At 30.7% G+C, this 111,089-nt stretch overlaps 2 protein-coding genes and 1 long non-coding RNA gene across 6 annotated transcripts in view; 2 read left to right on the top strand and 1 right to left on the bottom strand.

Moving 5' to 3' along the window:
* LOC143240013 (NAD(P)H-hydrate epimerase-like) overlaps positions 1–9,698 on the top strand; it is an 18,250-nt gene extending 8,552 nt beyond the window's left edge. The window contains exons 2-4 of the mRNA XM_076481772.1: positions 1,136–1,352; positions 5,225–5,483; positions 9,198–9,698. Of these exons, the coding sequence (XP_076337887.1) occupies positions 1,136–1,352; positions 5,225–5,483; positions 9,198–9,403 (682 nt within the window). The 3' untranslated portion in view covers positions 9,404–9,698. The remainder of the gene's footprint in view (positions 1–1,135; positions 1,353–5,224; positions 5,484–9,197) is intronic.
* A 26,886-nt stretch (positions 9,699–36,584) lies between these two features.
* Orc2 (origin recognition complex subunit 2) lies at positions 36,585–105,673 on the top strand. Of its 4 annotated transcripts, XM_076481736.1 has the most exons (12): positions 36,597–36,706; positions 40,577–40,681; positions 53,712–53,798; positions 60,131–60,376; positions 67,162–67,316; positions 67,683–67,890; positions 81,061–81,193; positions 82,973–83,072; positions 91,030–91,173; positions 97,876–98,109; positions 99,272–99,390; positions 103,718–105,673. In XM_076481736.1, exons 6-12 carry the CDS (start codon positions 67,796–67,798, stop codon positions 103,805–103,807), a joined length of 915 nt encoding a protein of 304 aa, XP_076337851.1. In that variant the 5' UTR covers positions 36,597–36,706; positions 40,577–40,681; positions 53,712–53,798; positions 60,131–60,376; positions 67,162–67,316; positions 67,683–67,795; the 3' UTR covers positions 103,808–105,673. The 4 variants fall into 4 exon arrangements, 2 of the variants coding, with proteins under 2 accessions (XP_076337851.1, XP_076337860.1); XM_076481745.1 differs by lacking the exons at positions 36,597–36,706; positions 40,577–40,681; positions 53,712–53,798; positions 60,131–60,376 and having other exon boundaries at positions 67,177–67,316; positions 81,124–81,193; XR_013021500.1 differs by lacking the exons at positions 82,973–83,072; positions 91,030–91,173; positions 97,876–98,109; positions 99,272–99,390; positions 103,718–105,673 and having other exon boundaries at positions 36,585–36,706; positions 81,124–81,186.
* On the bottom strand, positions 46,870–66,301 carry LOC143240010 (uncharacterized). The gene is made up of 3 exons (XR_013021503.1): positions 66,170–66,301; positions 47,998–48,087; positions 46,870–47,464 (listed from the first exon to the last, which is right to left on the bottom strand). It is a non-coding gene; the product is annotated as an uncharacterized LOC143240010 (long non-coding RNA).
* Positions 105,674–111,089: the final 5,416 nt, after the last annotated feature.

Below are 111,089 nucleotides of genomic sequence, written 5' to 3'. Positions count from 1 at the left end.
TTAACAGCCTGTGCAACAGAGAGGGCAAAATAGAACTGCTGCACTCTACTTACTAACACATTTTTCTCTAAACCATTCAGAACTTCTGAAACCTTTTCAAAATGGAGAAAATTCTGCTCAATATCCTTTTACTGAAATGGAGAAATTGATCATATACATATTTACATATAATAAATGATTGCTAGTAGCTTATTTACCTTTTCCTTCAGTTTCAGATCTATATACCTCAGTTTCTTTTTCTTTTTAAAATTCTAATGCCTTCAATTTTCTGTAATCCTACCTGATGTTCTAACTAATTTTCTCACCTCTGTCCGAGTTTGTGAATCCACAAGCTCTACGTCATTCAGCACACTTGTTTATTAAACAAAATGATGTACTTGGTATATCTGCTTTTTTCATAGTTACTTCAGCCATGAATTCAAGATGCGTGCATATTTCCTACAGGTCTGATTTTCAAGACGACACAACTTTTCTAAAACAGGATGTGCAATAAACTCTTCGAGGCTATTTCTGGATAAATCAGAACTTGGATGAGCCTTAAATTTCTTCTACAAACTGAATTTGTAATGAATAAAGAAAATAAATTTTGGTATGTACAGAAAACAACCAAACAATATGCTGCAACACATTTTAAAATATAAAAAAATTATTTATTATACCACCATTTGATGAATAAGTCTTATCAGTTACCATGACTGGCCTTGATGTTTCTCTACTGAGGCTCCAATTTATCATTACTAGTTATGCTTGGTAACTCAGAACAGTTCAACATAGTAATAATAAGTTAGTCTGATATAACAGCAGGAGACATTCCTGGGTTTATAATCCTTTTGGGCCTGTACAACTGCAAATGTGATAATATTTGGATAATTCAAGACAAAATTAACTCTCTTCTTGTATAACTATCCCTGGCTACATAGTATTTTTTTTTCTTTGATTACTGTTCTCTCACTTCAATTACCTTTATATTGCAAAACTCATTTATGTTAGATCTACATGACATTGACACCTAATCTAGCATGTTATGACAAATCAGAAGAGAACAAAATTAATACAGTAATATCACTCTGGATTTTTCATTTGTTGTTTTGTAGTTTTACAATAGTAAATTTTATTGAAATTTTCTCTACCATAGCCAGCAAGAAGCTATTAAGTTAGATGAAGAGTTGTTTAATGAGTGTTCGTATAGTGTGGACCAGTTGATGGAGCTAGCAGGCTTCAGTGTGGCAACAGCTATAGCTAAGTGTTATCCTTTAAATGGTATGACCCATGGAGGAACTGTTTTAGTTTGCTGTGGGCCTGGGAACAATGGAGGAGATGGTCTGGTGTGTGCACGACACCTTAGTTTATTTGTAAGTAGATATCAGAAACTATTTTTGCATAACATAATGTGTGGGTAAATGTAAAAAAGGATCTCATCATGAGTATATAATAAAAAGTATGTTTAGCTTTTGAGGAAATCAGCCATGTGTTTTGTTTTTTCTCAATATTAAATATATCTGTGGTTTATACTCACTTGAAATCTTTCAGCTAACAGTTGTCAAAATAGTCAAGGATTTAAAAATTTTGTATCAGAAAATAAATTATATCCTTCTTGTTCTTATTCGAGTTTAACATTAAGATTAAATAAATCTCGGAAACGCACTTTTCTCTTTGATTACCATATTTACAAAGTAACAAATTACTAATTCCCTTATGTTTTTAGTGTCACTGAATTTCTTGTTAAGCCTATGAAATAGACATGATACATATGTCTGCCCTTATAACCACTATGTAATTATGAAATATGTAGAATTACTCTAAATGTAATAAGTGTATCTTTACGTAATGTGCAAGCTATTAATAAACATAAGAAGATTGCAAGCATCAATAAAAAAGATTTTTTTTTAAATTATTATTTAAAAAAATTGTCTCTGAATGTAGGAATCCTTTTTCAAGTCAATGCGACTGAATTATGAGTTTAAGGTGATTTTGGTATTAATTATAAAACTATTTTTCTCATGTTACAATTTCATATTTAATTTGTATAAACTTAAAGTTTTAAATGAATATTACAATATTTTACTTTTGAATCTTTATACATTATATTTTTTTGTTTTTTAATCTCAGCACTAATTGTAATGAAATCACCAGTGTATGGTAAAGTACAAATTTTGAAATATTAAGTGAAATTGAACAATAATCATTTTTTATTCTTTCATAGATTTATTTTGTTTGATTTGTTGATTTTCATATTGTTAATTTCTTTTTATGTATTTTTTCATTCAGTTGTTTTATTGCTACATTTTGGACTCACCAATACAGCAACTCTAATGCTTGAAGGTGAATTTTACAGAAAAACGAAAACTTTGCAGTCAAAAGAACTACTCATACTGATTAATTTTGCAGGTTCACATTTTTTATAAAATATGTGCTAATAAATGAAACATAGAACTTGGTGCAGAAAGAGCCCTTTCCGAGCGGCAATCCAAACGTTTTAGTTTTTACGTTTGCCGTTAGGAAATGTACTGTGATGTAATAGTTGCCAAACAAATTGCCAATGCCATGGCATTGAATGTAAATAAGCATGGCAAGTGTATACGGAGAAACAGAGGCGGAGTCTGTTTTGACTTTGTGTTCTGAACAGTGTTGAGTAGTGCCATATCAATTCGAACCTACTCTGAACGAACCTAGAACAGTTACTTTTGACACAGATCTGACAAGTTCTAGTAATGAGGACAGTTTCATGAGCGAGAGTAGCAGAATTGTGAGTGATACTGATAGCGCCCAGGCCAGTTGCGAGTTGGAGAAATAAGATGATATATTAAAACAACATGCTTTATGAGGTTTATGAGATTTACATTTAATATGACAATGTCAAAGTACTGTGTTAAGATTACTTTTATTATGATGAGTTATGGAAATATGTTATGGAGTTTATATTTGATTTTTTACAAGTCTACTTTTTTATATACATAACATGTACTTGATTACTTCAATATGTTCAAGACATAGTCTTATTTCAATTTATCTAGAAATGTTAAATTTGAAAAATGGAATTCTCCAAAATTTTCCATATTTAAAAATGATACAAAAACATCTACAGAATGATCTACCAGCTTTTAAACTTGGAATATACTCTATTTGGGATAGATTTGTCCACTGTCTAGACCAGGAAATCAAGGTTTTGCTGACTTTCAGGTGTCACAAATGCAAAGCACGCTCATTAATGTGAAATGTGTATATCTAGTTACATTCTTCAAAAACTTGTACTTTTTAAATTATTATATTGTACTAGTTATTGTTTATTGCTTTATACTGCACACATACTTTTAAGTTTGTTCTTTTTGTGATGGCAAGGGATGGCTTCAGAGGGGTGGAACCTGTATGCTGCAGGCTGAGATCAGTCCTCAGCTCTACATGAGGAAAGATGGTGCGGACGAACCTGTCTACTGCCGATGTTTTTATCAGTCTCAACCTGCCTGGCTTGAAAGCCATGGAATACAAAACAGTGGGATCCAACAAAAAACATGATCATTCAAAGTGATCTTTACAAAGCTTTGCATGGTGTGAAGGAGTCCAGTTCTTCCTTTTGACCATCTGCACTCACTGTCGCCATCTTGCTGGTTCCTTCTCCTTGCACGGAAACGAAAAGAAGCTTTTGTCCGATGCCAAACTGTTTTTACAACCATAAGCAACGCAGTAAACCATGTTATCATAAAACAAACATAAAGTAGCAATATCAAGACGAAAATAGTCTCACAAAGTATGTAATCTGAAAATAGCACTGATAGATTTACATAAAACACCTGCACTGAAAGGAACAAAATGGTCGGTGCGCAACAAAGCGTGTTTGGAAACTATTACGTCATAGTTGTAAAACATCATGGAAACAGCTGAACAACAGAGAGGAACTTGAATTCAAGGACCCGCATATTTTGATTCATTTTTTACTCAAAAACTAAAGTGTTTAAAAATATGGCAACCACACAGGAATTGTATCTAACCAAAGTACAGTTTCTAAGGCAATTATTAAATTTGTTGAAAATTCATCTTTAAGCCAATGAATCACAGAGAAATCATTACTTACCTACTGTAACTGTCATGAACAAAGTGTGTGACTTATGTGATCTTTGTAAGTTTAAAATCATACTATATTAGGTCTTATTTTAATTTGCTATCCATTTTTAAATACAAAAAATGTATCTTCCATGAGAACAAATGTTTAAAAAATGCTATAATTTTAACTGGCTTTCTAACAAAGGTATAAATAGGATTAAAATAGTTGTTAGCTGCTTGGAGCTGAAGAACAACCTTCACATATAAACAGTCAGAGAAACTTTTAACATCAGCATGCCAGAAATAAATTATGCTAACAAAACCCTTATAAAGGAGAAAACTTTTCTACTGGTTATAAATATATCTGTCAACTAAAGACATTTAGTTTTGATAAATTCCTTCAAAACAGATTGGCAGTTTCATTTGTGGGTTGAACAAATTTCAAAGAAAACTTACCTCCTGAAGTTAGCATTCCAGTCCCCATTATGGTGGTAAGACAGTAATTAGTAGCCCAGTAGACAAATTATAAAGGGTCCTAACCAGTTATCTGAGCTAACTAGTATAGCTCCCAACAACTAGTTTTCAGGCTAAACAAGCTTTCATATGTGATAAGGTGTTCTTCTGCATGAAAGTAGAGTAAAGGTGTTTAAATGATTTCATTAATAACTAAAAATACTTATCAGAAACTTTCAGTAAAACATCCTTAATTTTTACTTTTTTGTATTTATTTAATACATTTTTATGTTTATCACAGAATATTTTAATAATTTAAAATTCTCTATTAAATCCATTAAATATTAATTTTTGCATCAGTATTTCAACATTAATAATAAAATACTATAACTTATTACAAATTTTACAAAATATGAATAATCATGAAGTTATAATGTTTGTAACAGAAGAGAGTGGAACATTATCAAAAGAGGGTAAACCATAATAGTGGGAAAGAAAAATATTGAGATTGATATCATTATCAACTATTTTCAGTTTCTAATTCTACCAGATAAATAGTTTTAATAACATTATTTATCTGAAGATTATTTACACTAAGTTTTTTTTGTTCATTAAAATTATCAGTGGTCAGAGGTTTGTATTTCCTGTTTTTAACACAATCCTTCATTTTATTATTGAGTATTAATATTCTATGTATATACATACACACACATATTTTTTTTTTCCATCATAGGGGTACAAACCATCTGTTTTCTATCCTAAAAAGTCAAACAAACAGTTGCTGAAGAATTTAACTATACAATGCCAAGAAATGGAAATTCCAATTTTACCCTCCTTGCCTGATGCAAAGAATATATCAGAATCATACAATATAGCTATAGATGCACTTTTTGGCTTTAGTTTCAAGCCTCCTGTTCGACCAGAATTTATTCAGGTGTTGAAAACATTGAAGGACATTCAAATTCCTCTGTGTAGCGTTGATATCCCATCAGGTTTGTTACCCTTTTTAAAAATTACAGTTTTTGTTAATGGCTTGTAAATTTGTTATGTTGACATATGGAAAACAGGTTAAAATTTTAGCAGTTGGTCAAGTTGTGTCTTAAAACAGTAAGAATATTTAATTCTGATATGTTTTGTAATCTTCTGCTGGTGTATAGTTTTTTCCAATTCAGTGCTTTTCTCTCTATTTGAACTTTTTCACTTGCTACTACTAGCCGTGACTCTATCACCTCAAATCATGTTTCCATGTGATGTTATTGCACTTTTGTATTTAATAAACATTTCACTAATGGGAGTGCAATACACCTTCCTAGCACAGCTGACTCTCTCTGAGCTGATTGTTCAATTGTTACTGTTGTCACTTCTCAATTTAGCACTTGTGTAAGAGTATTATGTGATCACTTGGGATTTTTTTGATGAGTTATGTGCTTTTGATTCATGTAATTCCATCATTATATAGACAACTGGCTTCTTTTAGCTCTGTCCCAGTAGGCCTTCTTCCACTATACTTCTTCAAAAATCTTGATTGGTTAGTAAAGCTAAAAAAGTCTCATTTCACACCTATTCTGTATCAGTTTCATTTGTGCTGTGGGTATGTTCTAGCTATCACTGGTTCAACACCGTCAACCTCCTCTTCTGGGCTCATTCTCTACAAATCTAATTGGTGGCTTTTCATGTTCCAGATGTTCTGAATCATATTGCAAATTGTCTCTAATGGTCTGTGGAGTAGTCCTTCAATCTTTAGGTTTTCAAGTGGCTTCTACTCTTGGTTGGTAACTTCTCTCATTATTTCTGTTGTTGCTTAATGCCAAGCCCTACCCTTTTCTGTTTTCCTGTTCAGCTATGACAGTGAATGTATTCAGTCAAGACTGGTTTTTCCTTCCTTTCTCATTTTGTTCACACATACTCTTGTCTTTTCTATCAACAAAAATGGTGTATTTTTCACTGTTGGTCATTACATCTTTCTTTTTTTCCCTTCTTATTTTTCTGTTTCTTTTCTCTCTGATATCTTCATGGGGATTTTTGATCAGAATTTATTGGTATCAACAATTGTTGTTTACCAGGTGCTATCTCTAATACTTTCTGGTTTCCAATTACAGTCCAGTTTGTTTGTTTTTTCTACCCTGTTCTCAAGATGCATTTCTGTTCCTTTCACCACTTTTGTTCTTTTATTCTTCACAGTTTGGATTTGAATGTTATCCACACTTTTCCTCCATTTCAATTTTTCATGTTGTGTGCTTGTTCCTACTGTTCAGTACAACCTGTTTCCTCCTTTTTATCTTTAGTAATCTAAGCTCTGGTGTGTATGCTATTGATACTTCATGCATTTTTCCTATCATTCCTGTATCCTGTTTCATCCTGATTGCATGTTTCTCCCTAAAACATTGAGGCATGTGATAGTGACAGCACATTCATTCATATGTTTCTTCTATCTGTTTTGATCTTTATTCTAGCTAAAATCCTGATCACCTACTGTATTTTATCAATGGGGTCTGCTGTTATTTGGCCTTCACTGCCCCCTTTTGTGGTTCCTATTCCTGTCTCTTCATTCCTTGGAATCCTTCTACCATTTGATTTCTTCCCTTATTCCTAATGGATGGCTTTGTCACACACCTCTTAGAGGCTCTGACTGAGTAAGTTTTCTGTCTTTTTCTCTTCCCTTTCCAGAGCCTACTCATACCTCACTGGACTTGCTTGATAGCAAGATGTATTTACCATGGTATACTTTAGAAAAGAAAAGAAAAATCCACATAGTTTTTGGCCATTAGTTGATATAGTGCTCATTTATGAGATTGGTTGTTCTACACAAGTGCTAGTTACACCATCACTGTGCTTATTTTCTGAAACAATGCCCAATCTAGACCATACCCATTCCCCATGCCTAGTTTCAAAATATGGTTTTTATGGTCATCTATTGCATTGTCTTATGGTGATGCATTCTCTTTTCTGTTCTGTGCCAAGTTTTCATCCAACCCCTCTTTCCTTTTTGTGGAGTACAGGGAGCCTTTGCCACTCACTAGTTTTTAGTTGCTGGGATCTGGAGAATTCTTCAAGAGTATGGCCCATTTCAAATCAGTAGAGTAAGGTGGTTGTGTTCTGTTGATTAATACAGTTTTTCACTCTGGCTGGCTTTCCTCCATCCTGATATAAGGTTTTGAGATGGTCTTGTGTTGGATTGGTGTAGGACCAGCCAACACAAGCCTTTACTCAGTTTACAGGAGGATGTTACTTTCCAATTCCACTTCACTGGATTTGAGGTAAAGAAGATAAGGGCCTTCCTCCTACTTTGAACCAAATAGTAAATTCCCAGTGTTAACAAGGTTGAACTGAAGTTAATCCACCACATATGTTTTGACACTCACTGGCCACAGTACACAAATAATACTTCTGTAAGCATAATGCAGATTTTGGGCTGTGTTTGTATTTTCCATGTGTTTTGGCAACACTTTTTTATGTTCAGATATTACACTTGAGTGTAGATGAGGTGTGACCCTATGCTGTTTCATTGTGTTGCACTGCATGAGCTCTTTTCAGGGACTTTCCAAAGAGAGCTTATTTAGATACATTTTGTACCAGACTCCAGCATTTCAACATGGAATTTTAGCTATGTATCAGAACATAACACTTTTCAACACTAAAAATGTATTTCTGATAGATAGATACTTCAGCTAACACTTCCTACCTGTCATCCCCACTTCCAGTGCATCTTTTCTTGACTGACCTCAAAGTGATGGTTGAACAATCAGTATAGAGGGAGCCAGCTTTGCCAGGAGAGTGTGTTTCATTTCTCAGGTGAAGAGTTGTGTGCTCAATTGCATGCAACAACATGGCAATATCATGTGAAAACATGATTTTAGGTGAGAGTAACAGGGATAGTGTTGAGCAGAAAAGTTGGATATAGAGGACAGTCTGTCAGTGTGTGATTTGTTTTCTTATGAAGACAATTAATATTATGCAATGCATACATTAACTACTTGAATATATGGTTCTCCAGTTTTATACTAGGCTGGTTTTTGTATTTGCATCCACTGGCAGAATTATCTGTTTTACAGGTTTCTTCCCATACTAAAATGTTGTGCTGTCTTTTCCATACTAGAGATTGAAGAGACAGGAGAAAGATGATGATTCCCACACTCAATATTTATTACTGCAACAGAATGTAATTTTTGAATTTTAATATTAAGTGTTTTTTTTTATCATAGGCCAGTCTTACAACTGTAATGATATAGTAATGGAAATTGAGGGCTTATACAACTAGGAATGAATATTACTAATAGTATAATTATTAAGACTGTTATTATCATTTTTATTATGTGATTTATTGTTTGCACAAAATTTCGACCAGCGAGATCTTCAACCATATTTAGGTGTTACATCAGACATTTTTGGAGGTGTTATAATCAGAAAGCTTTTTTTTTTTTTTTTTTTTTGAAATTACGAGGATTTTCTGAATAGTTATACCATTTGTAATAGTAACTTTTTATCTCAATTGTTTCACAAAATGTGAATAAATAATATTAATATTGCTGCTGGCACACCTACAGTATTTAGTTCTACCTTTAGATATTCTTAAGTTGTTACTGACTTTATAATTCCCATTTCTATTTGAAACCTCTGATAGAAAATCTGTTTACACTAGATATATATATATATATATAAATTCCAAAAGTATGTTACATTAATAGGTTATTTTAACTCCACGATAGGTTGGGATGTTGAAAATGGTGATTCAGAAGGCTTGCAACCTGAGTTTCTAATATCCTTGACTGCTCCAAAGAAATGTGCTAAACTTTTTAAAGGAAAGTATCACTGGTTAGGTGGTAGATTTATTCCTCCTCAGTTGGAAAAAAAATACCAGTTAAATTTACCTCCTTATCCTGGGACTGATTGCTGTTTGCAGCTATTCACATGAAAGCAGAACAAGTTGATTTAAGAAAATACTTTATTTTTCATAATCTAATTTGACACACCTAATTAGGTGGGTCTGTTTATATTTCACTTGCTGCATTTGTATTTAATTATGGAAGATTTGTGCATGTAAAAATCTCAAATTCTTTTAAACATTGAGGTGATCAGGTGTAAGCTGATATAAAGGACCTGAAAATAAAAGAACATTATCTGAATAATTTTTAAAAAATATCTTAAAGTTGCAAGTTACCAGTGTTGTAGTACTTAGATAAAATAAATGTTTTTTTTTTTCTGACCAACTGTGCATGTATAATAGTTTTATTGTTGTATTGTAGTACATTTTGACTACAATGTTTTAATTGTATGGTATAAAAGTAGTAGGAAATATGAAGTGTCTTGTACACCAAACCATCACAGTTATAGTTTAGTTATATAACAGAAGAAACACTTGACATGGTGCTTTAAGTATAAGAGTTTGAAAACTATTCAATAAAATGAGAAACTCTAAATATATTGTTGTAGTCACACAAAACTAGCTTCAAAATTAATAATTTTTTGGAGGGAAAAGCTATTTTATGTTTTATGAAAAACAATTTAGCTGTATAAGGGTTGACAGAGGAAAATGTTTTATAGGGTTCTCAATTAAAAAACTATCAAACAGAGAAAGAAGAAAATTTGCACAATGCAGTTTCCTACTAAATCATGACAGAAATCTTATAAAAGAACATAGAGGTAAAATCGAAAATACTGTTATAACATTAAAAATAAATTTTTCTACTGTAGAATTGCATTAAGGTTAAGTCATTTCCATGTGTTAAAGGTACATATAACTGGTGTTTAACTCTGATTTACTGTGGTGTAAGCATCTCCCATAGAGTTTTGATGGAAATGAAACCTGTTAGTCATATTAAATTACTGTATATGAAAACTATTAGTACATTTTTTTCCTAAGAATGATGTAAATGGAAGAAAGTGTCAGAAGTCTTGATATTAAGAGAAACTAGTTTTAACACATTTGTTCATTCTTTACACTGTCAAAATTTATACTTGTCCTTAGCAGCAACATACGATTTGTAGCCAATAAAACCCAATATCTTGGTATCATCTAAAAACCTAAGTAATTTATTGACCATTCTCACCATTAATTATAAAAAAATCTTGTGTCAACTCTGTTAATTCTCTAAACACTTAAACACCTCAATCAGATCACTTCTTTTTTCAAGAGAAAATAATTTCAGAGATGTTAATCTCTCCTCATATGGCATCTCCTTAATCCCAGGCACTATTCTTGTAACCATTTCCTTAACCTTTTTTCAATATTTCAATGCCCTTCCTAATATGAAAAGCTCAGAACAAAGTACAATACTCCAAATGTGGCTTAATCAGTGACCTATACAATGAAATTATAACCTCTTTATACTTGTATTCAGTACCTCTAGTTGGCTTAAGAGACTGATCAACTACTACACAAAATTCCCTGCCTTTTATAACTCTGTTTAGATTATTCTCTTCCATATTATACTTAAATTATGATAACCCACCTGCCATTCATTCACTAAATGATCTAAATCCTTTTGTAAAGCAGTAGCATTCACTTTATAGCCAGCAAAACCCAATACTCTAAACATTTAAGTAATTCATTGACTGTTTTTCATCTGTTATCAGTACATATCAAAAGAAAACGTAAGGGTTCTAAGACTAAGCCTTGAAGTACCCTACTTCTGACATTAACCCAGTTCAAATGAATTCCATTTATAACAACCACCTGCTTTCTTCCATCCAGCCACACTTCTTTTTTTTACAGTCATTTTGTTTCACTTTGTCAAATGCTTTCAGAAAATCAAGATAACCAAATCTCCAATCTTCATCTACATAAACAGTAACCTTTTTAAAGAATGCCAAAATATTTGTAAGGTAAGATTTTTTTCCTTTGTGAAGCCATGTTGACTATCAAGCAAAATTATAAAATTTGTTAAATGATTTTTCTTAGCATCTTTTATCAGACATTTTAAAATCTTTTCCCACAGCTGATGCAACTTTTTTGGTCTGTAATTACTGGGACAGTTTTTATCACTGCCCTGAAAGAGGAGTCACATTTGCTAAGTTGCAGTCCTCTGGTACCTGTCCATAGTTCTATGTAACTTCACTCTCATTAATTTCACTTGCCATGTCAAAAAAATATATGAACATTAAATATGACATTTATTACATATTATGAAAAGTGATGCAAATTATGTGCTATTGTTTTAAGAAAGTCAATACTGTATCTGGATTATATCTAGCAAGAGGAACTTGCAGCCATTTGTTCATATCTTTACACCTCTTTTAATTTTTATTGTCACAGGAGTCAAACTGGACTTTCTTCAACTGTGCCAAGTATTTTTCTTTTGTTAGATTGAAATTAGACTAAAATTTTAAAATTTAAATGGTCTCTTAAACTAAAATCTTAATTTATATTAAATGTATTACTGTTATTACAGTCACTATTATATTGGGAATGGATTATCCTACATCTGGCAGTTTGAGCTAGGTTTCAAATTACTGCAAGTGTAATTACTGGTCACCCTTCCCCACTAATTAAGGACTGACAAAAAATAAAAGTGACTCATGTATCCAATTTCTGAACTTCCTTCAAAACTCTTGGGGGAATATTATCTGGTCCAGGAGACTTATTGTTCATAAAAATTTCCAAATATTTTCTTAACCAACTCAAAATTAATACAGTTATCATAGTTTATTTTGTTTTCATTTATCAACTGTTCAAATGTAGAATAATATTTAAATCTTTCTTGGTAATTACCAAAGAAAAAACAAAATTTAATTTCCTAGCCATCTCATAATCAGACATGAGCCTTCCTTTATCTTCCCTAAAAGTTCCTACCCCATCCTGACATTTTGTTTATCTTTAATGTATTTAAAGAAATACTTACTGTTAATCTTTTAAATTTTCAATTATTTTTCATACATCCTTTTTTATGTATTAATTTCCTGTTTGATCAACTTTCTTGATTTTCTGTAATCATCTAAATCTATCATCAAATCAGTGAAATTAAAAAAACGTTCAACTACAAAGATTGAAAGGATTGCAGTCTGGTGCCAACATGTCATGATTTTTTTATTGCAAGGTTGTGCCAGTTAGGACACATTTTCTGATTGCTGGTCTGAGTTTACGTTTGGATGTCCAGCACGAGGCTATTAACTACTCATTGATTAACTGTCCATTTTAATTTAATATCAAATAAATGATTCCAGGAAAAGAACCATTTCTTTGACACACAAACCAGTGAATCAGTCAATAAGTTCTTAGCTCATAAGGCAGGGCAATTAATGTGGTCTTCAGCATGAAGACTAGTTACAAATACTTGAGAAGTTTGCCTGGGAAATTCTTAAAGGCTTGCATCATACAGCTTAGATTGTCTGTCTGCAGCAATTACACAAGCCTGTGATGGTTTTGTTGTCTTGAAATTTTTACACATTCTACAGTAATTCCTGTATGATGAATCCAAAAATGTTATTCATTTTTCACAATATGTTATATTTACTTTTCATAGAAATCAGGTTACATTTTGTTATGTTTAAGATGTTGACAACCACTAGCTATAGATTTTTCTAGACCATTTGTGATGTGAGAGTCTTCTTGATTGTTCATTAACCCATGACAAACATATTGCAGAATCTAAACAGTTGACAGGCAACATGACATATAATTTCTGGATATTATTTGTTTGTGTGTACTATTTGAAATATTTTTTTCTTTTCAATATTATTTATTTGTCACTATGGCAACAAGAGATTGTGTAAATAACCCAAACATATTTTGTTATGTTTATGGTAAATTTGTTGTGAGGAAACAAGGACAAAACATTATAGAATTTGTCAATAAACATATACATATTTTGGAATAAAATTTGGGGACCAAGACAAATCATGGTTTCAACACAAAGTTTACACCATTTGTGTCAAAGAGTTGAGATAATGGACTTGAAGTAAGAGGAAGTCTTGCCTTTTTAAATTCCAGTGGTCTAGCAAGAGCCTAGAAACTATTGAGATGACTGCTGTTTATGCAAACCTTCAATCTGCTATAAGACCTGTTGCTCATGTATCTATACCTACTCCACCAGTGACTCTTCGTTGAATTTTATCTGATTTTGAATCTGATGTCAATGGTGATAGGGATAGGGACTTTCCTGAAAATCTTTGTGGTGTCAACAAAGAACAATGGTGAAGCTTTCATTAAGATATCAGAGAAATGAATATGGGTGGGCATATCATGGACAGTGGAACATCAGTATGATGGGTGATTACTGTTGGGTCATTGAAACATGATGCTTCAGACTCAATTCATGAAAGAGAGACCACAACATGTAGTTTTGAGACTAAAAGACATAGATTTTACAAAAAAAATCAATTTGAATGAGGACACGTTTGTTTGGCATCAATGTTCTTCACTTTTCTTCAATTTATTTGTACCTTTGTTAACAAACAAAACAACAGTTTGATCTAAGTAAAAGCTTTTGTTTTATTACTGATTTGTTAAAAAATTTTACATAATAGAAAAAATATTATTTTTAAAACATGCACATCTAAATTATAGAAAATCATTTATTAAAACTGAAACAACTTCTATGAAGTTTAAATTTGCTGACCTGTCTTATCAGTTTATCCTTTTTGAACTAATTTATTGAATTGTTAAACTTTGCTTACATGGATTGTATGAGTCCATAAATGTCTGATTGAATGCAGCAGGCCACTAGATGGTCTAAACTCATTTTCTGTTTTTGCAGGTCATTTAGTTCTTTGTATTTTAACAGTTTTTAGCACTTTTTCTGTAAGTTATGTTTGTACATTGATTAAAATTAGGAATTAATTTTGTGTTGGCACTGTTGGATGAAAGAAATTTAACTTCTGTTAACAATTCTTTATTTGTTTGATAGTTTTGTTAGGATCGCACAAGTGTATACGGCTAACAATGGCATAATGTAAGCAAGTTCAGGCATAATGGAGTTTAAACAGATAACACAGTACACAAAGTGTATTCTCCTACAGCTGGTATGGTATAAAACTGTAATTAAAAGAAAATACAGAACAACATTTCAACCTTCTTAGGTTTGTTTTTTTTAGGTTAACATGGAGAGTTAACAACAGACCATTGCTGGGCAAGTCTTAGGGATGAAATTGCAAAGAGGAATGAGATTATAGGGGGCGTTGCAGTTAGATGTCAGGTTGTTAATGATTTTGCATTTGTTTGAACTTGTTTCCCTACTTAGTATGTTAGTGTTTTCTATGGTTATGTTGGGTTTATTTGAATTCCAGTGTTCAAAAATTTGGTTTTCATGTGTGTGTGTTTTCTGAATTTCCATTTTGCTGCTTGTTTCTCCAATACAGAAATTGTGGCAATTGTTGGTGTTATATTTGTCAGTGTAGTTTATATATAGTATGGACTTTAGTTTTGTGCCTGGTTTTTGAATAAATTTAGTGTTTACTGGAAAGTTATATTTTGTTGTAAGTTTTTTTCCAAATGTTGATTTTTTTACTAATATTGGGAGTATATAGTATGCATCAATGGAGTGTTTTATAGTTTGTTGTTTCTTGGAATATATTATTATTTATTTGTTTGTTGACTGCATTGTTGGTCTAGGTATGTGTGTGTGGGTGTGTGTGTATATTTTACATTTTCAATGGTTTTTGAAGGAAATTTGTTGATGATGATGAAATGTTTTATTTGGTTGATTTCATCATTAATTTTATTGGTGAGTATAGTTTTGTGGCTATGTTTATTTGGTTTCTCAACATAGTGAGTGTTTCTTTTGTTACATGTGCTTAGTTCCAAGAAATGTATAGTCCAGTATGGGTGATTTTTCTGCTGATTTCTGTTTTGAATTGTGTATTGGCTATTGTTATCTTGAGGTTGAGAAATACTATTTGATTAGGTTTTTCATATTCACAGGTGAACTTAATGTTGGAGTGTATGGAGTTAAAAAAATGAATGTAGATCATCAACTAGTCTGTTGCATTCAACCTGACATTTATGGACTCATACAATGCAACATCAATCAAATGAACAGTAAGAACGACAAGGAGAAGATCCTTCACAACAAAAAACTAGGTCAATTGAGGTACCGACAACAAAAAAGACATCAACACAGCAAACTGTTGACCAGACTCATAATTAACAGATCCGATCAGAAATTAAGCACTGAAGAGATACATCTTCTCAACAAAGGACTCAACTTTGCAGTAACACCAAGAAATATTCCATTATCAAAATGAAAACCTATATGAAAGACTATGCCAGAAGACTAGTGACATAAAATAAGACAACAACATTAAAATTCTAAAGGCAGATAAAAGCAATGCTATAATTATAATGAAAGCAAATAAGTACATTCAAAAAATTAATGAAATATTATCAGATACAAACAAATTTAAGCCCACAACACACAAATCCAACAGAAGCACATGAAAACCAACTAAACAAAATGCTGCTACAAATGAAAAAAATCAGTATCTCTGAAAACCTTTATTCTAACTTATGCAAGACAGACTCATGCACATGAAAACTATACAGCACCCCCAAACCTCACAAAGGTGATTGTCCATTATGACCCATAATGTCAACCTATGAATCAATATAACTACAACCCTGGTAAATACACAGCATGGACAATTTCTAAATATATAGCATGATCTGGCTCCTTTTGTAAAGACTTTTTTTAACTTTATGCTTGATCAACTAAATCATAAATCCTTAATGGCCAGTTTTGATGTGATCTCCCTCTTGGCCCCCTCAATGTGGATTCCTGTATGTGGTGAAGGGACCTCCCAGAGAAGGTTCTGTACTTTCAGTTTACCTCCTCTGGGATCTAAACATCCACCTGCATGTTTGCGATGCGTGGTGACTCGTGAAGAGGAGGAGAAGATCCTGGTGGTTGAGGGGTCCAACTCCAACACACCACTTTGGCCTTGAATTCCTGTAGACAGGCAATCTTGGGGTGCCTTCCCCCCAAGATCAATAGGCTAGTCCATTTGGGCCATGGTCAACTGAGTACCAGCATAGGACATCCTCAGTGAGTGTTGTAGACATTATGTCTGATACTGGTGTTTGGGTATAGTGCTCATGAAACCCTGGTGTCGCTGCAGTGACCTTATATGGCACTGTAGTGTGTCCCCTCGTAGGGCTCCATGGTGAGTGAGGTCAGTGGGCACCAAAATATTCTTTTTTATTATAGATACCCTAAAAAGAAACAAACATGACAGCATAGAGAAAAATATGACGACTGGCAAACGACCACAATTGATGACTGTACAGTCAAACTCGCAACTTGAATCTGTCCTGTGATTTTTTTAATTATACTTTCTTTAACCGAAAAACCCTTAGGGCAGATGTCTCCATTTTTTTTATTCAGAAGGGCTTGCTGGCTCTTCTAAATTGTTAGAAAAGTTATGGTCTGAGGACATTTTAGTGGAAACATCTTCATCACAACATTCCAGACTTCTCTTGAAATCAAAGGCTATTTGGGGTATGCCCATTGAGGTCACTCCTCATTCTACTCCAGAGGAGTTATAGTTGAGAGGGATGTAAAAACCATTCCTGAATCAGAGATCCTTGCAGGTTTCAGCAGCCACTGTGTTACAGCTGTACGCCTAATGTTTACTCATAGAGATGGGATTATGGAGCCGACAAATGTTCTAAAATTAACATTTACAACATCATGTCCTCCTACCACAATCAAGACAGGATATCTGAATTGTAAAGTATGACCTTTTATTCCTAATCCTGTTAAATGTTTTTATTGTCAACGATTTGATCATTCGAAAACATCTTGCTGTGGTTCCTTGACATGTGCCTATTGTGCTGGTAAAGACCATGATGCTTTTGAATATCAACTAGAGCTGCATTGTGTTAACTGTAATGGTCCACATCCTTCCTATTTTACTTCTTGCCCTAAATGGGTGGAAGAGAAAAAAGTACAACGTCTCAAGACAGTTCATAATAGTACTTACCCAGAGGCTCGGAAATTAATATTCCCAATTCCATCTCCAACTAATGCTATTCTAATCCATTCCACTACCACAGTAGGAGTCCAGACAGATCTTTCCGTGCCTCCTACAGAATCCTTAACAGTGCATCTTAATCTAGTACCCCCCAAAAACAACAAAGTTAATGAATCAGTATCTATTTCTATCTCTGTCCCTACCACATCTTCCAGTCATTGCCCAACTTCACCTTGTTCAAGCCCAGGTGTTTCCATGGGGTCTTCCTCTCTTGACACCCTAAAAATTAAAAAAACACTCACATCTTTAATCACTGGAACGTATGTTTACAAACTCCGACCTGCCGACTTGATCCAGAGCAAGATCACTAGAGAGTGACTGACCCACATCCAATAAAGAAAAAAAGCACGATCACAAGCAGAAGGTCTCTGTGCCATGTTCTCCTCCAAAATAAAGAAAAATGACAAGGACCAGGTGGGCACATGTTGATCAACCAGCAGTGCTACTCCCCCATGTCCTTCTCATTGAATACACCCATGGAGGTTGTAGCCATTTGTATCTCCTTGGGCCACACCATCACTGTTTGTTCTCTGTACCTTACCCCTGGAAAAAATTATCATTTCTCAGATCTTAATGCCTTCATTGAGCAACTGCTAACCCCCTTTTTAATTTTTTGGGATCTTAATGGGCATAATTCCCTCTGGGTGGGTCTAGTATTGATTTTGAGGAGTCATGCTATGGAGCATATGCTTCTGAATCATAACCTGTCTCTCCTCAATACTGGCTCTTACACTTATTTTCATGCAACTAGTCAGTTATTTACTGCTATAGATCTTTCTATCTGCTCCCCTTTGCTTTTCACTTGCTTTTGTTGGGAGGTTGACATCAGTCCATGGGGTAGTGATCATTTTCCTATCATATTAAGAGAGATTGGCCGTGGTCAGTGCCACCTGACCCAGGTGCCTCAGTGGAAGTTGAACCAGGCCAACTAGCCCTCTTTCACTGCTCTCTCAGAAATTGATCCTGCTATCTTATGTAAATCATTGTGTAGCAGCAGTAACTAACTGTATTGTCCAAGCAGCTGCTCAGTGCATCCCCAAGATCTCGACATCTTTCCCACGACATCCCCACTCTTGGTGGAATTCTGCTTGTTCTATAACACAAAAAGCTCAAAATGTGCTCAGGAAAATTTCGTAGATATCCCATGCTTACAAACTGCACTCATTTCAGAAAGCCCGTGCACAGACTCGACGAGTTACATGTCAAAGCCAGAAGGATTCTTGAATTAAATACACCTCCAGCATTTGTTCAACCACCAGTTCAAAAGTCATATGGAACAAGATCCAGAAGAGTGAATGGTACACTTCTGCCCCTCTCTATCTTAATATTTAATGGCCATGAAGTTGCTCATGTATCTTGCTCTTCAAACTCATCCCCTTCCTTCTTAGCTATTAAAACACAAGTTGAATGTCTGCCTCTTTCCTTTTCAACTGATCATTCCTATGATTACAATTGCCCTTTTACACTGGTGGAACTTAAACTTGCATTTCATTTGTCTGGCAAATCAGTTGGGCCTGATGATATACATTACGAGATACTACTCCACCTTTCTCCTGCCTTTCTTACTGTTCTTTTGCCTGTCTTTAACTGGACATGGCAGGAGAATGTCTTCCCTGATGCTTGGTGCCAAACTATTCTCTCCCTATTCTTAAACCTGGGAAGGATCCAAAGATTCCTTCAAATTACCATTCCATTGCTTTGACGAGTTGTCTCAGTAATACCTTAGAGAAAATGATTAATGCTTGCCTTGTTTGGTTCCTTGAATCAAACGGCCTTCTCTCACACATTCAGTGTGGGTTCTGAAGACAATGCTCCATGATATACCACTTAATTTGCCTTGAAACATCAGTTAGAGAAGCCTTTTTGAAGCAACAACATCTTGTTTTTGTTTTTTTAGAGAAAGCTTATGATACAACATGGAGATATAGCATCATGCAAGACCTTCACTCATACAGATTGCATAGCAATTTGCCACTTTTTATTAAGCATTTTTTAATGAACTGCTAATATCAGGTTTGTGTGGGCTCAACACTTTCTGGTTTTTTCTTACAGGAACTTGAAGTCCCTCAGGGCTGTGTTCTGAGTGACACACTTTTCATCATAAAGAATAATGCCATCAGTGAACAACTACCCCTTACGGTTGCAAATGGTCTTTTTGTTGATGACTTTCACATCTCATGTCAGTCACCAAACATGAAGTATAATGAGTGGCAGCTACAAACTGCAATCAATCATATACTTAAGTGGACCACAGCAAATGATTTTCAACTTTCTCTCTCCAAAATTGTTTGTGTACATTTCTGCTGCCAATGGGGTATTCATCCAGATCCAGAACTTTGTATTGATGATGCTGTACTTCCTGTCATCCCTGAGGCAAAGTTCTTAGGTCTTATATTTGACTGTAAATTAAACTTTATTTCCCATATCAAGCAACTTCGTGTCAAGTGTATAAGAGCACTGAACATCCTCCATGTCCTCTTTTTCGCCTCTTGGGTAGCAGATCGATACTCCATGCCTAAAATTTATTGTGCCTTTATCCAATCTAAACTTGACTGTGGGTCAATGATTTATGGTTCTGCCAGAACTTCAGCACTGAAAATGCTGAATCCTATCCACCATCAGGAGCTTTGGCTGTGCACTGGGGCCTTTCGTACTTCTCCAGTCCAAAGTTTGTATGTGGAGTCCCATGAACCCCTCTGTATATTTGCCATTTGCAACTGTCTCTTATATATGCTTCCAAACTTTGCTCTTTACCATAGCATTCTACTTGGGTTTGTGTTTTCTATCCTCAGTGGGCCACACTTTTCTATAATAGAAAATCTGCCATTTTTCCTTTTAACCTTTGTATTTGGGCACAATCAGAAAAACTGGATATATCTTTGAATTGCATAGCAGTATCAACAGTTTGGCCTCTTTCACTGTGGCTAATTACTATTCCTAACTTTGACCTATCTTTGAGTCATCTGAGGAAGACGGTACTCTCGATTGGAAATATAGCTCTTTATTTGCTGAACATCTTTCAAACAATCTATCCATTCCCATATTTACAGATGGTTCAAAATCAGGTGATTCTGTAGGTTCTGGCCTGGTTTGTTACAGTTCGGTTGTAGCATACAGAATCCCCTCTACAGTTTCTGTGTTCACTGCTGAATTGTGTACTATTTTTCTTGCACTGAATCAAACTATGTAATATACAAATTGTATGATCTATACTGATTCACTCAGCTGTCTATTGGCCCTGACATTATTCCATGTTAGTTACCACCCTATTTTTATCAATATCCAAAACAAACTGGCCCATCTCTCTCTGTCATCTATCTCTGTCCAGTTTTTTTGGATACCAGGTCACGTTGGTATTCATTGGAATGAGCTAGTTGACAGAGTGGCAATGTCCATCTGCTCTGGCTCTATCACCACCACACCTGTTCTATACATGGACTATGGTCCAGTTATCAAAACCTGACTGTACACCAGTTGATAGTGAGCAATGAAATAATAAGCTTTTTTCAAATCAAACTTTCTTTAACTCTTTGGCCATTTGTTTCTGTAAAGATCGAAGGGAGGAAGTTTTTTTGGCTAGGCAACACATTGGTCACAGTTTTTTAACTCACCACTTCCTTTTCTATGATACTGATGCACCAATATGTGGTCTGTGTGGCACTAAGGTCACAGTCATACATATTTTATTATCATGCCATCGTTACAACCAAGAATGATGACATCATTTTAAACATATTTTTAAGGTAGGTTTACCCTTTACATTAGCCAATGTCATAGGTGATACTGGCTGCCTCACTCATGTTTTTACATTTTAAAGAACCATTGGTGTTTTAACTTAATTTAAGGTTTTTATTGGACTATACACTGTTTTTGCATGATTTCTTTTACACATTTTAATTTTATTTTGACCTGAACCCAGGACTGGAAAGCCAACTTCAGGTGACTGACAGCAAGTTTGAACTTAATGCTTCAGTCTTCCAGTGGGTCTTAATTTTACATATTTTTACCTTCATTTCCATTTTCCATTATAGTATACTACATCTTGTTTGGCACAGATAGCCTTGTAGCTTTGTGCCAATAAACATAATGTAGTAAATTTTATAACTGTTGTATAAAAATATATCCTACCTACCTACTGGTTTAACAGTGTGTCTGTTGATTTATAATGCTCTTCACAGAAGTCCCAACTTTCAAAGCCTGCAAGATAGTTTTAGAACTTTATGTTCAAGACCTCAATCCATTAATACACATTCCCAGCAACAAATTAGCAACCTTTATTGAATTCACGACCACCAAAACTAATTTATATTCAATGACCAAAACTACCTACAAATATATGGCCTAAGTACAGGTAATCCTTAACCTTCCTAAGTTCCTTAAGTGCAAGAATGAAACTGTAAGAAGGCCACTAGGGCTGAATGCTAGGTTTGGGTTCAAATATAAGGAGGGACAGATTTGCTGGTTGAACTTGTGGAATCAGTTTAATAGGGAAAGAGAGATTTTTTGGATTAGATAATTTACTTTCAAGTGGGGTAGGGGCTAGCTTGTTTGCAAGGAACTATTATTTCAGCAGTTAGAGAAGATTTAACCTAAGACTAGCCAGTGATGAGGGAAAGGATAAATGCAAAAAAATGGTGTAGAGAAAAAGATTAGCATAGGAAATGAGTATAGAAGTATGAGAAAAAAATAGATGACTTTAGAGCATTGGTAGTGATGGAGGATTTTGATACAATAGAAATAACTGAAACATGGTTAAATGTAGACAATTTTCGTGAGAGAAATTTCTTTGAAATACCTGGTTATAAATTATATGATAATGGTTGGAGTATTAAGGGGAGGGGATGCAGTAGTTTTGCATATAAAATGAAACTAAGGATATCAAAGATAACAGCAAGAGGATTCAATCTATTTGGGTTTCTATTTGCAAATATAAAGGGAAGAGGCTTTTAGTGGGAGTATGTTACAGATCACCAGATGATATTGGCAAAATTAAGGAGAAACATTACAGTGAGATTTTACGATTTCAACTGTTATGAGTGCTCTCAGGTGACTAACGGTGGTTTATGAACTTAACTGCTAGTCTTCCTGGCGAGTTATTATAATTACAATTATGCTACAGAAAGTCATTTAACACTTGCATTTCTGTAGTTTTTCTCGTACCACTGTAGTCTAGATGTAAACATTGATTTCATGCTATTTATGTTTTTTTTAACTTTGTTTTGTTTTACCTTAATTTCCTTTTATGAATTTTACTAAATTTAATTTAACTTTTTACCAGATGTTTAATGCAGATAGCCTCGCTACTTTGTGCCATAAAACACCAAACCAACCAACCAATCAACTGTTTGTAATCTTAACACTTTAGATATTTGACATAATAAATTGGAGACTTGTCCAAGATAAATTACACTATGTAACAATTTTTTATACTTTTCCTTGTTCCTGGGCAGAAAGTGTTATTTCCCAATTGCTTATGCCTAAAGTAAGTGGAAAAGACCTATTTTTGTCTTCAAACTTTGCTTTTGTGACTTGGGTAATGAAATTTTCAAATTTACTCATTTTCCAGAACATTCCAGGTAGATTCAGTTCTGAGTAGCTGATAGAGAATTTTCTCAAACTCACAAGAATTTTTAAGAACTTTCTAGAATGTTGTAGAACTTATGAGAATTTTCTAAAACTTTTCATACTAATATGTATACATGGGTTCACCACTTCAGTTTAGTTCTATCTGCCTAAGTAAACATATAGTCCTATCTGATTTTATCAGATGGCATCAAGAAGCTGCAAGCATTCTTTAGATGCATTCTGCTATGTATGTGGCCAATTTATCAAGACAAGAGCGAAAAGGTACTCTGACAGCATTAATATGTGTGAAGCCTACAAAGCATATTTTGGTATGCCTGTCGGGGATCAAGACAAATCCTGGGCACCTTATTTTACCTGTAAGCACTGCAAAAAAAACTTTAGAAAGTAAAATGGACAATTTTTGCTTGCTTGAATAGTAATATTTTATATTATACAAATTTTAGACCTTTTAAAACTTAAATATGTTTTAATTTATTTATTTTTTTTAATTTCCAGTAGTATAAAAAAAAATATCACATATAAAATATTTTGCATGAACCTCTTGCACACTAGTTGTGGATGAAATAAATTTATTCTTCATAATAACAATTTTATTTTGCCCTTTTGTAGGATGGTACAGAGGGGAAAAGAGAGCCATGAAGTTTGCTATTCCAAGAACTTAGCATGAACCCACTGACCACTCAAGCAATTGCTACTTCTGCATGTTGGACCCTTCCAAATGTCGGGCTGGCAAGAATGCATCTGCTATCATGTATCCAGACTTTCCATCATCCATCGTCCCAGTGCCACACTGCTCTGAGCTCCCTGTACCCACTCCGTGAGAGAGAAAGGAGCCATCTCAAAAAACTACTCACTTCTAAACATTTTTGCATACCTTTAGTATAAATACATGTAAATGTTGATTCATATGTTGTTTTATTCAGACCCTATGTAAATGCAAATGTGCAAATTTGCCTGTTTTTACATAGAAAATAGGTTAATTTCTAAATTTTATTATCCAGGTCACAAAAGCAAAGTTTGTAGGGAATAATGGCCATTTTCTGTACTTTTACAACATAAGCAATTTAGAAATAACACATACTATCCAGGAGCAAAACTTGTGTTACATAGTGTTATCTGTTGTTATCCTTAGCAGCTAAGTTATTTGGAAACTGATCATATGTGGAAAATTTGTAAATATTTGAGAATAAACACATTTCTTGCAGGAACAATAAACAGTAGTTACAAGTTAAACCAGACTGGCTCACAAGGAGCATAAGGGTTTAAAAATAAAAAGATTTTAGTGAGTTACATTTAAAATGTGATTAAACTACTTTATTATCATGTTATATGATAGTTCAACTCAACTATTAAATTTTAACTCTTAACTGGCAGACAGGTTCAAATGAAAGTCAAAGACTACTGGGATGATTCTCTTGTAAGAGTAACAACACTACATTTAATTTGTATATAGAACTATTCTTATTTTTGAATCAAATAATTGGTGTGGGTTAGATTGCTCATGGTTACAGATTAAAAGAGAATGCTGCACAAAACAGGTTTGAGATTACCTATTTGATTGTGTGCCAAACATAGTATAACAAATAAAGTAATTTAATATTTATTTATATAAATAAAAACGTATATTTGCCCTCATTGTAATTATGTACATTGAAACTAATAAAAGAATATATGTTTTTTTTTATTTTAACATTATCACAACAAAAAGTTAAATTCTAAACAATATTTTGCTTAAAAATGTATACATTTACCAACCCTATAATTTAGGTGAGAGCATTGCACCATATAGAAATTGGTATCTTATGTAAACCCAATATACTGAAAACAATTACCATAACAATATGTGGAGGACATAAAATCTAATGTATAGACATATTTGTAGCATAAAATGACACTCCATACACTTTCACATTCTTATAGAGATTACTGGCTAAAATGTACTATTTTTCTGCCATGAAGTCACAGTATTGCAGAAGGAAGAGTGAACAGTAAATCACAGCTATTTCTTGCACTAACACTGCCTTATGGAGACAACCATCTTTAGTGGGACTAACACTGCCTTATGGAGACAACCATCTTTAGTGAGATAGAAGTTAGTTAGTCCAGAACACTTTTGATGCTTATGGATGAAAAGTATAAGTGAAGTTAACAAAGCTAAAGATGTTTGGTGAATGTGCTTCACATCTGTGGGAAAAGTTTCTCAGAATGTCAGTTTGTTGTCCAAGAATTGATAATTTCTTTGATATGTAAAAGGTAAATAGCATAAAGTCTTTCAACTTGAATCATAGAGCCTAAGCTGATTCCATTACTCTTAAGATCAGAGTAACCGAATACTAAATTTACTGTCAGCATGGATACTTTTGGGTCTCTGTTTGCTAACAGTGTAATCTTTAAAATTTCTTCATGAACATAACACAGGACCATCAAACAAGCTTGTAAATGGTACTTAGAAAAATGGCTTTCTTGTCCAATCTAATAGATTTAAAAGTTGTGGTCACTTAATGTTGCATGCGTATTGAAACTTTACAGCATATCAAATAGAAAAAAAAAATGTTGGTATTATCAGACAGCTATGTTGTTTTTTGTGTATCTTCCAAAATTAAGATGTGCTGAAATATTCTGAAATTTGTGAACTCTTGCTGTTATGTGAAATGAAACAGACTGTGCATGCAATTCCTCTTCACAAGACTCAGTAGAACTGTTCCTGAATTTTTTTCCACATACAATTTTCCAAGCAGAAATTTACCTGCAGCAATGTTAATTATAATGGTTTTACTTTTAGTGTAGTTCCTACCAAACCGTATAATTATATGTATATCAGTCTCAACTTTGTAATGCTTGCACCTACATCTTCAATCACAGAATTTAAGATTTAACAAGCACAGTTGTAGCATCACACATGGATCAACATTCTCATCAATAAACCTCACTCAACAATACAGTTAAAATACCTGAAATGGTTGTTGATATAAGACTGATAATTTTCCACAAAGTGGATTTTTAACTTTTTAATGTTGCCTTGTAAAGAACATTTGGTGGAGGAGGTAATATTTTATCACATGTTCTACCACAACAGTAGCACACTCAGAAATAAAAAATGTTCAGAGCTGACCTTTTTTAAATAAATTCTGGTATATTTTAGTCCACTACAACAATGTATTCTATACATTTAAAAATTTTGCATATAATTAGCACAATTCTCGTGCAGTTAGAAACTGTTTGGTTTGGCATGGTCTGGTGCTTAGAACACTCAGTTCAGAGTTTGAGAGCCATGGTTTCAAATACTCTTCACAAACATACATGTCCTTTCAGTAATGGGAGCATTATAATAGGACAACCTATTACACTAATCACTGGTAAGAGTTGGCAGTGGGTAGTGTTGACTAGCTGCTTTTTTGCTAGTCTATCAATTCAAAATTAGGGACAAATTGCCCTTGAATAGATTTGCATGAAATTAAAAACTGTAACAGAAACTAATAAATATGTTTTCCCCATCCTATGGAATGGTATATTTACAAGAGACAAAGTGAGGGCTAAAGAAGTTCATAGTTTGGTTACAAAATATTCTATACAGATTGGTTGGAGAAAAACTAAAAGGTATGTTTTTTGTTGTGAGTAAAAGAATATCTTTAAGAAGGTTGATATACCAAGAAAAAACTTAGGCAGCAAACGTATAATCTGTGCTTCATCTGGTTACTCTACAATTTTGACACACGTAATTTAGCACACAGAACTGTCAAATTATTTACAAACTTTGGCCAGTTTACTGTAAAATTTAAAAGAATCATATATGTATGTCAAATAAATTAAAAATAGGAGTATGTACAAGAAATATCTTAATTTTCAAACTTTTTTTATGGGAGGCCTTGTTCTCTGCCCCTCCTTAGCATGATGAGCACAGTGTGCAGCAATGAATGTAACATATTTCACTTTTTCCTTTTTGTCCCTTCTCATTCCTAACAGAGTGACCCAATGACCTAGTATATACTCAAAATGTAACTAATAGTATGCATTTTACAAGTGAACCATTGTGGTTCATGGGCAAATTTTAAGGCTTATAATACTAAAGACGAAGTATTAGTACCTGTAGTAATTAGAGCACAGATAGCTAAATTGTGTGGCTTTGTGCTTCACAGAAGACTAACATTTTACAAACTGAAGCAAAGGATAGTTATGGTAATACCAAGAAATTACAAATTTCTCATGACCTGCCCATTACTGTATGTTTTCAGTGAAACTTGAAATTAACATTAAGAGAAAAACATAAAAACAGTAAGTTTTTGGTCACTGAAAGGTAAACTCTTTATTAGTTGTTTAAGCTGACTAGTTTAAGTAACACACTATTTTGAAGGCATAATTCTATATTGAATTAACAGTCTAAATTTTTGTAGATATGATCAGATGTTCAAAAGTAGGCCAAGAAAAAAAATGTAAAATTAAAAAAGATCAAGAATAAAGAGATAGAAAATTAATAGAATCAAGCACAGTATTTAAAATATTATTAATTAAGAATTAAAATAATAATAAGATTGATGAATTGCAGAAGGAAGTCAGTGGCAAAATAAGAATTGGTAAATACAAAGCAGTAACTAATCACACCATTTGCTCAAGAACTCCAAACACCACTTACTGTTAAATATAGACTAGGAGAACATATCTGATTTACACTTATTGCTACTACTGCTGTACCACCTGTTACTACAAGATCTTTCTTGCCTAATCCAGCCATATCACTACTTAGTCCAACCCCAAAATTTAGGTAGTCAATTTAAAAACACAGTTAAGAAATTAACAGACTATTATGGAAAGGTACTATGGGAGGCACATTAGGCTCAGTTTGAGATAATTTACAAAGTGAACAGATATAATAATGAACAACAACCTATTCATTATGCTACCCACTTAAAATTATGTTAAGTAAGCTTTCAGTTAGTAGGATGATATGCCAGAAGGAAGTATCCAGAAAAATATTTTGGAAATGGCATGGAGTAAGGGGGAGAACCAAGGTGAACTGTGGAATATTAGAAAGGCTTGCTCACTTATTCTTCTGGGATATTTCTCTTGAAGTGATAAATTTGTTGGCATGTGATCAGTTTATGAATTTCATAACAAATGAGGATATGAGAATTATGTTGAAGTAAAGCAAGTATACATCTTTAAAGGAATTTCTCCAGTTGGCAAATGGAATATTAATACATTAAACCTGCAGATAAACCATTGAAAACACCAGTACAAGTGTACTAGAATAATCAGATATTAATGTAATAAAACATCAACTACCCTTAAAAATTGTCCAGAAGAATTGATAGAATGAGTCAGATAGCCAGTTACATAGATTATAAAAACTTATGACAAGAAAATAGATGCTTCAAGTGTAATGTGAAAGGAAATATTGGAAGAAACTATGAATTAAAGCCTATGTAGAATAAAAACTTATACCAAAGGATGTAAGAAAAAGGAAACTGTTGTGGGAAATATAGTTATTACAGCCAAGATATTATTAAGCCAGTGACTTACATTAGGACACCAGACAGTTGTCTGCTTTGAATTTTTAAATTGGTTAGCTGATATTCTTCCCTTGATATTCTTCTTAAAATATTGTGTATACTGTTTAATTGTAACATTTCTTGCTTATGTAGGATTTACTCATATTACCCACATTACTGGTCATTCTTATTCAACATAGGGAAAGCTGCAACCATTAGACATAATGTGTCCTATCAGCAAATGACACTGCTATCATTACTATTTTTGCACAACATGAAACATTATAGCAAAATCCCTGAAAATGGAGCAAATATGTCTAGAGAACAAAGGCAGGTATAGTGTAGGGTTCTTTTGGACTTTATTTTATTTAAAACTTGCATTGACTTAGAACAAATGAAAAACTATATTAAAATACAAAGGTAAAAAACAGGCATAATATGTCTGCATACTACACTTTTCCTTTAGTTGCCAACTAAATTCAACTATAAAATACAAAGGAGCCACAATGAATTTTCCTCATTCCTGTAAACATTTACACAAAACCTTTAAACAAAGAACTACAACTTAAAACAGACAAAAAATATGTACTTTTGTAACCTGAATTTAGAATATAACATAAAACACAACGGAGTATTAATTAGAATAAAAACAAAAACCTTTGTGATTAAATGACATTATGTAACAAAATTTTTACTTTTTCTTGTTCCTGGGCAGAAAGTGTTATTTCCCAATTCCTTATCCCTAAAGTAAATGGAAAAGGCCTATTTTTCTCTTCAAACTTTAATTTTTTGACCTGGGAGCATATAATGAAAATATGATGGGAGCTGATATATAAAAGTGATTTACATTATGGTCACAAATCTCGAAAAACTACTCACTTCTAAACGTTTTTCTTCATTTTTGTATAACTTTAATATAAATACATGTAAATCTTAATTCATATATTGTTTTATTCTGAGCTTATGTAAATGAAAATGTGCAAATTTGCCCATTTTTGCATAAGAAAATAGGTTAATTTCTAAATTTCATTATCCAGGTCACCAAAGCAAAGTCTCAAGGGAATAATGGCCATTTTCTGTACTTTTACAGTATAAGCAATTAAAAAGTAACACATACTATCCAGGAACAAAATTTGTGTTACACTGTGTAATATAGAGTACACAAATATAATAGGTAATGAAATAATGTATGTACAGCTACACATAAATAAATACATATAACACAAAAATTATTTCTTTTAAAAAACATCACTAATGTATACACATGAAAGAAATACCAATTTACAAAAACGTTAATCCTGATTTTAACATGGATAATAGTCATTATAGTTAATATGATAACCATTTGTTACCAATTAAAATAAACTTGCATGAAATTCCTCAAAGAATTTAACATTCAGTAATCCTTTACAAATTCTAAAGCAATACATTAAATAATATATTTAATGCCATATCAAAACTACAAACAAATTTAAACTTTTACCTTATGCATGACAGTGTTAATGACATTTTTTTACATGGATGCAGCCACAATACTGTATACAAGAGAACCCTTTAATTTAGAAAGAAAAAAATCTGTTTACATCAAAATTATAATACCTTTAATAATAAAAAATATTAAAGTAAAATACAACATTATAAACACGATTCTATATTGTATTATACGAAATTAACTCATTGTAAACAGAGAAACTATTGGGTTGATAATATGATAATCAAATAAAGACATACAATGTTATGAAATAACATGGGACCTGTAAGTCCATCTTGGCTTTTCCACAATGTAAACTATATTAACTTTAAATGAAAACAACTAAAACTCAGCCAGTATAATTTATATACTTATAAAGCATTTTCTTAAACTCCCTTAAATTTACTGACCATATGACATCCAGAGCCCAACTACCCTGTTAGAAAAACACAACAGTTCACAGTTGAAGTTGACTCCTACCTTGCTAAAATTTACATGTTTCCCATAGTTATACTATTCTCACTGTAAAGTGATGAAAAATATGATGTATCAACACTATAAGTTCCCTTTCCAATCGTAAGTACCTAAATCAGATCCTCCAACATTTTTTTTTCAAGAGAAAACAATATGAGAGATTTCAACCTCTCCTCATATGACAATCCTTCCATTCCAGGTACCCTTCTCTGAACCCTTTCCAACAATTCAATGTCCTTCCTAAGGTAAGAAGCCTAAGACTGAACACAATGTTCCAAATGTGGCCTAACCAGTGACCTATGCAATGAAATTATGACCTCTTTAGACTTGTATTTAATATTTTTGTAGATACAATCCTATTTGCTCTACTATTAGAAACATCACACTGCTTGGATGACTTCAAAAACTGATCAACTATTACACCAAGATCCCTTTCCCTCATAACATTGTTAATGTGGATGGGAATAACATGCATTATCTTGAAGTTATTATAATTAAAATCCATTTTCCATCTATTTGCCCAACTCTACAAATGATCTAAATCGTTTTGTAAAGCAGCAGCATCCTCTTCACAGTTACCAATGCCCAAGACCTTAATATCATCAAGTATGAGAACTAAAAATAGTGCTGACACCTTCAAGAAGTTGACTGAAACCTCTAGGTAGCATAAAATGAAACATGAACCAAGCAAATTGCTGATTTCTGGATGCACCATTGGTTTAGCCAGGTCCATCAAGACTCCATCTCTCCCCACAATGTGACCAAGAAACACCACTTCCATTTGCATTAATTAAAACTTTCCTGGTGTCAGTTTTAGGCATGCTTTTTGTATGTGTTGAATAACATTTTCAGGTTCTCTAAAAGATTCAGAATTAAAATGAGATATCAAAACATCAGCATAGACCAGACATCTCTCTCATTGGCTCTCTCAGTCCCTTGAGTATAAACTTCATCAGCTACTCTTAAGTAGTTGCTATGTTACACCTAGAATCTAAGTAGAACATTTGTGCTTCTTCCTTTTCCCTAATAATCAATGCTGGAAACATTTAAAGCTTGTACAACCATTTTCAACACCATCAACTGTACTTCAGCATTAGCAACTTCCCTTATGCTTTCAAGAATCTGGCCTGGCATGGCCTAGCGCGTTAAGGCGTGCGCTTCGTAATCTGAGGGTCGTGGGTTCGCGCCCGAGTCGCGCCAAACATGCTCGTCCTCCCAGCCGTGGGGGCGTTATAATTTCACGCTCAATCCCACTATTCGTTGGTAAAAGAGTAGCCCAAGAGTTGGCGGTGTGTGGTGATGACTAGCTGCCTTCCCTCTAGTCTTACACTGCTAAATTAGGGATGGCTAGCACAGATAGCCCTCGAGTAGCTTTGTGCGAAATTCCAAAACAAGCTTTCAAGAAGCTTACATGGTGGTGGTTTTATTAAAGTGTATCACCTGTGTCAATATGGTGTTGCCACCCTTGTTCAACCTCCTTGACAACCTGGTCCTATGGATACATCTGTATAATAAGTCACTGAGCTGTTTTCACTGAATTTTATTTAGTCTAGATATTTAGCACAATCATTAATCACTGACTTTAGGTACGTTAGTAGCCTCGTGCTTGCTTTTTACTGTGGTGAAATGGATGCAACCATTAAGCTCTAATGATCATAAAAGACATATATTATCTTTTATAAATATTTATAATTAAGCCACAATTTGTCTTCAATCAGAAAATGATACATTGCCCTTAATATTTTCATTTTCTAAAAATGAGGTATTGTAATAAAAGAGTATTTAAATAAATGGGAAGACTAAAGAGTTTTTTTTTAATTTCGCACAAAGCTACTCGAGGCCTATCTGTGCTAGCCGTCCCTAATTTAGCAGTGTAAGACTAGAGGGAAGGCAGCTAGTCATCACCACCCACGGCCAACTCTTGTGCTACTCTTTTACCAACGAAAAGTGGGATTGACCGTAACATTATAACGCCCCCACGGCTGAAAGAGTGAGCATGTTTGGTGCGACCAGAATTCGAACCCGCGACCCTCAGATTACGAGTCGAATGCCTTAACACACTTGACCATGCCGGGCCCTACTAAGGAGTTCAATGCCATTGATAGAATTTTATATAATATCAAAGCTGATAAGTGAAGTGAATTAGAAGGTGGTATTATCACTGATTTAGAAACGATTAAAACACAGTATGTAATAGTATTGTAGCTGTGCTAATGGATGACACATTGGGACGAATTCCAAGTATTTTTGTAAAAAGATCACTAAGAGGGTTTAAATGGCCCGGCATGGCCTAGCGCGTAAGGCGTGCGACTCGTAATCCGAGGGTCGCGGGTTCGCGCCCGCGTCGCGCTAAACATGCTCGCCCTCCCAGCCGTGGGGGTGTATAATGTGACGGTCAATCCCACTATTCGTTGGTAAAGAGTAGCCCAAGAGTTGGCGGTGGGTGGTGATGACTAGCTGCCTTCCCTCTAGTCTTACGCTGCTAAATTAGGGACGGCTAGCACAGATAGCCCTCGAGTAGCTTTGTGCGAAATTTCCAAACAAACAAAACAAACAAACAAAAAGGGTTTAAATATTTTTCGATACTTTGGTTAATTGTTGTTTTTTTTACTTTAAGTTGGTAATTATATATATATGTGTGTGTGTGTGATGAAGATGATTTTGTTATTTTGAAAGAATCACGCTTTTTTCGAAGTGCGTTTCCCGATAGTGGAAATGGAAAAATGGTTGATCTCTTATCTCAGGTTTTTATTTACGGACAGAAGTATTTACAGTAGTTCTCTCTGAACTGTTGGCGATAAATTTCAACACTAAACAAACAGCATACACCCACTTGTCTAAAGATAATCTATTAAAATAAGTCAAACATAAATACGAATATTTGTTACACTGTTGATTATTACCATTGTATGAAGAGCTTTAAATAATTGTCTTTTTTGTCAAATTCCTTACAAGCTCTTTCAGTTACATTAGAACACAATTTTATAATACGAATTATTCTCCCCTGCTCTGTTATTAAAATATAATTTGTGATGAATTAATTTTAAAAATCGCCACTACACACTATTTATAGCTAAACTTATAATCACTCAGTTTATATTTGTATCTATTTTGAACAACATGTTTAAAATGTATTTATACCATGATAGAGGTCTAAAACTTTTCACATACTACTAGATATTATAATATAATAACACTCAATGAAAACAATAAGAAACACTCACAAGGTTCTAGTAACATAATATGATTCATACTTAGTGCACTACACAACATATAATTTGTAAACAGTTACATACTTAAACTTAAGATAAGCTATCGCTTCAAAAAATAATTATATTTAACATTTGCATTTCTCTTAAATGTAAGTGGTCGTGTATCTCAAAAAAGAAGCCTCTCTTCAAGAAAAATATTTACATTTTTATATTATATACAAGTACTATTTTCAGCTTACGCACAGAATCTACTCAACGTCTGCACTCAAATTTGTAGTTCCTTTGATGGCCTCAATATAATCTGGTAGAAATCTTGGCTTCATAACTTTTTATAACTTCTGGGTTCCCCGTAGGTTCAAAGTTGAACTTATTCAAAGCCATCCCTTTTCTTCATGATCACCACTGGTGAATAATATGCTGAAATTAAAGGCTCAATGATTCTGGCTTCTAAATTGCCTTGACTTGTATCTCAAAACTGCTGGTATGGGTATTAATACTTTTTATGATAAGAAGCGAACGTTTTGACCTTCCTAGATCATCTTCAAATACACAACATGCAAAAAGTAACCTTTACACAAATCTTAAGTACTTGAGGTAATTTAGCCAGTGCAAGTGCAACCTATTTAATATAGAGGATCACATGGTCACATATAAGAAACTATATTATATAATAAAATGCAGACACTTTTACAGTTCTAAAACCGTATAGCTTATTTAGCAACTTATGAGGCTCACAGACAAGTAGCATTAGTAAAGCATCATTTAATTACAGTGAAGAAATACAAATGTTTATATTGTATTACGCAGTGGATATAAAGATAAGACGTGGGCCACATAAAGGTGAAATAAGAATGTGCCTTAGGAGATATTAGTCCTGCCAAAAGTCGTATCATTTTTACTGAATGACAAGCTGTGAAAACTTACTTTCTTAATATGGTTGCACATTGGAAACTACGTTACCCAGTGAAATTGTAATATTTAAATAGTTATTAGCGTACGATAGAATAAACAATGCTTTACTAAATTGTAATTTGAGGGTCGCGGATTCGAATCCCCGTCGCATCAAACATGCTCGCTCTTTAAGTCGTGGGGGCGTTATAATGTTACGGTCAATCCCACTATTCGTTGGTAAAAGAGTAGCTCAAGAGTTGGCGGTGGGTGGTGATGACTAGCTGCCTTCCCTCTACTCTTACACTTCTAAATTAGGGACGGCTAGCGCAGATAGCCCTTGTGTAGCTTTACGCGAAATTCAAAAATACAAACAAACAAAGAAATTTAATTTTTGACTAAGTTATTTATAAGGTCCATTCATTGGGCACCTATCAGGAAAAAATATAGATGTATCATATGTCCACACGAAGTGAAAAAGGGGAAAAGTGCATATGAGAACTACATAATGGTTAACTACGAAAATTACTTCAAACAGAGAGAAAAACTCCTGTGCACTGCTGAGCATCTCTATCAAATGCCACCACTAGCAACTTTTTCAAACAGTTATGTGATGTATCTGTTGATCCTATTCAAACAAACGTTGAAGATGATACAAAAGATCCTAAATAATCTATTCTTGTATGGGTGATTTTTTTTTCGTGCAAGGATTCAGTTCTGCCATGTTTTAAGAAGTGTCTACCGTCTCTTTATTCAGCATAACAGTAAGAGTACTTAACCTGTAGTAGTTTAATTTGCTTGGATCCCACACATGTAAGAGTTTGTTTGTTTGTTTTAATTTCGCACAAAGCTACTCGAGGGCTATCTGTGCTAGCCGTCCCTAATTTAGCAGTGTAAGACTAGAGGGAAAGCAGCTAGTCATCACCACCCACCGCCAACTCTTGGGCTACTCTTTTACCAACGAATAGTGGGATTGACCGTACATTATAAGCCCCCACGGCTGAAAGGGCGAGCTTGTTTGGCGCGACAGGGATGCGAACCCGCGACCGTCAGATTACGAATCGCACGCCTTAACACGCTTGCCCATGCCAGGCCCCCACACATGTAAGAGTAGTGAGATCTAAGCACACAGAGCATTAGTAATTTGTTTTTGGAATTCAACAGGCACACGGAGCTCAGGCTCATAAAATCAACCTTATAGTATTTAGGATGTTGTAACAAACATTATTAATATTTCTGACGAATTGATAAAGTACCTGGAAGTATGAATGATCATTTAGTATAAATGGCATGTGAAATGTGATATTTTTTTAGTTGAATTGTGAACGTGATGAGGAACAATTACAGACCCGCCCTTCGTATTTAATATTTAGATACTTAAGCCATAAGTAAGTATTTCATATAGTGATTCAGTTTGTGTGTTTAATTGTAAACTAATGATATACGTTTCGATTTATTTTGTCACAGAATCGCGCTTCGCTCTTCGGAGCCGAGTAAGCGTTATAAAAATAACTATCAAATACCACTCTTCAATTACTGTAGCCTACGGGTTACTGCTAGGTGTTGTTGACTAAAAGCTATTCCTCTAGTGTAAAAGTTTGAAATCTGGTACACCAGGCTAGCGCGAGTATCCGATATAAACAAAAGCAAAGTCACTTGTTTTATCTCATTGAAATTACTTAAATGCATTCAACCTAAACAAATTAATTTTCAAGGTAGCAATACCATACATTATATATATATATATATATGCAAAAGTAAAATTACTAGAATATCTCCAACACCTAATGTGCCATATATTGTCTGTGATCATGACAAAAAAAAAAAGTGTTTACCAAATTGCACTTGATTGTTATTATCGGATTACAATGTATACGAATAAGTATAATAGTACATCAAATTGGCTATAATAATTACAGGATTAATTTTTAGTTCTAATCTGAGAAGGTATTTTGTTTTTGTCAGACGTTATCAGTTACAACTATATATGTATATGTTACATTTCCTCAACAGGTGTCAGTATCATTTTTATTCATAAAGAAAAAAAATGTCGAGCGGGAAAAGGAGAACGTCGTGTGTGAAATTTGTTAGCGATGAAGATGTTGTAGCTAATATTATTAATATCAATGAGAAAAGTAAGAAGTGTTACTATTTTATTCATATCACGTTGTTGACTTTGTTGTTAATCTTGCCTTAAACACAAGACTTATTTGATAATTGTTCACAATTCTAGGTCTTATGCTGAGATTATACTGTTAGTATTACTTTTACTATTAGTATTTTATTATTATTATTAGTATTACTAATAGAAGTAACATTACTTCACCTACATAAAAGCCAGTTTGTGTTACGTCACACTTGATTTCTCGAAATAGAAGTCGTGAAAGCCAAAATGCATTTATCCAAATAGAATAGTTCAATTACTGTTTGCCGACAACAATTTTAGTATGGCTTAGAGTCATGTGCATAAATTTGATTGTGAAATTAAAAATATCGAATCAATTTTGAATTTAAATCGTTTCTTAATTAAACTATTTGTTGTTATACCAACAATGTTGTTAATAAAAATAAACATCATTCAGTGGAGAACATAAATTGAGAAATCAATAAATATTTTTCCAGATTTATTGTCTGTACATTTCATTTTATTCTTTTAACTACATAGACTAACAATAATATTAGGTTGTACTTTTGTTGCTCTGCAGTCTCAATCCACACTAAGTTTAATTTGTAATTGGCAGTTTTACTTAGCTACATTGTTTTCACCAAACTCTGGTTTATGATTTTTAATTTTTCACAACTGTTATCTGATACCTTTGATACATTCAGTTATATTTTACTTGTAATATAATTTTTTCTTTTGATATTTATTTTGCTATAAAAAAAAGGATGCATATCCCATGCATCCTTACAAGATGAAACAGCATATTTAACAACACATAGTGGTGTTATCACAGATGTAATAAGAGCAAGTAATTTCTGAAGATGTGTGTTGTGCTACAATTTTACCAATCACATTCATGGTAGAGGTATGTATGTTCAATTTAGTACTTAAGGATGAAGTTATTTTAAGTACAAATGGAGGAGTTACTGCATAAGGAGGTTTTGTTGCATAAGAATTACTCTCCTATTGCATTCTTTCCTATTTGGATATGCTCCTCATTTTCTGCACTGATTTCTTGCATATTATATCAGTGAATAAAGAATATACTTGGATCAGTAGTGGTACAGTTCTCCTCTTTGAATCTGACTCACTCATCTACAGAGGATATCTTCAGCTGTTTTTTGGGAGTATATATATTCTTCTCTTGTACTGCTCCCTCCCCTTAATTAGTGTGGGATTCTGGCTAATCTTGTGAGAAGAGGAAAGTACTGTATCAGAAATTATGATTTTTCCATACTGGAAATATATTTCTGATAAATACTTATCCTTCCTCCACATTTATTACCTGTGCTTTTGTAATCTGCCAAACTTTGAAGTGATAGTTTGGTAAAGGTGCATAGAGGGAATCACATGCATCATGTGAATTTACTATAGTCCTATTTGTGGAGAAGTGATGTATGATGATTTTCACAGAATACACATAGAAATCATTTGATTCTACTAGGGGTAGTGGTGGAAGGCTTATGGCATGCATTATAAAAACTTTTTCCTATAGAAGGCAGCAATGAACAAGGATATATGATCTTATGAGAGGAAGGGGAAGTACTTATTTGAAATGCATGTTCAGTACAGGCAAATTACAACTTGGAAAGAAGCATATCATAAATATTGTAGTTCTTTTAGCAGTAATAGCCCATATGTGTAATTCAAATTAAAATCTCAAACACACTGCAAACAACATGTAAAAGTGCTTTATACACACTGTTGAATTGTAAACAAATCATCAGACAAGTAACAAGCCACCAAAGCACTTGAGAAAGTTGGTAGAGCAAAAACAAAAATTTCACAATCACAAATTTGTTAATCTGACTGTCTGATTAATATAATGGCATAGCTCTCTCCTGCAGTCACCATGTACACATGTAAATCTACATAATTAAATTATACATTTTGTCTTAGTTTTACATGTTACATTAGTGGTAACAATAATAATTTTGTAACTACTAATGGGGTTAACAGTATATTGGTAATTACATTCTATGATTACAAGCATGCTTTGTGAGTTGTCAAAGAAGAACCTGTCCTCCTGTCACAAACATATAGCTGCATCAACTAGAGAAAATAATGTGGACTAGGTTCTCTTGAAACACCAGGAATGCCAGGCCATATTATGAAGTTAAAGGTTAGTTTACCATCATGTTCTTGAGATACCTTGTTAAGACTTTACTGTCGCATGTTATTGAAGTAACAATTACAAATTGTTGTGCCAAAAGAGAAGGTGTCTTCATTCCAAGGATTCCTGTGCTACTAAGTGATAAACCCTTTGAATATAGAAGCCTTCAATTTCCAGTTATGGTTTGTTTTGCAATGTCAATTAATAAGGCACAAGGTAAAAGTTTAAAGGTTGATGGATTGTTGCTAAAGCAGCCTTGCTTATCAAATCCCTGTTGCATTACTTTTGGTGAAAATTAACACTGAGCATTTTAGATTTAATATTTTAATTTGTTATACACTAACATTTTGAGCTTCTTTAATTTTTTAACAGTGACCTGTGCACATTTTATTCTTTTGAACTCCATATTTCTGATATTCAAATTAAATTATTGTTTGTTAATCAGAAAAAAAAATCTCCCTGTTCCTTATAGTAATATAATACTTTTAGATTTTTCAAGCCAACTTCTGTTTTTTCTCTTATATCTATTTAATTTTGAATGAAATTGCTTCTAACTTATTGACAGTTTTCAGTATTGATCAATAATATTTTTTGTGTTTTTTTGAGAATTTAAATTTGTATATAGGTATATTGAAGAAGGGATTACAGGTAGAATATGTATATATATGTGTGTGTTTGTGTATAGCACAAGGTGGTGTGGCTAGTATGTGGAAATGGACTATTTTATAATTAATTATGAAGAAAAAAGTTTTTAAGGATATGTAATATTGGTAATAATATTTCATCTTTTAGAATACAACATGAACTAATAAACAAGTCTGATTAGTACAATGATGAATGCATATATTTATTAAAAGTTGAAATACAAGATAAAATTAAATTCTACTTAGTTATAAATTTAAAAAATATCTCAAACTTAAATATACTGTCTGCATAACTTTGATATCAGTAATTCATTTGATTTGTCAACCACAAGTGACAGTTTTAAAATGTAGTTAACTGGCAGAAACTGAAGCTTTCAATCAATTTGACTGAAACTAAAAGATTTGTGACAGGCATCTAGAACATTAACTGTCCCTAACAAGAGACTGTTCTGTTAGACTGTGCCCTTAAAGATACATGTAACATGAATAATTGGGCATTTCTTGACTCTTAGTCCATAACTTCTGTCCTTTTGTTCACATAAATTTTAACTTAACTGATATGTCTCAAGAAACATTCATCAAGATTTTTTAAAATATGCTGAAACAATTGAAAAAAAAAGATACTGTAGGGTGGGTTGTGGCCAGAAAGTGTGAAATTTTAGTTTTGTTGTGCAAGAATTGTGTTGTGCAAAATATTTTAATAAAAATGCTAAAAAAATTAAATGTTTAGATAACTTTTGAAAGTAAATAGAAACTTCTTTCATTTTTTGCTTAATTGGAAATTAAGTCTGCTAAGTGAAGGTGATTAGTTTTTCCCATGTAGAATAATTGTATTCTTCATATCTATCTATCTATATGTGTGTGTGTGTTTCACTTTAAGTGGGTGACATGTGTTAGATAAATGAAAATGATGTTTTGTGTTATTGCCAGTGAAATATTTTGCAACCCATCACTGTGACAGGTAGCAGTTTCTTCCCTGAACAAAAATGCTGTTTCACATACATTTGAGATACTGGTGAACTAGACATCAAGATGTTTGTCTGTTTTTACAAGTTTAATTATTCTAAATTTATAAACATTTTAGGGACTTCTACTGCCTGTAAAGATTTATATAGCAGATCACCAAAAGAAGTGGAAAGAAACCATGAAATTTCACTGGAAAATAAAGAAGAGTACCATGTACCATTCAGTAAGTTCAAACGTTTGTTATACTGTACATCTAGAAGCAACAGCAACAAATAATTTGATAATACTGAAAGACCAGTATAAAACTCAGTATAATGTATGTATTTGACCATTGAAGAAATGTTAAGCGAATCAGACTTAAATTTCTAAACACTAGTTCTTAAAGTTTGTAGGTTTAATTTTAGGACTGAAATATACTAAATATACTTTTAAGTTTCACTATAGTAGGTTAAAAAGTTGAGTGGTAGTGTCTAACAATGGTTTCTAGATTCTGCTTGGAAACAATGAAGTATGGCTCTTATTTTAGTAATTAACATAAAATATTTAAATTAAAAAGCCAATAACTGAAAAGACCAGATCTTGAAGCCAGGACCTTTGGCTAACACAGCCAGTGTTCTATAAAACCTTACACTGTTGCATATCATATATTCCCAAAATTAATGATAAAAATAAACAACATTTGGAGAAACTTACAATAAAACATAACATTTGAGTCAACACTAAATTCATTTAAAAACCAGGTACAAAACTAAAATCCACACTTTTTAAAAACATACTGACAAACATAACACCAGCATTACAATACAATGCAATAACTGCCACAACTTCTGTATTGGAGAAACAAGCAGAAAAGTGGAAACCAGATGTAAAGAAAAAAAAAACACCTTTGCACATTTTTGAAAGCTGTAAATCAAATACACACAACATAACCATAGAAAACACTAACATATATACTAAGTAGGGAAACAAATACAAAAGCAAGGAAGTCCTACTTATGCAAGAACTCAAACTAAAAATAAACCAATACAAAGGAACATCTTTATACCTATACTGATTAATAACCTCACATCAAGTTCACCAGAAGATGATCTGAGAAGGTTGAAACATTGTTCTGTACTTTATTTTAATACCCACACCAGCCATCTTTAGAATACATTTTATTTCAAGTGAGTTTGTCATTATCATTACAAACTGTATTCTGTTCATAATTAATACAAATGTTAGTCCAGTTTTATTGTCTTCCAGATTTGATGAATTATACATGATGTCTTGTTTATCTCCAACTTTCAATATATTGCCTTTTTTTTTCATGGCGTGGGTTATTAACTTCTTCTAGAGCAGTGGCTTAGCATGGCGAGGTAATCTGAGGGTCACAAGTTCGAATCCCTGTCACGCCAAACATGCTCGCCCTTTCAGCTGTGGGGCCATTATAATGTGAAGGCCAATCCCACTATTTGTTGGTAAAAGAGTAGCCCAAAGGTTGACGGTGGGCAGTGATGACTAGCTGCCTTCCCTCTAATCTCACACTGCTAAATTAGGGTCAGCTAGCACTGATAGCCCTCATGTAGCTTTGCATGAAATTCAAAACAAACCAAATTCAGAGCTGCCTTATCTGTCATTTTCAGATGCTGTGGAACAGTTGAATCATTTAGTGGCATTTGCTAATTGATTAATAAACAGGTTTATTAGTTGATTGGTACCTTCTCCCTGCTTAATATAATGCTTGAAACATTATATTATACTAACCTGATATTAATATTTCTAAATTTTCATCCATCTTGCTTTAGTTTTAAGTAATTTTCAAATTAGACATTGTTTTTAGTGACAGTTCCCTTCTGAAAGGAATCATTTAAGCTTTTGAAAAAACATGTTTTTGTCTGAAAATAAATGCCAATTTTTAAAAATTTATTTTTAATTTTGAAAGATTGTCTGGACTTTCTTTACATGACAAATTAATTATTAATGCTGACTAAACATCACCATTGTTTGTTTTTAAAATATGCAGAAATCCCCATTGGTCTTTGTAAGTCAAATATATTAACAATTAAATAAAGAAACATGATTTAATTTAAAATATCATTATTGCAGTTAGATGTAATTCAGTAGCCAGATAGTCCATTTATTTATGTACTTGTTTTTATAGGATAAACATTGAAATAATATCCAGTAAAGGCTTGAGTCATTAGAATATATGCATTTACTTACAATCCTTGCTAAATGTTAAACTTAGGAAGGTTAACTGATTCAGTGACAATTTCATATTATTTGATGAACATAGTTAAAAACAAAATATTTTCTTTACAAATATTGGAACTCAATGGAACTATAGTATATTTGTTAGAAAGTAATAATACTGTAATTGTTAACAAATAGTTAAACATCAATATATTTGTATAGTTATATAACTTCTTTCTTTAATACTATTTATATATTATTTATGTAAACTACTTGTAAAGTTCTGATGATGATAAAACTTCTCCAAACACAGTGTCAACTTTTTCTGTGTTAAACTTGATAAAGTTTTCTTTATTACCCATTGAATCCCTCTTTAAACTGTAGGTTTGAGAACTTTACCTAGTCTTTAAGTTGTACAAGTTTCCCTTATGTCAGATTGTCTGATGTGTTTTCATTAAATAAATTTCTGTAATTTTCAGATATAATTTAATTAAAAAATTCTTTCACAATTTCCAAAATAAAAAAGGGATGTTTATAGAAAATATTAAAAATAAAAACCTCAAACATTTATATTTATTCTACCATTATGCAATAATCTAATTTTTGAAATATCTGTTATTATTTAAACCTTATTGCTGTGTTTGTTTTGTGAATGATTAAACTACATGATGTGATAACATACAATTTCAACCATGATCTGTACAGCAACTAAATCAGGATATGAATAATATACTCTTTGTGGATGATAGGGTCTTAACAAAAATAGTTATTTTTTGGGGTGATCAAAACTTTTTTTTAATCGACAAACAAGTTACTTCATTTGCAAGCAAAAGTTTATTTCAGCTGTGCATAAATAAAAATATTTTTCAAATTTGATTTTTTTTAATTACTATAAATAAATATCGGGAAATGGTAAAATATGTCAATTTTTTTTAGTTAAATTTGTTCAAACTTAGTTGAAATTAACACATAAAATTGATTTTAAAATTTGTGCCTCAAACACATTTACCAATTATCAGTTCAAAAAATTGCAAACCAAGATAAAGATCTGTCTTCAGATTTCAGGCACATTAATTTATAATTAAGTTGCTTTTTATTTAAAAAATTCCTACATGAAAATGTGTCATAAATCCAATAGAACTGTTTTGTATATTTAGAAACAGTAAAATATTTCTTATAATTCACCTATTGCAACAAAACTGTTTACACTTCAGTTCTTGATATTCTGAACAATTCACTATTATTTTACAAGTTTATAAATGTGTTTATGACATTATTAGGACCTTAAATGTTGCATCTATCTGTAACAATGCTGTTACTCAAACATTGTTTACCAACCAAAGAAAAGAAATAATCATAACTCATTTTATTTTTAGCCAAAGTTATATACAAAATTATATATGAAAAAGGTTTTCAAACTTATAAACAATATTGAGTCTTTTATCTGATTTGGAACTAAATATATTATCAACAATTCACGATGAAAGAATTAGTTTCAAGCTGATATTAGTATGGCTCACTTAATAGGTAGTTAGCTAGCTCTATTCTTGGTTGGTCTCATGCCATTTATAAGCTGACTTTTCACTCGTGAAGATATATAATGTACTCCTAGAAATACTAACATCTAAAGTTAATTCTCAGAAGTTAAATGGTTTATAATGTTCAAATATATAACTTTTTCTAGTAAAATATCTGTGGTTTCCCAATTGATAAGTGTTAATCACAGTTATTGCTTCTGAGATTTGTAGTGCACTAACTGTAGCAAACAAACAATATATACCATCTCACCATGTTCCATTGGTTACCTTTTATAAGCTTGAGAGGAGATTTTCTAGAAATGTCAGTTAAGGCAATGGTACTGGTATTTACATACATGTATACATTGTTGATTCAAGTGCTCAAGCATCTTCTACAAATTTAGTGAATAGGCTGGAATTTTTCAGCACACATGTAACACTGTAAGTTACATGCATTTCTAAATATATATTCAACTAAAACAAACATCAGAATTAAAATGATTATATAATAGTAAATCCATTACAGTAGATTTCTAGAAGGTCTAAGTGATAGATGTGTAAATAGCTGCAATCAGATGAGCAAAAACTGAATAAAAGTAAAATCACATGAAAGATAAATTCAGCCAGAGAAAAGTTAGAAAATGTTAAGTTAACCATTGTGGGAATGAATTGCCTAACAGTTGATATGTTAGAGTGGGATTAACAGTTTGAAAGAAATAAGCAGAATAATTTGTTTTGTCAAAAGAAGTTCTAAACTAATTGAATCTTCCTGTGTGGATTTTGACAAAAGGCAAACGAATACCAGAAGTACAAACATCAAATGATTATAGGAAATTCAGGATACAACAATGATATCTCATATGACAGCTTATGTAAATTATACATGGATACTGCTTCAGTAAAAATAGAGAAAAATAGTTTGACTCGTCTTGTCAGCTGAATTCTGAAGCAATTGAACTGGCCTAAGTGAACTTTTGATAAGAATAAGAGAGCTGTGTGTTGTTTAAGATTCAGCTATGATCTCCATAGTGTAAAGAATTTTTATATGTATGTTTAACTTGTTTGGAATATATGTATATATTTTTTAAAAACAAGTGGAATGCATGCTGTTCATATATTGTCAAATTTATCATCAATAAATTACAGACACCTACTGTAGAAGAATCTTTAGCCCAACACATCCATCTAAATACATTACCATATATATTACTAAAAAAAATAGTTCTTGAAACAAAGTAAAAACCAAGTATTTTTGTATTTTTGAAGTAGCTAAGGTTTAAGATTAAAGAACACAGGCATTAAAATAGCATCAATTTATCTTGTAAAATAAAACCTTCAAGTTGTAACTTTATTTTACAAAGTTTAAAAACCATTAGGGGATAAATCAGAATAAAAGTGTGATCTCTGTGCATATAATATTATTATATTAACAAGTAATAATGGTGTTTAACTTCACCACACTAGCTGCTATAATTTTTTATTTTTACAACATTATTGGAATATCATGTCTTGTCGTCTTTCACTGCTGTCTATTAGTCAAGAAGTGCTGTGGGAGTTACTGCACACAAATAAAATGCTATGTGATTCTCAACATTTTCTTGAAATGAAATTTGTTTTAAACTTTATCACTTTTGCACACACACGCTAATATAATTAAACAATATCCTTTGGCAATATCCCAAAAAGCCAAAATTTTGCAATAACAATAGAAATGAATAGGTGGGAACTAATGTAATCCATTAAAATATATAGCATTTTACAAGTTTATTTAAGTCAACTTGAATGACTTCATATTGAAAGTTGCACTGAATAATACATTGTAGCTTACAAGGAGAGTAGTGAAGTGTGTATTTATACACTTCAGATATGAAATGTGATGAAAGTTGTGTCTGTGTATATTCAATGTGGGGAAAACAACGTATGGGAATTTGCAATACACAAAACTTTATATTCGTGGAATGAAAATTGATTTTGGAAGTTTGGTTGCACATGAAATACTTTGAAGATTATGTTCTTATAATAAGCTTCAGGTAAATACTTTGAAGTTGAAAAATAATTTGCAGTTAGAGTAAGATTTATGGATTTTAACATCTCATTTATTTGCAGCAACAGGGATGTACGAAAGAATGAAAAAATATAGGATTATATATTTTTTAAAAATTGAAGTATTTTAAACAGAGTAAACATTCTTTAATTTTTGACTGCATAAGCATTAAAATAGTAGTTTCATTTTATCACCCCTTCAAGCAAAGTGAGTAGGGGTAATATCAAAATTGTATTTTCGTGTAGGGTCTGTTTATCTAGTAACTTTTCCTGGGTTACTGGAGTGATATTGGCCATATTTTTTATGTGATCTTCAGGGATCAAGGCCAGTCCATAAAGATATAAAATGAAAATTGCTTATTAAAACATGTAAGACAATGCAGGGTAAATCCTATATTGGTATTCACTGAAGATAGATTAAGATAACCTGTATCAAAGAAGACATATAATGGCAAAAACTCTTATAAGATTATTAAATTGCATAAATTGTTTAAAACAATTTATTGAAGTGTAATGATTACAAATTTTGTTCCAAATATGTACTCACAATGAAAAGCAAGCAAAATTGGATATGCATTTTATCCTCATCAAAAATAAAAAAAAGATGATAGAAAACTACACTTACTTAATTTTTAGTGTGTATGTATTTACTGTTGTAAGATACTGGGCAGAAATTATTAATGCTGGCCTGGATTCATTATATATAAAAAATTCAAGGCTATATATATAGTCCAAATGAGTGTTTAACATAAAATAACATAAAAGTCTGTTTTAATTGTTGTACATTTGGTGCAAGGTTATACAATGTGCTGAATCCACTACATATGTAATAGATTATATTCTGTTTGGGATAGTTTGTGTAATTTATGCACACAATTGCTTCTGTTATGAACTCACAAGAACAAGCCCTGAAATTTCTTAAAATTTGTTGAATAATTGAAAAGTGAGAAACTTTTGAATGTTTCACAGATCTGAAATTCTTGGATGATTTTCTGGGAGAATCCGGGTCACTTGAGGGCTACAGCAATACACTTACTATGTAGAGTTCATATTATTTCACCTTTGTAAGTCTCCTGGGTGTTATCTCTATGAAGTATCTTCATCATATTTCACAACACCTCATCAACTAGTGTTGCAAGAGGCCAGTAATTGTGTTCTTGACTTTGGGCATCCATCCACCTGTGTACTTTTGTTGAGGATGCTACATGCATCTTAGTATGTACACATTGTAAGACTGCATTTTTGTAGAATAATTTCTTTTTTCTAGTTTCCTATAGAATCATACAAAAATTGTTTGACCAAACATTTATATTTAGTATAAAAAAATATATGAAAAAGCACTTACAGAAATGTGTGAATATACATATAACTTAACTGTAGTTTTAAATATTAACCAAAAACTGCTAGGTGGTAAATGTTTACATTCGGACAGACAATGGAACAAGAACATATTTCACATAATACTGATATATGATACTGTACATTTTTAATGTTAACCAAAATTCCTTATTTTATTCTTTAAGATCAAACAGTCTTAATGATATGTTAATTAAAAGAACATGAATTTCATTATAAAAGACCTAAACCAGTGAATAATACTTGCCAAAGATAATACAAGTGTTTGTTTCACTGCATAGAAACGAACTCATTTGGAACCAAAGCATAAACCTGAAGTTCTAGCAAAACCCTTATACATAATATATTTCATTCAAATATCATTAAGACTTTAAGTGTCTGATATATAACAAGATATTCCTCTGAAAACTGGAAAACAAAAAGTTATAGCTGGCTTACATTTAATTACCTTTAATTGTGCAGAATGTACAATCCTTTCATTATTAAATCATACTCTGCTTTGTTGATGTAGTTGTATATCCTTACTTGTAGCTTCTTCCTGTCCAGTACATATACAAAATATAAAATATTGTATGAAAAACTACTTTGTTCATAAATAAGTTAAAGGAGTAAGTCAATATAGAGCATTGAATTACAGTTCCTGAAATATGTATTAATAACCAATAAGCATAAAATCCACACAATAATGCACAAATTATTTATAAAAATTAATTAAAAACAGCAACTTCTAAAAATGAAAGCTGTGTAAGGGCTTGAAGACTTTGCAGTCAATCATATGGCATCTTATCCATATCTTGAACATTTGTTTGTGTTCAGTGTGCCATGAGGTGCTAACTTGTGCAACTGATATTCACATGAACCAGTTTTACTATAATGACAGTACAATACCATTTAACTTTACAAGTTAGTTATGTAACACTGCAAACTAACTTTCAGCATTTTTGTTGTGTGAAAGAAGAGACTTCTACTGTAATAACATATTTTAGATTAATAAGTGTTAACCATATAGCTGTAAAGTAACTTAAGTCAAAATTAAAACAGTGGTAATATAGTCTATAAATGAAGCTATACATTTTATTTCTAGCATTGTGAAAAGTTTCAAATTTTTAATTTAAATCAAATAGTTATGATAATTTCTCATCATATTTAAGAAAAACAAAATTACAACATTAGTAAACAAGACATTAGTTTTCAAAAATATTTGAAAAAGTCTGTGCTTATTCAGCCATGCTACTTGCATTTTCACTTTTAAAACATCAACTGTACAAAATGTCTTTTTCACAAGGATTAACTTTCAAACACTAAAAAATTGATTCTGTAACCGTTTTACCTTATAAAAGCAAAACCATGTAAACTGGTGTGAAAAAAAATACTTAAGAATATTGTCTAGAAATTGTAAACATTTTACATGGCAACATTTGACATTCATACTGCTGTTACATTAGAAATAATCATTTATTTGATTGAGGTCTTAACTGTATTGCTGTAAACTATTTGTGTTTATTGCACAAAGAACCTCAAAAATGCTTTTACAATAATTACTAGCACAATTGAATAAAAACAAAGACCCCTAATATTTCTTTTTGATATTATATGGTATAGTAAGGGTGTCTGGAGTTTTTTATTAATTTATTTTAAAAATTGAGGGGGTTTGAATCCTCTAGTTTTCTAGTTACCAATGCCTTAATAAAATTTGATCTGGAGGAATCTTTCCATTTGGAGAACTCCACTAGGTCTGTACCTGTTTATACAACATTAAGGAGAATAGAGTTAAGCAATTATAAATTAAAAGTCATAACACATGAAAAACAATAAATTTACATATTTAACATTTAAGTAGATAGAGTTGGAAGTTGGTGTTGCCAGCCAGTTGTCTTTTTTTCTAGTCAGCAGTTCAAAATTAGTGACAAAGGCAGATACTGTTAATAGCTTTGAAGTAACAAAGCCAAAGAAGGAAGTATGGTATGGAAATGTGAATTACATCCAAGCTTTATTCGTTATTTTGTACTTAGGTTGTTAATTAACCCTTTCACAATGGGTCATGAGTCAAAGGCCATGTCATTGTGTTTGTTGATTTGCATTCAAAAGTTTATTGAACTATTATTGTATAAATTATGTTAGTAAGTTTGGAATCAAAATGTAGGACATAATTCAAACTTTAATATTATATATGATTTAATTTCCTAGTTTAAAAGTAGATATTAAAAGAACACATCTAAGTACAGATTTTAGTGAGCCACATGGTATGCTGAATGCAGCATTGTTTAACCCTTAAACAGTAGGAATGTTGTAGGTAGCAGTTTACCAGACATAAAAAATTTGGGAAAAAATTTTTAAACATAATCTTTAGCATTTTTATTATGAATTTTGAACAAAATGTGAAAAAAAATTAAAAGAAATGTGTAATAAAGACTTATTTATTACAAATTCAAATATTCTTTTCGCGTGTGAAAATCACAAACATTCTCCAATACATAGTGTTACTCTACATTCTTTATACCAGGTAGTCACCATCTTTCACTTCTTTTCTTGTTGTATGCAAACATATGTGAAATTGTCTTTGTCCACTTTTTCTAGCTCCTGAAGATGGAATGCTTTCTAAAAGATGCCGAGAAAATGCTTCTTTTCCAACAAGTCTATCAGGAACAATAAGGCCATGTTTTCCTGGGAAAGATTTTGTCATCCTTCCATACCTTTACAATAATTGGTAAATTACATTGTAACTAAACTGCCTCAATGATGGCTTCTTGCTAGTTTTTACTAGATACATGTTATAATAATTCAAAATTGAGATGTCAATTAGGTGAAAAAAAGAGATCTTTGCATCACTTCACACATTTACAAAGGCAGTCAATTTGTCCAATTTCCATACCTCTTGTTTACTAGCCTCATGTTGATAGTATAATGTAAAACCATATTAGGTTTGGTTATTGGTTGTTTAGTTTTGTAATGATCCTTTCCACTGTATTTCATTTCACCTTCATGTATGTTACTAAGCAAAGTAACAAGATGTTTGTCTTTCCATTCAAGTGCTAAAATATTCCCTTTCTTCTTGATCTTCAGAGGTGCAAATTTAGGCATGTTATTCTGATTAGTTCTAACTGTTCCACAAAACATAATTCCAGATTTGTATAATAATTATCAATATATAATATATGACTTTCCAAGGTAGTCTTTCATCAGTTGCTTGACAATTGATCCTGAAAATTCTAATTGGGGATATTTGGGGACATCTACATCAATTGCAGAATAGATAATCATATCTGTTATAATTCCTGTCTAACATTCACATAATACAAAGTTCTTTATTCCAAATATATGGTTCTTGCTTGGAATGTTACCCTTGAAAAGAATCAAAGATTCATCATTAACTACTTTTTGAAATGGAGAAAAAGATTCCTTAGCTTTATTCTTCATCAATGTAAACACTTCTCAAACTTTCCATAATTGATTGTTTGCATTTAGTTCTTCATTATTTACAAAGTGCAAATAGCTAAGAATGTCTCTGAATTGATCTCGAGTAATGTAGGGGATCATTATTCCAATAATCAGCCAACAAATGCTTTTTTTATATGTGGCATAAGCATCACCAGAGCAAAAAAGCATACATTTCCTCAACAGTTGTATCTTCCCATTTCTTACTTTAAGTAAGGGGAGTGCTACTTTCACTTTCTTCTGAATTCAAGGATACACAAAACTCACAATATCTGTTTTTTTCTTGCACATTATGACTCATTATACTTTGATCAAATATAGTGGTAAAAAATTCATGTTCTTTAGATTCATTTGTGAGTCTAAGTTTATCTGCGAGCCTAGCATTTCTACTACCAAAAGAATGAATAAATGGATCAGAATTGTGACACCTTACCCTTTGGGAACCAATGGATTCTGATTCACTATCTAAATCATGTACAGATCTTGAAACAATTGAATTTGATGATAATGAAACATCTTAAAGTTTTCTTCTTCATTGGAATAATTATCATGTGCTAAAACTTAAGTTTCATCTTTTGATGAAGAATGTTTTTGTTTCATTCTCTCAGCTGGTGCACTATTCCTTTTCTGCTCCATTACTTACAGTGAAAAAACATGACTCTGATGTAACATTTTGAGTGGGTACAGTCACTCTGGTATGAAGGAGTTGCCAACTAATGTTTTTAGCCTGTATCATCAATTAATGATAGCTGTACTGAATGCAAAACATGAAATCATCAATTGATGATGGCTGCTGTTTAAGGGTTAAAATTAGATGTTTGTAATGTCAAAATACTAAGTCTGTAGTTTTGTACAAATTAATAACTCAACTTGCTAATATTGTCAAGCTAGAATATAAAATAAGTACCTGGTATCTTTTTGAGATATGGCTTATGTACTGAAATTAATTTTAATTCCAAAAGTATAAAATGTCAGGGGATCTTTATTACTAATACAGTTATACATGACAGTATGTGGCAGATATAATTATTTGATCTTTTTTAAGAAAATAAGCTATTAATTGCTAGATCTTACACCAAGCATTTGTGCAGTGCTATTCTCTCTTCATAAAACTCGAGTTCCTCTTACCATCCCATTTTCAAAGCTCTGGACTTGTATGAAGGATCGTTATTTCAGGCACTGAGTGCTTCCAGTAAGTTATGGTGTTATGTATTAACTACTAAATTACCTCTGACCATTCCCTTGATTTGTCAATATGCTTACACTGTAATACCCTCAGCATATGTACATTTGCAGTTAATACTAAGAACTTGATATAATGTAATATTTGGTGAGTACAAATTATTAATTTTTTGTTGATGGTATGGGTTACTCAGTTTAGGTTTACTGAAAATGCATGAAAATTAAAAAAAAACAAATCTAGTTTTAACAACCTTAGTAATTACAAGTACAATATTTCATAAAAGTATTCTTAAAAATTTTAATTATTATACTACTTAATTTCTTTGCTTTGTAGATTTATTTGTATAATCTAGCAAAACCTCAAAAAATGAATGATATATGTTGTTTTATTTAGAACGGGATATAAAACAAGTGTATGATAATTTTAATCTGATGTATTATGACCCTAAAAATTAATTAGATATACATCTACATAAAGAAAATTAAATAAATATAGATTATTACCTTACATTATAGTAAACATACATATTGTTATTGTGCCTTGTTGCTTAAATTGTGCTTGCACAGCATGGTATCTCAATGACTGCATACACAGTAAAGGAGTTAGACCCACAAATAACAAGAAACTAGGGTATTCCAACCACTATTTTTGTGTCTTGAAATAAAAAAAACATCTTTGTAAGCCTTTAAAAAACTTTCACAACATAACAATAGTTGTTGTAATAACTGGTGTATATAACTAGTATTCCAACTATCACTGTGTTAATATATATATCCAGAATTGATTGATTGAAAATTTGCAGTACAATTTGCAGTAGATGTGATTAATAGTATAGTTGAAATACTATTAGTACATGTTCTTTTAATTCTTGAAAGTTTGTAAGGAACTAGGTTAGGAATGTACTAATAAAAGTATAATAGGCCTAACATTATGTCTTATGACAAATATAATTGCTTAGATTTTGGTAAATGATGTTATAGATCTGTATATAAATCTCAAAATAACATGTGGAAAATCTTTTAAATTCGGCTCTTCGTGGCTCCAACATTGTTTTAGTTTGTAACACAAGCGGTTGGTGCCTATTAGATCAGTTAGACAATAGACTGTGAAGGTTATTGGTGAGTATCTTTAACTACTTTCTGATTCATTGACAAGGATAACTTTGCCTACTAATTAAAAGCAGTTTGTTATTACAGCAAAAGTAACCAATTTCTACTTGACCCAGTTTGACATTGGGAAAGTTTAAAATTTGCTTGAGCAATGCCATGATCCAACTGGGAAGTATAGAAAAAGATCAAAATTTTGAAGCCTTTTTTAAAGCCAATAGGAGTGAAAAATGTAGTGTAGACCACTGTTACTAGAGCATGCAGTTAGAATTGATAATATTGCAAAATGTATTAAAATAGAACATTGTAATTATAAAGATTTACTTTAACAGTACAAAGTTTGATTTAAATTTTTAACTTACATGTAACATTTTTTTATATCTAAATTATATCTTTGTCATTCAATTTCATGTTTACATGTTTGGATAATTTATTTAGCATTGCTTGTGGAATGTGCAGAATTATCAGGAAGCAATGTCTTTCAGTTCACATCAACTCGTCCCAAGAAAGCAATTTTAAATGAAGGTATGTATGATTATTACTGTGCATTAAAAGGTTTTTTTTATTTTTCTTTGACAGCAATAAAGTAAATTTTTCCTCATTATTGAAAGAACTTGAAAGTTAAAATGTTCATGTGAAATAATGAGGAAAATTGCTATTAAAGTGTTAATGGTTTTGTATTCCATAAGGCCCATGTTTATAGGTTTTAAATATTTCTAAAAGTGTTTCTGTGCTATTTAAAGCTTAAAAACTAAAATGTGACTCATTTGAAGTAGTGCTGTGTTTAGAACTTAGAACTTACTGCCATTGTTAACTGATTAAAAAGTACATAGAATGGACTCTGGTAATATTCTGCAAACTGTAACTATCCACAGAGCTTTACAAATGGTTTTAAATGGCCCTCTGTTATAGAAACTACCAAAAATTGCTTCAGCCATGTAAAGATTTTACCTTAGTCTAAACACAGTAAAATTGTTGAACTTTGTTTACTTCAGGAATTCATACCTTATTTTGAGTGTTAATGATACTGTTGAGCTGACTAGTGGTTTAACATCTACCCAGCAAAACCAACTGGTTAAAACCAGTCAAATAAAGACACCATTTCCATGATCTTTCATCAAAATGACAGCAAATTCAATGTCAACAATGATCCACTGGTAAAGTCAGTGAATCAGAATAAAGCATAGTGTAGCCATAAGTATGTTATCACATAGTTTGTACTAAATAGTGATTATATAAGGATGATTAAATAATGTTTTTCTTAAAATTGTTAAGAAGATTGAAAAGAAAGAAAAGGAAAGTTCCGTTCAAAATGTACTATAAATGTACTGTAAATGTATTGTAAATGTACTGTAAATGCATCTTTCTTTGGAAAGTGAGTTGTTCTATATTTGATTAATACTATACCTTTTGTATTCTGTAAGTAAATAATTGGTTTTAAGAAAATTATTTTTATGTGAATATTAATGAAATGCTTCTGATTTTACAATTTTTATAATTATTGACAAACTATAAAATAATAAACTGATAACTTTATTGTCTATACAGTTGCTTTATGTTTACCAGTTGCATTGCCATTGTTACATTTCTTATAGTATTAATTGCTTTCGAAGTGACTGATTCAACTATTGACTTGATAATCTGGACTAATAATTAATTCAATACTAATGTGCTTGGATAAACTAAGGGTTGCTGTAATTAAACATACACACAATCATAATTTATAAATGAAAGGGGCATCTACACAAACTATTAAAAAACATTTGTTTGTAAGACAACTTAATGTAACACCTAAACAGAGTTTCAAGTAAAACCTATACAAAAACTATGGAAGCTTTTGAAATTCAAGAAACAGGTAATATGTTATAAAGGGTTGATAGGTTCTAAGGAAGAAAAGTTATTTTTTGGAAGTGGAAAAAAAACAAAAAAATAGACAAACGAGTTTGATTTGTTTACAGACATAATTATTTGCAGTTGTGCAGAAATGAAAATATTAGATTTTTATTTCTGATTAACAAGGAAATAAATGTTGTAAACTGATGGAATTTTTTTCTAATGTCTGTTTTAATGTGTTTTCTTGAAATGTAGTTAAAATCAACACATAAAGTTGACTAAAATTGTACTTCAAAAATTTTATCTGGAGGCAATGAAATATGAAAAGCCAGAGGAAACCTGTCTTGTTTCAGGAACATTAACTTAGAATTACTTTACTTTTTAATCCTAAACTTTGTGCTTGTGAATATCAGGTGGAAGATTGAACTCTGAGCAAAGAAGTAATTGTAGTTGTAGGTTACAGAGTTCTCCTGGAGAAGATGTGTTATTTCAATGTTATTAGTTATTTTAGTTAGTTCTATTGGAAATGGACACTATTAAGTTTCATTACTATGTGTACAAATAAACCTAGCTACAACATTAGGCTTAATACTAAACTGTTTATCAGGTTTTTTAGGGACATATGGGTAAGCATAATTTTTTACAGTTGGTGATCAATTTTGACATTAATGAACTGCACACAATCCACTTGTTTACCAACTAAATTTTTAAACAAATCAAATGTATCTTGGAGAGTTTCTCTCTAATTGTGGACAGCAGGGGTGAGAAGATGGATAATGGGGTAACTTCTCAAACAGTTAGTGTATCCTCCTCTTGCTGTGAGAGTGTCTACTTGAGTTTAGATGAGAGATGTACTGCAAACTATGATTATGTCTCTCACTGACTACTTGTGTGTGGATGTTCAGTTGGTCATGATTAAATTCTCTGCATCCCTACCATGTGGGCTATTTTGCCCTTCCCTCTATTATCTTCTGGGTTAAGTGTATGGCCCTGGACAAAACACATTGCAATTTCCCACAGGTGTACCCCTGTAGTGCCCCAGCTACTGAGTGTCACATTCTGTGGGCTTCCCTCTGGGTGCATTTTAAAGGAAGGTCATCATGGTTTAATGCTTACATTGGCCTATCACTTTAATGTGAGACTTTAGCTGTTATGTGTGAAAAGTTGAGGTATTATCTCAGAAATCAAACTTTTCCTTATATAAAAAATGTATTCCTGGTTGATACTTCCGTACATATTCCCACCTGCCCTCCTCACTGATGCACTTTCATCATGCCACATCTAACAGTGAAGCAATTTTTAATCCAAGTTCTGAAGTGGAGATACTGTACAAGGTGTTTATGCTGTCCTTCTGTTAGTAAAGGGCTATCATCACCTGATGATATCATTATGTACTAGCACAGTTTATATTAAACAAATGATTTTTAGATGGGAGCTAGCACAATGATAGTGGTATGCAAATCTCATTGGTAGATGCATGAGGGATCAAGCCATTCTGTATAAATCACTGAGTATCTATCATAAATATGTTTTCAAGGAAGAAGGAAAATAATCAGAAAAACTAATTTAATTCAGTTGGATATTTTCATGACAATAACTGTAATTGTAGTGCTGCTGGGCAGTAGTAAATTGCTCTTTATTCTTTAAGAAATCTAATCCTTCTTGAAGGTGATATTCCCCAAAGTGCTGATGAAAAATCATTCCATGAACTTATTCTGTTACAATCTTTACCTTGTATCCTTTTCACCCAGTTGTCTTCTGAATGCAGCAATTACTAATTAATAAGAGTCCTTTATCCTATCAATCACCTAAATAATCTTGTTAACTTCAATAAGATCAACTTTTGGCTATATGCTTTTAAGAAAAAATAAGCTAAAAAATCTTAATGTATTTTTTTAAGGTAATCTTTCCATTCTAGGAATAATCCCAATAAAGCTTCACTGATCCATATGCAGTTAAATCAATAGATGAAAAAACCAAACTGTACACAATATTACAAATGAGACCTTATTAGTGATGTAATTATATCTTTTGGCTTATACACAATGTCTATAACAAAATCTTAAAAGTTTTACTTGATTTTTTACTAGCTAGAGAAACTTAGATGCCACTATGCCAAGGACCTTTTCTTTAGTCATTTTATTGAATAGGTCTAATTCTGTATTAAATTTGCAACTCAAGTGATGTAAACCCAAATGCTTTATTTTGTATTAACTGCAGTTAAATTTAATGTGCCATCTATTTATGCAATGTAGCAACTAATCCACATTATTAATTTTATCATAAAATGTTACTAATTTTGTAAGGAGGCTGTCATCAACAACATTAATGCAAAAGATAAAAAAAGGCTGCAGCACAAAGCAAATGGTAACAAAGGTCCAGTTTCAAAGGACTCAGTAACATTTTTTTGTGTTTTCTTTTAACTAGTTACCCCAAAATCTGATTAACTAGTCTTTCTGTAACTCCCTACTAATATGACTTTCTTAGCTAATCTTCTGTGTAGCACCTTGAAAAATCATACTTAAAACCTTACACCAAATACACACTCTCATTATCATCCAGATAACAAGTAACATCTTCAAGAAGAAATTATTAAATTGGTAAAATAAAAAAATACTAATGTTTAAGGTAATTTAAAAATCTATGAATAAAAATTGATGATGTGATATAAAAATGTAGTTTTAGAAAGTTTTAAGATAAAATGATAAAAGCCCTATACTGACCACTTTCAAAAGGTGAACCTTTCTTCCTAAGGAGTAAACTGGGAATGGTGTTGTAACTAAATGAGTGATATGTAAAGAGAGTTGAGTGATGTCACGAAGGTTATATGAAGAATTTTTGTATATTTTTCATTATAGTGTTGTTAAGTATCTCTCATTTATGTTGCAACATTGCTGGAAATGAGGGTGTTATGTGAAAAGAGGTTAAACATGCTTTGCTTTATAAATGGTCAAGAAAAACTATACTCAAGCGTTGTTAAAGTAAAACAAAGAGGATATAGAGAGACTGACTGAAAAAGAAATGTTATAAGCAGATTAATTTCTAAAGGCAAGCGTGGAAAATTATCATAAATAAATGGTAAGTATTAGAAATATTAGGGGTAAACACAGAACTTACACTACATGGAAGAAATGAATAAATAAAAATTATTTTGTGACAGAGAATAAATCACCAATATCCAAAAACTTGTAGAGAACATTTCAACACCAAAAAGCTTTCCATTACTACTGAACAAAATTTTATTGTTACTTAACACTTCAACCAAAATGATGTTATTCTAATTGGCATTCAAACTGACTTCAAAGCTTAAGCTAGTAGAGGGATAAAAGAAGGTTATTGGATTGCTAATCTAAATACTGTTCAACCTAGTAGAATAAATATAGATCCTGGAATCAGCAATCTCCAGTCAGTGGTTTGTTCTCTGTTATAAAAATAGGTAAGTAAAAATGAAAAGGAAACTATTGGACTAGTTTAGGTATTGTAGCAAATAATCTGTAAATGACAAACATTATTTTTAGTGAAACAAAAATCTAAACTTTAAAATGTTCTTATCCTTGAGAAGAGGTTTTAATTATATAAATATTTTACAAGTTAATTGTGTGAAGTAAGAGTTATGTTGAAAAATAAATCTGTTAGGGCCAGTAAAGATCAATTGTAACATAGAAATTATTTCCTTGTTTGTGGAAATATTTCATTAAAGGAAGGTGCATTAGGTGACTCCTTAAACAAGTGAAAAGCCAAAGAAATATTTCTTACTAAAGATTGATGTGTATGTACATCCTAGATGTAATGAGTTAAAAGAGTCAGTGATAAGATATCACCACATTAAAGAAAATATTTTGCATTGAAAACTGTTTATAAAATATACAGTTCACTGAAAATAGTTTGAAAGAAAATGAAGTGAATTGTAAATCACTAACAGAAAAAACAAAAAGTGAGGCAAGGCCTGCTGCTTTACAACCAGATCATATAATTATGAGTTGAGTCAACTGAAAGTTTGGAGAAGCTGATGATAAATGCAGTTTAATTAGGTCAGACCAAGGATAATGAAAGGAAAAACCATAATGTTGAATTACCCATATAAAAAGAATTTCCAAAGCCTTAACATGAAGACGATTGGAATTTCTTCACACATTAATGACCATAGCTCCGATTCCTGAAAAGAAGAAAATTTTAAAGCTATGGCAGGTTTCAGATAATGTTTGAAAAAAAAACAAAATCAAGAGCTATCTGAGAATAAGAAGCTAGAGCACAGTCAGTTAAATATTGAACATTTCTCAAATAATAAAGGTAAGATGGTCTATCACAGTTGTAGTGGCAAGAAAGGTAGGTAATTTCTTAGATACAGAGATATCAGCATTCTAACTGGTAACATTAAATCCTGAACTCATTTCACATAAAAGCTGGTTTGAAAATTTAAAAAAATGTCAAACATTTGTGAAGTTCATGACCTACTTTTAAAGCCTATTATAAGACCAAGGCTGAACATCCAAATAAATACTATAGCTGTCAAAAGTATTAAAGGTGGTCTACATCAGTTCTCTAATATGATGTTTTTGTTTTCCACAATGGGAAAAAGTACTTACATTAAAAATGTATTTGTTCTTCCATATTTGCTAATTTCATTACTTTTAGAAGTTAGCATATAAGTAAATTTGAAGGTAATGTAGTGTTCAAAAATCTGTTATTTTGTGAGGTGAAAAAAAGCTATGGCACTTCACTGTGTTAACATAGCTCACACCATAACATTTGTTATTAAGCAATTTACTAATATAAATAGCATTTCAATCATTAGTGTGTGTCATATCCCAGCCAGCATAAAGAGTGCTAGTATTGGATGAAAGGCTTAATATGGATTGGATAAAACACATATAGTGTGGTTCCTATATCATTATACAATAAAGCTCTTTGCAGAATGTATAACTGTAAGAATATTTCATTAAATTCTGTATTTTTCCTTTTTAAAGAAAAAAAAGGCTTACTGAACTTATGAAACTAAGAAATGGATTTTTTTTATTCCACAGAGGAACCTGTGAAACAACCAACCGACCAGCTGACGAATAGCAATAAAAAGAGTCAGCCTTCAAAATTAAGATATGGATCATTTCTCCAAGAGTGTTATGTTAATTTAAAATGTACATCTAAAAAGGGTTTTTCTTCAGAAAAAAACCAAAAACAGAAAATACTCAGATCTAGTACAACAAAAGCAAAGGTAAAACAAACTGTTCATGAAGATAGACCATATTTGTTAAGAAGATGTGTTCAACAGGGTATGTAAATTTGTGACTTATCAATCACTATTGCACCTTTAACTATCATTTTTAAAGTTACATTTACAGTAGAAATAGTAAACAATAAATTTTTATGTTGAGACACATCCTTATAATTGATATAAATTTACTTGACTATTGAAGTTATAATGGTTTTGGAAATAAATTAGTGATTACTGCTTCTTCCACTTTCCTACTTTTGATAATTCATACAGCAAAGAAAATACCATGTACACTTGTTTGCAAGTAGTTAGACTTATGTAGAATTGTGGTTCGTTCTAACCCTTGAATAATAAAAGAACAGCCTCAGATTTTTTTTTTAAAAGCTAAATATTATTCTTACTTAAGGTTGTATGTTGAGCATTTTCAAATATTAATTAATTTATGTGAAGTGTACTCTGTTTTTTCTTTAATGTAACTTACACTAACCCTCTTACAACAGACTAGTCTAAATACACATTTTGACCTTTCAAGGATTTTCACTCAAAATTTAATTATTCTACTTTATTATCAAGACATAGTTGATTAATTCAGTGTTAATGTTACAAAGGTTTTAAGATATAATCATATAAGGAAATATTTAAATAAATCTTCAATCTCCGCAAGTATGAGAACTTGATATTTGTTCTCTAGGTCTTCTCCCTTCTCTCGTTTATTTACCACCTCTTTCACAAGTATGAAATTTGACATAAATTACTCACTATAACATAGATATTATTTAGGTAAAGTCAGATTTTTATAGCCTTCATTATTTGTTTTTGGAGCCATAAACTAGAAAATCATATCCACTTGTCATTTTCACCTCTCTCATCCTCTCTGTGACATTTTGTACATCATTTAACACTAATAGAAAAGTAACGTTTTAGTCAACAGAACGATGTATAATGCTTTGCTATTTTCAATAATATTTACCCTTCATTGTGAAAGTTTGTCTTGTGGTGTTCAGATTAAGCAGCAAAAGAAATTAATTTAAGCCCTTCCTGTTTTCATTAGAAAGCCAATTAAATTATATTTTTTATAGAACATTGTTTGCTTTGTACATTTTACTATTATGTGTTTGTAAGTGCATTATTTAAGTAAATAAAAAATATTTAGTGTGCCAATACCACCATTGTGAAAAAACAAAGTAGGCTTACAAAAAAAAAAAAAAAGATAAAAGGTAAGTAATATGTTTCATGTATACTCTTTATTTATTGTTATGAAAGTAACTAAAATTTAACAATTAGAAAGTTACTTGGTTGGATTAAGTAAGATAATGAGAAAAACAAGTGAAAAGTCTTCATGAGGTATGTTTTATGTTTGTGAGCAACTTGTACATTCAATACTGTAAAGTGAACTACAAATTTATTCAGCTATTTCCAGTTTTGTGACAGAATTATTAATTATACCTACAGAATTATTAAATTATACCTGGTTGATAGGTCAATAATGCAATAAAATGTCAGTATAAACAGATGTACACTGTTATGAACCTCAAGATATTTATGATAAACAGATGTACACTCAGTGATGTCAAGAAAACCCACTTGTAGAGAAAAATATTTATGTGAAAATGGCTCATTTGGGTTAAGAAAATTTTTTATGTAGAGGAGCGAAGGAATCAAAAAATCTCGAAACCATATACTGCTGCATACCATATATTCTCGACATCAGCAGAAAAATAACCAACTTTTGGCAAAAAGTAGTAACAAAATATGACATTCCAATTAATACCAAATTTATTCAAAAACCAGGCACAAAACTGAGGTCTATACTATGTAAAAACTACACTGACAAACACCACACCAACATTATTTATAAAATACAATGTGATAACTGCCACGACTTCTATATTGGAGAAACAAGTAGAAACATGGAAACCAGGTTCAAAGAACATAAAAAGTCACCTTCACACGTTTTCAAACACTGCAAGTCAAATAAACACAACATAACCACAGAAAACACTCAAATACTAAATAAAGAAACACATAAACAAATGCAAAATTAAAGAAGCCTTACACAACAACTTAAGCCCAAAATAAACCAATACAAATGAACACCATTATATCTATATTAAAAAAATAATATAATAAATAATAAAATAAATAATAAAAAATTATATATTCAAACATCTAAGCCTGCCCTCTACGTTCTGACACTCAGTTACACTACCCCTTTCAAACGTGTCAGCTTCTGGTCAGTTACCTCTCTTTCTTTGTGAACTTGATGATGACCGAAGATGTACACTGTTATGAACCTCAAGATATTTATGATAAACAATTGTATTTTTATTTTCTTGTTATGATCTGCAGTCATTGTAGAAAGAAAAAAAGTATTTCAAGGTAGTATATAACCTTTACATATTATTTAGGTTTTGGCCTTTTTATTAGAAAACAAAATCATACATTATGCTTTATGCATTAAATTATATTGAAATAGGTATAAAAACATATTCTAACACATGTTGTATAATATTACCAATGTGGCTAATTTGCATGCTATAAAAATATGAAAGAAATGTCTTACACTCCTGAAATGGGCACAGACTTTGGTGTGATGTGAATAATTAGTCTGTGGTAACAGAAACTATTGAAAAGTAATTCAAGATCAAATTATGGCACTGATGAGTATACCATGTGCTACATTGTCTTGTTAGCAGTGATTATATACATCTTGTTAGTACACATTATGTATATGCATATATATATGTATATATAGATAGACAGATATATACACTAATAGTCAATATTTGTACCAGTTGTGGAGTCTATAACATCAACACATCTGAAGTTACAGTTAAAAAACTATTATGAGAATGTTAATTAGCCACAGTGTTAATGTTACACAACATACTCCAGAATATATCTTTATACCTATTTCAGTATATTTTCATACAAAAAGTATAGTATGGAGATGTATTTTCTTGGAGAGAGGCTGAAATCTATATAACATCGAGTAAAGGGTATATGCTACCTTAAATTTATTTCATAATTTTCCATGGTGATTAGAAAGTTGGTCAAATGGACTGAGTTCATATAGCATTAGGATAGAGAAAACAACAGATAAAATATAAAGTTTTACTGAAGAAATATATATATTTATTTAGGATGTTTTAGAAGTTATGCAAAAGAAATATAAATGTTTTCAGACAAAGTAAAGTATTTTTAATCTTAGCATGAAAATCGTTTTGCACCCAGAGTAGTCAACACTGTCTTCATATTTCACAGATAAATCTTGAATAAAAATACTAAGAAAAAAAGATTTTTTGTTTGTGAAAGGCTTGTAACATCTACTGAAACTTGCAAAATTTCACAAGATATAGAAAATACATTAAAAGTTATAGTATAGAATCTTTGGTGGTTATTTTCTGGTTAGAAGGTTAGTCATATGAACTGACCCAGTATGGAAAGCATTAATATTGGTAATTGAAATATGCATGATTTTATTATGTTATTATTATTATGCTTTGAGTGTTGAATTTCTTTTCCATTGTTAGCATATATCCCTTAAGATAGTCAAACTTAGTGAAGTAATTTTATTGTGGATTTATGAAATAATGCATGCTACTATTTATAAATAAGATTGTAATAAAATTATGTTTAATTTGCAAAACCCACTATTAGATTGGTTTTTATTTTTGATCTAAGTTATGCTGGGCAATAGTGAAATTTGCTGATTGATTAATCATAGGACTTAATCATTATTTGATTGTTTATATAATATTAAACTTCTTATTTTCAGCTAGGTTTGGTTTTGCTTTTGAGACATTCTTGATCTACTTTTTGTATAATTTGACAGATATATTTAGTATTTCTTTTGAGAGTCATTGTTTGCTAATTTAAAGAAGGAAAAAAAAACTTATGTTGATGAAAATGTTTGAAGCAATTCCTTTAAAAAAAAATTTCTTACTAGTGTTGCTAATGTTGACTAGAAGTCACCATTTTTGGTTTTTAAATACATTGATCTCATGTAAGTTATGTAATTAAAGTTTAATTATTTAAATCATATCATAATTGCAGTTAGAAATAATGAAATAGCTGGTTAGCCAGTTTATTTTTATATATTGTTTGAATACAATAAACAAAAATAATACCCAGTAAATATTTTAATTAGAATATTTTGCTGTCACCTCACTAATTTAACTAAGCTTAACTTATTTGTATTCATCAAAGAAAAATTTTAGAGCTTTCAAACAAATATAGTTTGAAAACTATAAACAATCATATGAAAAATCATAAACAAAAATAATTTCTAGAGAAAACTATTTAAAAAATCAGTTCTTTCACTTGCTTTTAATTTTTTTAAAGTTTCATTAGATGCATTTAGTAAATTTTACAGGAGCTCTAAGTAGAAATTTTCCTACTAAACTCTGAAATACTTCTCAAATTATTTTATTTACCCTACTCTGATATGAAGTATAATTCTTTCTCTCTGTGATTGTATTTTAAAATACTTTAGAGCTGTTTCATTAGTAGTGATCAAACCACTTTATTTGACACTATAAATGAGTAGCAACCAAAGTCAGTAAAACAAATAAGATCAAAACTATAATGGCAATATGAAAATCAAGAAATGGATAATATACTTTCAAACACTAATAATTTGTTAGCAGAAATAAAGCTTATCTTAGGCATGGGCTGAAAGTTAAGAGAAAAAAAAATACAAACACATTGTTTATTTACATTTGGAACTCTACATAAAGGAAAACTTGTATATTTTTCAATTTATTTTCCAGAATTAAGTTAATGTCACAAAATAACAAAGTATTGATTTTTAGTATGTTTGAGTTCATAGTTTTAAAATATAGTTAAAATTAACATATTCATTTAGCAACAGAAAAGACAGAGTAAATCCTGTCTTCAGGAGCAATAACTTAGGATTAAGGTATTTTTTTAATGTAAAACTTTGTAGAGTAAAACATATAGCATGGTAATGTAGGATGAAACCTCTAACAATGAAAGTTGGATTAATCAAAAACAGTAATAATTAGAAGGATAATTTTTTATTAATCAGTTGTTTTCCTGACATTTACTAATTTAATTATAGTATTGATTTCTGAATATTTTGAATAACCATCAACTCTAATAATCAGTACATTAATTGATTAATTTAATTTTATGAAAGTAAGTCATTAATGTACCTTAAGGCAGCTGGTATGAGCAATAAAAACTCATTATCATGAAAGTAAGTCATTATTTCGATTGCACAGTTTGTTATAAAGTAGTCTCTATAAGATAGGGCCAACCTATCTGCCATGAGAAAAAAAACAATATCTTACAGCAAGTCATCATTGAAAGGATCAATAAAAAGTAAAGAAACAACTAAATTCAAGCTGTGCCAGTTGCTGAGACTTGAGCATAATAGTTTATATGTTGTGTAGGTTACCTAATGATCTATCAAATTAGTATAATAATACTTATGATGGATAGCAGTTCAGTAAAGATAACTTAAAATTATTTGAAGTGATTTTTCTTGAATAGACTTTTCAGAAACAGGATTGTTCTCAGTTCTAGTATCACAAAACTAATAAAACACCAGCTTGTTAAGTGGAACCAATTTTCCACAACTTCATAATTTTAACTTTATTGGCAACAGTCTTGCCACTTTGCATTTCATCAGTAATATTAACACACTTGGCAATTTTTTCTTATTTTTGAGGGCTTTAAACTTTTTGTGGAAAATGAGTTGTTTATTTTTCACTTTTCTTGAGGCAGTTTGAGATGGAATGAATCTTTGAACAAAATTGCTATTTATTTTTTGATATGTATCATACAACAAGTTGCAGATTATCTACTCACTAGGAGAATTTCTTACCTACATGATACATCATCTTGACATCTGGAGAAAACACTCATTCTAACTGCTGGTTGAGTGGTGTGGATTTTCCCAGTTTGTGTCATGGTCTCATTTTCATACGACCAACCTATCTGCCACGAAAAAAAGTTTCAATGACACATAAGTCATCATGTGTCAACTATTGTAATCAAGTGCTAACTGTTGTTGAAATTGTTAATTTTTTTCTGATTACAATGAGTACTCCAAGTAGAGAAATTCATATTTTGAAGGATAGTACATAAGATATGAGAATCTTCAGCCTTCAAATTAATTTTCATTGTGTAGTGTGGTATCAAATCACCTGCCTATTGTTGAAACATCACTGATTCAGATTAAAATACATACACATACCAATAAAATCAAATAAATGAACAAACAGCAAACACAACATGTATATACATTTTAATTGGAATGAAAAAAAAAGGTTTTAGAGGTTGTTATCAGACCTGCTATCCACATATCACAATTGTATGTCACATCTGCTAGGAATTCATTCACAGGAGGTCAGATAAAAGTAAAATTGTTTTATACACAGAAAGAAGTCATATCTAAAAGGAAGTCATTATTGAGAAGAGGCTTACCCACTAGGGACTAATGTACTTATCAATGTAATAGATACTTATATGTAACTGAGTTTATTGTCTAAATCTAGTTCTAAGAACAAAATGATAAAAACACTGATAACATTTTTTGTTCGCAATTTCTTAGGAATAATGGGTTATCGCTAATAATGTTATATAATTTTATTATACTGTATTCTATGACTTTAAGGTAGCTTTAGGATATTTTTGTCATATATTTTCCTATATACATATAATAATATATTTTATTAATTTATCATGTTTACACATTATTTTTTGTTTATGATTTATCAGGAATAATGGGTTATTACTTATAATATTACAATGGTAAGGTATGGTTTCAGTTGTTTCATTTTTTGGGTATTATTTTTTGATCATTAATCAACTTAGAACTTGCCAAGATGTCGGAGGATCAAGCAGACGTTGAAGACAGTGAAACAGATGAAGATGATAACTTGTTAGAAGACAACTGTCATGTAACTTCATCATTGGAAGAAGAAAAATTTAAAATTATGAACGAAAATACAGGATCCTCTAGAATGTTTGTAAGGATAACATAAAGAGAAACTCATTTTTAGAAGTAGGAATAGCTATTTTATATAGTTTTTAAAAGCTAGGAATCTTGCCAAGCACTTTCAGAGTATGTTTGTTAAAATTATTCAATTGTCAATATATAACTTTGACTAACATTTCAAACCCATGTAGAAAATATTTTTAGATTACTGACCAGAACATGGAATGAGTTTAGCAATACTTGAACACTTAAAAATATTCAGTGTTGTAGATTGAAATTATTATTAAAAGAAATTTTTGCTTCAAAAAAAGATTAATATTACTATAAATATGTCATATAATATCTATTGTAAAAATATTCTTTAGAAATCTGAAATAGTAAATTTTTTCTTGCACAGTTGCCATTCACTGAAGACTATTTCCTGGCACATGAAAGAAAAGCTTGTAAAACTTCGAATCATACACTGTCAAGATTGGAACAACCCTTGCTAGACCATGATAGTTTGAAAAAATGATGAATCTGGTCCCATCATCTCACAGAAAGTATAAAAAAACTATGTTTGAAGAATTTCAGAAAGAGTATGATAAATGGATGATTTTGTTGAGGTAAGGTCTAATTTGGTAGCTAACCCTTATTTTGACTTCTAGCAGGTTGTTTGATTTTTAGGTACTTATTGCAATAACTTAAAACATGAAGTAAAGAAACAACTTTAACTCCATATATTATCAAGAATTAATTCCATAGTAAAAAGACAGTACAAAATCATTCACAGTTTAATTAAAGTTCTTTAAAAGGGTGGACAGTGTTCAGTAACAGGCAGTAAAAGAGAGAGAGAGAGAAAAGAACACCAAGCCCATAAAAACTGCAACTTTGTAGGACGTATGCATGCCTTCACAAAATTTTGCAGGTTATCAGTAAACATTACAAGCCTTTTGTACTCAGGATATCAGATTTTTTTAATTGAGTTTTAAAAGGTTTAATTAATGGTTTGCATGTGCACTTTTTGCTTTATAAATGTAACTGTGTTAATTATCCAACATGTTAATTAATTTTGAAATTAAAAATATTTTTATGCCTTAACAATTGTCAAATTCCACATGTGAAATCTTTATATTCTCCAGATAATTATCAATTTTTTCTTAGAAAAAACGTTATATTTTATTTCTATATGGGATTGGCCAGTTTTACTGACCTTATAACCACCACAAAAAAATCAGAAAGTAGTTGTAAATTACACTTTTTTTTTATTCTAGAAGAGCTACAAATTTTTTTTATCTAGCATATATCTGGTAACACTAATATACGTCTATAAATATTTATTATTTAGATTTTTTTGTCTTTCAGCCCTGTTTGATGAACATTACCAACTTTACGCATATAGTTTTATGTTACTATATCTGATAGTATAAAACTGCCCTTTATAAAGTCATCTTAGCTTTGTTCCAGTGAACCAGTAGTTTGTAAGATGCAATCACATTTCAGTTATAATACATTACACACATGTATGTATATATACATCAAAACTGGCAGGAAACCATCATTGAATTAATGAAGAAATTGAACTTAAATGAATTTTTCTGTATTTTCAAAATGCATCTACCTTTCACTTATATTTCCAGTCTCAAAGTAATTTTTTAATCACCACAGTTTTAGTAAAAGCTATGCAGAAAAATGAAATGAGATCAAGAACAAACAAAAGAATATGTGCACTCTTAAGCCTTGTCGTTGAATGTCAGGAAATAAAAAACAGTGCAGACATTTCAACACAAAATGTAAACTCAACTGTAAAAGGATAAAAAATATTTGGGAGTAACAAATGTTTATTTTTCTTTAACTTTTAAGGCCAAGTAGATAACACAGGCTTGGAACATTTTTATTGTCTTGGCATTATTACATGGTCTATAGTAATTTCTGTATGCTAAATACAAAAAATGTTTTTCTCCATCATGTACAGACTTTTTTTAAAAAATTCACATGTACTTTTACATAAAGTGCTATGTAAAAACTGTTAGGATAAAGTCAAAAATTAGTTTTCAGGCTACTTTCAAAAAATAATAAATGGTAAATCATAGGCAAAATATCAAAATTTTATTAATTTTCATATTTAGTACAACAGAAACTCAATGGAAATGCTTGAGTTCAACAAACAGTTAATATTTTGTGTCCCTCTTTTGTTTTAATTACTTGAAAGAGCCATTAAGGCATTGTTGCAACATATTTATTCAAAGTGTTATTTGATATTTTATTCCAGATGTCTTTATTACACTCCTGTAAAGTTTCTTTGTAAGTAACTTTTAATTTGTCAGGTTTTTTTATTAATAAAATCCCAAATCTGTTCAGTTAGGTTGAGATCAGGGCTCTGTGGAGTCAGTGAACCAGTTGAATGAGTTTCAGCAGCTTCTTTATTAACTAAGTAATTTCTGCATAGGTTGGATGCAATGTTTGTGGTCAATGTATTCTTGGTAGTAGAACTTTACCAATAGATGGTACTTCTTCTAGTCCAGTATTCTATCTATTTTGAAAATATCTCCTGTCATCTCAGCAGAAAAGTATCCCAAACCATCACACAGTCTTCCTAGTTTTTCCACTGGATGTAGAATCTATGCTTTGAACCAGATATTACAAATTTGAACTGTTGTGACTGATTTGTTCATAACATCATTTTCCAATCATCAATAGGCAAGTTTTTGTACTTTTTAGCAAATCTCAGTTTCTTGATGATACTTGGAGATTGAAGTAAAGATTTTTTAACTACTATATATTCAAGTATTCCATTCTTGGTGAGTCTTTTTAATACTGTAGATCTGGACAGTTTTTCACCATTAGGGTACATGGTTTTTAATCTCATGCTTAAATTAGTAACAGTCTTCCTTCTGTTCTGAAGGCTCCATAAACAAAGATACTTAACATTGGTGACATTGAGTATAGGTGTTCTGTCTCTTCCTTTATTATTCTTAAGTTTACCTGTCTCAATTGAATGTAGAATGTACTTTGTTTGGAGCACTTAAAGTCTGCAGAAATTTGTTGGAGGGTTCAACCAGCATCATATAAACCTTTTATATGAACTATGCTCTGCTGACAATATTGTATGCTTTATGAGCCATACATGACAACAGAACTTAATATATAGTATTAAACACTGTTTGTATCAAAGTGTATTTGTGGAGTGCTATTAAATTGATTTTTTTCTTGCATATACCAGTACTATATACTAGCTCCTTGCTAATTTCTTTCTATAAAGTTAATTCTTTTGACCCAGATATCCTTTATATCACAGGACACAAAGTTCAGTGTCTTATATTCAAAATTTTATTAAACTCCTTTTTGTTTTTGTTATACCAATTAGTGTGGCACAAACACTTACCTAATGTTTGTTCTTTGCACTTTGACAATATTTTTTTTTTTTTCGGTATTACTTAGTTGTCATTATAGCAACAAGAAGTTGTGTAAATGACCCAAACATTCTTCTATGTTTGTGATAAATTTCTTGCAAAGAAACAAAGATAATATTGCAGAATTTGTCAAAAAAGCATATTATGTGTAGTTTGGAATGAAACTTGGGCACCAAGACAAATCATGTACTCCATAAAGTAATTTGCACTGTTTGTGTCAAATAGTTGAGACAGTGGACTAAAGATAAGAAAAGGTCTTTGTCTTTTGGAATTCCAGTGGTCTGGTATGCATTAGCTTAGACACACAGAGGTGACTGCTAATTATGCTCATGTAACATACAAGGCTACAACACTCAAAATAAAAAGGAAATTTTTTATCTGAACCTTCAATCTGCCACAAGATGTGTTGCTCATGGACCTGATGTACCTGCATCTATTCCATTGAAGACTCTTAATACATGATTCTGAATCTGATATTAATAGATAGGGGTTGTTTTAAACTTGAAATGTCTGTTGAACCACAGCTTTTCACAAATTTGGTGAGAAACTTCTGCCTTTCAAAGGACTCTAGGTATTTTTGGGTCCAGACTTTGAAATAAGAAATTACTTTTTCTAGCAACATTATATTACTGGAACAGAAAATGTGAGAAAGAGTTTAGACCATATTTTTTTGCAAGAAGGTTCATTGGTTTATTGCAACAATATTGCTAAATTAATACCAACTCAAGAACTTGCAGTCTATGAAACAAGTGAGTGACAATTTTTCATTGATTTCTCCAAAAGAAGTCTAAAAGCTGTTCTTCATAATGGTAACAGATATGCATCTGTTCCTATTGATCATTCAGTACATTTGAAGGAAATGTGTGAAAATTTCAAATTGATCAATAAGATCAAGTACAAATAATGTTGGCTACTTTGTGGAGACTTAAAAATCCTTTACATGTTGTAGTGTCAACAATTTTGTTTCACTAAAGCATCCATGGTTTTTATATGAATAGCATAGCAGAGCACAAAAGTCAGTACTGGATAAAGAAGCAGGATCATACAGAGTAAGCCTGTTACCAAGACAGAAAAAACAAACATTAAATTTGAAATGTTTGGTTGATGTAAAGAAAGTCTTGTTTCCTCCACTTCACATAGAACTGGGCTTGATGAAGTAGTTTTTAAAGGTCTTAGACAAAGATGATGACTGTTTCAAATATCTATGTTGACAATTTTAAGGTCTTTCAGAAGCAAAACCTGAAGAGAGGATTTTTGCTGGGCCTAAAATTAGGAAATTGACTTTGGATGAACAATTCGAAAGGACAGTGATGGAAGTTGAAAACAAAGGATAGATTGCCTTTAAAGATGTTATTGACAAGGACCAAAATTATGAAAATATTGTCAATAACATGCTCAATTAATTCATAGAGTTGGGTTGTAATGTGAACTTAAATTCATTTCTTACAGTCACACGTTGACTATTTCCATGAAAATCTCAGTACTGTCAGTGAAGAACAATGGGAAAGAAATCCTCAAAATATAAGGAAAAGAGTAGAGGAGATATCAAGGAAGGAGGAACATCACATGATGGTTGGTTACTAATGGATATTGAATTAAGATATGTGTAGATTTGGACTAAAATTCATAAATTTCACCAAAAAATCAGGATGCATATTTATTCAACATCAGTCTTCAAACATAATAATAAAAATAAATGATCATTGTGGTAAATAAACTCTAAGTAAGAGTTTTTTGTTTTTTTCTAATTGTATAAAAAATCCTTATGTGATAGAAAAAAATGAATATTATTTTCAAACTCTGTGTAGCTGAATTATGGAATATCCATTATTGAAACCAAAACAACTTTTGTAGAGTTTAAATTTGTAGGCCTGTGTAATATATGTGTTAAAATATCAAAAGAATGTTAATTAAAATTTATTCACCACTTAAAACTTTTTAAACACTGACACAAGTTTTTAACTTTTATTTTGACTGTACAAAGGAAAGAAAATGTATTTGGTAATAATAAATGTTTATTTTCTTTATATTTTACAGCCAAGTAGGTAATATTTGTAATAAAGTACTTAAAGAATATTTATTAGTTAACATTTATTCACCCCTTAAAACTTTTTAAACAAGGACTCTAATGTTAATAATAGTAAACCTATTTGTAGTCTATTTTAAGCAGGCCTAATACTTAAACTTAATACAACACTGGCTTAAACACTGTTTTGAAAAATTTATTTTCTATTTTTCTACAACTTAATGACATAAAACTTCTGAATTAAACTATTTTACTGCTAAATTGCCAAAGTTATCAAAAGAATGAAGAATTGGAAACAAATCTTTCTAAGAAATGAGCATGACTAAACATAGCATAAACACCACAGTTGGCCTAAGAACAATTAGATGATAGTTTTATTCCTAAGTGTTGATGTATATTATTGAGCATTACCAACCAAGAAGTGCCAAAGTGATTATTATTTACAAATAAATTTTAGATTTTAGTTATTTTTCTTAAAAAGTAGAACAGTAAATAATAAATATAGTAAAGAATGATCTCTTCTACGTAAAAAAATTGTACTCACTTGTTGTAATTTGTTAGGTCTTATCTACTTTATCACGTGGGTTATGTTAAACAAATTATATTTTTTTGTTTTTATATATGCATTTTGAAATAACAAAGAGTCATCAATTACTATATCAATGCCACAGAATTCCACTATAATATATCAGGCTTACTGACGAAGCTTTATTTGGATCTGAAAAAAATCACCATTCCATCTTGCATCTTCTCTGTGAGTTTGTAACAAAAAAAGATGGAAGAACCACATTGGGGGAATTTTCAGCTTTTAATTGGTTATAAAATTGTCATAGAGTGAAGTAGGTGTACATAAACGAGCGTATCTTAAAACTGAAAAGGTGGGGTAGACCACCTTGTCTGATTTGTTATATATATTTCTATATAATATGAGAAAATAGAAACATCAGAGGTTTTTGTTTTACATTCTAACTTGTCAGTATCAGAAGTTTTAATTTTTATTTTGTAAGAAACTATTCAAAATACTAAAATGTTAATTGTAATCTACAATTTGATATCAAACTTATTGACAGAAATAATAAAATAGTCTACATGTGTGACATTCCCTTTCACCCCATCCATAGCTATAGGGTTAAATTTAACTGAAAACCCAATTAACTTTAAATTTGCTCTATTGTCAAAGAGTTTAACATTCTGTATAGAAATTTAAAGGTTGTGAATTATTTCCACCAAAACATATAGAGCTTTTAATTTTTTTAAGCTTTCCAATTAATGTTTTGTGCAAGTAAAAAATGTTCATGTCTCATTTTATTAATTTTGTTTAAAATATTTTGCATAAAATTGTCTTTGTTACAAATTACATTTGTATAACCCCTTGCCAACCTTCTACATACCCAATAATTGGGTAATGTTGCTTTCATCATATTTCCTTCCAAAAGTAAAATTAGGGAAATAATTTATTTAGATTTTTTCTGCTATTTCTAAAAAAGTTACTTGTTTCTTTTTTAAATAAAGGAATACAACTATGAATTATAAAGCCTTTGATAATAATAATATAATTTAACTTTAAAGATAACTTAGTTCCATATGGGGAACAAAATTTTAAAACATTGGTCATAGAATTAATCAGTAATACCCCTACAAGCAAAAAACGTGGTTGTGCAAGTGTCATAACTTTTTCATTTACTGTGTTGTTCTAACAGAGTACTAACCTCTCTAGTCTCACTTACCATGTTTTAATTTGAATAACCTTTTTTTTATTTCATGTGATAGACCACTTCCAAAAGTCATCATTTGAGCATTTTGCAAAAGACATTTACTTTTTTCTCTCAAAAACTTTTGCAATCAATTTTGTTTTCTAAAGATAATTTAAACATTTTTTACTTTGTAAATGAATTTGTAATGTGGACCTGATACCACCATTTGGTTATGTTTGTTTTTAATATACAGTAATTCAGATAATTCAGTAATTAAATTTTTTTTAAAATAAGGGTAACAATGTTTTTATTTAGAATGCATCATGACTGCAATTAGAAATAATTAGTTCTCTTACTTTGGGATTAGTGAATTATACCACGCTTGTGACTCCAAAGTAACCATCAGAGTTCATTCCATGCTATAACTTTTAATATGTTTTGTGTATTGTCAGTAAACATTACAACTCTTTTTGTAGACAAGTGTAGATTTATATATTTTCTCTAGAAATTTAATATTAGAACGTTTATAACATTAAAAATTGAATTATAAACCATGTTTTGATTCCATGTTTATTGACATACATTTATAATAAAATGCTGTAGCTAAATTTTGATTGTAACTCTGTAAAAAGGCTGTTACTTGCACACCTTTGTGAACCCATATCTATAGTTAACATATAGATTGTACTTTAAAATATGTCTCAAAAAATTGTACTAAGTTGCCAAAATAAAATATGTAAAGCAAAAGTAAACCATATCTCTAGATTTCAGAAATGATACATAGAATTAAGTTACTTTTTAAATCGTAAACCTGAAAGCATATAATAAAGTAATACAATTGCATTGTTTAATGTGCATCAGTAATAAAAGCTTTATTCATTGACCAGTTACCTCATAACTGTTCCACACAATTCAGTATTGTTTTATATGTTTATAAATGCTTTGTATTTAATCAGAAATAATGAATAATTAGAAATTGTTAATTATTATGAAAACATACTTAACCAAAGTAATAATCTTATATTGTTTTTAATTTACTTCATAGAATACATGTTAAGTCAAATTTTGTTTTGTAAATAAAACTTTTGATGGTTATAACTATAAAGTTAAAGCCATCAGAAAATCAATATGAATGAAACCAGACATTATATTCAAATAATATAGTACAATTCTGTAACAAGCAGTATTATGTTTAACATCTCTGCTCTAGCTGCTGTAATGTTTAACTTTTACAATGATAGTATGATATTAGTTGACTTTTTAAAAGATAATTTTAGTGTGTTTTTTAAATATTAGAAAGTGTGATGCCTTTCTCTTTAGAGAAACTAATGGAAAAAAAATTGCTGTCACTTTCAGTAACACACAAACTAGCTGAAGCTTGAACTCCAACAGCTACTGTAAGGCTGGTTTGAAGAGCCATTTTTTGAGTTATACCAATTTTCTTGTTTGATCTATGACTTTTCAATTTTGTCATGGTGCTTTCTATTGTTATTGTGGGACTACAGAAGAAAAAAACACTTACTTTCTATATAATTTTGTTATCACATCTGTAGAGCTCAGTTCTGTAGTAATTAATTGAGGTCAAAGATTTCACACTTGATACCTATACTCCTACATACAGGGGGTGGACAAAAATGGCCTTCAAAATGTTAATTTATTATATCTTTCAATACATAACAGAAAAATATGCAAAACTATATGTTTTTAGAATGCACTTGATGAGATATGTTCAAATATAATCTCAAATTCTAATTGTAGAGTCATTGAAGATATCTTGGAAATAACAGAAAGATGGCAGTCAGTTACTCAGGAATATCTCTACAAACTTGTTAAAAGCATGCCATAATGATGTGAAGCAGTACTGAAATCCAAGGGAATGCTGACCAAATATTAACCTGTGAAACTCATTTGTGTTATTTTGAGTTTCTTTGTTATGTTCACTTATTGCAGAATTTGTGTGATCATTTTGTAGACTAATTAGAATAAGATAAAAGAAACTATAACAGGTGCACAACACTTTTTATGAGAAAATGTAACTAAAATCATGAGAAATTCAGGTTTTTACAAAAACCACTGTTAAATTAGGATTTGAGATCCAAGTTGAACAGATGCTGAGTGTGTTCTAAAAGCATATCGCTTTAAATATTTTTCTGTTATATACTAAAAGGTATAACAAATTACACACATTTTTAGGGAGGCACTTTTTTTTTGGCTGCCCTCTGTATATGAGTTGACTTGAGTTTGGTGTCATTTAACCATTACTTTTGACTGTTGATAGTAATTTACACTTACATTGTCTGCCATTAGAGACATCCTTCCCATTGTGAGTTTAGTACTAGTTTTATGTTTGGCATAGAAAGTTTCACCATCATTCATTAGTACACTCCCATGTGGTGTAACTGCATTTTTTACTGGAACATTTTGAAGAAAATATTCAGTAAAACCATTAACTTATAAATATTTCAGTGTGAATGATTGATCAAATAAAACTAGGTACATCAAGTTTGTTTGTTTTTTGTGATATCAGTTGTTCGTGAATTTGATTTACTGTTGATAGTCTAACTCACTTATTATATTTCTCTAAGAAATAGTTTGAATTTTGTTTTCTTAATTTTATCCTTCTACAAAAAAACAATTTTATGCCAAATATTTTAGTGTTGAAATTGAATTATTCTCTACAGTTATTAACTCTTTCTCTATATCCTTGGTCTAATTGGCTGTGATCATGTTCCCAAATTGACCTTTAAAATTTCCATACTGTAACCTTTAATATGTTTTGTGTATCTTCCTGAAACTTTTGAAATTTTTATAAATCTTTAATAGATAAAAAATCTGTTTTAATGCAGTATTTTTACTGAATATTTTTCCATGAATTTAATGAGTCTTTTTTTTTTACTAGTTTATGTACAAAGTGATTTTAATTTTAAGAGTAAAAATGCTTTTCTCCATTTCAAAAATTTCAGATATCATTTGCATACTCTCTAAAACCTCCTAAATAAATTTCAGACATTATTTCAGTAAAACTTTGCACTTTGTCAGTTATTTACCCTTTCCTAACTCTGAATACATTTAGGGAAATTGACCGACTCTATAACCATCATATGCCCAGTATGGCCAGGTGGTTAAGGTGCATGACTCGTAATCTGAGGGTTGCGGATTCAAATCCCCATCGCACAAAACATGCTTGCCCTTTCAGCCATGGGGGCAATATAATGTGATGGCTAGTCCCACTATTCATTGGTAAAAGAGTAGCCCAAGAGTTGGTGGTGGGTGGTGATAACTAGCTGCCTTCTCTCTAGTCTTACACTGCTTAATTAGGGGTGGCTAGTGCAGATAACCCTTCTATAGCTTTGTGCAAAATTCAAAAAATAAATGAACTATAATCAACATTGCTAAACTACATACTTACTCAAATTATTTGTAACTGACCAAAAGACACAGATAGCTGTGTTTTTTTGGTTTTCTTTGAGGTAAATGCATTTTTAGCCAAAGTAAAAACTTAGTTGTTTTTTTTCCAATGTAGTCTAAATATAGGGTCAAAGAACATAAAAATTAGAATAACATCAATTTAATTTTTAATATAAAACTTTTGATGGTTATAACTGTATTTGTTACTTTAACATAATAATACTGTTTTAACTTGTGTACATTAGATGTGTAACACAGAAATCAAATTTTCAATATTATAGACTAATTAATGTTGACTATATAGTCCTAAAGTAATTTAATGAAATCAAATATGAAATGTGAAAGTTAATGAAGATTTCACCGATGTTATGTATGAGTTTGTTTTGAAAGGTAATATTACTGGTTTGGTAGTGATTTCTAGCATATAGAAAGATTTGGATGGGTGTATGTTCAAAATATAGTAGATAAGTTGTACAAAAAACAGAAATTCCAGTACGGTACATTATCTCCATTCACATAAATATCTAGTCTTGTGTTCAATGCTGCCCTCTATATGCAAACAAAGTATATATTTAGGCATACCACAAGCCTTCTATCTCACATCTATTGGAAATTGTTTGATTCTAATGCATCTCTGATGCAATCATCATGTGTCAACCCTTTACCAATTGCGACGTACTCTAATGATGCATGTGATTCTCTATTCGATTCTGTTGAACTGTCACATCTTGTTTGGCAGCACTCATGTTCAGATGTTCTTCTTTTGATAAATTGTGATTTTAATAGTTTAATTTCTGAAGAGGGATTTTTTTTGTTCTTCTTTACATTGGCTTCTTCCTTTTTATTCTCTTCCTCTTGTACTTTGTTCCAAGTGTCTTCTCATCGAATTGGATACCTAGCATTTTTGTTGGTGTTTCATCTTTGGTCTCCTTTGAAGGTATTTCTTTGGTCAGGCATGTGAGCTACACATAGTACATCTGTCTGTCATTATTTGAATCAGATTGGGGTTTCCTTCCTCTTCTGGTTATTTCCTTTTGCTTATTGTCAATGTAGAATACCAAATGTCAGAGACACTTTGACTGGATAGGTTGTTTTTATTCTTATTTTTACTTTTCAGGGGCTTTATTTCCCTTTTATTAATTTTCAATGTTTGGATCTCACTCCGTGTCAAGTGGTATCTGACCAGGTATTCTTTAACTGTTCAAATCCACACTGTAAGTTATGCTATCTTGCATATTATAATTCCATTGGGCCATGCAGTGCACACTGCAGAGTTGGAATGTTCCACAAGATCACTTGTGGGTTTATCTTTATGATGGAATTGCTTCATAAGTTTGCCCATCCCTTACTGTACTTACCCATGAACTACACAGGTAAAGCTAAAAAGTATAACTTCCCATCTCTCCATGCCTTGTATTGAATAAATTGGTATGGTCTGCTTTTAACAATGGGGTTTCTGGTCACCCATTGCACTTTTTCAGGTGTTGTTTATCCTCTGTACTCTCCACTTCATTTTACTTTCATTTCTTCTAGTGAAGTTTGAAAGTCCTTACAACTTTCCAGTTCTAAGCTGCTGGGGTAGTGGACTGTTGAGACATCCTCCTAATGGGCTAATCAAACATGGATGAAATAAAGAAATTTTTATGAAATGGTTCAGTTGGGTGTTGGTGTTCTGCTTGTGTAGATGATGTGATATCCTCAAATATGAAAGGTAAAAACAAAATTGAACTTCACTCCTTTGATTGGGATCCTTCATCCTATCCCTATGTGGATGTTGGTCATAGTGGCTGGGTTTTGGATTTATGGTAGAACTATTCAACACAAGTTTTCACATGTATTACAGATGCTTATATTCATCCCACATTTACACTCCATCAGTATTATGAATCACAGTATAGATAATTGCTGGTTATTACAGTTCTTTCCCTCCTACTATCCCTTGATGTTTCTTATTTTGAGGATGTTAATGCAATTGGGGTAGTTCTGGTCAATTTCACTTTTGAGGTAGATGGTTTACATATGTAAACCTATTTTTGATATTAGATATTGAGTTTTCAGATTGACCTATCAGTTTATCACATTATATTCACATGTGCCCCATTGAGATAAAGAAGGAATGATCTTCTTTCCTATCACTATCAGATGGCTGGGTTTTGGATTGTAATTGGCTTACCACCAGTATATGATGATCTTTCCTACCCCACACAAGGATATTAATTTCTGGCAGCCTGGGTTTTAGATTGTAGTTGATTAACCTATGGTATGGTCCTCATCTTACCTTCACATGGATGTTGGTTCCCAATTGCAGGTTTTGGATGTATTTGACTTGCCATGTACAGTCTGTCACATCATAGCCACTCTACACCTAGGAGCATATCCTTTTCATTTTACTCACTTTTATAATTTCTTGGATTGAGTTCTATAAATATTACATAGTTTGGATAACCTTCTCTCCCAGTTTGAAGTGCTTTTCTATTTTCCATCTATGTATGCAACATCTTTCTAAGATGGGCAAAGAGTATACCTGGTTCAGAAGTGGTGTAGTTCCCCACATCAGATCTTAGAATCTGACTGTCTCATTTAAGAGCATCTTCTTTAGACGTTGTTGAAGGATGCTTTTTCCTTTCCCTCGCAACACCCTTCACCTTTTTATTGTGAAATTCTAGCTACTTATATGAGTGGAGGTAGTGTTCTGTATCAGAAGATATAATTTCCTACACTGAAAATGTATTTCTGGTAGGTACTTAACTCTGCTGACATTTTCTCAACCTTTTTTCCCACTGTAAACTAGTGCTTCCATCTTCTGCCAAAATTGGAAATGATAGTTCAGTGAAATGAATAGAGGGAGTTGCATACATCATCATTAGAGTATATTGTACTTTAATTGATAATAAGTTGACATGGGATGATTTGCATGAGAGATGCATTGGCATCGATTACTTCCAATAAAGGAAGAAAGAATGCTTGTGGATGTGCCTTTTTTTCCTCTCTCTCTCTCACTTTTTGCATATAGGAGGTAGTACAGAATGAAAACAACTACTTATGTGAGTGGAGGTAATGTACTGATCAGAAATACCTTTTCAGTGTAGGAAAATTAAAGCTTTCATTAGTCATGTTTTCCTCATAAAAATTATATTGTATATTTTGTGGTCTGTTTTAATTCCTATATTAAAGTAATTGTTATGTTGTTGAAAGGTGTTTCAAGTAAAGTTATAATAATGATTTTTTTTAAGCATTAATTATTTTTTCTTATAGTGAAGGGTTCAACCTGCTCTTTTATGGTTTTGGATCAAAATTTCATCTTCTGAATTCTTTTAGAAAATGCAAGTTAACAGAAACAGCACATATAAGTGTTCATGGGTTCTTTCCAGGTTTAATACTCAAACATGTAAGTAATTAGTATAAAAAAGTCTGCTCACGTTTTCTCATAATTTGTTTTTTAAATATTGTGGAATCTGTAGTGCATATTCAAATGACATGTGAGTCAGTATGCAATCAAAATAGGTCTATCTCATAAGAAAACTTCCAGACTTTAGGCTCAAATGTTTAATACTTGTAACTGTCTAAAGTCGTCATTGTGTGTTGTATGATTATGATATTAAAAAAATAACAGTATTGATATAAAAGCTAATAAAAATGTATTAAAATAGATTATAAATAAAGCTGAAATGAACATCTCTTAGTTGGATATAAGAATATGTATAATGTGACACTTGGAATGACAACAAAAAAATACCACCTGACAGCTCAGAAAGTCATTAAGTGGTCATTATAAATGCAGTCGATAGATATATTTTGCTAGACGACATCACTTGATTCATCAAAATATAAGGTTTACAAAGCTCTTTCAGCTATTGGTTTTTTAATCAAACAGCTTTTTGAAGTGTTATATCATGTAATTTCACATTATTGTAAGGTTTAAAATCACTTGATATTCTAGAAGGTAAGGATTGTTATCTCCATTCAGTCAATGATTGTGCATGTCTGGCATGGCCAGATGGTTTAGGCACTCAACTCCTTATCTAAGGGTGACAGGTTCTATTTCCTGTTGCACCAAATATGCTCTCCCTTTCAGCCATGGGTGTGTTATAATGTGATAGTCAATCCCACTATTTATTGGTAAAAGAGTAGCCCAAGAGTTGGCAGTGGGTGGTGATGACAAGCTGCCTTCTCTCAAGTTTTACACTTCAAGTCTTAAATTAGGGATGGTTAGTGCAGATAGTCCTTGAGTCGCTTTGCATGAAATTAAAAAAAACAAAAACCACCAATGATTGTGCAAATCAGCAGTCTTCATTGTAGTGGTGTGAGCACTGAATCATAGCAGTAATGATCTGATCATCAGGAAATCTTTTATGTGCATCCTCAGTTAGCTCATTGAATATGGCTAGTTAAGTGCTTTAAGCTTCTTCCTTTTCATCAGTTGAGCCAATATGCTTCATTAAAGTCTCATCATCTTCCTCAACAGTCTTGAACTCTTTCAATGTTAGGGCATGTTTCAAAAACTGAACTGAAAGAAATTACAGAAGTTTCAAAAAATTTATCCTAGTGCATAAGTATTGTTTAAATGCAAATAACAACCTGATCCACTTTCATATTTTTTAAGTATTTTTGGTATGAATAATCCATTGAATAATAATCCACTCAAAATATTTCTGAAAGAATGTTCTGAAATCATATTGTGAGTTCAGCATATACTTTATACTTTGCAAAAGTTTTACCTGTGTCTGTTATAATTTTAAAATTTCTAGAATTTATTTTGTAACTAGTTTTAAAAAATTTAGAAGAAATAAATAAAATTGAAATTGTTTAGACTTCTTAGACACAGCCTTATATAAAAAGCTGTTCCAAGCCAGCATATTCAAGGAATGTTATTAAAGGAGGTACAGTTTTCTTATAAAGTGGAAGAAACCAAGATTGTTGAATGGTATATGTTGAAGTTAAACCAAGTTTCTGTAGATTCACTAAAACGATGATATCAGCAGTTTATTATATGGTGGTTTTCAAATAAATGTTCCATTTTTATTGTCATTGTTTTGTATTCCAATATGATTCAACTTTACAATATTATTCAACTTTATTTTTATCACCCATATTTTTTAATGTTTCTTGGATGTAATTTCAATTTCATAAAATTTAAGTACATGTTATTTCAATACTAAATTAATAGATACTGACCACTATAATGGAAGAATTTGTTGGGTCTAGAGGGAACTTGCAAGGAGTGAATGAGCAAGTAGATGACATCAGAAACCATTTTATGAGACCAGGTAGGCCATTTAATTAATCTGATTTAAAAAGTTGATGTAATTTATCTATAGTTTATTAAAACTCAGGATAAATTATAGTAGTTTTAGGATATTATATTCTAGTAACTAATATAATTTCGTTTTGAAATGCATATTTACAAGCTCCTTGAATTGTTGTTGGATACCTAGAATTGTGAAACTCAACAAGTTTTATGAAATTTTTTTATGTTTATATTTTATTTATTATTATGTGTTTTTTAACAGATGTAGCAAAAAATGTTTAATTTTTAGCTGAAATTAGAGTATGTCACTTGTATGTTTGCTAACCTGTTCAGGTATCTGTATGGGAACCAGTGTTTGTAGTTGATCTGTTTCTTTCCTATTGAACATAGACTTGGCTTGTTTAATAGAAAATAGTAAAGGCCACAGAATAATTGTATTAGCTGTCATTATAGCAATGATGACAGTGAGGAAGGGTGGCTGAGGTTTGGTTAGTCATGAGACCCAGTGAAGTTTAGGACACATTAATGTTCAGAGTTGCAAGAAACACATTTTTGCAGGCGATATATGTCTGAATGTGCACAAACCTTAAAAAAAACTTCACATGACTTTAATGATTTTACTCTTTTTTTATTCATGATGTTAGAAAAATTCAAGAAGTCTTGATAGAAACTAAATAAAAAACATATAACCTGAGTGCTTCCAAAGGGCCACCTTTTGAAAGTGCTCAGGTTATAGGGTTTTTATTTCATTTACTCTAGCTTAGATATACTCTGTATCTGAAATAAATCAGTAACAAAACATTATAATTCAGTCATTACAAGTTTAATCTTGCACTTCTAGCTAAACAAACTACTGATCAGTCAAAATTAATTCAATTTTATATTTTTTAATCATATCTTTTTCTATTTAAGATCAAGTCCTTAATCTTTTTGGCTATCCCATTTTAAATTGGTCATCTGTGTTGTCACTTTCAATCCTTTCATTTTGCTAAACCTATTAGTTTTGATGCTGGAAAGGATATTTCTCAGAATATTTTACTGTGATCACAAAGATTTGGACTCCTACATTACATTCCAAGACTTTAGAGGCTACTGCTTGACTCACCTTCATTTTGGTTGAAGTCATGGGCAAATATGCATTGGTGGCTAATGGATTAAACATATGGAATCTGACTGATGCTGCTAAGTTGTCAGAAGGTATGCCTATCATAACCTCAACACATAATCCTGATAGAAGTAAATCTTCCTGCTGTAGAGCCTCATATCTCCACCTGACATCAGTTTAAAAAAACAGAGTCAAAAAATGCTTTGATTTAGTGACTTCAAACTGTATAATTTTTTGCCAGAGTATATACCATCACAAAACAACACCATCAACAGGACCATTATATTCCACAACCAAGAAGAACTTCCCAGTGTTGAAATTCAGCCAGAATTCAACTAGGCACTGGAATGTTAAATTGTCATCATGGTGGAAGGTGTCCATTATATCAGTGTAGTCTTCAATGGCTCAGGTTATAGGCTGTTATGAATTTCAACATGAGGGATTCACATACATAATTGCAGACCAAGTAGCCCTGCAATAAACATCAGTGGTAGCCAAAACCAGAGTTCACATTGACTCCACCAATAGCCAGTATCATTCACCAAATGATTCAGCAGAAAACAATCCTGAAGTGCCACTAAATGGATGGAGGTAACCATGAAAAAGAAGAGGGTTACCTGTTGAAGTGGACAGATGTATTGTAACTCTTAAAATATTATATTATATATATATATATATATATAGCCCTTCAAATAATTTATCTTTCATCATACATCTTAACTGATGAATTGTTATATTTATCAAAGACGTCTTGGACAATGACTTATAGGAGACAAAAGATAGATATAAAATGTTATTTTTTTACACATACCTTATTTTGAGTTGAAATGGAGAAAAGTAATGAGGAATGTAGGAAAAAAACATCCTGCTTTTAAAATGATTTTATAACAATTTTTAGGCTTGTTTTTTTAATTTTTAACACCTTTCAGTATTGAAAACATATTCTTTCATTAAATACTGGCAAAAATACATGGCTTTGCTCCAGTTATTAAGTTTATATATTCTACATGACTGTGTTAGAGATAATTGTAGATGCCACTGTATGTCACATTATCTAATCTATGTGAATTTAAATTGTTTCTGAATTAACCCAGTTATGATGGGAGGCAGGTCAAAGACCATGTCTTTGCAGTTGTTGGCTTGTATTCAAAATTTTATTCAACTATTTTATGAATTTATATCAGTAAGTTTGTTATTGAATTATAAATAAATTTTAATATTCTGTATTAATTAATTTCTTAGTTTAAAAGTACATATTAAAAGAATGCACTTAAATAACGATTTTTATTTGTCTTAAAGTATGTTGAATGGATCATTAATTCAAATCATATTTGTGATGTTCAAATACAAAGTCTTTAGTGTTGTATGAATTATGAATACAAATTACCAATGTTGACAAGCTAGAATATAAAATAAGAACATTCTGTCTTTTCTGTGTGCTGAGATTTGTGGAAATGCTTCCTTATATGCATGTACTTCTGTCTATATGATGTGAATATCTAATCAAAAGTTCATACATCCTTCTTGTGGCTTTCTAGGCCATTTTGAAATGTAAAGATGCTAACTCATTCTTTTGATCTAAGATTTCAAGCTGTTGTGTTTTTAGTCAACTTGGAATTTTATATTTCTTTGGATCCTAATACAGCTTAGTTACTAAGTTTGATAAATTGTTGTAGAATGCTATGGCATTTATGTAGTAATTTTGAATATTTGATTATTTCAAATATATATATATATATATATAACCTAAAAATAATTATTTCAAATTTTATATTCTTAGCAACCTATTGCAAGTTGCAGATGAGTACAAAGCTCATTACCAGAAAAGAGAATACTTTGCTATACTTCTTTATTTACTGCTCTTTGTTTTAAGAAAATAACATTAAGAACTTTTATAAGTAGTAATAATATATATACACATATAATGTAAGTGAAATGTGGCTATTTTACACTAAAACACAGCCAAGACAGGTCACTTTGTAGAGACCAGTTTTACATTGAATATGGTAGCATGAGTGCCTAGTCAACAAAACTTCTGTAATACTAAACAGACAAGACTGGAATGTCAATATAATTAAAATAGTAAATATATATAAATGTATAATGTTATGAGATTTAACAAATTCAGAATAAATATGTTTTTGTGTTATAATTAATAATCTTTCTAGAATGAAAAGAAATCATAATTTAAATTTATCTCCTAATTTTTTATATTGGTTACAAGGTCAGTGAAGTTAACAAAACTCATTTAGTTAGAGTTGGAAAGAATAAGTGAAAGAATGTAAAGTTTTACTAAAAACAAACATTTGAAATGTATTTAGAAGGTTTTTAGATATTATACAAATAATATCCAAGAATTTCGGGATGAAGAATAGTTTTTAATCATAAAAGGAAAATCACTTTGTATTTGGACTAATAATGAAACATACTTGATATTTTCACAAACATATTTATAGTAAAAATAATTCATTAAAAAATTTAATTTTTTGTGTACAAAATATTTGTAATTTGTGCTAAAAGTCTACTAAATTTTGTGAGGGTACACATATTTTACTTGTGAATATTATACCGAGCTCATTGCAAAAGGTTAAGGTGTTTATACTACACTGCCAATGGTTTTAATGAAAAACAAACCTTTAATTCTTTTGCAGTGGGCTTAGTTTAATGTACAATTGTTCATATACACATTTTTACATGTTGAGTATATACCATATAACCTATGATACAGTACATGTACCATCATAAAATGTGGCAGACTTTTAGTAAAGATTATAAATATTTTGTATACAAAACTGTATAGTCATGTTGATAGTTTTATAATTGTTAAATAGAATCTGATAAATATACTACACAGACTATCATACAGCCATTAACAATCATTATTTTAATTAAAAAATAAGTGCTACAAATGTTTTGTTAACAAATAAAATTATTCTCACCTCATTATCTGAAAATGTTAAAATGTTTTTAAATAGAGTGTACAGTACTTGTAAAGTAAGTTATAACATGCACAAACTGTCTTTTTAAATCTGTATCTCATTTATGAGGAATAAAACAAAATATTTTGACAACAAACAAAACACAACTTTCAGTGATTATAGCTTTTAAATTAATATTTAGAGCTCTTTCAAAATAAAGGACAAAATTAAATAGGATCAACCATGTGTTCTAACTTTCACAACAGGCTTGGTATAACATCCGTGAGTTTGTCTACACATTTGCACATTAAGAATTTTCACTTTATCTTTTGATACAGCATGTGATATATCTTCACAATATTTGGTAGACTCTCAGTAAAGATTACAATTCTTTTGTATACACAAAAATCAGAGTTTTTGATGAAATATTTTTCTAAAGATTTGCTTGTGAAAATATTGAGTCTATTTCATTATTACTCTGAGTGCAAAGTGATTTCATGTTATGATTAAAAAATTATTCTTCCTCCCAAAACCCTCAAACATTATTTCATAACCCCTAAAACCTCCTAAGTACATTTAAAATGTTTGTTCCCAGTAAGACTTTATATTTTATGTTATTTTCTATACCCTAACTATGTGAGGTCTGTCACTTGACCAACCTCTTAAAAAAAAAAAAAAAAAATGTTATGTTTTTTTCATGCTAGAATGACTACTCATTATAACACACAAATACAAATGTTTAGTCTAAGTAGCTTAAGTTTCATAACTTTATATATATTTACAAATATATATATTATTTTCTATTACATCAACCTTCTAGTCATGCCTACCTAACATTACATTACTTGCATTGATGTGGTGCATGTACAATCATATTACATATCCAGTAATATAAAAATGATCATTAGTCTGTTGTCTTAGCTATGTTCTAGTAGACTAGTATTTTGTAATATAGTGTCATATTTCAATTTATTATACATGTGTACAGATTATTACTGTTTAGAAATAAATTATTAAATTTATTTCTCATAAAATATAGAACAATAAATAAAGAAGTAAAGCAAACAATTATCTCTTCTAGCTACAACTTTTGAACTCAGATGCTGCTGGATATAGGTTGCTAAGCCGTTTAAGATTTTGCACATAGAGGATGTCGAACAAAATTTTTTTTTCGATTTTACATACACAGTTGAATAACCAAAAAATCATAAATAACTATACTGATATGATAGAATTACACTATGATTTATTAAGCTTGTTAACTAAGATGTATTTAGGTCCTAAAAATATTATGAAACTTTAAACAGACAAAAGATGTAACCTACCTCCTTGAAATGTGGTTTGAAAGAACGTGGTAGCCTTTTCACAAATTAAAATGGCTGAGAAAACATATAGGGAGACATTCTGAGCTGTGGATTGGTTATTCACATGTCATATATTGTAGTAAAAGCACATAAGGAATCATTTATAAATATGGAAAAAGGTAAACAGGGCCACTGTGTTTGATTCAATACATAAGCCATATCTCACTAAAATAGAAAGATGTGAGGTTCTTATTTTGTATTCTAGCATGATAATATCAGTAATTTGAGTTCCTAATTTGTACAAACTATAGATTTATTACAATTCAACATACCACTTGACTCAGTAAAATATGTATTTTGGTGGATTTTTTTTTATATTGACTTTTAAAATGAATTAAGAAATTAACTCATATATAATATTAAAGTTTGAATTATGACCTAAAATTGGATTCTAAACTTATTGACATATATTCATAAAATAGTTCAATAAAATATTGAATTTAAGTCAACAAATGTGATATGGTCTTTGACCCATGACTTGACACAAAAGGGTTAATCAGTGAAAACTCTAAAATAAGAAATCAGCAAATATATTTCCAGTTTTGTAGTTTATACATTTTATTTTATACTTTCAGTACATAGATTAACAACAATATTAGATTATATTTCTGTTGCTAACAGTGCTTTCTAATGTGACATAAAACCTTTTGTTGGAAGGCATCATTACCAAAACGTATTGGCTTTTCTATGTATTAGATGTTCTTATATAAGGAACCATTTCTTTCTGTGTTTTTGTTTGCTAGTTTGTTCATTAAAAAGATGTGCACATGGATAAATAATAACCCAAATGCACATGCTCAAGATCCATTTAGTATGGGTGCAAATGTTCGTGTTTCTTGGTGCTTTCCTGGTAGGGGTATGGCAGTCACACATGCACATGTTCACTTACATGTGTTTGTCTATGATTTCTGTTTGTAATATAAGAAACCACTTCTTTTCTTTGTGGTTTTTTCACTGCCTTACCTCATTAAAAAGATTTGCATGCATGTTCATAGATAAATAGTAATGTTCAGGTGTGCATCTTCAATGGCTACTTAGTATAGGTTCAGAATTTCAGGTTTCTAGGTTCTTTCCTCTTGGAGTTAAAGTTGTTACATGCAGACCTTCCCCTAAATCTGTTATTATAGATTTAAGTTTTTGTAATGGATGTGTATAAATGTCATTGCTGTTGTTCTTTGCAGACAGCCTGAGTGTTATCACCATACATTTTGCAACATGAAGAATATTGCCTTTTAGTGTGTGTGATCCATGAAGTTACCATTATTCAATTTAATACATTATGATACGTGAACTTTAAATAGCATTATCCTTCTGATGCACTGAGTGCACATATGCATGTACAATTTAAGAATAACATCTCTAGAGTTTGTATTTCAATATTATATTCTAGTTAGCTGATTACTGTGGTTAACTAACTTAACTGTAGTATATCTAGATTAATTCTTTTAATGATTAATGAACACTAAATATTGATGTTAAAGAGCTAGTATATTGGATTGTGCACTTAAGGTTAAGAGTTGTGTTTTACTATTTTTAACTTTAAAGGTTTATGTTTTTAATTTCCATGCATTTTGATTTAATTGGGTATTAAAAGGTACATGTTGTTGTCTTTCCTGCTGTACCAGTTAATATGTTTTCTTAATACTGGAGTGTTTTATACAACCTAATTGTCAAAGGGTTTCCTTAGTGTTAGTTTTCTTTCTTTTTTATTCCATACATGGATAATTTATTTGTTTTTTACAAAAGAGATATTTCATTTATTATAATTTCATGCTAAGTTTGTTATCCTTTGTTATGAAGTTATAGTTTTTTTCTATTTTGCTTGTGTGTTTGTGCAAGTATTTTACAAGGGCAAGGGAATTGGATTTAAATGTGAAATGTATGGACTGCTGAAATAACCTAAAAAGAAAAGTGTGGTATGCAGGCATATTACATGTTTTTGCTGCCCTTTTTGTTAACATGTAATTTTCAGAACATAATGCACTGAGATGTATGTGATTGCAGCACTAATGACTGTGAAAAATGTTGCCAAGTTTGTCTATCTGTTATCCTGAGTTATTCATCTGTGTTAGTACATGCTTTCTTGTAGGAAAGACTTGCATGGCTAAATTTACTACTAAGTAAAAGTGGGCATAGATCTTTTCTTCTGGAGATCAGCTGATTTCTTAAAAACATAACCCCTTTTATTTATCACTGGGAATGACCAACAGTCATGTGGATAGTGCACATGCAGTGATAAGAATAGCAGTATTTCTTTTTTGTATCTAATGCCAAGTTTTCTTTGTAACAGATCTTAACAGATTAGATTTTCACTAAAGTTTCCTTGCATTAAATCATTGAAGCTAAGTGAAAATCACATATTTTATATGCTTGACTCTGTTGTAGTCAAATCTATGACAGAAATTAAATCATTTTTATTTCTTCCTTTGCCATGGTTTTTTTTAATTTGGTATTACTGTTTTACATTAGTTAACATTAGTATCTCAGCCAAGATAACTGAAACCCTCTGAGGAGCAATTCTCAAGAGACTAATTAAAGTTTTTTTCTGATCAAAAAAATAAATTTATGTAACTTATTTTTATTTTACAGAATCAGATGATCTGTATATAATTATCCACAATATTGATGGAATGCCACTTAGAGCAAGGAAAAATCAGAGTATACTTAGCTACTTAGCACAAGCTCCTAAAATACACATAATTGCTTCTATTGACCACATCAATGCATCACTGAGTAAGTATTTGAATTTTATGTTTTATTTCAGTTACCATTTTTGATGTGTAACTTGTAGGAATGTTATATTTTTCTGTTACTCACTAAACATCATTGTTCAGATATAATTTTTTTTCACTGTGATTTTGAGATTTTATCTGTTGTGTATAGAGTTAATATTTTGGATATCTAATTTTAATATTTTGGAGATCTTTGTTAGTATAACAATAATTTTCATGTATTTATAAAAATATCTAATTTCAGATTTCTAAATAATTATTGCAATATGTGATTCAGCAGTTGACTAAACAAAGGAGCAAAAATAATTAAAAAGTGATTGAAATGTGATGATGTAAGCTTGTGCTTTTTTGTTTAATTATATGTATTAGTAAGATGCAAGTTTTACAACAGTATTAAACTAATATCTCATCATCAATCTGTACTAAAAGTTGTATTCCTGATTATCAAAGTATTTGTTACAAATTACATTAACATTCAAAATTTAGACAGTAAGGTGGGTTAATAGCACTTATTAAATACTGGTGAAGCATGTTGCCTTAGATGTGAACTCTTAAAGCAACATGTTTAGCATCTATAAGTTTATTACAGTTCTGTCATTGAAGATTAGTTTTGCCATATCAGTTGTACAAGATTTTTACAATGAAAATTGTAATCAGTTAGAGGTTTAGTTTTGATATTGGTTTTTGTTTTTTTCATTGCCAGTGTTTCTGTGATTTGTACATGGTGGCCTGTAAAAGCCTACCCATTCATATGTTGTGTCTAAACAACATTATAATACTAATGATGAGTTGAAGGCAGCTGTTACCATGGCATTTGGAACAATAACCCCTGCTATGTTGAGGAAAATGTCTCGCAGAATATAGCGTCGCATAATATTATGCAGCGAGAATGAGGGATAGCACGCAGATACACTGGGTACATAAGGTATATGGATGGGTAGGGACTTACCGGCCACCCTGTACATATCGTTCATTGTTAGAACCACATATGTCATTTGCACTAGCAGTTTCACCACATTCTCAATATAGGTGTTTGTGAATATTTGAAACATTACTAGCTCCATATTTCATATGCATTTTATACATTGCTTTAACATTTTTTGTCACAGGTCAAAGGCCATGTCATTGTGTTTGTTGACTTGAATTCAAAATTGTATATGAACTACTATATTGTGAATTTATGTCAGTATGATTGGAATCGAATTATGGGTTATATAATTCAAACTTTAATGTTATATATGAATCAATTTTGTATTTTAAAAATAAATATTAAAAGAACACACCTAAATGTATATTTTAGGGAATAACATGGTATGTTGAATGCAGCACAATTTAAAATTGGATGTTTGTGATGACAAAATACTAAGTCTAGTTTTGTACAAATTAAGAACTCAAATTACTGATATTATCAAGCTAGAATATAAAATCTTTCTATTTTAGTGAGATATGGCTTATGTACTGAATCAAACACAGTGGCCCCATTCACCTCTTTCAATATTTAGAAATGCCCCTTGCATAATTTTACTGTGACATGTGAATAATCACTAGACAGTTCAGAATGTTCTCCTACTGGTTTTCTCAGTCATTTTCACCTGTGAAAAGGCTACCATATTCTTTCAAACCAAGATTTCAAGAAGGTAGGTTGTGTTTTTAGTTTGCTCGAGTTTTTCATATTCTTTTTAAAACTTAAATGCATCTTAGTTAATAAGCTTAATAAATCATAGTGTAATTCTATGGTATCAGTATAGTTATTTATGATTTTTTGGTTATTCAACTGTTTATATATAAAACCTAAAAAAAATTTTGCTTGATATCCTCCACATGTGAAATTTTGAAAGGCTTAGGAACCTATGTCAGCAGCAACTGAGTTCAAAAGTTGTAGCTGGAAGAGATAATTGTTTGCTTTACTTCTTTATTTATTGTTCTATATTTTATGAGAAATAAATTTAATAATTTCTAAACAGTAATAATTTGTACACATGTATAATAATTGAAATATGACTGTATATTACAAAATACTAGTCTACTATAACACAGCTCAGACAAGGAAGACTAATGATCATTTTTATATTACTGGATATGTAACATGATTGTACATGCACTGCATCAATGCAAGTTATGTAATATTAAGTAGGCATGACTAGAAGGTTGATGTAATAGAAAATAATATATATTTGTAAATATATATAAAGTTATGAAACTTAAGCTACTTAGACTAAACATTTGTATTTGTGTGTTATAATGTGTAGTCATTCTAGCACAAAAAAGCATAACATATTTATTTCCTTTTTTTAAGAGGTTGGTCAAGTGACAGACCTCATATAGTTAGGGTATAGAAAATGACAAAATATAAATTCTCACTGAGAACAAGCATTTTAAATGTACTTAGGAGGTTTTAGGGGTTATGAAATAATGTTAGGGTTAGGGGAGGAAGAAAAATTTTTTAATCATAACATGAAATCACTTTGCACTCAGAGTAATAATGAAATAGACTCACATGCTGTATCAAAAGATAAAGTGAAAATTCTTAACGTGCAAATGTGTAGACAAACTCACGCATGTTATACCAAGCCTGCTGTGAAAGTTAGAACACATCGTTGATCCTATTTAATTTTGTCCTTTATTTTGAAAGAGCTCTAAATATTAATTTAAAAGCTATAATCACTGAAAGTTGTGTTTTGTTTGTTGTCAAAATATTTTGTTTTATTCCTCATAAATGAGATACAGATTTAAAAAGACAGTTTGTGCACGTTATAACTTACTTTACAAGTACTGTACACTCTATTTAAAAACATTTTAACATTTTCAGGTAATGAGATGACAATAATTTTATTTGTTAACAAAACATTTGTAGCACTTATTTTTTAATTAAAATAATGATTGTTAATGGCTGTATGATAGGCTGTATAATATATTTATCAGATTCTAGTTAACAAGTATAAAACTATCAACATGACTATACAGTTTTGTGGTGAAATGATTTTTGGAGTTATTGATATCCAGATCTTAAACAAGAAAAAAGACAAAGTTGTTTATTATTTCCATCTGTGAACTTCAATACAAGGATGTAGTTTATTTATATATTCTAAGAATGAAATCACATTCTTTTTTCTTAGAGATAATGAAGGTATTAGTCACGTAAATATATCTGACAGTATTAAAGTTCTAGACAACTATCCAACCATTGTTTGTGATAATATCATAAAAACAAATGTGTTGCTTGATGAGATACTAATTTTGAGCCCATAGCTATACTATATGTCTGTATGATCACAAATACTAGTACTGAACCTTAAATGAAAATTTGGTGGAAAAATTTAATTACTCAGTAAAAGCTGATTTTGGTAGATCATATCATTTTAAAACCAAATCTGCTGCTAATTAACTTGCCTTCTGTAAAGATATGTTCATGTACAGGAACAGAGTAACAAACTTGCATAATACACTTGTTTATCAAATTTTGTATCTGCCAGCTGTTTAGTGATTTAGAAGTTGTTCTTAAATGCATATTCATTTTTCAATCATTGTTTAGAAAATTATTTAAAACATCTTCATGTTCGTAGCTGCCTCTCTCCAGAAATTTTGGTTTAATGAAATAATTGTTTTTATGAATTTTTAGTAAATGAAATGGCAAGTTGTCATTCAGTTTAGTAAATAGACTTGGTATTATAATGAGGAAAGCCAAATAACAAGAGGGGTAAATCTTAAAAGAAAAATATAAATGCTGGTTTGATCCAGACTTTAGTGAATACAAAGTTTATTGTTAAGTGTTTTTTTGACATTACTAGTGTGGGAGAAAAGCCACATTAAAGTAAAAGAAACTTGTAAAACTGTTGAAAAAGAAAACTTTCAATTTTAAAATATCAAATGTTTTGTCATGATTACTCCCTCTTCTATCACTAAGTATGGTTGCTGCAGTGATCAAGCTACTAGTGAGAAATAAACTAAAAGTAAAACCATGCAACCTACATGTGTCATATAACAATTAAAAATTAGGAATGGACTGTAAAAGTGGTTTCATTACATTTTTCTTCCAAAAGTTGTATAGGTACCAAAATTGTTCTCAAGAAAGATTTCCAGACAGTATCATTACAGAATAATAGAAAGGGAGTGCCTGTATTGTTTACATTGACCTTATTTTACATTATAGTTGATCAACTTCAGGGATTCAGAAGCTTTGTTATTTTATTTGATGGAGCTTTAAATTGGTATACACAAAATAAGCAGTTTGGCTTGCATATATGAACAAGCAACCAAGGTACCATACAGATGTTTTCCTTGGCCATGCCTATGTGGACAGAGAGTTGACTGAATTTTAGATATATATGTAGGTTTAAATCTCTAGAAGTTGGTACAAATATATGTCCATGGACCAACTGTCAGCTCAGAAGGTTATGTTAGAAACAGGGAACAGCTAAAGCAGTTATAAGTAGCTGGTTGACATTGGGAACTGTGGTATACATATTATGCAAAATGCAACCAAGGAGTCTTTGAAGCCATAACATTGAATATTAAAGCATTTCTGCCTTCATTGTATATTATGATTTATGACACTGCAAATTACTTACACAAACATTTTCCAATTAACTTTTGTGCTGATAGTTGGATAGAAAATTAAGGGAACCACTTGTGTACTATTCATCTTTGATGAAATCAGATGTACTTTGAAACAGTGAAAATGAAGTTCAGAGTGTTCATGGGAAGTCATTTGAAATTGTCAGAGATGGATGTTTTGATAAGTTACTGTCAGCCAAAATGTCCTTTCTTTGATCAGTCATATGAATATGAAAAGATTTTGCTTGGGTATCAGGCTAATAAGTTAATGATGTTTTGTCCAATGATCTAGACAAATTGATTCAAAGACAAGAAGAATATTTTATAAAGAAAAAAGTTTTATACAACAATTATTTCTCCACTAAGATGGTTATGCTTGATGTGAAATATTAGATGAATCATGTCACATACAGCAAAATAGATATATGATTCTCAACAACCAAGAAACTTGAACTCATTGCTGTCAAGAAAGTGAATAGTGGAGACATGATGGGATTTTGGATGGAAAGTAAGAAATGACTATCAGTTTCCACTTCCAATTACAAGAAATTGGAATTCAGTAAAAATATTCAGTAACCAGAAATATTTCATTTCTGGATCTACATTTGATGGCCAGTGATAAACAAGTCTGTGTAACAAGATTTCAGAGGGTTTCCATAAGTTTGGTGATTTGTAAAGAAGCAGTACTTGGCTTTAGTGGATGAAGTTTAAACAAGTAGCTGGATACATCTACATTTTTATAGTTCATAGCAGCCTCAGTACATGCAAGGATTTTAACAAGCTCCAGCTTGTAATCAAATAGTTGTTTATCACATTTGTCTTTTCAATAACTAGCCTTCTAACTATTGAAAATTTTCATGAGAATCTGTAGTTTTTCAAAGACAAGACTGTGATGCTATATGTCCTTTGGATATAGTTCTATACAAAATCTATATTTACATATGCCCAGAAGAGAAAAATAAATCAGACTACACTAATTACAAAGTATTTGGATTTCAATTTCAAAAATGTACTTTATAGATAGTCTTCAGTAACTTTAGGTGGAGAGGCAGAGTTTAGAAACTGATCTTAATGGATTTCAGTCAAGTACAGATGAAGTTACTGAGAAAGCTGAAAGCACTGTAGATATAACTGTATTGACGAAGTCAAGTTCTTTCTGAAGTACAAAGAAAAAGTTGGATGCCATATTAATTGACAGTGAAATTGCCAAATTACTTAATTTAAAAAATTAAATTAGTAGCTGAAGTTTTTAATATATATGTTGAGCAGTAAGAGATTTTTAAAGTGAACATTATTTTTTAAATATTTGTTAAGAATCAGTGAGAATTCATCAGTTTTTTGTTTCTGAAAAAAAATGAATAAATGTGCACACTAGACAGTCATGAATACAAAATGTGTTATTTTTATCCTGAATTAAATTTGAGACAAGTGATGCTTTTTGATAAAATATTTCTTTTAGGTATTTAAATACCTTGATGTTCTTGAATTCAGAATCACTTTTTATAAAAATATTGTAAGAAACTATCGTTAATGTCAGTGTATTCAATCACAAATAGGTCTCTCTATATAGTGTTATAACAAAGGCATTAAGTCAATTCAATTTTCTGTTGTTTTTTTATCTGGATAGCCTTAAAAATTGATGAAATAGCCTTGCAATTTATTCTTTTCTAGGTATGTGATTTGTGTAATGAGTTAAAATAATAAATGGAAAGTGAATCTAATTCATTAGCTATCTTTAAACCTTTCTTTGTAAGGAGTAATTATCCAGTAAACGATCATGTACTTTAACACCATAATGATGAAAGCTTTAATCTCTTATGTTAGTAGGCTTAATAGTATGTAGTATACTAATCTTTAGAAGGTAACTTGGAATTGATTTCTAAACAATATTGGAAATCAGTTACAAGAAATTTGGTTATCAATTTTTGTATATAAACTGTTTCAGTCAATTTTATTTATAAAATATTGGAACAAGTAAGCAATAAGAAAATTTATTTTTTTATTATCATTTGTAGGTAAGTTTGTGTAAACAATAGGAGATGTTATTGGTTGTTTAGTTCAGTATTTAGAATACAATAAGATGCTTTTTAAGTGTGTCAAAATATTTGTATAGGTCTAGACTGATAAAATTCATATTTTTCTTGAACAGTTTGGGACCAAACACAATTAAGTAAATTTCATTGGTTGTGGATGGATGTTACAAACTTCCAGCCTTACACTACTGAAACTTCATTTGAAAATTCTCTGTTAATGCAACAGTCTAACACTCCTGTACTTAGCTCATTAAAGTATGTATTCAGAAGCCTCACATCAAATGCTCAAGGTATTTTCCTTTTGATAACTCACTACCAACTGGACCAAAAAGATAATTCTTCATACTTAGGTATGTTTTAATATGAAACAGAACTTCCTTTCTAATCTTTGTTAAGAAGTATAAATTGCCTACAGTTTATAGTGAAATATAATACCCTACAATCTACATAGTTGAATTATTCTTAAGATCTTTGTATAAAATTGAATACTTTAACTTTTATTCAATAATTTTAAAAAATTAGTGGTTATTTCTCAAAAGATAATGTCTTATGTTTTTTTTTTATTGAAATATATAATAATAGTGGCAAATAAAAATTGTAATGGGACCTTTAACACATCTTATTGTATAAAAAATGGATTTTCTTTTGTCTTTAATTGCAGATAAATAATTGATTTCATTTGTGAGGAATTAAGGTAATCTTATTAATGTTTTTTTCTTTAAAGGTGAGACAAACTATTGTGTTAGTATGTAAAAATATTTACTGTACATGCTCAGAAAGTTGAATTTATCTGTGGACGTTTTATGTCATCATATGAATTGAAGCTACTAGTGTTTCATATAAGGTTAATGAATCTTAATTACTACTTTGAAGACAGGTCTTTTGAACTTATTAAAATATTGGGGAACTTTGTCATATATGTTTATAGTTATATGTATATGTTATTTATTCAGAAATATCTTATGGAAAAATTATTTAAGTTATATATATTCATTTGTTATAACCAAATAAATGCCAAATAAAAAATAAAACCTACATTCATTGAAAGGATCCCAGGGTACAAGCTATACTATAATGTGGGATATAAAATTTACTCCAGGTTTTGCAGATGAATGTGGAAGTAGAACCCACATTATAGCTTGTACCCTGGGATCCTTTCAATGAATGCAGTGATTTTTACTTTTTGTTTCTGTTTGTTTTGTGTTATAACAAACCAATGTAATTAGTCAGAGGTCTGGATTTACTGTTTTTAATGCAGTCCTTTCTTTTGATTTTGTTTTAACTTACCTACCTCTCAGTATTAATATTCTCTAAAAATATGTATGTATGTCTGTGTTTGTTTAGTACTGAAGAAACATTTCATAAAATGTTACGATAGTTGTGCATGTAGTGATTAAGGTAGGATCTATATGACAGATATTACCTGGAGCTCAAAATTAAGAAAAATGTTTTATTGTTGAAAGTTTATTTGTAGATGTTTGAAGCAAAATTGTTTTTCTTTTTCTTGTATAGGAATGCCCTTCCAAAGATGTTACCAACAATGTCGTGAAGCCTTTCTTGTAAATAGTGAACTTACTTTGAGAGCTCAATTAACAGAATTTTATGATCATAAACTTTTAAGGTCACAAAAGGTATGCAAAGATAATTTTAAGTTTTTTTTCTTGCACATTTACTTGTGGTACTGCAGGTAGATTAAATGCATACTTTGAAAGTTCTAATAGCTAGTAAAGGTTTTAACAGTTTGTTTCAACATTTCCTGATCTAACTTATTTCTGTTAAAAAATAAAACATGCTTTTGTGTCATATATGTTTTTAACGAAATATCTGTGTTGTTATTAAATGAACTTATTCAATGGAGTAATATCAATTCTCCTACTGTAAGTTGTAGTACAAATCCAAATTTTAGTTGGCAGGTAGCGATCATTGTTTTTCTTGCAATCTGTTTTTATTATTTTATTTCAGACTACCATTATGTATTGTGAATATGAAGTCTATAGCAATACAGGCATAATGAACAGAGTGTAATTTTTCTTAATGTGACTATTATCTATTCAATAACAAAAGAATAGGTATATCAGTCAATGAGAAATGACCATAAAATTAACCATGGTGATATATGAGGTATTACACTGCAGTGGTATAGATTAGAATTTTTTTTATTATTATTTAGCTGAAATTGAAACATTCTGAGTACATTAATGAAGCAACCAGTTTGTCAATGTATTTTAGTGAAGACTGAAGTTAGTATTTAAATTATTGTTACGATATATGGTTTTTCTCTTCTGTAATATACAATATTGGTCAGATGTTTGAGTACAACAATAAAATATATGTAATTATAATAACTGAGCACAAAAACATCAGTTAACAAGAAAACATTTTCTTCAGTTTAAAGTAATATAAAACTATTCAATAATTTGGAATAAGAACAATGTTATAAAATATAATATGTAAAATTCTTTTTATTCTTGATGTGAATTAGAAATTTTTGAGCCTTTAATTAATAAATCAGAAGCCTTTCTTTGATCACATAACCTCATATAATTCAGATATGTAATGATTTTTTTTCTATGCTAGGTAAAGTTAATAAATTTATTTATTCCTTTTCCAATTTATTTTGTTGCAAAGTCACTACTTTAGTGTTTCCTTTTCACTTTACAAAAAGTCCTGCTGTTATTTTCAAATTAAAGAAATTTTGTAAGGACTTTACTTCAATGTAAGCTTGGAGATTAACAGATATTATTTTACTTTTTTTCTTGAAGCATCTTTAAACTAATTCTAAAAGGATTACAGAGATAGCTTCTGAGCAAAGTATTGTTAGCTATGCAGAATTATTTCCTTTTAAGTACAGCAAGTGTGTTAAATTTGGTTGTTTTTAGAAGTGATAGTTTGTTGTAGGTTTGTTCATGTAACTGTGTGTGAATTGATGCCTGTTGTATTATTGGATTATATCACTAGGATTTTTTCAAGTTCTTATCGTTTCAGTTCAGTGTTATTATATCATTATTGTGTTGTGTGTAGAACATTCTAGACTTCTGTAAGTCTATAAATGTGCATAAAAAATATACTTCAAGTAAGACTGTTATTTTGTAAAGTAGCTGAAGCTGGATTGTGTTTGTAAGTTTAGCCATAAAGAACATAAAGTAGTGGTTTACCTTTTTAAGTGAAATTATCATAAATTATGTTTATAAGAAATAATTTGCCTTTTCAGTTGTGTTCTAAAGTAATTTAACAAACCTGTGTGGACTTTAGACAAAAAGATACAATTATTTAAACCTCTGGAAACAAATGTAGTAATATATTGTGAAAAACAACAACATTCGACTTGTTTTAATATATTATTTTAAAACAAGTGGACTGTCTGCTGCTTTTTTATTGTTAAAAATTTATCACCAATAAGTCACAGACATCTACTGTAAGGAATTCTGCCCATCAGTGTGTGAAAACTTGAGAAGTATTATAAGACAAACAGTGCCTAATGTATTGGAAATATATGTATATATATGCAGAATATATATAAGGTATTTTATTACAAAATTGTTTTCAAGGAAATAAGTGCACAACATGTATCTGAGAATGGTTGGTATGGGTATTAACACTTATCAATAAGTGGGTTTCTCATCATCAAGAATCAAGAAGTGCATGACATCATTAGGGCTATGATTGTATTTGATGCTTTTCAATATGTATATTAGAATAAAATAGGTAAAAAAACAAATAATGTGGCTGTGCAATGATGTAAACAATTTACCTGTATGCTAAAAACAGACATTTTCTTTGAGACAATTAGTTTTGAAGTGAATATAATATAGGAACATAAGAGAAATACTGATAAATATTGAGTTACAAAATCTGTATAGTTTGTAGAAGTGTGTGTGAAATGTGGCTTTCACATCATTAGTTATAGATTATTATATAACTGCATAGTGAACAATTATGTCAGTGTATGGTCTTTATTTCATTATAAAATTGAACTGAAGCTGAGAAACATTAAATGGTTATCATGTTTAAAGTATTTGTTTTAGATATTGTGATACACAATTAATTTTTAGAATGTAAATGCAGAAATTGCTATACACTGCTACTAGCTTAGAAAAGGTTAAAAAAGGTTTTCAAATTATTCTTTTACTAATATTAGTTGAATACTAAACTATTTACATCTGATTCATCAGATGGAAAATGAAGTTTTATAATATAAAAAAAAACAGTTATACCAAAAAACATTTTTAATATTGACAGTTTGGAATTTAGTTCATAATATTTGAAATACAAAAAGTGGTTCTAAAACATTTTACAGCTGCAATTTTGCAGCCAACAATTTAACAGCCAAGCTCATTGACAGCTGACAATCTCACACCCAGGAGGCGAGTGAAGCATTCAGGCAGGACCGTAGTTTCCAGGGAATCAGGCTGTCATGGAATGTGCTGTCGTCTTAAGCACATCAGCTGTATCATGTGCTTGAGATTGTCTGCACGTGGTAGGCTTGCTGTAACAGCTGGCACTACTGTGGTGGTGTTGTTAGCCAAAATGGTAATAGGCAGGTCTGCTGTAGCACCTGCCTGTGTTTTCATTGCAGATACAACTTCCAGGACGGATTTTCTCTGTCCATTGGGTGCGTGGCTGTGCTCCTTGAGGCAAGCTGTAACTGTATCATCTCAGACATGAATCTGTGCTGAACAGTGCAAAGTTCTGTAATTTTCACACATGTAGAAGGTTACCTGATTGTCCTTGCTACCCTTATTGAATAAATAAACGTATCCATTGTTGCATGCTTTCGGCTTTCCTCTGTTTGATGTTACGTAAGTTACTGTGTTGTTCATGATGTTACTAATCAGATGTTTGAAACTATTTTAAAATAAATAAATGAAAGTTTAACGAGAAGACTATTTGCTGAAGTTCTAACAGTAAATGCAGACATTTTATTTTATTTTTTTTCAGGTTTAATAGTGATGTCAATTTTCAAATGGATGTTAATTTGTTGTTAAGTTAACATTAGTAACATCATGAACAACACCATAACTTAGCTATGTATTGCTTGGCTGGGTAATCATCCGCTGCCAATTTTCCTGGATGCGAAATTGTTCGCTGCCAAGAGTCGGGTGCGAAATGTCGGAATGCCACAAAAAGCAACATTAGGATTCGGTGAGTTTTCATATGCAATCGCAAGTTTTAAAAGATCATATTAAAACAGTAACAACATAATGTAATGTATAGTAAGATGTGAGGCATACACATTTAATAATTAACATGGTTAAGAGAAATTGTTTATAGAGAAGGTTTAACTATATGTGTATATACACTGTATCTTTAAAATAGTAATAAATATGAAATAAAAACACTAAGTATCCAGAATTGATTGCACTAAATAATATAAACTCCTCTGTTGTTATCAAATAATTATTTCTGGAATCTCAATGATTTATTCGTTATTTATTATTATTTCAAAGGTACAGTATTTATACTTATATTTAAGCCTTTCTCTTTAATAGTTTATTGTAACAATGTTAACTATTAAACATGCAAGTTCCACACATTTTATTGTGATTTTTTTTATGTTGTTACCATTTAAGTATGTTCTTTCAAAACATACAATTGAATACAAAAAACTTGTTCAATATTAATATTGTTTTCTGTAGTTCGAATATTATGATTTTTTAAAGATATTAATGGTAATAGTGGAATACAATTTTTAAAATGTATTTTGAAAATATTTAATTTTAGGTTCAAATTTTCACCAGATGTTTAAGACTAGTAATGTTCTATATTGTGCAGTATTTTTCTAAAATATACTTTGTGTAACATTTCTGTAGACTTGTATGTAAAGAGGTTTTCAGAATTTTATTCAGTTTTTGAATCTAATATAGAAAGTTCTGTTAGTGCATTTGTGAAAATATTTCTGACATTTTTTTAATACAAAGCATTGAGAGAATGTATGATGTATGAGATTTATTTTAACAGGGACCAGATGGTACAGAATACCTTTTGATTCCACTGGATACAGGGACATTACAACAATTTTTAGAGCACCAGGATCAAGATAGCAACTGAGCAGGAAAGTTGGACAACCTTTTCCTCATTCTTTTAGATGTTGTTTATGAAAAGATGCCAGTACTTTTGTCTGTCACATAATTATATATTACATTTTAATTTTTTTGGTATTTTAAATTTAAATAAAAATTATGTATCTTTATGTAGATAATAAAAATATGTTTTTAAACTATGTTTTGAGTAGGTTTTATAGAAACATCCCCTCTGATTATTGAAGATCTCTTTCAAAACCAAAACATTTCTTCATTAAGTTCAAAATAGATTCTTTATATTGATATTTTGTGGATAGCTTAATGTTTAAAACAGGAGTACAATCATCATATAACCACAAGTAAATTTTTTGACCAATAGAAATGAGTTACAGCATTATTTTACATTATATATATTTAAGTAATAAAAATTGTAAGATTTTATGTTATGAAAAGTTTACACACCAAATAAAGAATGACTGAGAAGATAAATATATAGAATTTCTGAGGTTTACATTCTTCAGTTGAAACAAATATTTTGTAATATGAAATATTATAATCATTGTTTTCTATAGTTTGCAAAAAATCTTTTGAACAAAATCATTTAATGTTCCTATTAGCCTCTGCTGTTTCTCAAATAAAACTGTTACAATGCAAAAATCAGGGGTTTGATTTCCCCACGGTAGACTTAGCAGATTGCCTGATGTGGCTTTGCTATAAGAAAACACGTACACAAATAAAATGCGTTCATTTTCAGTGAGTGAAAACTCCTTTAGTTTACACTGATGTAATTTATGGGAAAATGTTAATATCTGCATGCAAAATAGTTTAGTCTGATGTATTCTACATATGTTTTTGTACGTGTTTGTTTTATGATACACATAAATATGGTTCCCCATGAGACTTTGTTTTAAGAAGTATGCAACTGTACATCATATAAGAAGCTGTAGAATGTATTAGATTGTCTGTATGGAAAGACATGACTATCTTCCTTTAAATATTTTACAAAATTGTCCAAATAAGAGTTAATAAATTTCTGTAAGTGCTAATAGAAAATAAATTCTAAATAAACCAAAATACTACATAATTGGAGTTTGTTTCAATGTTAATGTTTCAGATTTTCTAAAACACTTTATAACACTTATACATTTTTGTAATACATATACTTCATTTCTATTGTTTTATTCCCATTTTTCCAAAATACTTGTCTGATTATACATGCATTATAATACATAAAAGCTTAATCAATATTAGTTAGTGTTTTTATTACTTTGGTGTTTGGGTTCAATAATTTGCAAAATTATGCTTAACTGTCTATCTTACAAGCAATTTCAGTGATTATTATTTTGTGTATGGGTATGATTTATAGTAATAACTCAAACTTTTGTTAAGTTTTGAACTAAGATAACTGACAACTGATTGGGATATTACTTCTATATATATGTTGTAACTTTCAAAAAATATTCTATGAAATCTGAATTTAGATGTATTACCACAGTAAAAATTTACAATTTATTAACATCTGTATTCCAAGTTAACAAACTTCATATGTGTTTTTGGGCCCAGGGCATCAGTGTTATATATTTGTATGTAACCTCCCCCATCTGGAGTAATGGAGGATGCCTTTGATATACATTAATATTTTCCTTCTTGCTATGGAAATACTTTACTGAGTTAAATGAAACTTAATTTAAAAAAAAATTACAGGATTTGTAGGGGTCATGAAAATCCTTGAAAGTCGTGGAATTTTTAAGTGGTTTTTCATTATTGAACTAAAATGTCGGTGGTTTTTAACAGAAGGTCCTGAGAAAGTCTAACCAATTGTTTCAATGTTTTTACTGTTGACAAGCTGTAGCATTGTGTTTATCTCATTTTGAAAAAAAAGAAGAAAAAGAAATATCTAGAAAATGTAACTCATAAAATGGAAACACATTAACGTGGCAACACATAATCAGTAACATTGTACCTCCACCTATAAGTAAACAGGAATCATGTGACTGTTGTTGGAATAATATTAACATAAAATAAGTATGAATCATTTGGCAGAAATTAAAATTATAAAATTTTTGATGGAATAAAGAACATGGCTTTTTCAAAATTTTCCTAATTTCATCATTAGCATAAATATCTTGGAAATAATAGAAAATGTTTCTAAGCTAAATTCCTCAGTTACTTCCTGAAAGTCATTAACAAACAGAGAAATGTGTATTCAAACAGTAAATATATAATGGAATGAGTATCATAAGCCTAACCAGATTACAGGAAGTAATCCAGTATTTGCTTTTGGTATATTTAGAACATTTTTAGTAACATTTTGTACTCCATTATACCAAATTTTGGGGACAATCTTATGATTTTAACAGACAGGACTACAAGTACAGTGTTGTGATGCATGTTATTAATATTACTTTGTTGTTTTTTTTCTTAAAAAGGGGTTCATGATTTGACTTGTAATAATTATATTTTGTGATGAGTGATATACATCAAAACACCCTTGACAACAAATGAAACATTTTTAAAAGAATTATTATTTTTAAATTTTCAACACAAGTATGTGTTATCATACAAGAAAACTTGCAGGCTGAACATAGTTTTGGAATATAATGGATTTATAGACCTAAAAGGTGTCTAGTTCTTTATCAGGTGTAAGTTAGCTTGTTGGGCTGTTTGCAGTCTGAAATATGTTCAATAAACCTTCTTGGTTTTGGTTATATATAAAAGGAGAATTTAACTCTTGTTAAGTATGTTATTTAGGAGAAAGATGCAAAGTTTCATCATTTGTTTACAATTAAAATGAACTTAAAGAATAATTAAGACACTATAATGGTAAGTAATTTCTTTTTTTAAAAATGTTTTTTTATGGTATTTTGCTTGTTTTTTTCATGTTAGTCAAAGTTTCCCAGGAGAGAGTACAAACTCAATTTAGCATAGCTGGATATCAGTTCTTGTACTGATTGGCTTCTAGAACACTTGCAAAATATCAGTAGTGTATAATACAAAATACCAAGGAGAGATATTAACAAAATGTATTGCCAGAAGGTTTATCACAACTGTTATTACATTTTTATATAAAATATAATAAAGCATTATTTATATTTGGTGGAGTCAACATTCTTTTAAGTTCAGTAAATTTGTTCCTGGAAGGTACATCAGTTTTTTTTTTTTTGTTTTTTTTTCAAATTGTAAGAAACGTTTTATGAAAACAGATTTAATAAAATATTTCCTTCCCTTTTAAAATTTACTTGCTTTTTATTATTGATTATAAAATTTTATTTCCTCTATCCACTTAATTTCATCTTAATATATATTTAATAAAATTCTTCTTTTAATACCTTATTTTGCCAATTACAGTAACAGTGGCTGTAAGTCATAAAGAAACACAAAACTGAAAGATTTATTGGTGGCCTATGACCTGACATTTGACAATGTGTCACCATTGTTTTTGTCAGGCTGGATAATATTTTTGCTAACAATAATTGTGGTGAAGATCAACTTATATCAAATAAATAAGGATTTGAGTCATCATAATATTTTTCTATGTTTTATCATTCTTACGAAAACTAACCTTACCTGATATTTTGACATAAAAGATTTTTACAATTTTCAAAATTATACAAGTTAATAAAATTCCCCGAACTGTGACTTGTCACTGAATTATCTGTTAGATAACCTCCCAAAGGATCCATGTGGTCATTTTCCCATGAAACCATAAATTACTGCTCTAACCATTTTTATTCAACATGCATCAGAATAAATAGTTTATAACTGCTATATTCAGTGGTATTCAAGCTTTGTCTGTAAGTATTTTCAAAGTTTTGCTTCACTTGTGATTTCTTGATCTAATTGCTATAATATCATATAGGATGAAAGTGATTGGCTGTAATAATAAAACCTCAGAAGATAGAAAGAAAATAATGTTAAAAAAACAAGGATACTTACAATTCCAAGACTTTTTCAAAAGTCCTACATTTTTGCTTTATTTTAAAAATGACCTACTAGCTCCAATTTTTTCTTAAATATATTATGTCAACATTGTTTTAATTTTGCCATACTAATTATAACATTGAGGCTGATTTTGCCCGTTCTTTTATTTTCAATGAAAATTAAACTACGGTAGAAATCGTTTGATGATTAGATTTCTGATTTTTTTAGAGATATCTGAGATCTGCTATTTAGAAATTTGAAGTTATCATTTGTTTACAGTTAATTTCTGGATACAATCTAAAGGAAGTCAGCTGCATTAAATACCAATGATGCAATTTAATGAATTACTATAAAATAAACAATGACAACTTTATAACTTTGTCTTCCTAAATGTTTTTAAAATAATGAAAAGTATCATAACATTTTAGACTATATATACCTAGATATCAATCAATTAAATCACTTGTAAGTATGGGAAAAAGTTTATCTCGGCAAGTTGAAAAAGGATAATATTAGGAATAAGCTTAAACTATGAAATAAAAATAAAATATCGGAATGTGCAGATTATTGTTTTATCTGCTGTAACTCAGTACAATGTGATAATGCTGTAGTAAAAAGTCGTACCTATAGTTTCATCTGTATATTGCAATAAGCTTTAAATAAACACATATGATCTCCCTATTTTTGGTGAGATTTGTTTACTACTGAATATGTTTATGCAAGTTCCTGTGGGTAATGTCTCATTTCCCAAAACAACCACATATCAATCAATTGTTTTGGGTATAGTATTTCTACTTTTCAACATGTGTACATAAGCTAGTTTTTCAGAGTAATCACTTCTCTGTTTTGAGTAGTATATCTTTACCTTTATGTATATGCAAGTCTCTGATTAATCTCACATCATCCCATTATTTTGGGTATAATATGTATCCCTTCATTTATATATATACAAGCTACTGTAGGTAAAGTGGTTTGTCACACTTAACACAAGTCAACTTCCTGTTGTAGGTAGGATTTCTTTAGCTTTATGCATCTATAAACAAGTTACTAAGAAGAATCTCTGGTTTCTGATAGCAAGTACATTATCAACCCACTGTTTTCAACAGGAGATATGTATGTATACACAGATTGTTCTGGATAATCTATGGAGCACATAAAATAAGCAGATATTAACAAACAGTTTTTGGTAGGATATGTTTTCCTACATGTGTGTATTCAAAAGTTGTTCTGGATAATCTCAGATTTGTCAAAATTACCATATATCACCTTCCTGGGTAGGGTATATTTAGCTTTAACCATATATATGTATATATATACACAGTTTGCTTTGAATAAACAGTGATATGATGAAACAAGCACATATCAACTTCCTGTTTGGGTGTGAATTATATTGTAACTCATTTCACTTGTGATAGTAAATTGTGGTGAATTGCATACAAAAGTTATTTTGTTTGTTTATGATTAAGCACATAGCTACACAATAGACTATCTGTGCTTTGCCCATTACGGGTATAGAATCCCAGTTTCTAGCAGTGCGAGTCCACAGACATACCACAGTACCACTGGGGAGTAAACTACTTTAAATAAACATATATGTTCCAGAACAAAACATCAACCACAAGTTTTTCTCCAAGTGTGAATTATATAACTTATTTCATAAATGAATGGTAAACTGTGGTGAAAGGTTTTGTTGATGTCTTATGTATTAGCATTAACTTTGTTTGTGAATTCAGTTTGTAATTTTCATTCTGGTTGTTGTGTGAAAATATTACAAAAATATTTGGATGTTTATTTTTGGTATGAATAAAGAATTACTTTATGAAGTTGATTTATTTTTCCTTTAGTTATTAGTGCTGAAATCTTGAACTTGTTTTTTTATTAAAAAAATTGTTAGTCTGCATATTTTATGTTTAGATCTGTGGATGGAATTCTAATAGATGTTGATTCTGTATGAGTAATTTTTCACTGAAATTTGATATTGTGTGTTGGATCTAATAATGTCAAGGATAATAAAAGATAACATGCAATAACTGTCCATGAAACTAGTTTCATTAAACACAGAAGTCCCTTCCATGTTAACCACCACTGTAAAGAAGAAAAAAGTAGACAAGACTGTAATATTAAACAAAAAAACACTGAGACCTGTTTGTTCCATGCTGTATCTATGTAAACTAAATATATATAATGATGGTATAGACTTGTTAAAAAGTTGTCCATTTCTAATAGTTTCTTTTAGTGTCAATTCAAGCTGTCCCCAACTTTATTTTCTAAATAGCAACTCACTGTTTGGATAGAAAATGTCTACTTTTATGTGTATACACAAGTTGCTTCAGGTAAAATCTGGTTTCTCATGGTATCAACATATGAACTCACTATTTTTTTTAAAATACATTTAACTTTACGTACATATGTATATAATGTTTTGAATAAGCACTGATATATAATACCAAACACATATTAACCAACTATTTTGGTCTGTTCAGCACACGATCCACGATTTTGAGAAACTTACATGTGTAATAAAGAACTCGCTCAAATGCAGTTATAATACAAACATTAAATAATTTTTAAAACAAGCTACTGTCCAATTCTTTTACATCAAAGCTTCCTAAGTTATTTTAAAATAATCCAAGATCAAAACTGTCAAATTCCTTGTGTTGATATTCATCAATCAAACCTTCTACTACATTCTTCAGTATGGATACAGCATTAAATAATCTATTAAAACTTCACAAGAAATTCCTTCAGTCATAGTTTTTATTATACAGTTGTAATAGCAACTCTTCCAATATCACTTAGTAACACAATTATATTTTTTGCTTGTCCTACTAAACCTTCATCACAATTTATATATTTCTCTTTCATCTCTGTGGACATTAATAAAGTGAAACAAGATCAGAGATAGTATTACTTGCAAGATTCTGAAAGTAATGTTTTGTAAGGTTTCCAGTAGAGCCATGAAAATTAGTCCACTGTTTGGTTTATCAGCTGGATCAAGATGGCTGTAGGTTCAGAAAAAATGTTTTACACACAAATTTCCATATCTATACAATTCTCAAATAGCTCCTTCAACTTATTTGGTACAAGTACTCCACCAAACCATAACCACTTTACAACTATTTCTTGATGTTGGGGTAATCACCCAAGATTATTAAGTCACAGTGTATAAGGACAAACTGAAAAATTTCAGTCTTTTAACAGGTATCTTTGCACATATTTGGTTCTCTTCAAAGTGTTTTAACCTTTTGTTATGAAGTTTCTTGTCTAATGATGACCTGTAATATAAACATTTGTTACTCTTTTTTTTGTGGAGTTGCACCTGTTCTGCGATGATAATTATAACTGTTAGTTTCCACACTTTAGTTCAAGACCTAGAATGTATGTATCTA

Source organism: Tachypleus tridentatus, chromosome 2 (assembly GCF_004210375.1).
Source record: "Tachypleus tridentatus isolate NWPU-2018 chromosome 2, ASM421037v1, whole genome shotgun sequence".
In the NCBI taxonomy this organism is placed as follows: Eukaryota; Metazoa; Arthropoda; class Merostomata; order Xiphosura; family Limulidae; genus Tachypleus; species Tachypleus tridentatus.
Note: the sequence above shows the minus strand (reverse complement) of the source record. Positions and strands in the feature narration are given on the sequence as shown.

Bases quoted from the DNA above. Each gene is read 5' to 3' on its own strand.
- Orc2 (XM_076481736.1), top strand. From the start codon at position 67,796: ATGATGAATCTGGTCCCATCATCTCACAGAAAGTATAAAAAAACTATG. The intron at 67,891-81,060 runs GTAAGGTCTAAT...TTTTTCTTATAG, and splicing joins AAATGGATGATTTTGTTGAG to TGAAGGGTTCAACCTGCTCT. The intron at 91,174-97,875 runs GTAAGTATTTGA...TTTCTTGAACAG, and splicing joins CCACATCAATGCATCACTGA to TTTGGGACCAAACACAATTA.